We start from the raw sequence: 114,935 nt of genomic DNA, 5'->3' as shown, positions 1-114,935 counted from the left end.
CGGTCCAGCCTCATATGCTGACAGGAGGCTGCCTATTCTCACTTGCTTCGTGACCGAATCAACCTCTAGTTAACAGTGAACACTACGGGGATCCCTGTGTGGTGCAGCAGTTTGGCGCCTGCCTTTGTTTTTTTTTTTTTTTTTTAATTTGTTTTATTATTTATTTATGTAGTCATACAGAGAGAGAGAGAGAGAGAGAGGCAGAGACATAGGCAGAGGGAGAAGCAGGCTCCATGCACTGGGAGCCTGACGTGGGATTCGATCCCGGTCTCCAGGATTGCGCCCTGGGCCAAAGGCAGGCGCCAAACCGCTGCGCCACCCAGGGATCCCTGGCGCCTGCCTTTGGCCCAGGGCGCGATCCTGGAGACCCGGGATCGAATCCCACATTGGGCTCCCGGTGCATGGAGCCTGCTTCTCCCTCTGCCTATGTCTCTGCCTCTCTCTCTCTGTGACTATCATAAATAAATAAAAATAAATAAAAATTAAAAAAAAAAAAAAACAGTGAACACTACGCAAGTCCCGTATACCCGTGGAGTCAACCAGTCCAGTTGGAGCTATTAGCTCCATTTTACAGATGAGGAAACAGGCTCAGAGCAGTGAAGCAGTTTTCCTATAAAGTCACATCGCTGAAAGGAGTGACTGAAGCAGATAGGTAAGGCTAGGAAACACCAGAGGTGGGCGCCCAGCTGGCTCGGTCCATGAAGCATCCTACTCTCCTGACCTCGGGGTCAGGAGTTCAAGCTTCAGGTTGGGTATAAAGATTACTTAAGAAAGTAAAAAAGACAGGAGCGCCTGGGTGACTCAGTGGTTGAGAGTCCGCCTTTGGCTCAGGTCATGATCCTGGGGTCCTAGGATCGAGTCTCGCATCAGGCTCCCCACAGAGAGCCTGCTTCCTGCTTCTCCCTCTGCCTATGTCTGTGCTTCTCTCTGGGTCTCTCATGAATAAATAAAATCTTTAAAAAAAAAAAGGAAGAAAGAAAGAAAGGAGAGGAAAAAGAAAGAAAAAAGACCCCAAAGATCATGTGCCCACAAAAGACTGGTTCTGGTTCCTGCCTACATTTGGGTTCTCAGGAACCTGGGGCACCTCAGATGTGCATCTTGCTCTATTTTCTGTAAGATGTCTCTTACAGAAAATTCCCTCTTATCTTAAGCTAGCAGGAGTGGGTGCCTTGCATCCAAAAGAATTCTACGACTGATGTGCCAGAGCCACTCAGATTGGCTCATGGAGTGACTGCTAAAAATTCAGGAATTCCTTCAGCTTGTTCGTTGTTCAATCATCTAGAGCTTGCAATCGGACATGATGGGAGCATTTACACTGCAGGAATTGGCAGATGTTACTTACCAGGGCTTTTATTTTATCCCAGAGAGCCACTGTGTTTTATTTTATACCAGCACACCATGGGTCCTGAAATAACGCATAGGCAGAGAAAATCAAAGAGCAAGAGTGGCAGGATGGAGAGGACCAGGGGAAAACAAGAGGCCCTGGGGCCCTGCCCGGGGCTTCTCAGAGTTCCCTTTATCTGTTGCACAAACACTGTGTTGTACTGGAGCCAGCCCACCCGGCTGCTGAGATTCAGAACTCAAATGTCCTCAAACAGACCAGAAGTTGCTACTCCCCCACTTCCTCCCCTCAGAAGCACAGCCAAGGTTGGTCAGAGTTTATTGGAGGGCATGAGAGTCATAAAAAAAGAAAGTTCCAGGCTTCTGGTGTCTGTCAGGGTCCATCTCTCCCGTGTCCAAGATGGAGCAGGTGGCACTCGGGCATCAGTCCCCCATGGGCAGCCACAGGGCCTTGGTCCGTGCTGCCCGCAGCCCCAACTCTGGGCTTGCTCCCTTGGCCTCCTGATCCCAGGCCCGAGGGCAGCCTCTGTTCACCCACACCGGCTTCAGGTTTCCTGCTGAGGCCCACTCCACAAACTGGGAGCCCTGGTATGAGAAGGGGGGGGGGGGGCAATCGGCACTTCCATAAGCTTCTTGCCAAGCAACTTTTTCCTTGACAATAAGGACTATCACTGAGGGGCCTGACCCCTTGACCTAGGTTCTGTTGCTTACAATGCTCAACTGTCCCCGGCAGACCTTCCAGATGCTGAGGGAAACAAGGTTGACCTTTGTGGCTAGGGGATTTCCTCCCCATTAACAGCCCACATTCAAAGGAATGGGGCCTGCCTGATGTTCTTGGTGACAAGGAGTTCCCCTGTTACCATCAGAGGGTGGACTGTGGGTCTCTGGTTCTGCTATTGGGGTGTGGTCCTCAGCAATGGGTTGAGATGAGGTCTTTAGGCTAGACAGGATCCCAGGCCCTTGTTGCTATGCTAAGGAGATCCCCTTCCTTAGCAATGGGGCTCTAAAGGGGTGGGATCTCAGAACCTGGTTGCCAAGGAGTCTCTCCTCCTTAGCAATGGGAGCTTGGAGGGGGCATTGCTCTGCTTCCAGAAAAGGAAGAGACTGTAGGTGAGGTTTAAGATGCTGAAGAGACAGCACAACAAAGCGTACCTGTGCAGATCCGAAGTACCACAGGGCCTGGATGTCCTGGTGCAAGGCCAGGCAGCGGGTCAGGTGGTCCCGGTCTCCGGTCACCACGTTTACCAGGCCTGCTGGCAATAAGGTGGCCATATCCTAGGGGATGGGAGAGAGAGTTGTGGGGGGAAGGGTGTCAGAGACCCTGGAGGCAACAGTCTGGGTGAGGAATGAGCATCCAGGGAGGGCCCTTGAGGCTCCTGGAAGGAATGGGATCAGGATCATGACTGGCGAACGCTTGAGGCCTGGACAGAACAGTCACAGGGTCTATGAACAATGCGGGCTTGGACCACAGGGGTTGGGGTTACCGCGGTTACCAAGGGGGTGGGGCGAGTGCAGGCCTTAGGGCACCTTCCACCCATCTGCTGCTGCCCCATGGACTGCTTGGAGCAGCACCAGGAAGGCAGCAATTGTACCTGGCAGACCTCCAGGGCGGGGATGGGACAGGCCCCGCTGGGTACCAAGACTACAGAGTTGCCGTGGGCCAGGGCGGCGGCCAGGAGAGACACGAAGGCAAGCAGGGGCCACTCGTCAGGGCACACGATGGCCAGCACGCCCAGCGGCTCCCGCAGCCGGAGCACGGGGCCCTTCAGCTCTGCCACCTGCAGGGACAAGCAGACGAGGTCACAGGCTGGGCACAGGAGCCTCATCATCTGCCCCTTTCTTCCTCTCCCCATCTTTGCTTCTCTGTAACAACTCTAATGATGATTCACCAGGTAACAAGGCAGAGCAGACTGGAGACAGATGGTTGGCTCTGCCATTCACCAGCTGTGTGACCTTGGGTGAGTTACTTAACCTCTCTGGGCCTCAGTTTTCCATCTTCCAAATGAGGCTAATGGTGTTTAACTCAGAGATTTATTGTTAAAATGAAATAAGTTAATGTGTGTAGAGGGCTCAGTACATGACCCGGTTGGTTTCTGTGTGTGTGTGTGATTTTTTTTCTTTAAATTTTATTGAGAGGCATCTGGGTGGCTCAGTGGTTGAGCACCTGCCTTTGGCTCAGGGCGTGATCCCAGAGTCCCCAGATCGAGTCCCACATCAGTCTCCTTGCATAGAACCTACTCCTCCCTCAGCCTATGTCTCTGCCTCTCTCTCTCTGTGCTTCTCATCAATAAATAAAATCTTTATTAAAAAAAACTTTATTGAATATAATTTTTAATTTTTTATTTATTTTGAATATAATTTTTTAAAAGATTTTTATTTATTTATTCATGAGAAGCACACACACACAGGTAGAGACACAGGCAGATGGAGAAGCAGGCTCCCTGCAGGGAGCCTGAAGTGGGGATCTGGATCCCCAGACTGAGGATCATGCCCTAGGCCAAAGGCAGAAAGACACTCAACTGCTGAGCCACCCACGCACCCCTTTATTGAATATAATTGACATTCACTAAACCACACACATTTTAAAGAGTACAATTTGATAGTTTTTTTAAAGCAACTCTACACCTTGACCTCATGACCCTGAGATCAAGAATTATATGCTCTACCGACTAAGCCAGTCAGATGCCCTCAATTTAATAAGTTTGGACATCTATCTGTATCTGTGAAACCATCACCACAATCAAGGTAATGAACTTTACCCCCCAAGATCTTCATCTGCACCTTTGTGATGCTTCCCTCCTGACTATTTGAACCCTCTCAGTCCTCAACCACTGATCTGCTTCCACTCACTATAGGTTAATTTCTATTTTCTAGAATTTTTTAGATACAAAATCATATATTCTGCACCATTTTTTTTAAATTTGGCTTTTTTTTTTTTTTTAAGTTTTTATTTATTCATTCATGAGAGACACACACAGAGAGAGAGAGAGACGGAGACACAGGCAGAGGGAGAAGCAGGCTCCATTCAGGGAGCCTGATGTGGGACTCGATCCTGGGTCCCCAGGATCAGGCCCTGGGCTAAAGGCAGCGCTAAACCGCTGAGCCACCCAGGCTGCCCATTATTTGGCTTCTTTCACTCAGCACAGTGACTTGGAGATTCATCCACAGTGTAGGACTACTGAGTAAGAGGCTACTGTTATGAATGTAGCACACTCTATTTATTTAATTTTTTTTAAGATTTATTTATTTACTCATGAGAGTCAGAGAGAGAGAGAGGCAGAGACACAGGCAGAGGGAGAAGCAGGCTCCCTGCAGGAAGCCCAGTGCAGGACTCGATCCCACAAGCTTGGGATCATGACCTGACCCAAAGGCAGACACTCAACCACTGAGCCACCCAGGCGCCCCACATTGTTTATCTATTAATCTATCAAACGACGTTTGGATTACTTCAGCTTTTTATTTTACTTATTGTATTTATTTGTTTTAAAAATAAACTCTATGTCCAGCATGGGCCTCAGACTCACTACCCCCAAGATCAAGTCACATGGTCTACTGACTCAGCCAGCCAGAAGCTGCTAGATTGCTTACAGTTTTTAGCTACTGTGAATAATGCTGCTATAAAATTTGAGTGTAAATCCTTATATGGATTATATGCTTTCATTGTTCTTGGATTAAAACCTAGGAATTAGGGACGCCCAGGTGGCTCAGAGGTTAAGCACCTGCCTTCATAAAAAAAAAATAATAATAAATAAAAAAATAAATAAATAAATAAAATAAAATAAAAAGGGGGATCCCTGGGTGGCGCAGCGGTTCGGCACCTGCCTTTGGCCCAGGACGCAATCCTGGAGACCCGGGATCGAATCCCACATCGGGCTCCCGGAGCATGGAGCCTGCTTCTCCCTCTGCCTATGTCTCTGCCTCTCTCTCTCTCTCTCTCTCTCTCTGTGACTATCATAAAAAAAAAAAAAAAAAAGCACCTGCCTTCAGCTCAGGGCATGATACTGGTGTCTTGGGATCAAGTCCCACATTGGGCTCCCTAAATGAAGCCTGCTTCTCCCTCTGCCTGTGTCTCTGCCTCTCTCTCTCTCACTCTGTCTCTCATGAATAAATAATTAAATCTTTAAAAAAAAAATCCTTGTATGGATTATATGCTTTCATTGTTCTTGGATTAAAACCTAGGAATAAGGGGTGCCTGGGTGGCTGAGGTGGTTGAGCATCCAACTCTCGGTTTCAGCTCAGGTCATGATCTCAGGGTTGTGAGATTGAGCCCCATGTCAGGCTCTGCACTCAGTACAGACTCTGCTTGAGATTCTCTCTCCCTCTGCCCTCCCGCTCGTATTCTCTCTCATTCTCTCCACCTAAGTCAGCCTCACTCCAAAGTCCTTGCTCTAACCCCTACCCTAGACTGCCACCCTGTCTGCTCATTCACAGAACACTCTCACCTGCAACACATGGCCTTGGGCCTGGGCGCGGGCCCCCCAGGCCCGAAGCTGCCTCACACTCAGCTCCACCTCCACCTTGGCGGCCTTGAACTCCACTCCATGCCTCTCCAGCCTCGAGGCTAGGGCAGACTCCCGGCGCTCCAGTGCAGTTGCCAAGGCCCACAACAGGGACGCCCGGGCCCCTGGGGACTGACTCACCCAGCTCGGGGTGGAGGGGAGACAGTGCAAGTTAGGGGTTAGCTTATTGGTCCTGGCTCTTTCCAGTTACCCTCCTCTGTCTGCTACCTCTGCCATGGGGCTCTGGCCCCATGGCCCAACTGCCTGGGGAAGGGAGCAAGGGTGTCAGCCTTGGCAGCTTGTATTTCATAGCCCACCAGTCCTCAGGACCCAGACCCCATATACCATCAGCCCTTGGGGGCCTCAGACCACCCTCTCTAATGCCCCATGACCTCTGGGTTTTCCCATGTGATTCCTTACCCAGGGGTAGCCTGGTGAGCGGCCTCTACAGCTCCTCGGATATCCTTGGCTCCACCCTCAGCCACATAGCTGTGGAGTTTGCCTTGTGAATCCTGGATGGGTCTGGAGCTTCGGGCCCCAGGAGCTTGGAATCGGCCCCCGATGAAGAGCCCATAAGGGGCTGTTGGGCTGGAGTGGGGTGAGGTGTGGAGGTGGGTCCTGGGGCCTGGTCCACTCATACCCCATGCTCTACCCCAGTGACCCTCTGGGAGAGCACGGTCCATCATTTAGCAGAACTGAGGCTCTCATAGGCACAGGTGGTGGAGCCAAGAGATCCAGAATGCAATTCTGGGCAGCAGCCAGGGAGCCCTCAAGACAGTGTTACCAAACCCCCCTCCAGGCCACAGGGAGCCTGCCATAACTTCCCTTCTCCCCTTCCACATCTCCAGGGATTCTGGGAGTTGCAGCCCCCTGGAACAGCTCACCTGGGTCCTATTTCAGGCCCAGCTGGCAGGGTTGAGGGGACAGCGAGACCAAAGGTGTCATAGTTCATACTCTCGGAAAAGTAAGCCAGCCGGCCAGGGGTTCCTGAGGGCCGCAGATACTCATATAGACCCTGTGAGAGGGGTAGTGTCAAAAGCACACAAGGTGGGCACAAGGTAGATAAAGGGGATGATGATGGGGCGGAGGAGGGGTTCACTCACGTCGAGGCCCCCGTGCCAGGAAGACCCGCTCTCCTTGCAGCCACCTGTGGGCACTTCAGAGTTTCTAAGGCCATGGGCGTTGATCCAGACTGTGCCCACCTGGAGCCTGGGCAAGGGGGAGGGGGTATGGATACCACATGAGCAGGAACAAAGGTATAGGGGCCTGGGAGTCAGAGCGGGGGTGGGCAGAGACTCAGAGAGAATGTGATGGAGACCTCAAGGGTGGAGAGAAGGAGCAGAAGCTTGGGCCCCCCCACAGGCTGCCTCTCATGCCTCAGTGGGTGCTGACTGACCCATAGCCCAGCTCCAGGGCCTGCCCCAGTCTCTCACTCCACACACTGGCACTGCCTCCTCGGGGCGTCCTATTGGCCATGGCCAGGGCCTCCTTCGCTGTGCGGAATCGGGAGGCTGCCACCACAGGCCAGGGCACCTGGAAGAGGTGATGATGGAGCTCAGGTGGCCTGGCCAGCTCCTCCTTCCAACACCCTACCCATTAGGGAACCGGCTAACAATCATCAGCAGCCCCCAGAACCAGCCCCCACTGGGGCCTCTGCAGGTGTGGTGTTGCTGCCCAGGTCTGGCTGCAAATGGGTGGATAGAACAGGATCTCTAGGGCCCTAGAGGGCTTACCTCTGCCTGGCTACATGGGGAAGCCGGGAGCAGGTCAGAGACCAAAGTTGGGGGGAAGAATGGGCTGTCTGAAGGCACGTCACCAGCCTGAAACACCTAAAGAGAAAGAAACAGATCTACAACTTCACTTCCAATCTCTCCTCCCTCAGACCCAGGAATCAAGATCCCTAGCCTCTCCTCCCTCAAACCCAGAAGTCCGGCCCCCAGCCTCCTCTGTCAGACCCAGGAGTCCAGGTCACCAATCTCTTTACCCTCAGACCCAGGAGTCAGATTTCCCTCTTCCCTGGCACCTTGGAGTCTGTGACCTTTGCCCACCTGTGCGCCCTCACTCCGGGCCTCACGCACATAGCGCTGGGCCAGGTCATGTGCGGCAGTCCCTCGAGCCCCCATGTCCACAGCCCCATCCAGTCCTCGACCAGCCCGAAGCCGTGCCATCCGCTCCCGGAGCCGCCTCATTGTCTCATCCCACACAGACTCCTGGATCAGGAGCCTGAGACCCCCCTGTCAGGAGAAGGGATGTCAAGGCAGGTAAGGTCAGGGCCAACACTGAGGGGACATGCCCCCCACAGAGGGTTGAGACTTGGGGATGTCCACTGATCAGAGGAGGGTCAAGGAGGGATGGCTGGGGACCCCAGAGACTCACCAAAGCCCCACATCCAGGCAGGAGGCAGAGTTAGTGATTCAGAATGCAGACAGGTTGGAAAACTAGGGACATGCACACTCAGAAAAATGGAGGGAATCTTTAGGAACAAGAGACATGGGCCTCCTGCAGAAACAGGAGAGCCAGGACATGGAGATTCAGAAATCCAAAGTGATGAGGAGTTCCACACATGTATTGGTGCAGAGAGAGAATATGAGACACAGAACCAAAAACTATAATCAATGGAGAGACATGATGCTTTGAGGGCTGGAGATGGACACGCATGGGTCCCAGGACTTGGGGGCCCACGATTGCACGGGCCTCACCGCGCTGCGGTCGGACCAGGCTGCATCCACAACACCCTCCACTGCAGAGTCCACATCCGCTGCCTCTGTCAGCACCAGCAGTGACTCGGTCCCCAGGGCCAGGCCCAGCTCGGCACCCTTACCTGCCAGGGTCCGCCGGAGGGCACGTCCTTCCTGTAGGACCCCCACCAGATTCAGTAGAAGGAGGGGCCTCCGGGCCTCCCAGCCACATCCTGTACCCCTCCTAACCCCGAAAATACCTCGACAGCTCCACAGAAGGCCACCTTCTGGACTCTAGGCTGGGAGGCTAGGACAGGGCCCAGGGATGCAGGGCCACTGATCACATTGAGGATTCCTGGGAACGAACCTAGCTCCCCTGCCAGCTGGGCCAGCAGAAGGGGTGTCGGGGAGGCTGGGGGCACGAGGACCACCACAGTACAGCCTGGAAAAAGTGGGCAGCTCAAAGACCCTGGAGTTTGGGCCCCTAGGCCCCTCCTCCCTCAGACACAGAAGTCCTCACCCCAAGCCCCCTCATCCCTCAGACCCAGGAGTCCAGTCCCCCAGCTCCTTCCTCCCTCAGACCCAGCCCATCAATTACCCACAGCCAGGGCAGGGCAAATCCTCCACATCATCTCAAGAAAGGAGAATGTGGATGACAAGATGAGACCGACCACTCCTGTAAGAAAAAATAAGAGGACTGGGACAGGTACTGCTAGGTCGTGAGGGAGGAAGGGGCTGGGAGCCAGGACTCCTGCTTCTCACCCATGGGCTCCCAGCCTGCCAGCTCCTCCTCCTGGGTGCATGCTTGGACTGCATGGTACTGGAGCAGCTGCTGGGCCAGTGGGACATCCTTGTCTCGAATCTCTCGAACGGCTCGCCCAGTAACCAGGGATTCCAGGGTCCAGAGCAGCCGCTGGTGCTTCTGGATCATCTTGGCCAGCCTGCAGAGAAAGCCAGGGGGATAGTCATTTCCCACTGCCCTTCCATCACACAGTCCCGGAACACTTCCTCTGTCCTTGGACTACAATCCTTATGATCTCCCGGGGCATCCCTGTCATTTACCAGGGGGGGAGAGCAACAAAGATTCATGGGAAATGTAGTCCAAAAAACACAAAGCCTGAGGGTGCCCTGTGATGATATGGGCCACCCGCCACCCCCAATGGTGCTGGGAAATTGAAGTTTAACCTCTAATCTCAGTCGTATTCTAGAAAATGGAATGTTTGTCTCTAGGTGGCCCAAGAGGGTGCTAGAAGATGGAGCCTCGATAAACCCCAGGGATATTCTGGGAACTAGAACTTCTTCATTACTAGTCCTGGTGTATGGATGTTTTCACTCCTAAAGGCACCAAGGCATGCTGGGCATAGAAGCCTGAGCTACCCAGTAACTCAGTGAGATATCGGGAAATAGAGCGTCCTCACAGTTTCAAGTGGGTGCTGGAGGATGAAGTCCTTTCCCACCTCCCATGGTCCACACCTCAATTCCATCACCTGATCAGATGCTGGGCCCGGGAAGCTCCAGGGAGTCCGCTCCAGTTCTCAAAAGCCTTCCCTGCCGCTTCGACTGCAGCCACCACATCCTCAGACTGTGCCTGGAGGCAACTGGCCAAGCTCTCTCCTGGGGGGATGAATGGAGGCACCCCAGATGAGAGGAGTGGGGGGATCCCATGTCAGAACTGGAGGGGGCTCAGATTTCCAGAGCCCAGGTGTGCCCCAAGGCAGAAAAGCTTGTCCCCCATAATCAAGGAAAGGATCTTAGTAGAGAGTGATCTCAAAAAGCATTGACAGGCATGTAGAACGTAATTAGGATGACTGCTAACAGGAAGAGCCTTTTTTTCCCCACTGGCTCCACCCTGCCTTCAGAGCAAAGGGAATGGGGGGTTGCTGGGAGGTAAGGCTGGCCGGGGATACAGATGCCTCTCTCCCCCTGGGGGTCACCTCATACCTGTGATGGGATCCTGGCAAGGCACTGAATTCCTGTGTTCTGGCTTTAACCACTTTCCACTCACATAGTGACCCAAGCGTCGGTCCTGGGTATCCAGCCAGGCCTGGGGGAGGTGAAGACGGTTTGGAAAGGGCTCTAGGAGGCATATGGGGGAGCTCAATCCCCACCTAGAATCCTCTGGGAGGGGGATACCTGCACCCCTTTGCCCCCCTAATTCTTTTCCTGTGTAGAAGAAAAAGTATAAGATACATTATAATTTAAAATTCATCACATTAATCATTTTAAGTTTTTAAAAAGTTTAAAAAAACGTTTTAAAAAGGTTTTATTTATTTGAGACAGAGAGAGAGAGAGAGTGAGAGAGAGTGCAAGCATGAGTAGGTGGAAGGGGCAGAGAGGAAGAAGCAGATTCTTCACTGTGTGGGGAGTCAGATGTGAGGCTTGATCCCAGGACCCCAAGATCACAACCAAAGCCAAAGGCAGATGCCCAATCGACTGAGCCATCCAGGCACCCCTCATTTTAAAGCGTATAATTTATTAGCATTTAGTATGTTAACAACATTGTGCCACCATCACCATGATCTAGTTCCAGAACATTTTCATCCCCTCCAAAGGAAACTCGGTCTCCCTTCCCCCTGACACTAGTCCCTGGCAACCACTAATCTGCTTCCTGTTTCTCCAGATTTGCCTACTCTGGATTATTTCTCAGAAATGAAACCTTACAATCTGTGACTTTTTGACTGGTTTCTTTCATCCAACACAGTGTTTCTGAGGTTCATCCATGATTTGCTTGCATCAAAACTCCATTCCTGGGGTGCCTGCCTAAGTGGCTTAGTCAACTAAGCACCTGACTCTCAATTTCAGGTCAGATCATGATCTCAGAGTCTGAGATCAAGCTCGGCTGGAAGCCTGCTTGATTCTCTCTCCCTCTCCCTCTGCCCCTCCCAGCTCTCTCTCTTAAAAAAAAAAAAAAAAAGGCTTCATTCCTTTTTTATGACTATATGATATTCCATTGTCTAGATAGGTCACATTTTGTTTATCCATTTATCACCAGTTAATGCATATTCAGTTTGTTTCTGCCTCTGGTTACTGTGAATAGTACTGCTTGGAACACGCATGTACAGGTTTTTGTTTGAACACCTTTCTTCACTTTTCTTTTAAAGATTTATTTATTTATTTATTTATTTATTTATTTATTTATTTATTTATTTATTTATTCATGTGAGACAGACACAGAAAGAGAGAGTCAGAGACACAGGCAGAGGGAGAAGCAGGTTCCCCGCAGAAAGTCGGATGCAGGACTCAATCCAGGGATCTGGAATCACGCCCTGAGCCCAAGGCAGACACTCAACAGTAAGCCACCCAAGCGTCCCAATTTCTTTTGGGCTTATGTACCCAGGAAGGGACTTGCTGGGTCATGTATAACTTACGGAGGGACCACCAAACTGGGTTCCATGGTGGCTGCACAGTTTTACCCTCTCACCAGCAACATGTAATGGCTGTCCTACTGACTTTGAAATGTGGCTTAATAAAACCCTTTCTCCTCCATGGAGAAATGACCTCAGGTCAGGTTTCTATTTCTCAGGAAACCTGAGACAATTCAGCTGCATTACCAGTCATCAGTGACCCCTGTTGGTCCACCACACCTGACTAGGACAATTGAGAACACGCCATAGATATCAGTGGGAAGCCAAGGCATTGGGGCTTTCTGGAGTGCTCTGCATTCCTGGGATTGGGCACATACCTTGTCACAACCCTGGAAGCATTGCCCGTAACACTGTATCAGGCAGTTATCAGGTCCTTTTTTTGGGAGGTGGGGTTTTTAAGCCAGGTGGCTTATGCATCCAACGGTGTGATGCCATTCCCTCCCCCCTTAGCAGTTATCACTTTGAGGAGTGATATGGACAGAAGAAACAGGCCTGCCAGGCACAGCTTATTTGGCTGTTATGTGTCTACCTGAGGCCAAGGCATAGCACACAGGCATGGTAAGCCGGCTATGAAGTCCCTAGAGCTACAAATTTGAATCCTGGCTCTGGTACTATTGTGCAACCCTAGCCAGGGTGTTATAATACCCTGGCCTTGGCTAAGCCATCTGGAAGATGGGGATAATCACAGCCCCTCCCTACTTCACAGGGCTCTGGCAAGGATTAAGTGCATCAGTGCACACAGTAAACTCAGAGCAGCACCATGTAGGACTTCCTCTTAATCTTACTGCACCTAGCCTTCCATGTCTGCTCCATGTTTCTCCCCTTGATCCTGTCTTCCCTAAATCCTGGAAAAATCCAAGGCACACTTTCCACTTTTTCCTTCTACAATTGCTCTCTTCTTAGCATCCCAAAGCCACATTCTCCCAATTTTCCTCTTACCCTGCCAATTGGTTCTCTCATTTTTCTTTGAAGGAAAATGGTGAGTCAGAAGTTTCAAATCCAAATACCCCCAGAGAGGGTGCCTGGGTGGCTCAGTCAGTTAAGTGTGCCTTCAGCTCAGGTCATGATCTCAGGGTTCTGGGATGGAGCCTGGAGTCAGGCTCCCCGCTCAGCAGGCGGGGCGTCTGCTTCTGCCTCTTCCACTGCCCCTCCCTGTGGCTTGTGTTCTCTCACTCTCTCTCAAATAAATAAAGTCTAAAAAAAAAAAAAAATCTCCAGAGAAAGACACATTTTTGAAACAGTTGGGGATGTGTGAATCTGAGTTGGGCATTGGAGGATATTAAAGAATGGCCACTAATGTGAACAGTGAGAAATAGCTAGGAATGGGGGCTCTGGGTGGCTTAGTCAGTTAAGCATCCAAATCTTGATTTCAGCTTAAAGCTGCGAGATTGAGCCCCTCATTAGGCTCTGTGCTGGGGGTGGAGCCTGCTTAAGACTCTGTTACTCCCCCTGCTTGCATGCTTGCTCTCTGGTGCGTGTTCTCTCTCTCTCAAAAGAAAAAAAAAAAAGGCTAGATAGTTATGTCATGAAATGAGTCCTCATGTGTTACAAATGGGGATTCAAATATTTCTGGGAAACTAACATGACATCTGGGATTTAAATCATTCCAGAAAAAACAAAAGACAACACTGGATCAAATGTTGGTGATTCCTGAAGCTGAGTGACAGGTAAGAAGTAGTTCATAGTATTAAGTACCCTGCGGAAGTTTGTAAACTTTACCTGCCCCCTGCCAAAGAAAAACAAAACCCTAAAACAATGTCTACAGAGTCCTGGCACGACATGTTAGTGTGAGAAGAGGGGCTGGTGGAAACTGGGAACACACGATTTGTCTAAAAAGATAGTCACTATTGAATCCAGATGATTTTTGTCAGGGAATGTGAGCCAAACATTGCCAAATTTTGGGATTTTATTTTCAAAAGAAGCTGGAATCTGGATGTTTGCAGGGGCTTGACCACTAATTCACATTTAAAAAAATAAAGTGCAGGCCAAAGAAAACAGTTTGTTGGTTGGCTCTGGCCCACACACTCTAAGTCTGAGACCTTTTCTTGGGAGGTGGTGTGGGAACTGTGGGCTGTGGAATCCCAGGGTTCAGGTTCCAATCTCAGCTTCATCCCTTTTAAACTGTGTTGAGTGTGGGCACATTACTTATCCTTCTAGGCCTCTGTGTGCTATCACTAAAATAATAACAATAATCCCCTCTCACAGCTGTTCTGGGTATTAAATGAGATCACACTGTGCACAGAAGCTGGCACAGAGAGGGCACCCAGGAAATATAAACTACGATCACATTATCCCTATTTCAGTATATTCCATCTCTAGCCAACCTCCAAGTGTGAGAATTGTCTGTTCTCTATCCCAGATCCTTACTCTCACTGTTCAGCTATCTTTCTACACTGGGGACTCCCAGGTCCCTGTCTCCAGAGGTGAAGACACAAGCCCAAGTAGCATGTGACTCCTGCCTGAGGCTGTCCCCGGGTCCCTCACACTCTCACCTTGCGCTAATAAAGCTCAAGGCCCTTCCTTGGAACCGTTGCCCTCCTGGGTTCATTACTGGTGGTAATGGCGGTGGGGAAGGGGGGACAGAGACAGCCAGACCCCAAACATTGCTTTGCCCTCTCCACCCCCCACACGGCTTCTCCTCTATCTCTGCCTGAGGTGCTCCTATCCATCACAGTCCGCTCCCGGCTCTGGCCTCATCTTCCACTTGGACCCTTGTTCCAGCCTCCTCTTCTCTCCTTGAAGAAAATCCTAAGGGGGGCACCTAGGTTGCTCAGTGGTTGAGCGTCTGCCTTCGGCTCAGATCGTGATCCCAGAGTGCTGGAATCAAGTCCAGGCTCCTGATGGGTGGGTGGGGGCCCTATTTCTCCCTCTGCCTGTGTCTCTCATGAATAAATAAATAAAAATCTTAAAAAAAAAAGAGAGAGAGAGAGAGAAGCCTAAGCTGCTCATTCCGGAGTGCTTAGGAGACCCCGGGGGGGGGGGGCGGTTCAGGAGAGCCCCTTGGGGGTTGGGGTGGATTCTGAAGGGCCTCGGTAATTACAGAAAGCGAAGCACCCATACTCATCCACAGGAACTACAGAGGTTCTGGGGGACCCCAGGCATCACAGGAGCCTCACGAGGACTTGAAGAGGCCCTGGAGGATCATGGGAGCCCCTGAACCCCACGGGGATATTCGGAGGGGCTGCGGGTGATAACGGTAAGTTGTGAGGTATCCTGGGGCTCCTAAGATCCTAAGAGCCCCGCAAGTATTGATGAGGGCCCCGATGAATCACGGGGGCCCCCACGGGAGTTCGGCGGGGTGGGGCGCAGGATCCACAGGAAGTTCCGAGGGATCACAGGAAGACTATGGCGATTCCCAAGGTCCCTGGAAAGAGCGGGGGTGCCCCACAGGAATTCCGAGTCCTGGAGGATCACGGGAGGTTCTTGCGGGGGCCCTGAAGAATCACAGGAGCCCCTCCCGGGGCTCCGAGAAATGGGGGAAACACCGCCCTGAGGTCGGTGCAGGGGGTTCGAGGGTTACCCCGAAACAAGGGTGAAGAGGAGGGCAGCCGCAAGGGATCAAGGGAACGCCCTTCAAGGGTGGGTCCTAAGCGGTGGCCGGAGTCACAGGAGCCGAGAGGGGCGGAGCTGCTGGGCTGCCGCGGTGGGTCACGGGAGTCCGCGCGCAAAACAAGACCCAGAGGCCTGCGGAGGGGGGGTGGGCAGCGCCGAACGTCAGGCCCTCACCAGTGCGCATGCGTGGCTCTCAGGCACGGGTCCGTACTCCAGCGTGGCGAAGATCTCTCGGGCGCTGGGCCGTGCACGCGTCGCAGCCATCACCCGGGCGGGCCGCTTTCCACCAAGGAGTGCGGGGCGCTCTGCCCAGAGGAACTTTGAGGTCGAAGGGCGGCACCGCCCCCTCCAGCCCAGAGGGCGGGGCTACAGGAGATAGAGTGTAATCCCGCCTTGGGCCCGGTGACCCCGCCCATGCGCCCGAGCTGGGAAATGTGGTTTGGAGCATGCGCAGTCCTCAAACCGAGGCGGGGCGGGCAGCGGGGACGGGACGGAAATGTGGGTCCCTTGCAAGTAGGAAGGCGCCAGATTTAGAAGGGCGGCCGTACTGGTGTGTCTTCTTTCCACTCTGTTCATATTGAGGGCAGGAATTTAAGCTTTTCGTCCGAAGTACCTTTGCTAGAGAATCTAGTCGAGCTCTGGGACGAAGCGATAGTTCAGAAATCAGAAGGGAGTCTTTAGGATGGACACTGATATTGAGGTTTTAAAAGTGTGCCAACCTGAACTGCTCAGTAGCTTGGCAAGATGTGTGGAAAAGAGAAGTATGGCTTTAATCGACACAGGAAGTGTGGCATTCAGATTTCGTTTTGATTGGTTGAAGTGAGGGGCGTGCCTTCAGCCTTAGACTATGATTGGTCGGGACGTAATGAAGTTGTAGGATTGACGTCTGAGCCTTCGCCGTAGACGGGAGCGTGGTTTGCCCAAGTCCTTGGTTACAGACTGCAAGTTTGGCTGTCACTTACAAGTTTAGCACATAGGACTTAGAGAGCATCTGAAACTATTGACTCCCAACAGATTGACAACCGTATCTGGGCTGAGTGGAATCATAGTCTCAGGCCGGATTCTTAGATTTTCATACAGAATAGTGGGTGTCACGGGAGTCGGTTGTGCGTCTGGCCGCAGGCCACAGTTTGATCCCGGCGAGGCTTTCCGCGCCACGTCGGGGTTGCTGAGGACGCCTAGGTCTCTTCCTGTAGGGCCATGGCGGACTCGAAGCTGCTGGTGCCGGAGCTGAGCGAGGCAGAGAAGATGGGTGTTGAGACCGCGCGTTTCGAGGAGCTGCTCCTGCAGGTGCGGAGTGATAGGCTCCTGGGTCTCTGAGTGTTCAGGGGAGGTGTGTGTGTGTGTGTGTGTGTGTGTGTGTATGCACATATGCACATGCATGCCCGCGGGTGCTCAGAGATGGAACTTCATGCCCAGAACGCACTTACTTGGGATTGTGGGTTTGCTCAATTTGGGATTGTGGATGCTCAACTTACTTGGGATTGTGGGTTTGCTAGGCTCTGGAAGAAATGCAAGTGGGCCTAGGGTTGTTCTCAGGGGTCCCCAAAGGAGGAGAGGGACATGGTATGTTTTATTCTTCACACATCTTATATGCATAAACTTTTCTGTTAAAACTTTGAAGAACAAATGAGGGTCTGATAGCACAGACGCCATGCCTGAAGGTTGTTGTTTACCTTTACACAGGCCTCCAAGGAGCTCCAGCAAGCCCAGACAAGCAGACCAGAATCTACACAGATCCAACCTCAACCTGGTGAGAAAGGCAGAAACCCAGAGAGAGAGAGGGATGGAGTCTCAGAGAGAGGTGGACAAAGACTGGGGGCAGGGGACACAGAGGAGGCAAGAGAGAGGCACAGTAATGGGGTACAGAGGCCTAGGCAAGGGCTTGGGACAGAAATCCAGAGAGAGCAGGGAAGGGACCAAGATCTGAAAGAGAGGAAGAGGAGCAGGACAGGCATGACTAGGAGGACAGAAACACAAAGAGAGAGAGAGATCCCAGGGGTGGGGTAGGGAGCCGACCCAGAAAGCAGAGAACAGATCAAGAGAAGAATGGAGACTGAGGAGGGAAAGGCTGGAAATCGAGATGCATACAGACACTCAGGACAAACCCATTTCTACCAGGTTTCTGCATAAAGACCAACTCTTCCGAAGGGAAGGTTTTCATCAACATCTGTCACTCTCCTTCCATCCCTCCTCCGGCTGACATGACTGAGGATGAGCTGCTTCAAATGCTGGAAGAAGACCAAGCTGGGTTTCGCATCCCCATGAGTCTGGGAGAGCCTCATGCCGAACTGGATGCAAGTCAGTGCCCTTGGAGGACCTAGGGATCTAGTTCCCTAGATCCTTTCTTCCCGAGGATCCAAGATCCAGGACTCTCCTTCCTCAGGACTCAGAAATCTGGCCCTCCTGTCCTTATCCTTTTCCCTTGACATATACTTAGCCTCCTGGGCTTCCAGTACCTTCTGTGTGGGGCAGTCCTAATTCTGCCCACCTGCCCAAGCTGGCACTTCTCCCCTGCCCTACCCCATGGTAAGGGAGAGCTGGGCAGGTGTCAGACCAGCTCTCAATCTTGCTCCTTCACCTTTCTTCCCATCTCTATTTCTATGCCTTGACTCACCTGTCTCGCTTGAGTTTGTCTCAATATGCTCGTTTTTTCAACTCACATATGTCCTCCGAAGCCTCATGGGACCAAGCTTTGGGTAGTGCCCTTGAGACACTCCTAGTCTTAGTTGAGGGTGGAGGAAACAGATGTGATTGCAAGATGGTGTGATTTGTGCTGGTCTGGAGGGGGTGCTTCACCGCATACCTTGGGGGGTCAGGGAAGGCTTCCTGGAGGAGGAGGCATCAGATAGAAGATTTGAAGGCACAGGAGGAGTTCATCAGGCCAAGACAAAGAAGAGGTTTCTAGGCAGAGGGGATAGAGAAGTCCAGGGGTTGGAGAGTGATTGAATTAGGTTGGTCAATAATGGAGAGATAGTAGAAGAAATTTAAAGGGACCAGGTACCTAAGAGAGGAGTGAGCATCTCTCCAGGTGGGGAGAGCAGACCACATGGGCCCTCCAACATTGCACCACGCAGAAGGACACTGACCTTTATCTGTAGCACTGGAGAGCCATGGGAGGGCTGTGAGCAGGGAAGGGGCGAGGTCAGCGCTGGGACGTGGTGGGAAAGGACCCGAGAGGAAGAGACAAGAGTGGTATGAGTCAGACTTGACAAGTGCGAGTCTTGAGGCCTTACTTTGTAATTGTCCCCGGGTCTCCCTGGTTCTTGCGGCTGCTGGCCTTTACTAGTTTAGCCTTGTCTGTATCCGGCGGTGGGGTTCCCTCGGAGGGCTGGGGGTCTCACCCCCTTTCTCTCCCTACAGAAGGCCAGGGTTGTACCGCCTACGACGTAGCCGTCAACAGCGACTTCTACCGGAGGATGCAGGTTGGGGGCGGGGCTGCGGGTGAGGCCTGGGCCGGGGCCTCTCCCTCCACCCGGAGCCCTCCCGCAGCCTCCATGTCTCACTCCTAGAACAGTGATTTCTTGCGCGAGCTCGTGGTCACCATCGCCAGGGAGGGCCTTGAGGACAAATACAGTCTGCAGCTGAATCCAGGTGAGGGGCGGGGCCTGGGCCGGCGGGAGCAGCTGGGGGGCGGGGCTTGGGAAAGGTGGGGCTAGGGTAGGCGGGGATTTTCTTGGTCCCTAGGCTCTGGACGACTGGGAGAAGCGGAAACTTTCCAAGGTTGGGGATGGGGCCGAGGGTGGGGCTGGCCCAAGAACCAGATAAGGGGCGGGGTCTGGGTAGCCAGGGGGCGGAGCCAGGAGCATCTCCAGGGGACAGATTTTTGAGAATACCCTGGGGGTGTGGCCAGGTCCCTGGCTGCCTCGGAGGGGCGGAGCCTTTCCCTGGAAGCTCTTGCTATGCCAGACCCCCTATGGAAGCGAACGAAGGGAACCCTTAACCAGTGCCACCTTTGACTTTGAGCTTCCTACCCGCAGAGTGGCGCATGTTGAAGAACCGGTCTTTCTTGGGCTCCATCTCCCAGCAAAATATCCGGTCCCAGCAGCGTCCTCGGATCCAGGAGCTGGGAAACCTGTATACTCCTGACTCCCTGAGACCTGAGGAAGGGTGGGCCTTCCGTGGGTTCTCTCTCTCCTGTCTCTCTCTCCCCGTAGGAAGCAGTATCCTGGGGCTCTGGGGACCGGGAGAAGCAGGACTCCCACTGAGAAAGTCCGGCAAGGCAGCGGGGCTCATAGGAGGGAGAAATTTTGGGAAGGATTAGCCCCGTCAAGGACCTGGTGGGCTCTCCTCAACTTTGGGTCTTGTTCCTCCTCAGCCCCGAAAAGCCTCACCTGAACCTTTGGCTGGAAGCCCCTGACCTCCTCTTGGCTGAAATTGACCTCCCCAAACTGGTGAGTGTGTGCTTGGCCAGTGCTGGGGAATGAGATCTAGAAGGGTCTGTGGTCTCTGAGGGGGAATGAGCGGGGCCCCCTGTCACACCTGTGCGAGACTGGTTAGCCCTGCCCCCTGAGCACAGCTGTCTGCCCCGTGAGTCTTTCAGGCTGACTTCTGGAGCTGCCCTGAGGGTACCTGGGACACTCTAAGTCCTCAGTCATGGGGACTTGTAATTCCTATCTCTCACCACCCTTCTCCTGGGAGATTGGATCCTTTATTTTTATTTTTTTATTTTTTAAAGATTTTTAAAATTTATTTATTCATGAGAGACAGAGAGAGAGAGAGGCAGAGGGAGAAACAGGCTCCATGCAGGGAGCCCGATGTGGGACTCGATCCCAGGTCTCCAGGATCATGCCTTGGGCCGAAGGCAGGCGCTAAACCGTTGAGCCACCCAGGGATCCCAGATTGGATCCTTTAAATATGGCATCCCAACACAGGAGTCTTTGGTCCCTGGTCTGTATTATTTTTGTCCTGTTGCTGGGCAGGGAAGGGTGGGCTTATTTCACTATATTCCCAGGATGGAGCTCTGGGGCTGTCTCTGGAGATTGGGGAGAACCGCCTGGTGATGGGGGGCCCCCAGCAGCTTTACCATCTCGATGCCTATATTCCCCTGCGGATCAACTCTGAGGAGAGCAAGGCAGCCTTCCACAGGAAGAGGAAGGTACCTGGGGAGATAGGGGGAGGTGTGCAGGGAAGTGGGGGCACTGGGGAGGCCCAGACTCCTGAATCCTCCTTCTCTGTTTCTCCTGCCTCTCCTCAGCAATTGATGGTGGCCATGCCTCTTCTGTCGGTGCCTTCTTGACTGTGTTTCTTTCCGTGCTTCCACGTGGAGAAGAGGCTGGCAGTGGCTTCTCTAAAGTTGAAATAAAAGATTTTTGCCTTTGTTCTGTGTCTGGCTAGGAATATGTGGGGAGTGGGAGGGAAGAGGGACATGGGACTGTGTCCTGGAGTCATAGAGAAATCACTGCCCCGGCTATGGCCTCAGCCTCTCCCCTCTAGATCCTTTCTCTGGCCTCCTGGCCTCCAGTCTCTCCCCTTGTGTCCCACACAGTCCCAGAGCTAACATCCCCTCTCCTCTTCAGGTCACCTCAGCCTAGCACCCAGGGCATGTTTGGCCCTCTTTATGCCCTTTTTTTTTTAAGATTTTTTTTTTTTTTTTTAAATTTGAGAAACAGAGCACAAGCAAGAGGAGGGGCAGAGGGAGAAGGAGAAGCCGACTCCCGGCTGAGCAGCGAATCCAATGCAGAGCTCTATCCCAGGACTCTGAAATCATGACCTGAGCTGAAGTCAGACACCCCTATGCCTTATTTATTCCCACTCTTCCTCTCACTCACTCCCATCACACTGAAGGGTATCCCATTTGTGTTTTGCATCTTCTCTTAGTTTCTGCTGTTCCCTCTACTCGGTGTTGTCTCTTCCAGTAAAACCCAGGAAACGTCGAATTGTCTTGCTCTTTCCTGAGTCCGTTTGGTGATCTGATACATGGCATCATCATCTCTACCCTCTCCTACCTCTCGTTCTGACAAGCTTCCCATTCCTGGGATGGTGCTTTCACATCACCATCACACAAACTGTGTCCCACTTCCTGACTCTGCAAGTACTGTGGACGCCCCCTCCCCTGCCTCCCAAGTCATCCCTTTCAGTGAGCTTTCTCTGATCTCCCCGGGCTGAGTTAGCATCCTACTCCATCAGTGTCTGGTATCCACTGTTACTTCATTGTATGTATGCCCCTGTGGTGTGATGACGCTTTAGAGTTAGTAGGAACTCAGTGAATGTTGCATTAATCAATGATTGACAACTCTCTCCTTCCATAATGAGTACTGGGAGGATAGGTAAATGGAGGAGCCTCTGTGGTAAATATTGCAAGAACAGCGAGATCAGTGTGGTTAGAACGGACTGAACTGGGTAGGGAGGTAGGGGTAGATGGTGAGGAGGTGAAAAGGTAGGGCTCAGATGGGCCTGTGAAGGAGCGAAGTGGCGCCGTGTCCACCAGAGGGCGCCTTGCAGCTTCAGCCTGGTGTCTCAGAGAACTACAATTCCTAGCAGCCCTCGTGAGCGCGGCTCTTCCGAAGCAAACGGTGAGGTCCAGTGGCCGCTGGGACTTGTAGTTCACACAGGGACCCTCCGTGGGAGGCCGAGGAACTCATTCTCAGGTCCCCAAAAAAGTATGAAGCTGGGTCCTTTCCGCCTTCTTCAGTCTCCATGGTGATGATTCCGACGAAGGCCCGGGATTTGGCAGCGGCCGGGGCTCCCCTCCTACTCCCTCCTCTTCACCATCTGCTCCACCTTCACACCTGGCCCGGAGCCGCGGCCGCCGCCTCCGCACCCGCGCCGGGAACTCTGCCGCCACAGGGTGGCGCTCGTGGACGGCTCCGCGGGCTACTCCTCCCTCAGACCCAAGAGTCCGGGTCTCCAGCCCCTCCTGCCTCAGACCCTGGGGTCGCAGCCCCCAGCCACACCCTCCCTGAGAATCCGGGGATTTCGCAAACAGGCAAAATTGCGAGACCCAGAGACCCAAGCGGGGACAAGGCGTGAAACGGGAGGCCGTGGTGGGCAGTGCCTGCCGAGGCACTGGGTCCGTGGCGCCCGCCTGCCGCGCCGGCTGCTCCCTCCCAACCCCCTTGAGGGCTTATGCCACATCATGAAAATTTAATCCCAAATGCATTTGCGGACCGACTCAGGGAGGTGGTGAGGAAAGCAGCGCACCCTCCTGGGGCTTGGATCTGGAGGGGAACTCAGCGCTGGGGAGCATGGCTGGCTGGGGTGGCGAAAGGAGCAGAGGCAGGACCTGCCTGTCCGCCAGAACCCGAGAAATAGTCTGGGGTCAATCCCCAAGGGGCAGGGCTGGCAGAGACGGAGTAAGAGGGCGGGGCCAGCCCCCAGCAGGAGGGGATACAACTGGGGGGGGGCAGAGAAAGAACCTGGGGTGTGGTGGAGACTGAACTCGGACAGATTCCAGGGGAAGGGGGCAAAAATTAGGGCAGGGACAGATCCCAAGGGAGGGGTGAGACCTCAAGGGGCAGGAAGAGTACTCGGGAGAGAGGGACAAACCCCAAAGGGCCATACAGATTCCAGGGTGGTTGTTGGGAATTATGGGGCTCGCTACTGGGGTCGGGTGTGGAACTATCAGGGCTGGAACTTACAGGGGAAAGAAATCCAGGACGAAGGAACCGGGGAGGGGGGGCATGCACCCCGAGGAGAAATAGAACTGGAAGGGGATAGAATTTTAAAAAGATGGAAACAGGTGAATGAAGTCAAGAGGGAAGAAACCGGATGAGGGAAGAACTAGAGGGGACGATGGGTGGATCGAAATGCGGGTCGGATTTCGGGGGGAGAGGGAAAGAATCCCCTGAATGAGAAAAGCACCCTCTGGATGAGGAAGTTGGAACTGAGGATGGTGCGGGATGGATGGGGATGGAAATCGGGGGGGCGGGATGTGGAACTGGAGGGCACAGAAACTCGCAGGGGTAGGGCTGGGAGGATGAAAACGCAGGAGATGGAACCGTAGGGGACGAGAACGCAAGAACGAAATTAGGGCGAACTAAAAAGGAGAGGGAAACCTCAGGTGGACAAGAGAGCTCGGGAGGAGAGAAAAGGGATAGAAGGAGCTGGGGGTGGGGATGGAGGACGGGGGTAGTAACTCCGGGAAGGGAGAGAATTGGGGCGATGCAACTCACGGGAGCGAGTTCAGAGCCCAGAGGCGTGGCCTTGGAATGGAAGGGCGGGGACAGAGCGGAGCTGGAGGGCTGCGAGGGGCGGGGCCAGAACCATATGGGCGTGGTCTGTCGCGGGTGGGCGGGGCCTCGCAGCCGCCCGCCCCGCCCCCGACGCTGAGTCCCGCTACAGCCCCTAGGCAGCCAGCACACGCAGCCTCCTTCCCCCCCGAGCGGAGCTGCGGGGCCGGCCGGGCCGGGGCGGACCCCGGGAACCCGGACGCGGCCGCCCGGGCCCGCGGGCGGGGGGATTGGCAGGGGGACCGGCGGCAGGGGCAGCCACCATGGAGTTCCGTCAGGAGGAGTTTCGGAAGCTAGCGGGTCGTGCCCTCGGGAGGCTGCACCGGTGAGCGTGGTGAGGGTCCTGGGCGGGGAAGAGCCCGAGTGTCCGAGGAGGGCACACATTCCCACCTGAGCCTAGACAGACAGATGGACAGGCTATACTCATGGATGGGGGTTCCACCCATCTGTCCGGTTTTCTCCCTTCTTTTCCTCCCGTACCCTCTCCCTGGTCCGGTCTCATCCATCATCTCGTTCATTTTTCTGCCCCACCCCATCCCAGACTCTTCCCTTTTTTCCCTTGGACTGCTCGTCTCCTTCTCTTTGGGTCTCTAACCCCCTTCCCCACTTTTGGGTCTCTTCTCTTCACTTCTCTTCACTCTGCCTCTTTTTGTCGGACCTCTGCCCCCTCCGTGGGTCTCTGACCCTCCCCCCCCTTTCGGATGTCTGTCGCCCTCGCTCTGGGTTTTTATCCCCCACCCTGGGTGTCTCCATCTTCCTGTGTCTTCTCAGTTTCCACCTCTCAGAGAGTTTAATCTGAAGCTAAAGCGGATTGGGGCCCATTGGTCCTTGTCCTTGAGGAGAGCTAAGCTGGGAGGGGAAGCAGGGTATCCTGGGTCTCTGGAGGAGAAAGAAGTTGCAGGCCAGAAATTAGGCTCCTGGGGTATGGCAGACTTTCCAGAGGATATAGGTTAGAGGGAAGAAGAACTTCCTTTCATCCAGGGAGATGACCCCAGTGACCTGGGTGTCCCCAGGGCAGTCTGAACACCTCCCCACCCCAGCCTCTCACCCCCAACCCCATCCCTGGCTCCAAGTCAGAGAAATTACTCAGCTGCGGAGAAGCCTAAAAATATCTGGCCACAGTGCGGGGAGGAGATGGCCCCATCAGCACCATGCCCCTGCTGCCATTCCCTCGGACCCTGTCCCCTTGGCCCTGACCTCATCTTTAGTTGACCCTTTGTCCATCTCCCTGGACCATGCAAGTCCTCTGAGACAAACACTAGTCCTGCTCACTGCAGGTCACCTGCTCCATAGGTCCCCCACCCTCTAGGAACTGGAGGGATGGGAATAAGCTGGACAGAAGGGAGGGGGCAGGAGGATGATGCAGTGGGGAGGGGGGAGTGGAGATAACCTCACCCCTTCTCTTCCTAATCTTCCAGCCCCTCCCCACCCTTTTTCTCGCCTCCTTTCACGAGTTTCTCAAAATACATCAGTGCGAAGTCAGGAGAGGGAGAGAGACATGCTGATGGAGGGGGCTGGAAGGAGGGTGGTGGCAGGAGGGATGTGTGCCTCAGGCCCCCTCCCTCAGTCCCTGCTTCTCAGTTTCTCATCTGTGTCTGGGTTTCTCTCCTATGTGCCTTCACCTCTCGAGCTGCCTCCTGAGCCCCTGGAGACCCCAGAGCTCAGAGCTCCCACCAGGCCACGCACCAAAGAGCTGGAGTTTGAGAAGAACACTGCGTCTGAACCTTGCGGTTCACTCTGATAGTTGGACAGAGACAGGAATGCCCCGTGTTGGACATAGCGCCCTGATTCCATTGAATCCTTTAGACAAAGCTGGGGAAACTGAGGCTCAGTTTGAGAAGAGGGAGAAATCCATGGATAAATACAAGTGCCATCATCTTTCGAGGCTGATTTCCTCAAGATGCAGGATCCCAGAGTGGGTGGTGAACTCTCTCAGCCCAGGAAGCAGATGTTAACCCGGAGTGACCTGGGATCAGGAAGGGAGGAAGGGGGATGCAGGAGAGACAGGAGCCAATGTGCCTCCTTTCAGAGAGCCAGGCCTTGGATGGGGCAATACTGGGGGCCAGGAAACCATCAGGATCCACTACGACTCTGGAGTGTGACCTTGGACATGCTACTCCTGCTTTCTGAACCTCAGTTTTTCCTTAGGTGTATAATGGGAAGAATACCCAGGGACATAAAGGCAGGCCTGGGGGGAAGAGGGAGCGGACAGAGAACCCCAGAGGAGCAAACACAGAGGCCCAGAGAGATTGCAACACCTCCATTTTGGTGCACTGCTTCCTAAGCGCGGCTTCTCCTCCTCCAGTCCTCAGACCTGAGTTCCAGGCACCCAGGAAGGGCAGGAGGACCTCCCTCCAGGCTCTCCTGTCTCTGTTCCTGTCTTCTGGGAAGCCCTTGGGCCACATCCTCCCTGGTTCTCTTATCCCAAGATGATCAGTATCACCTGGAAGTTCCCTCCTTGATTGTAACCTCACATTCTACCCCTGCCCCCATTTTATAGATGGGGGATCCCGGAGCCCCTGCCACATCCCGTTTACAAAGCCTTGGTCAGAGATCTGACACACTGGAGTATGAACCACGGAGTATCAAATTTCAGGGGCTGCCATCACCTCCTGAGTTTCAGGGTCAAATAGCACCTGATAGCGGCCTGGGTCAAAGTCTAATCGCACTGACCAAGTCTAATCACACTGGCGGCCCATTCTGATGCGGGGTGGGGGGCAGTCCCTACCACCTTGCACTTTCATTCTGGGTCATCTATTCCCACCTCCCCCTGGCTTTCATTCCTCCTCCCTCCTAGGTTCTGTCCACTCCCCCAGTCTCTTTCTCCAACCCCTGTTTCTTAGCCGCCCCCCCGCCCCCCCCCCAACCTCCTTAAGTTCTAGGATGGGAAGGGTGGCTGTATTCTCTCATCTCTTCCACCCGCCTCCCCCCCAGACCGTCTGGCTGTTCTTTCCTCCCCCGTCCCAGTCTCCCTCGCCTCCATCTGTTCTAGCCCCTTCCTGGGATCCAGCCCGATACCCTGGCTGCGTACCCGCCTTAGAGAGGGGCCGCATCTCACAAATCACGTCCCCAGCTTGTCTCTCCTCTGTCCTCCGGTCTCTCCATCTTTCAGTGTTCTGGGTCTCTGCATCTATGTCTTCTCTTTCAGGTTACTGTCTCCACCCATGTTAAAGCCTCTGCTCCCCTCTCATCTCTCATCTCTGTCGCCCTCTTCCTTTTGGGTCTTTCCACACCTGTTTCAGGGCACCTCTTTTTCCCAGCAGCCTCTCTCTGGGTATGAGGTGGCTCTCCAAATACCCTCCGTCATCACAGACTCAATCCTGGTTCCAGAACGGGCGGGGGCGAGAGCCTCGCTGGGGACTGAGCCAATCCCCCTACCAGGGCCATCTGTCCCTTGCCAGGACACCACTTGCCACTCCCCCTCCCTACCCTCTAGCTGACAGCCTGAACTCAAGGTTCCCCAGGGCTGTCTGGCTGGGCTGCTGGACTCCAGGGAGCCTGACTTCTCTCCACCCTCAGGGAGTGGGCTTCCTGTGTTCAAAGGGAGTCGACTGCATGTCTGCCCCACACCGGGGTCCTGGAAGCAGGGAAGGGAATGCCACAGGGGGCAGGGGAGGAGGGCGGTCTGTGTATATATAGCAGACGTGGCTGAGAAGCATCTGTTCTTTTGACACCTTTGCTGAAGCATTTCCTTAGCGCCTTTTGCTTCCTCAAATAGACTCATATATGGGAGAAGGAGCCCGAGAGAGTCTCTGGGCCTCGGGGTGGGGGCTGGGGGCAGAGGCCCTTGAATCACAAAGTGTCTAAAACTCCTGAGTTGAGAGATAACGCGGCTGGGGGAAAAGGGGATTGAGGGCTTCCACACCTGAGTCTGCAGCAGCGTGATTTCCTGGCCTGAAGGGGATGGAGAGAGGGGGTCCAGGTTCCTGGATCCTGGGGGGAGATGGGAACTAGGGGCTGGACTCCTGGGGAAGGAGGGAGTGCGGGATTAGGAGTCTCGAAAAGCCCTGGACTCCTGTGTCGTGGGGAGGAGGGGGCCAGGGGCCTGGACTTAGGGAGTCTTTGACTCTTGCGGCCCTGCAGCCTTCTGGAGAAGCGGCAGGAAGGTGCAGAGACGCTCGAGCTGAGTGCTGACGGGCGCCCCGTGACGACGCAGACCCGGGACCCGCCGGTAGTGGACTGCACCTGCTTCGGTCTCCCTCGCCGCTACATTATCGCCATCATGAGCGGTCTGGGCTTCTGCATTAGCTTCGGGATCCGCTGCAACCTAGGCGTGGCCATCGTCTCCATGGTCAACAACAGCACGACCCACCGCGGGGGCCACGTGGTGGTGCAGGTAGTTGGGGGCGTGGCCCGGCGCGCGGGGCCCACCTGCCCACTCCCGCTGATGACGTCACGTTCCGCCGGGCGAGGCCCCCTGCCGAGCCCCTTCCAACTCCAGCTTGAGCATCCCCGCGCAACTGTGCGCCCACTCTGGCTCTCCTCCGCCTCAGGGCTCTCCCCTTCCTAAGCCCAGCCCTGATCTAAATGAAGCTCCGCCCCTGTTTATTTCAGGTCCCTGATTTCCAAATGCAGACTCTGCCCTGGCATTAGAGTTCCTACGTGCTGCCCCTGTTCCATTGTAGGCCTCCTAGCAACTTTGCTCCATCTGCCACCCACGCCTGTCCGGGTGTTACATCCTAATCCCAGTCCCCTCGCAGGCTCCACCCTGAATTTTGATCCGGGCTTTTCTGAAGTTTAGTCGCTGCTAAATCCTGCTTCATCTGCTCTGGCCTTTACCTAAAGCCCACCTTATCTCAGCCTTTCTCCCTATTTTTAATTATTATTTTTTAAAGATATAAAAATTTTAAGTAACCTTTACACCCAAGGTGGGGCTCGAACTTACAACCCCAAGATCAAGAGTTGCATGCTCTACCGACTGTGCCACCTTGGCTTCCCACTTTCTCCTTATTTTAATTCCGTGTAGGCAGTGCCCTTGCCTCAGGAAAAATGTCTGATTTAGGCACTGGCCTACCTTGCCCCTTTGGCTACTTCCTGTCCTTGACTAGACCCCATCCAGTCACTCCACAAACAGGTGATAAGTTGGTTCAGAGAAGTAAGTGGAGACAGAGTCCCCACCCTATTGATGGGCCCCTCCACATTCAAAGAAGGGGCACCGATGCAAGGAAGCAGGCAGAGCTAGGCTTTTAGGCAGCGCAGGCCCCGTTGCTAGGGTAGGGCAGCCCTGGCAGCCTGGGTGAGCAGAGTAGGGAGGACGACTTGGCAGGGGTTTGGGCGCAAGAGGGGTCCTTGTTGTTGATTGGCTGAGGGCTGAAATATCTTTGCGCTGATTGGTGGAGGGGTAGAGCCTGGGGTCCGGCCGATGGATTGATGTGCCTTTTGGCCCGCAGAAAGCTCAATTTAACTGGGATCCAGAGACTGTTGGCCTCATACACGGCTCCTTTTTCTGGGGCTACATTGTCACCCAGATTCCTGGAGGATTTATCTGCCAAAAATTCGCAGCCAACAGGTACAGGGCTGGGGTCCCGAGGTGGGCGGGAGCTACAAGTGTGTGGGTAGACTACAGGTGTGGCCTGGCATTTCGGGGCCGACTGGGAGGGAGAAGTGGGAGGAGCCTGAGTTCGGGGGCGGGGTCTTAGAGAAAGGCGGGACTTGTGGTTGTGGAAGGTGAGAGATACCAAGGAGGTGGGGGCAGGGGTCCTGGGGAAACACAAGGCCTGGTCCAGTGTGGGCAGAAAGAACAGAATCCTAGCTCTGGCGGGATAGCTGCACCCTGTTATCGTACTATGGACTCTTCCCACCAGGGTTTTCGGCTTTGCTATTGTGGCCACATCCACTCTAAACATGCTGATCCCCTCGGCTGCCCGAGTCCATTATGGCTGTGTCATCTTCGTGAGGATCCTGCAGGGGTTGGTAGAGGTAAAGCCCTGCTCCATATGATCCTGTGCCTATTCTGACTCAGCCTCTTCTCCTTGACTTTGGTTTTCTCCTTCCTAGGGGGTCACGTACCCTGCCTGCCACGGCATCTGGAGCAAATGGGCCCCGCCCTTAGAGCGGAGTCGCTTGGCAACAACAGCCTTTTGCGGTGAGAGGAAGGGGCTGGGATCCAGACTTGCGGGTCTAAGGGAGGAGGGACCCTGACCTGTACTTCTATGTCCCAGAATGGCAGGGGCTGGGAGGCCGCGTTCCCGGATCTGAGAATAGATGAGCCTGTTCTGCATCTTGCGTCCTCCCTCGCAGGTTCCTATGCTGGGGCGGTGGTCGCAATGCCCCTCGCCGGGGTCCTGGTGCAGTACTCAGGATGGAGCTCTGTGTTCTACGTCTACGGTGAGGGGCCCTGACGCCTGGGTCCGGGTGACGCTGGGGCGGAGCGAGGCCGGTCGTCACCTCGCTTTCATCCCCCTCCTGACCCCCCCAGGCAGCTTCGGGATCTTTTGGTACCTGTTTTGGCTGCTCGTCTCCTATGAGTCCCCGGCTCTGCACCCCAGCATCTCCGAAGAGGAGCGCAAGTATATCGAGGACGCCATCGGCGAGAGCGCCAAACTCATGAACCCAGTCACGGTCAGGGCCCAAGCCCGCCGGGGGTGGGTGGTGGGGTAAGGAAAGATATCCAGGCAGGGAGGCAGGAGAAAAGGGGGCTCCTAACCTCCACAGTGTGTAGATGGTGGTGGGTTCCTGTGGACTCTCAGAGGAGACAGGATGGGGAAGCGCAGTGGGCGGGGCTAGAATCCAGGAGGCGGAGCTAAAGCCCGGGGAGGGGTGGGGGGGACGGATTAGCAGGTGCTGAGGGCAGGGATAGGTCGCGAAGTGCCCAGAACCACTATGGGGCGTGATTAAACCAGCAGAATCGGGATTAGAATGTGGGGAGTTAGTTTAGACCTTTGGGTGAGTGAGGCTGGAATTAGGGGGCATAACAGAACGGAAAGAGATTTCTGGGCTCACATTGATGGGTCTCTGAGGGTCATCGCGGGGTCCGGACCCTTGCAGCCCTATAGTGTCACCGTGAGGTTGGAAATCCTGGATATCTGTGGGACTATAATTGAGTCCCTAAAGGGACGAGGAGAGCGCCCCCCCACCCCCGTCTGTATGTTAGCGGCCTCTCCTCTCCATTCCCCGCCCTGCAGAAGTTTAACACACCCTGGCGGCGCTTCTTCACGTCCATGCCAGTCTACGCCATCATCGTGGCTAACTTCTGCCGCAGTTGGACGTTCTACCTACTCCTTATCTCCCAGCCCGCCTACTTCGAAGAGGTGTTCGGCTTCGAGATCAGCAAGGTGGGGCCCGGGAAGGGAAGGCAGGGGGCGCTGCAGGGGGAGATGGAGCAGCCGGGCCTGGATCCCAAGAGGTTGGAACGGGGGACAGGGAGGAGCCAGAGGTGCACGAACAGTGTGGAGAGGCCCGGCCGGCAGCCTCCGAGCCTCGCTCTATACGCTCCTGGTGCAGGTGGGCCTGGTGTCAGCGTTGCCCCACTTGGTCATGACCATCATCGTGCCCATCGGCGGCCAGATCGCGGACTTCCTGAGGAGCCGCCGAATCATGTCCACCACTAACGTGCGCAAGTTGATGAACTGCGGAGGTGAGTGGGGCGGGGCCGCGAGCCGGTTACGGGACAGCCGGGCTGTGCGCTGTGCTGCAGGACCCTGGGAGGACTGAGATGAGGTCAGGGGCATGTCCAAAAAGGCGGAGCCGGGTTGAGGCCGTAGTGGATGGAATGGTCTCCCGCTGCCCTCTCGAGGCCCACCTGGTGGAAGGGCAAGGTGGGTGTGACGATCCGAGTGGGGCACCAGCGAGACCAACTTGGGCCTGGCAGGGCGGGGCCTACACGCGACTGGGAGCAGCGGGACCGGAACTAGGTAATCTAGAGGGGCTGTGCGAGGGGGGCACCCGGAGAGAAGAGGTCTGGGTGGCGCGGTGACTAATCAATGAGAACCGAGGGACGGTGCGTAAGGTGCAAGGGTGGGGCTCGGACCCTGCGTCTTCAGGGCGCGGCTTCATCAGGGAGTGGGGCCAAGGAGAGCCCAGCCGGGGCGGTGGGGACTCTTGTGTGCACGTGAGGGGACGTCAAAGACGTTAGGGAGGATTAGGGAGGTGAGGGTCGGGGTTAGGGCGGGCGCGGGCAGAATGAGGGATTAGGCAGGCTGAACCCGCACCAAGCCAGGGACAGGTGTGGTGGGGTGCGGCCTGGGGCGGATGGAGGCGGGCTGGAGAGGCGGTGTGGGGCGGCCGACGCTCGGATGACACGGTCTCCGGCCCTCGGCAGGCTTCGGCATGGAAGCCACGCTGCTGCTGGTGGTCGGCTACTCGCACTCCAAGGGCGTGGCCATCTCCTTCCTGGTCCTCGCGGTGGGCTTCAGCGGCTTCGCCATCTCTGGTGAGAACCGCCTCCGCGCTTGGCGGACTCTGGACAGCTCTGTGGGGAACTTCCTGGCTCAGGAAGGTGGCCTGGAAAGAGCGGGAGGGACGGGGGTGGGGGTGGGGTTTGCGATGGGGGGAGGAGGAGCGGCTCTGCAGGAGTCACTCGAGCGAGGTTCAGTCGGGAGTGCCGCCTTCTGACTTGCCTCTCCAGGGTTCAACGTGAACCACCTGGACATCGCGCCGCGCTACGCCAGCATCCTCATGGGCATCTCCAACGGCGTGGGCACGTTGTCCGGCATGGTGTGCCCCATCATCGTGGGTGCCATGACCAAACACAAGGTCCGTGCGCTGGCCCCGACCTGCTCGCCCTCCCAGTTTAGGCTTCACCCTCGCTGGCCTCCATCCCTGCCCTCTCCTGGTCTCTTTCTGCTTCTCTCTGGACCTGTCTCCCTTGCTCTGCGCTCAGTTTCTCGCTCCACCTTCTGTTTCTCTGTCCTCTGACCTCACTTCCCCCCTGTCCCCCTCGCAGACTCGGGAGGAGTGGCAGTACGTCTTCCTAATCGCTTCTCTGGTGCACTATGGGGGTGTCATCTTCTATGGGGTCTTCGCTTCTGGAGAGAAGCAGCCGTGGGCCGAGCCTGAGGAGATGAGTGAGGAGAAGTGTGGCTTCGTTGGCCACGACCAGCTGGCTGGCAGCGATGAAAGCGATATGGAGGATGAGGCTGAGCCTCCTGGGGCTCCCCCTGCTCCCCCTCCTTCCTATGGGGCCACACACAGCACAGTCCAGCCCCCAAGACCCCCACCCCCTGTCCGGGACTACTGACCATGTGCCTCCCACTGAATGGCAGTTTCCAGGACCTCCATTCCACACATCACTGGCCTGAGTGGCTGTCAAGGAATCCCAGTTCTCTCTGTCCTGCTGCAGGCCTAAGAAGCACTCGCCCTCTTCCCCAGTGCTGTCAAATCCTCTTTCCTTCCCGATCACCTCTCAGGGGTAGTGAAGCTGCAGACTGGCAGTTTCGAGAATACCCAAATTCTCCTAAAGGTTTTCCTTCTCCACTTGTTCTGCCTCAGTGGTTTCAAACCCTCCTTTCAGGGCTTTATTTGAATGGACAGTTCAATCTTTTACTCTCTTGTGGTTTTGAGGCACCCTTCCGTCACCCTCTCCTTGAACCCCTGGAACTCTCGGGCTAACCCCTGAGACCACTCAGCCTTCCTCGCCTTTCAGAAGAAACATTCAAGGTCTTCCTCTAGAAATGACAAACCTCTCCTGATTCCATTTTGCATTTCCCAGGTTGGTTTAACCAACTGTCCATCCCCGCCATTCTAGGGATCGATTTTCACCAGCGTTTCTGAGGGAGAATGGCAGTTTCAAGACAACCCCCCCACCGCCCCACCTCCCCCACCCCTTCCCTCCACCAGCAGATGCTGCTGAAGCACCAAATTTCCCAAGACCTTCTCCCTAGCTTAGCACAATGTCTAGGGAAACCAGACGGTGGTTTTAACATTATGCCTCTTTCCACCCCCATGCACTTTTTCTGACACGTTTTCAGGTCTGAATAGTGGCTGCTCAAGTCCATTAACTCAATGGTGTGAAGCCACCATTATTGAACTTCCCCGTGGTGGTTTCAAGATGCCCCTCTTCCCCCTAATTCCTTGCACTTTATTCTCCTGGGTGGTTCTGAACTACTCTTGTTTTCTCAGTGGCCATTTGTTGTGTCCCTCAGGGGCTAAATGACTCAAAATCTGGGATCCCCCTCTCAGACTCCCTTGTTTAGACTAAGAATTTGGGGAGCATATGCAGGAGGAGTCACAGAATCCCAGGAAAGGGAATGGGGCTGGGGGAGAGGGATGTTTTTCCCTGGAGCAGGGTTGTGTCTCTGTGTCTCTGTGACTGTAAATCCTGCCCTGCCCCACTCCCAATAAAATGCTTTGGTGTACACACTCAGTCGTCATTGGCGGTGGCCGTCACAGGAGCCTGGGCCCCCAGCTCCCTCCTCCCTAGGCCCCAAAGTCCTAAGACCCCCGACCCCTCCTCTCCCAGGACGCAAGCCAGAGTAGGGGCCCAGCCGTGGGAACACTTGATTTATTCGGCCTCAAACGGTGTTCTCCGGTCACAGCGAAAGCGTCTTGGTGTGTTGGACCTTCTATCCAAGAGGACTAACTATGTAGCAAAGCATGCCAGGAGGACAGGACCTCTGGGTCCTTCCTCCGTCTGGGGATGGCGCAGGTCTGGCAGGACGCGAGTGGGGCTTACACGAAGTTGTTGGGTAGCGTGGCGGGGGAGAGGGGCTCCAGGGTCTGGGGGCGGTTTCCGCGGGGCGGCGGGGGCAGCTTGGGTGGCAGCGGGGGAGTGGGTGGCGGCTGTTTGGTGGCGATGTGTGAAGGGACCCAAGCATCCGGGGCATAAAAATAGAGGTCGTAGGGGTCCTTCGGGGCTTCCAAGTGCATAACTGTGGGAGCAAAGGGGCGAGGTCATCCCCAGGCCGACCGGGGCCTGTTCCCTGTGCTGCGTCGCTGGCCAATGAGGAGGCGGGAAGGAGGGTTCCGACCGCTCATTGGAAAGGGGTTTTCAAATCAAAGGGCGAGGCACCCAGAACCGAGGGGGCGTGGCTTCCGGGCCACAGGGGCGTGGCCTGCCACGGAGGGGCGTGGCGTACGGACTCCACGAGGAGGGGGAAGGGGCGGGGCTTTGGGGGACCCTCCGCTCTCCAGCCGTTGCAATTCCCAGCAGGGCTGGAGGCGGCGCTGGACCGCTTCGAGGGATTTCGGAGAACTGGGGGAAGGATCTTGGAGGGATCCCGGTTACTATTGACCTTGGATGGAGGACCTGTACTTTTTGGCAGGGCGCCCTAAGGTGCCAGGCGAAACAGCGTTAAGGAAACACGCAGTCATTCAAGGGGAGGGACGTTGTGAGGGTCGCTCACCCGGTTCATCTCCGTCGTTTGGAAGGCGGTGGTGTGCGAAGGGCCGGTGTCGAGCCGTCCGGCGGTAGAGACACCACAGCAGCAGGAAGATGCCGATCAGCAGTCCAGTCCCGGCGAGGAATAGGCAGAGGGCCCCGCCCGCCGCGCCCCGGGGGCGCCCCACCAGGGTCACGCCTGAAGGACGAGGGCCCAGGAATTGAGCAACCTAAAGTCTCAGCCCCGTCTTCCCGAGACCCAAGAACTCGGCCCCCACTCCTTCCACTCTCAGACCCCACATGACAGCCCTCAGCACCCTCCTGCCTCGGACTAAGGAGCGGGGTTTGCAGTCCGCCCTCCCGGAGACCCAGGAGTCCCGACCCCCAGCCCCCTCCACTCTCAGACCCAGGAGTCCAGGACCCCCAGCCTCCTCCCTCAGACCCAGGAGTCCAGGTCCTGGCCCCTCACCTGTCTCCTCCACTCGTTCCACCACGATGATAGTGCTGACTCTGTCACCTCGGCTGCGCCGCTGGGGGGCCCGTGGAGTGGCAGGGGCCGGCCAACTGGGGGACCCCAGTGGAGCAGGGGGGCCCACAATCCGGGCTGAGGGAAAAAAGGCGTCAGGCCCTTTAGAGCTAGAATTTGGGGAGGCCTTTGGCTCAACTGCCTCAGGAGAATCTGAGGTGGGCAATTTAAGGGAGTCAGGCTGGGTGACTGCAGAGGTTTCTGATTTGGGACTCAAGGATAGCTCATCTAGGGCAGATGTTTTGTCCTTGAAAGATGTAGTCATTTCTGGTTGAGGACTGGCAGAGATCTCAGGGTCAGAGGTCATGGGGTTGTCTGTTGCATCTTGGTAGTGGGTTGTGGGGGATTCTGTTTGGGGAATTTTAGTGGGGCTGGGGTTATGGGTTACATGGGATTCTGGGTGGGGGATTTCAGTAGAGTCCAGGTGGAGAGTCTGGAGAAATTCAGAGTTTGGGATTTCAGTGATGTTAGGATTATGGGTTTCTGGAGATTTAGGGTGAAGAATCTTGGTGGGGTCAAGATGTGGGGTCTCAGGGACTTCTGCATGTGGGATTTTGGTGGAATTAAGTTTGGGAATCTCTGAGGATTCTTGGTGTGAAGTTTGGGTAGGGTCAGGGCTTGGGGTCTCAGGAAATTCTGGGCGTGAGGTTTTGGAGGGATTAGGTTTGAGGGTCTCAGGGGATTCTGAGTGTGGAATATCAGTCGGGTCAAGTTTGGGGATCTCAGAAGGTTCTAGAAGGGTCATTTTGGAGGGGCTAATTTTGGGGGTCTCCAGAGAGTCTGCTATTGAGGTGTTGAGTGAGTTAGATTTAGGGCTCTCAGAAGACTCTGGGTGTGGGATTTCTCCGAGGTCATGGTTGGTAGTCTCGGTGAAGTCCAGGCGGGAAGGCTCAGGGGAAACGGCATGAGGTGATTTGAAGGGCTCAGGATAAGCAGTCGCAAGAGAATCAGGGTTAGGCCGGTCTTGAGTGGAATTCTCAGAAGCAGGAGCGGAGGTCTGAGAAGGGTGGCCCATCTCTGGGAAGTCGGGGACTGTAAGCGGCGAGGCCGAAGGGTCAGCCTTGGAACCCAGCCAGGCGAGGAGGAAGACGAGGAGGAGGAAGATCAGGCCGAGGGATTTCATAGCTCTGGGAGACGTTTATAGCTGCGAGGGGAGCGGGAAGGAAGGGGTTAAGATTGGAAGCCTCCCGGGAATCCTCCCCGAGCCCGGAGGCCACGCCCACGCCCGGAGGCCACGCCCACTGGTCCCCAGGTGGGCCACAATCCTACTCAGAATGGCGCCCGGGAAAGGAGGGGAACCCAGCTGCAATACCCTGAAGGCTGTGAGGCGGTAGCCGCCGTAGCTAAAGGGGACTGAGGCGCGGGGCTTCTTGGGAGCCGTAGTTAATTTCTTTATCTGTTTCCCCGAGTGGGGGGTCCCAGAAAAATTGGGAAAGACCGACCTCTTCAAGCTCTCAGACCTCCCCCACTTCTATTGCAGAGGGTGTAGACCTCCAAGAGGACACAGGATCCCTTCCTCTCTGAGGGCTCCGGGGACCCCTTCCCTACACAGTTGTTTACACCAGAAGAGGTTCAGAAGGAATGACTGGGGGCTGGGGCCCTGAAATGCCTGAATCTGAGGGAGAAGGGAGACTCCTGGGACCTGGGCGAGAAGGCTGCTGGGGGTTCACCCCAGTTTCCAGAGGGTGGAGGGTACTGTGGGTCTAAATTCCTGGTTCCTGGCATCCCCGGTGGCGCAGCGGTTTAGCGCCGCCTGCAGCCCGGGGTGTGATCCTGGAGACCCAGGATCGATTCCCACATCGGGCTTTCTGCGTGGAGCCTGCTTCTCCCTCTGCCTGTGTCTCTGCCTCTCTCTTCGCTCTCTCTGAATGAATAACTAAATCTTTAAAAAAATAAATAAATAAATTCCTGGTTCCTTTGAGAGGAGAGGTCTGATGGCTCAGATGCCTCGAATTTCGAGGGAGCAAGCTTAGGGGGGCTGGATTACAGGGGAGGAAGGAGACCGGAGGCTTGAACTCTAGAGAACTGGGCATTCTGACTCTTGGGTCCTCAGCAGATAGCAGAGTGGGGTTCTGGATTCCTCTGCCTGGAGAGCAACTGTGGGGCAGGACTCTGGTCCCTCTGTTTATTAAGGATGGAGCTGAGATCCTAGGCTCTTATGACTGGTCTGGGGCAGAGACACCTCCATCTGTGCTGAGGTGGAGGTGAGGGTGGCAGATATCTGGATAGGACAAGGTCACTTGGGGCCTGGGGTCTCTTACCTGCTCAGTGAGGTCCAAGATAACAGCAGGTGAACAGAGCTGGACGCAGAGATCGATGAACGCTGCAGAATGGTTCCAGGCGGGGCGGCAGGAGGTAGGGTCCCAGGGGTGCAGGTGACCAGGTGACGCACCTGACCCTCTCCCTGGGGATCCTGGGAGCCTGGCTACAGGCTTGTGCTCTTAAAGGGACAGAGATAAAGAACATCATCTCTGGAATGGGGGAGGGAGTTAGGGATTGGATCATATCTATTTGGTGGAGGGATGTGGCCCAACCAAGCTCTCTTTTCTTTGAAACCAGGGGTCTAGGGGTACCTGGGTGGCTCAGACGGTTAAGCGACTGTGTTAGGCTCATGTCATGATCCTGGGGTCCTAGGATTGAGCCCTGAGTCTGGTTCCCTGCTCAGCGGGAGCCTGCTTCTCCCTCTCCCTCTGCTGCTCCTCTTGCTTGAACTCTCTGTCAAATAAATAAATAAAATCTTAAAAAAAGAAAAGAAGAGAAAAGAAAAGAAACCAGGAGTCCAAAGCTATCTGCCATCTCGTCCATGCAAACCCAAGGGTCTAGATCCCTGATGCCCTCTTACTTCCAGATCCAGAAATCTGGGCCTCCAGGTCTCTTCCTCGGATCCAGGAACCCAGGTTCCCAGACCCCTCCTCTCTGGGGAACTAGGAGTCCAGGGGCCATGTCTTGCCAGTCACACTCAGATTGCTACTGGCCCTTGGTACTTCCTAACCTTGGCCTACCTCCCTCTCAGTGTGGAGAACACCCTCCTCAGAGCCAGTGTCAGGTGGACGGGCCTTCACAACACCACCAAACTCCTCCCCTGGAAGCCTTAGACCCTCCACAAGGTAGCTTGGGGGCCCGGGTCTGTCTCTCCCCTCTTTGCAGTCTTGTTCGCCACTTTATTTGCCTTCAGCCCCCACCTCTGTGCCCCATATCCTTTGCCTTCTCCTGCTTCCCCCCCTTCCATCTCTCACTGTTATCTTTCTGGTTCCCTGCTGCCTGGATTAATCTCTGGGCATCGCTGTGCTGGCTGTCTGTTCTTCTATCTCAGGTCTTTCTCAGAGTCTCCTCCCTCCATCTCTAGCTGGTTCTTTCTCTTCTTCCCCACTCCTCTCTTCCTTCCTCTTCTTTCCTTCTTCCTCTCTTGCTCCCATTCTTCCGCTGGGCCCTTTCCTCTGTCACTCTGTCTTTGTCCTTCCCTCTCGTGGTTACTTCATCTGTGTGTCTCTGCTTCTCCCCGACAGTCCCTCTTCTGTTGCTTTCTCTCTTTCTCTGTGTCTCTGGCTTCTGCTCTGCCGGTCCCTCTGCCGGTCTCTATTTTTATCCCTCTGACACACCTCCTGTCCACTTTGTCTGTCTGTCTCTCCCCCTCTGCTTCCCCTCGGGTCCCTGCTCCTGGTCCCAATTAGTTGGTGGCTGCGAAGGCAGAGGCAGGGCCCCCACTCCTGGCTCCTCATTACCGCTGGCGGCTCCTAATGAGCCTGGTTGGGGGGGGCTGACCCGGCGCCCCCAGCCCCCTGGTCTGCGTCACTGCCCGCTGCGGGGGCTGTGGAGACGATATAAGGGGGCTGCAGCCTGGCGGGCCGAGCCCACTGCGCGATAGCCGGCCCTGCAAGCGGGCGCAGGAGGTGGGTGGGGGTGGGGTCCCGGGTCCGGGGCCAGGTCCTGGGCCTCACTGAGCTCTTCTCTGTCTTTCCACAGATGATGGAGACCCGCCAGGTGCCCAGGAGCCCCCGGATGCGGCTACTGCTGCTGCTGCTGCTACTGCTGGTGCCCTGGGGCCACCGCTCAGCCTCAGGAGTCGCCCTGCCCCCCGCTGGGGTCCTTAGGTACGTGCGGCGCCCCGGGACACCCAGGGAGGGGCGGGGATCCAGAAAGAGACCCAAAGAGAGACGGGGCCCAGAGACGAGAGAGAGAGAGAGAGAGAGAGAGAGAGAGAGAGAGAGAGATGAGAGAGAGAGAACCAGGGGTAGAGAGCGGTGGAGTGTGGGCAGGGGATCCGCACGGGAAAAAGGTGCAAAAAGATCCCGAGAAAGGCGTTGAGAGATTTGAAAGGAGCCGAAGCAGCCGTGGACTCGTTCCTTGGGCAAAGTTTATTGGGTCCTTCGTGGGTGTCGGACCGCGCGCTTAGCGTTGGGGGGGACGCCTGCCTTGGGGAGCTTCGAGCCGGGTGAACAGAGACTCGTGCAGAGGGAGACGGGGTGGGGTGGTGATGGTGGGGACAGTCACCGAGCCACTCTGCAGCCGGCGCAGGGACAGGGCTTCGAGTTAGACCGTGGGGGGTGGGGTACAGGTGGCGGCGGGCGGGCGGGACCCGCGGTGACCGCATCTCTCCGTCTCCTCGCAGCCTCCGCGCCCCCGGCCGGGCCTGGGCGGGACCCGCCACCCCGCTGTCGCGGCGGAGCCTGGCGCTGGCGGACGACGCGGCCTTCCGGGAGCGCGCGCGGCTGCTGGCCGCCCTCGAGCGCCGCCACTGGCTGAACTCGTACATGCACAAGCTGCTGGTGCTGGACGCGCGCTGAGCGCCGCGCTCGCCTCCCCTCAATAAAGATCCTACCCCAGCGCTCCGGTCTCCGCCTCCTTCCTGCGCCCCGGGGCGGGGTGTGTGTGCGTGCGTGTGTATGCGGGATCCAGGGGCGGGGCTTCCGTCGCCACTACCGCGTCTCTCGTTCCCTCAGTTCCCTCTCTGGAGATATTCTCTCCTCATCCCATTTTTTCCCAATTATCTTTCCCTCCCTACACTCGTATTCTGCGTTTCTGCTCTGCGCCCCCTCCATGCCCCAGCACTGTCCCCTCCGCTCACTCCGTGCCTCTGTCCCTCCCCACCCGCACCTCTGCTCCAACCCCACCTGCGGTCTCTGTCCTCCTCTCTGGGTTTCTCTGCAACCAACTCTCAGTTTCCCCGAGTCTCTGTCCCCTTCTCTGTGTCTCTGTCCCTCTCTGGGTGTCTGTTTGCCTTCTCTCTGAGTCTCTGAAACTTCTCTTTCCACCCTCCTGGGTTCCTAACCCTCTGCCTCCTCTCTCTAGTCTTCTTTCTGCCTCTGAAACTCTTCCTTCCATTCTTTTTTTTTTTTAAAGATTTTATTTATTTATTCATGAGAGAGAGAGAGAGAGAGAGAGAGAGGCAGAGACACAGGCAGAGGGAGAAGTAGGCTCCATGCACCGGGAGCCCGACGTGGGATTCGATCCCGGGTCTCCAGGATCGCGCCCTGAGCCAAAGGCAGGCGCCAAACCGCTGAGCCACCCAGGGATCCCCCTTCCTTCCATTCTTAATCACTTTTTTTTTCTCTGATTCCCTCATGTCTTTTCTTTTGTTGTTTCCCTCTCCCTCTTCCAGCTCTCATTTTCTCCGAATTTCGCCGTTTGCACTGTCCTCACTTCCCAACTTCTGCGTGGAAAGATGAGTGTGTGTGTGTGTGTGTGTGTGTGTGCGCGCGCGCGTGACTGTAGGGTGAGATGTACCTGCCATTCAAGACCGTGTTACCCCGAACATAGCTGTGTGGTATTGGGAAGGGCTGCTTAACCTCTGAGCCTTTTTTACCCCCGCACCTGAGGATTTTACCCCCAGATGCACCAAGAGAAAACTTCATCACAGCGCTCACGAAGCAAAAGGCTTTTGTTAGAAAAGGGTTCCTGCCTCTCAGCAGCAGCAGCAGCAGCAGCAGCAACTTCCAGAAGTTTGTTCAGGGTTTTTTGAATGCGCCCTTCCCGGGAGACCATCGGCGCGCCACGTTGGGGCGGGAGGAGACGACAAGAAGACGAGGCGTCAAGCTCCCGGGGGCACAGGGCTGGGGCGCAGGTGAAGCGAAGCAGCAGCCAACGGAATCTGTCTGTTTCTATCTCCGTCTCTTTCTCACTGGCGGCTCCGCCAGCCCTTGGGTCCCAACGCTCAGTGGTGACCATGGCAACGTACCTGGAGGGGCACGCAGAGGGCTCTGCGGGGCGCGGCCTGTGCGGATCGAGCGCTGATTGGTCTAGCGAGGAGGGCGGGGATGGGGGCGTGGTTCGAGGGGAAGGGGCGGGGCCGTCGCTGGGCTACCGGCAGGCTCTCCCATCAGTGGTATTTCTGGGAGGCGGACGGCGTCCTAGTTGGCCTTAGGCTGTAGGGGTGGACCTCCTTCTCTGAAGGAATTATATTCCTCAACTCCATCTGGAGTTAGCCAAATTTCGCAAGTAAGACTCTGAAAGTCCAGAGCAATTTCCCCAAGTTGTCAGCTCCAGTAAAGGACAAAAGTGTAACTGGAACCAGATCTGTGACTTCTAGTCTAGATCTTGCCATTACACTCGTGGAGAAATGATATAAAAGAGTTATGAACAGTTATTATATGCCAGGCACTCCTCTAAATATTGCACTCCTATGGGCTCTTTGAACCTCACAACATCCCCGTGAAGAGCCTTGTTGGCTTTTGGCTGGAGGGCCTGGTAGTCTTGGCCTGAGCTCCTTCCATACTTCCTCCCTAGATGTCTCCCCTAGCGTTTGAAGCTTTTCATAAAATGGTGTCTGGAAGCCCTTCCGTCCCCACTCTCCTCTCCTCTTCCTAGGAAATGTCGGCAATTCCCAAAACGTCAATGACCATCCACAGGTAATAACATTCAGGACCCCATCTCTGGAATTCGGGCTCAAGGCTCAGGGCTCCAACCACTCTTTGGAACCCTGACACTTAACTTATCCCACATGAGCTCAGTGTTTCCCCAAACCCACTTCTTCTCATGGGTTTCCGTTTTGGAAATGCTCTGTCTACGAGTCACTGGGTCAGACCCACGTGCTCTCCTTGTCCCATCCTTCTTCATCCTCCTTCACGGCAGGCAGTCTCTGGCTCCATCCTTCTTGCTCTGCCTCTTTCTGCCCTTCCCCTTCTTTCCATCCACATGATCAGCTCAGCTCAGGCCTCATCCTCTCCCATGTGGACCATGACCCCAGCCTTCTCCCCACCTCCTGCGTCACTTCACATTCATCCTGCATGGAGGATCAGAGGCTCTCTTCCCCATCTAGAGTTGATTTCCTTTTTTTTTTTCTTTTAAAGATTATTTATTTATTCATGAGAGACAGAGAGAGACAGACAGACACAGGCAGAGGGAGAAGCAGGCTCCATACAGGGAGCCCAGGATCCCGAGCTGATTTTCTTTTTAAGATTTTACTTATTCACGAGAGACAGAGGCAGAGACATAGGCGGAGGGAGAAGCAGGCTCCCTGCGGGGAGCCTGATGCAGGACTTGATCTCAGGACACCAGGATCACGACCTGACCTGAAGGCGTCTAGATGCTCAACCACTGAGCACCCAGGTGCCCCCGTAGAGCTGATACTGTCCTTTCCCTGCTCACAGCCCTTTCTTGGGCACTTGGGATTAAAGTTCAGGCCGGTGTTTAAAAACCTTTGTGGGCTCTTGCCTGCCTCTCTTCTCACCAGTCTGTGGCCTCAAATCTTTCCTTGGCCCCCAAACACTCCCCCCCTTTTAAATCTCAGTAACATGGTGCTTTCTATGGCTCTCTGCACACACAGGCTCTTTCCCACCACCTGGTCTTCACACACACTATTCCCTTTGCCCATGACACCCTCCTCAGTCCCTGCTCACTGTAACAAACTTCACTCATCTTTCAAGACTGCACGCAGATGTCACCTAACTGGGACAAAATTCCTATCCTCCTAGGACGGGTTTAATGCATTTTCTGGGCTCCCCTGGAGCCTGAAGCTACCTCTATCACTATCTGCTTTTAAATAGGGGGACTCTGACCCTCCCCTGCTCAAAACTCTCTGAATGAAGTCTCTGTGGTGCTGCAACTATTCTATATCTTGACCTGAGTTTTGGTTTTGTGGGTATTTGCATTATGCAAAAACTAACGCACCTGATACTAAGATGTGTCCACTTAACTGTATGGTTCTAATCTTAGTACATGTGCTGATGATGTGTTACATCTCAATTAAAACTCAACCAAAAAAAAAAAAAACAAAACAAAACAAAACAAAAAACAAGCAATAAAATCTCCCAAAGCTCCCATCATCCTGAGGAGAAAACCAGTGCTCCTCAGGCTGGCATTGGAGGGGCCTATTTTTCTACAGTTTTATTTTCCTTAAAATAAATAATTTAATGAATTTTTAAAATATTTTATTTGAAAGAGCACACAAACATGAGTGGGGGGAGGGGCAGAGGGACAGACTTCCTGCTGATTGGGGAGACTGAGGTGAGGTTCCATCCGAGGACCTCAAGATCATGACCTGAGCAGAGGTCAGATGCAGCCACCCAGATGCCCATACAGCTTTATCTTCTAAGGTCTAATTGTGGCACATGGATGAGCAGTTAGTGATGAGTGAACAAATGGCACACTGGTCCATCTCCTGCCAGCTGTTTGCACTGCAGTGGACATCTGTGATGTGTGCAGGACCCACATGTCTCTCTCTCTCTTTCTGCCAGGAGAGGGAAGAGGTGCTCTGTCTCCCAGCCTCTCTTGCAGCTAAGAGTGGTCACAATAAACACTTCCAGCAAATGAGACAGAAACACGGCTCTGCGGTTGGCTCTGGGAAGGCTACTGGTTTTCTTTATAAACAAAGGGAAAAAAAACAAAAAAAACCACAAAGGGACATGTCCCCTTATTCCTGCAGATGTGACACATGAAGCTATGTCTGCCACCTCCTGAGCAAGAGGAAGGGCCAGGAGGATGATAAAGAATCCCAGCTCCCTTGACCCCTAGGCTGTGGAGACCCAGAGCTGTGGACCCACAGTTCTTCTCCTCCAGGCTGGTTTCAGGAGGAAAATAAGCCCCTAGCATTTAATCCATTATTGGGTGTGTTTTGGTATTGTTAAGAATTGTGGTCACTGATGTTAAAAAAAAAAAAAAAAAGACTTCACATAAAAACCCAATACAGGGGTGTGTGTCCTGGAGCACTGTATCTGGGGTTCCGGGACCCAGGTCCTCCCAGGTCACGGTGGCACAACAATGGTAATAACAGTAGGAAGAGCCCCGAGGAATTCTCTGCCTAGGCCTTGCTCTGAGCACCTCACACTGGAGGGGGCTGGAGGTAGCAGAGCTGGAGGTGGGGCCAGGTGGGGGGCGGAGACTGGCCCAGCAGCAGGATGGAGAGCAGGAGCAGCAGCAGCAGGCCCAGGACGGGTACCGGAATCAGCGGGTGCCGAGGGACCCTGGTGGGAGGCAGTCCAGTGCTTAGCAAGGTGCAGGGGGTGCTGGTGTTGTAGAGCCCCACCGTGTGACTGCCACTCTCCTTCTGGAGACGTTCTGGGGCGCACCTGAGCGGCTGGTGGTACATGGTGGGCAGGCAGAGTTGGCCGTGGACCTGGCCCCAGACAGGCCTCCTGACTGGGACCAGCTCTTTTACCACAGGCACCAGGGCTTGCTGCAGCTCTGGTTCAGCAGGGCTGCTGGACAGAAAGGAGAGCAGAGCAGTCATGCTGGACCCTTCCTGTGCCTCCAAGTCCCTTCTAGTCCCCACGGGTCCCATTACCTCTCAGGAGGGCTTCCTGGGATGTCTCCAGGATGAGGGTCCCCCAGAGGGATGGGCAGACTGTCCTGGAGGGACAAAGGAGACAAACTTGGAACTCCCAGGTCTTGGATTGGGAGAGGCCCTTGGTTCAGGCCACTGAACCAGGACAGAAGTGACCACATGGAAGGGGGTGGAACACAGTGAGACAGCCTGCTGGGTTGGGTTCTCAGTTCTGCCAGCTTCTAGCTGTATGCCCCGTAGGTCACCCCACATCTCCATGGCCCACTTGCCTTACCTGCTGGACAGGGTCCATGACAGTACCCTCCTCACAGGGCTGAAGCAGAGTCTGCAGAAGGGAATGCAGGTAAAAAGCCAAAAAGCCAAAGGGCTCTCAGAGCAGAGCCCTGTGCCTGGCACACAGTGGGCACTCCATAATTATGTGAGCTGTTCAATACTACTATTTCCATTTGCATCTGATTCTGGAAGTATCCAAGCTCCATGGGGGCAGAGACCCCATCTTCTCCAGGAGTCTAACCCTGTGCTGGGCCTAGTCCAGTGTGGGCACGCTCTCTGCCTGCATCAGAACCTGCAGGTGCTTTAAGATGAAAGCCCCAAATATTCCCTCCAGGGGCCACCTCATACCCCAGGTCTCTCTGAAAGGGCACCCCCTCTGTTGGTCTCAGGCTTTCCCACCCACATCTTCGTCCCATGGATGCTGATGATGGCAGTAAAAGCGATAATAAGGAATCACAGGACCACCGGACTCAGCCCCTACCTTCACCACTGCCACCTACCTACTGTGTGTCTGCTCTGGGGGGCGGGGCACGGGGGCTTTCACATGGTCCTTAGCCCTCCCTGCCCCCACTCTGACATCAGGGAGAAATCATGGTCAAGTCAGCTTGGAGGAAACTGAGGTGGGGCCCAGTATCCGTAGAGGGGAGTGGGAGGTGGGCTTTGCAGTCAGGCTGCTCAGAGAGACCATCTTGGATGCTTTGGACTCCAAGCGGTCTGGATGCCCAGCAAATACCTGGGCTCCCACATTCCCACCCTGAGGAGTATGGGCTCCCTGCCTCTCCTCTCTGAGCTTCACTCCCTTTCCCAGCCTGAGAATGAGGACTGGTACCTGCACCTCACCCTGCTGCTTGGAGGCGCAAAGCTGCTGGTGTGTGTGTGCCAGGAGGGAGAGCCATGACAGGTGCTGTGCCCCAGGGAGTTCTGGGGTTGGCTGGGGAGGGCCCAGCCCCTTCCTTTGTGTGGGTGCATGTGCGTGTGCATTTTCGCATTCCGGGGGTGTAGCCACGTCTGTGAGGCCTGTGGCTTAGCGGCTGCTGCCCCATGTATACGCTTGGGGGGTCCCCTGGGAACATTCTGGCCGCCCACTGGCCTGCAGGCCTTCCCCCACGACGCTGTCCGCTCTCATTAGCTATAGCAAGGGCCTTGTTATCTCTTGGCCAAATGATTTTTCTGTCTGCTCAAGAGAAGTGGGAGTGTGGGTGAGGGCTGGGAGGAGCTGTCACTGCATCACCCTCCTCAAGGGCCTGGAGTGGGTGGGGACTGCTTACCGTGGTCTGGGGCTCTACTTCCTCCTCATTCTCGCTTCTGGGCAACCTGAGGGGACAACAGAGTCATAGTGCTTGGCTTGGCTCCCCTTTGCCCACCGTGGAGCTGGATGAAGCTTTAAAGCAGGGGGTCTTAAATGGATGGGTCTGGGGGTGTCCTCCCATAAGGAAACTGCTGTGTGTAGGTCAGTGTGCATATTTCACAGGGGAATTTTCAGCAAAAGAGTGTGTGACCCCCCCCAAAGGGTAAGAGCGTCTCTTGATCAAACCGGCTTTCTCTTCCGCTGTTTTCCAGCTGACGCCCTAGTTAGGAGCTGAGGCTTCTGCTCAATTACTCTCCCAAACAAGACTCAGAGTTCTCCAGGACTCTAGGGCAGGTGTGGACTCCACCCCCCACTTTATGCCTGCGGGGTGGGGGTAAGGTTTGTGTCTTTTTCAGTGAGTCTCAGGTATATTGGGTCTTCTTTTAGGACCAAGATTCCAGAAGCCAACTGTGAACATCTCTCCTCACAAATCATTTCTCTTCGGTGTGCAAGCCGCCAACTTCTGCCCCTCTGAGGGTTGCAGCTGCCTGAGCCCCTGGAATACCTCTCTGGGGACTCAGACCTCAAGCGGCCCAGCTCGAGTGCCCCTGAGAGACCCAGAGGTCCATACCATTGGCTACCACCTTTGTAGGGGATCCAGCAAGGGATTCAGGGATCCAGCCCTCCAGCTGCCAGTACCTTGACACCCTCAGAACACAGCTGTGTCTTCACTAACACCCAGAAAGGTGTCCAGGTTGGTAAGCCCCCAGCCTCTGCTGCCCAGTCAGACACACAGCTGTCTCATCCCTTGGGACTTCAACTTGCGCTTCAGGGGGCTCCTCTCTCGGCCCCTCTCCAAATCACAGCTCTCACCCCTAGCTGCCACCTTTAGGGGGCACAGGATTCGCCTCCCTGGCTTCCAGCTTCCCGATGTCACACTGCCCTGATCCTGGGAAACTCAGGATCCAGCCCCCACCCTCACTGCTACTCAGCCCCCCTCCCTTCCCTTCCCTGGTGATGTAGGGGGAGGTCATAGCTCTAGAGCCCCCTTCCTGCCCAATCTCAGCTTTCTCAGACAAGTCCAATTAGAGGCCAGTGGCAGGCAGCCTCATTAGTTGTCACAGCCGAGAGCCTGAAGGGGGGACAGCAGCAGGCGGGAGGCACCACAGGAAACCACAGGCCCCAAGGCCAGGCCCCAGGGGAGGGTGGGCCCAGACATCCAGTGCTTTAAGTCCCCTTAGAGGCCTGCACGTGCTTCATCACAATCCCAGGGCTGGGGCTACAGGGCACTAATGCTCACACCACCCCCATCATGAAGTAAGCAAGCTGGGGCTTGCTTTGAACCCAGGCTGTCCAAGTCCAGAATCCTCGACTGTCTCCTGACTCCCTGGGTTCTCCATGGGTCAGTCTGGGTTTCAGTCATCCATCCCAGGGGTCCCTGGCCTTGGGAGAGGTGTGTTCAGTGACAGTGACAAAGTGATTGAGCTGGCCCATTAGCTAGCTAACTGTCTTCTTGTCTAGGAGTTTCCTATCTGAGTACTGCTCCTACGGGACCCCATTCAAGCATCATCTCCCCGGGAAGCCCCCCTGCTCTGCAGGTGGCCTGAAATGCCAGATGTCTTCCCAGAACCAGCTGGGTCAGGGTCTGTCTCCCTCTCGGCTAGGAGACACTGAGGGCAGGGCTGGGGGTGGTTCATCCAGGTTCACAGGATGAGGGTCACTTCAGTGTGAGGGAATGAATGAATGAAGGAGTGAATGACCTGCCATTCCCCTGGGGCTCTTCCAACCCTTGTAGGCTATTTGAATTTGTCAAAGAATGTAGTGTCACCCTAAGGCAGGGGGATGGCTTTGGAAGGGACAAACTTCTTACCACATTGATTGCTCCTGTGTTCCTCCATGAGGGTGTGCTGGCTCTCCTTGGAAGTTTCTCTGTGGGAAAAGGAAAGGTTAGGTCTCCAGGGCTGTGACACCTGCAAGAATTCACCACCTACTTCTAGAACCTGTTGGACTCCCTCCCTGGGGCTGGTTCTCCCTCGCCCCAGGAGCAGAACCGAGAACGAGGCTTGTGCAGCTACTGGATGTCCCTCAGGGTCCCATCTTATTGGGCTTCAAGATAAGATCAGTGTCTCTGGGGGCACCCTGCGCCTCCAGCCCGCTTGTCCAGAGCCCCATCTCCCCTGTCCACTTCCCTCTGCATATTCCTCTCACTCCATCTCAAGGCCCTGGCCTGGCTCAGGTTTCATCTTCTGGACTCTTGCTCCAGCCTCTCCCTGGCCTCCTTGCCTCTAGCCGGTCCCCCTGGGGTTACCCAGGGATCTTTCTACATTCAAAGCTGACCATACCCCCAGCCGCCTGCCCTCAGGGGTCTTGCAGTTCTCAAAGGAGAAAAGTACAATCTCTTTGCTTGATAAGGAATTGCTGTCACAATCCGGCCTCATCGCTCCCTAGCCATTCACCACTCCATTTCCCAAGCATGTTCTGTGCTTTCATACCCCACATCCTTGTGCCTGTGCTTTCTGCTGCCAGCAAGGCCTCTCTTTCCTCACACCACTTAACTTCTCCCTCTTCTCCAAAATAAACTCACAGTTTTCCTGTAACCCCCTCTCCAGTCTCCCACACAACACAGGTCCCCTTTTTGCTGGGCTCCCTCCGGGCCTGCCCCCACCTCTGCACACCCATGGCCCTGCATGGGGATGGCCCCTTTGCATGATGTCCCCACTGGGCCCTGAGTGGCTCCACAAGGTAGCTCCAGGACTCAGAGCAGGTGACCCCCAGAGGCCTAGGTCAGCAGTCCCCTAGATGGCACGTCTGAGAGCTCACAGCAGAATTGACTCTGATTTATACCTCCTCTGAGGAATGTGACTGCCACCCACAGGCTGTGTGGCTGGGGACAGGTAACCTCTCTGAGCCTCAGCTTCCCATAGGTAACAGGATGAGGGATGAGGATGCCTACCTCGCAGAGATATCAGGGGAGGTAAATGACAAATCAGGGGCACCTGGGTGGCTCAATCAGCGAAGCGTCCCACTCTTAGTTTTGGCTCAGGTCATGATCTCAGAGTCCTGGGATAAAGCCCCCTGTTGGTTCCGTTCTCAGTGTGGAGTCTGCTTGAGACTCTCTCTCTCTCTCTCTCCCTCTTGCTCTGCCCCTCCGCACACTCACACTCCCTCCCTTTCTCTCTCTCAAATAAATAAATAACTTAAAAAAAATCAGACAGCACTAGTGTTGAAGGGAAGCACAGAAGCTTCTCTCAACCCAGGGAGAAAGTAGCAAAGGAATGAGTTTCTCCTTCAAGAACAGTAAATAGTATAATTCTGAAGCATTGTTATTTTCAAGACAATGCAGTTACAGAGCTGTTAGCAATATTTTCTTTAAAAAAAAAAAGGGAGACAGAGACTTTTGGTGCTGATAGATTAAAATCTCACTTTTCTCTTGTGGACAATGAAGATGAATTGTCTCAGTTGTTTCAAAGGATGTTGAAATATTGCTCAGGTAATTACAGAAGTCCTAAAACAACCACTATGGTTGAGTTCCAGATTTCACAGTGGGCTGGCTAAGCGGTTCTTAAAAGTGCCTCGGATCGGGCAGCCCAGGTGGCTCAGCAGTTTAGCCGTCTTCGGCCCAGGGTGTGATCCTGGAGTCCAGGGATCGAGTCCCACATCAGGCTCCCTGCATGGAACCTGTTTCTCTCTCTCTCTCTCTCTCTCTCTCTCTCATGAATAAATAAATAAAAAAAATCTTTGAAAAAAAAAAGTGCCTTGGATCCAAAAAGTAAAAGCTTACTGTATTTTTACGGCATTTGTCAGAAGGATGCACTTTTTACCTTCCCGCTGCAGAACCATTGTAAACGCAGTGCTTCCTGATACCATTTTCTCAACTACAAAATTACCACCATGCAGTCTGGGTTTGCTTTGTTTGCTCCTGTCTCCTACCCTCATGGGCCAGTCCCTAGAGGGCAAGGATGGTGTCCTGGCTGGCCTGGGCTCTGTGTCCAGCAGATGTGCCCATGGGATGGGCAATGAGCTCCTAGCACATGGAGTCCCAGGCCCCCTTCCCAGCTCCTGGGCTCCAGTGGTCTCTGAGCCCTTCCCATGCTCACCTGTGCTCCAGTTGGGGCTTTAGAGGGAAACTCAGCTTCCTCATCCATCTCAATGGCAACCTCCTCCCACTGCCACACTCCACACAGAGGGCTTGAGAGAGCAGCGGCTGCTACTTCTTGTTTCTGGGAGAGGAGAAGTCCTTTCTAAGGCCAGGAAGGGCCAGGTGAAGACAAAAGTCGGGTGAGAGATGGGGATGGAGATGGGCTGAGGCATGAAGGAGACAAGGGGCTGGTGTGAGGCAGGGCTGGGAAGTGGGTAGAGGCAGGGCCTGGGAAGGGTTTGGCAGCAGGACCAAGGATGGGGGTGGGGATGATGTAGGTGAAGGATTGAGATGGTCCTGGTTGGGGGGGGATGGGGTGTGGTGAGAATCAGGGCTGGGTTAGAGCCGAGGCTAGCAATGGGTTGGGATGCTCCCCAGGAGCCAGGCCCACCTGCTGAATGGCCTCAATCTCTACACCCAGCGATGGGGGCAGCAGCCTGGTCCAGCCCACTCTTCTCACTTGGGCCCCTTCTGATAGCCTGGCCACATGGTCAAGAGGGGAAGGCTCTCTTTGTGCCTGCCCACTACCCATCAGTACACCCCCTCTGGGGTGGCTACTTTGCCCACCTTGTGGCTGGAGGTCAGGGTTCCCGGCCTTGGGGCTCCCCTCCTGCCTCCTCCACCCCTTATGTTCCACTCACTCGTCTTGCCCCTCCTGGGTCTGACTCAGCTTCTCCTCCAGGTGTGAGATTTCCAGCCTCAGTTCCTGCAAAGGAGGGAGTGGGGGACCCCTGCCCCTCTGTTCTTTTCCATCTCCCAGCCTTGGCTCCTCTGACAGTCAATTCCACTCCCCTGATTTCCCTGGGCTCCTCCAGAAGCGTCTTGCCCAGGGACAAGGGGAAGAGAGCAGTGACAGAAACTCAGGAAGCCAAAGAGAGCTAGAGAGCAGCAGGAACCCAGAGGGTAGCCCACCAGCCAGGAAGATTAAAAACAGGATACATGGCCACAGATTCACAGAGAGGTAAAAGACTCATGAGGAGTAAGAGACTCAGAACCCTGATCAGGGACCCACAGAGGGGAAAGTTATCCCTGGAGACAGATTAGATCAAAGAAAGGCAGGCACACAGAAAGATAAGCAGGGGAGATGCACTGGTGACAAGACCCTCCCAGAGAATGAAACTGGACCCGAGGGATCCCTGGGTGGCGCAGTGGTTTGGCGCCTGCCTTTGGCCCAGGGCGGGATCCTGGAGACCCGGGATCGAATCCCACATCGGGCTCCCGGTGCATGGAGCCTGCTTCTTCCTCCGCCTGTGTCTCTGCCTCTCTCTCTCTCTCTGTGACTATCATAAATAAATAAAAATTAAAAAAAAAAAAAAAAAAGAAACTGGACCCGAGATGGAGTTACACAGGGTGGGAGAGAGAGGAAGGAAACAAAGGGCAAGTGAAAAGGTAGAGAGAGAGACACACACACACAACTCCAGAAAAAGAGAGACAGGGGTAGGAGGAGGCAGCAAATCACAGAGATGGCAGAAGAGTGGGGCCAGGCAGGGGGCCACGGGTGGGCAGGAGGGCAGTCGGGTACCTGGGTGGTGGTTCTGTACTCCTCCAATGTCTTGGCCAGACCCTCGGCGTGGTGAGTGCGCTGGAGAAGCCCAAAGCCCCCTGAGACTGGGCCCAGCCCCGCAAAGATGCTGAGGCAGGGCTAGGGGTAGGGGAGACTGGCAGGGTGAGTCTGAGGGAAGAGCTTGGGCCTGGGGGAAGAGCGCCAGGTTTCTAAATCCTGCAGGGACATACTTGCCACCCTGGGTGCAGGGAACCCTCTGACCCCTCCAGGCTGCTTATCCAGGGGATGAGACCCAGGCAGGACTTCCCTTTCCAGACCTTGGGGCAGGGGCAGGGGACAGCTGGGAGCACATGGGAGGTAAATGTCCTTCACCACCCCCTGGGGCCTCTCACCTCGGAGAGGACAGCATCTCGTTGGCAAATGAGGCGTTCACACTCACAGAGCTGCCACTGCCAAGGAAGGAGCCCGTCCATCTGTCCAGCCTCCTGGGACTGGCCTCAGCTAGTGCTGCCCTTCCCAGCCCACCCAACTCTCCCGACCCCCTCTCAACCTCCCACGATGTCTCTGGACATGAGCTACCCCAAGAGGGATTGCAGCTGAGTTGCCCAGAGCCCTGGGAGCCTGATGGCTAGATGAAGGCCCTGGCTTTCACGAGGCCAGAGGGGCTGAAACTGATAAAAATGGTACCAGGGAGGGGTGGCACCTTCAAAGCCTCCTTCTCTGTGGCCAGCTCCTCGCTCCTCCTTTTGACTCCATCCCGTTCAGCCAGCAGCTTCCCGTTCTGGAAGAAGGGAAAGACCGGTCAAGTCCACTTCAGCCAATGGCAATGTTAGTACCCACAGCTGGCATTTTCTCAACCACTGACATGCCATGACAGGCCTCAGGCACTTTATAGGTTTGGGTTCATTTAACCCCTCCACCCATCCTATGAGATCCCAGTTTGATTTCTCTGTGCATCATTGGGTACACAAATGTACTTCACAGGGCTGGTAACAGTATCTGCTAGCCTGTCCTGAACACCTTGCAAGTGTTACCTCATTTCTTCTGCAGTATTGTGAAGGTAAAGACAGGTTGAGCAACCTCCACCCCTAGCCCACCGCCTGCTTCCCCACCCCCCAAGTCATACAGGTGGTAATTTATGCAAACACACGCTACTAAGCACAAAGCATTCAGAATAGCACCCTGCACATATGGAAGGATGTTCAGGAAATGTAAAATACATGTTTTTAAGATATTTTCAAAGCTTCATGTTTTTCACACACACATGAGTAAAACTACCAGTATAATGGACTCCCACTACTCATCAGCCAACTTCAGTAATTATTTACATTTCCCTGGTTTCTTCCCTATCCTCCAAGGTTTTTTTTTTTTTTTTTTTTAATATTTATTTATTCATGAGAGACACAGAGAAAGAGAGAGAGAGAGAGGCAGAGACATAGGCAGAAGGAGAAGCAGGCTCCGTGCAGGGAGCCCGACGTGGGACTCGATCCTGGGTCTCCAGGATCACACCCTGGGCCAAAGGCAGCGCTAAACTGCTGAGCCACCTGGGCTGCCCTCCTCCAAGGTTTTTTTGTCTTGTTTCGTTTCACAGACGATTCTAAAGCAAATGCCAGGTATTCTATTATTTCTATCTGGAACAACTCTCAGCATTTTAATTTCCTGCTTAAGGAATTTTTTACTTTACCAAACTCACAATACCAACTATCACTCTTAACAAAAGTAATAATTCCTTACTATCGCATATGGAATTTGTGGTTTTTTTTTTTTTTTTTTTTTCATTTTGGTTGTCTCACAAAGATCTTTTCACATTGAGTTTTTACATGAGGATCCAAACAAGGTCTGCTGTGGTTTTTGGCTGAAATGTCTCAGTTCTTTTCCTCTGACAGTGGTTGCTCACCTCCCCGACATTTTGGGGGCCCTTCTTTTGTTTAGGAAATCAGATTATTTGTCCTGTGGAGTTGGTGCATTAGGATTTGGCTTCCTGAGTTCTCATTCTCTGTGCTGGATGCTCACCACATTCCTCCCACCTCTTTACTTCCTCTGCAGAAGTGGGTAGCTCCAGGGCCCTGACCAGGCTCCCGTTCAATTTTTTGGCAGGAAGATTTCACGGGTGCTGTACACGTCATATTGCACCATTCGGGAAGAATGTAATGTCTGGTTGTCCCAACTGTTAATGTTTTTATTGGCATCACCCCCTCCCCCCACCTCTTAATTTTACAAAGGAAATTGAGGATTGGAGAGGCTGAGAAACTTGGCCAAAGTCACATGGTGAATGGACTCAAACCCAGATCTGACTCTAAAGGTTGCATTTCTAACAACCAGACTCTGAGCCAGATGCACCCTGGGTGAGAGTAGGGAACCAGTTTCATCTCTGGCCTCAGGGAGCTCATTGCTAGAGGTGGAGACAGGTACAGAAGCAGATATAACAATGCCGGAGGTACACTCTGATGAGGCCTAGGGCCTGGGCCCTGTGGAAGCCTGGATGAGGGACTTCCTCAAGAGGCAGGTCGGGGGCACCTTGAGTCCTCCAAGGTGAGGATTATCCCAGAAAAGAAGGGGGCCAGAAAATGGGATCTAACAATAAAATGGCCCCAAATCCAGTCTATTAGAGTTTCTAGGGACCAGAAACTTAGCAACTTGCCCTGATTTGGATGTGAAGTAGCCACGGGCAAAAGCATTTCAGGGCAGAGAGGCTCTGGACTTTCCTCCCACCACACCCCTCCTCCCAGTCCCCCTGGGGACACCAAGGCCAGTTCCTCCCTTTTCTCAGCTGGCTGGGCTCCAAGTCCTCCATCAGCCGTCCCTCCCTCTTGGTCTCAGCGGGCCTGTGCTGCCAGGTGAAGGGCAGAGGAAGGACAGGCCAGGAATGCTGTGTCAACATCTGTCCACCTGGCAGGGATTTGGAGGCTGGATCCTGGGCCACCCTGCAGGGAACCTGGTTACTCAGCCTCTCCTGCCTTCTTCTGCAGTAATCCGAGCCCTACTCTGTAGATTCTCCGTAGGAAAGCCGAGTGTCTGAGTGTCCCTTATTCCAGCATTATTCGACTGTAACTTGAGAACTCAATCTATAGATGCTCTGTAGGCTGCTGTGGGGAGGAGGCAACCAAGAATAGCTCTGGTTTATCGAGCGCCTAGGATGTCCCAGGCGCTGCTCAAGGCATTTGACCTGGCAGCTGGCCTTCTGGGCTGGGAAGCGGCAGAGACTGCTGGCTGCCATACACCCTGCTTATTCCTTCTTCTGCTTTTGTTGGGGGTCTACCCTCCATGTGGGCAGGCAGGTCCTAGCCCCACCCTGGGGGTGAATAAGAGGGAACTCGCAGCAGATTCAGGAGAACTGGCTGGGTAGCTAACCCAGTGGCCATTCATGTCCCTTCTTCCTTGCTCATCTCCCACTCCAGAGGCTGAGGAAGGTCAGGTATTCTCCCAGCCTCCCTTGCAGCTTGGGGTGTCCTGTCATCCAGTTCCTGCCAGTGCGATGGAAGAGAGGTATGCTGGGGTGATGGGTATAGTGGGGGTGTTCCTGGAAAACCTTTTCCTTCTGACAAAAAAAAGAGGTGTTGGGAGGAGCATTAGCTGGACCCCCTTTCCCCTCTTTGTCCTGCTTTGAATGAGACCACGAAGGTGGAGGTGCTGCAGCCATCTGCGATCACGAGGCCACAGGCCGAGGAACAAGCCTGAGTCACCAAATCAACCCAGAGACCTTTAAAGCCTCTTGTTAAGGAAATGAGTGTCCTTCGGATTGAAGCCACCAATTCTTTGGTCCTCTCCTTGGAGCTGAAAGGATTCTGGCCCATTGGAGGTTCGATTACTACCCATGCCAGAGAGCGGTTTGGCTATAATCATATGATGTCACTTTGGCAATAACATATAAAGGGGGAGGTTCTGCCTTGGGGCTTTAGGGAAAAATTTCTCTTTGTTCTTAAAAAGAGATGTTCTTGAAGAATATAGTCACATCCTGTCTGCACTCCATGCCTCACACTATAACAGCCATCCCATGGTGAGATTCCTATCGTCCAGAGGTCAGAATTTTCACATAAGAGTCAGAGAACAACAGTGGAAAAGTTTGGGATTTAAATGTAAAAGCTATAATACAGATGTAGGACAAAGAGATTTGGGGACATCAGACAGAATCAGTATCACTGCCTGGACTGGGCAGAGATCCTTAGTGCAGTGGAGGCTGTGGGAGAGTCAAAGAAGAGAGCAGTTGAGGGAAAGCAGGCCCTGAATCAGTCCCAAGCCCCAGGTTAGCTGCTAGGGGTAGAGAGGAAGGGTGTAGTTGAACCACGCAACCCCTGGGATGTCTGGGAATCCAAGGGGGGGCAATTCTCAGCTCAGCCCTCAGAACCAGCAAGGCCCGGGAGTAACAGACTGGAGGTGGCTGTGTGAAGAGTGGAGGCAGAGGCCACTTGTGGCCACAAAGAGTCTCAGGAAAGCAGCCAAGCCTCCTCTGTGGCCCTGGAAGGGTGTGGAAGTGGCTGAGGGAGAGCCCGAGGGGCCCTCCTGTGTTGGGGAGTCAAGGGCTACCACCAACAGATGCAGTGAGGACTGTATGTCCAGAGACCAGAGGCAATGTCAGCCTCCCAGTGGATGCCAACGTGTGGTGGTGACTAAGGCTGAAGACCAGATGGGATGATCAACATCAATCTTGTGACCAGCAGAGAGAACAGACATTGAGCGAGGACCGCCATCCCTGGAACACTTAGATGCCACCTTGCAGGGGGCCAGTGATGAGTTTCATCAATTGAGGAGTTTCAGTTCCACTTAAAAGGCCTAGGTGGACCCAGATTTACTGAGATGATATTTCTTTCTCAGATGGGGTGGGGCTTGAATCAGACATGCGGCTGAACTGAGCCATTTCAGACAACACGTGCTAGGCCCTGGGGCTGAACGCAGGCATTTATTTCTATAACAACCCCACCAAACAGCCTCCTAGCATTCTTAGAGGATAAAACAAAGGCTCCAGAGGGAGGGAGGACCCATGCCTGATATTAAGCTGTCTTATAAGTGGCAGAGATGGGACGTGAACTCAGGGTTGATTTCAAGGCCTGTGTAAATTTCCACCATTAAAAAAATGCTAATATATGAACAACACTGGTTAACTTTCAGTGAGCACTTTCCATTCATCCTGCCTCATGCTTCCTCTTGTTTAAATCTCAGGCAGCCCAGTGGGGGAGGTTCTGTTATTTTGCCCACTGCTATAGGTGAGGACACTGAGGTACAGGGAGTGGATGGACTGGCCCATGCTTATGTAGGCGGCCCCAGCGTGAACTCAGGCAGTCTGCCCCATGGTCCTCACTCTTTTGAACCAGGGCCATACTTACACGCAGTGATAAGACCCTCAGAGACATTTGTATGTTATTGGGATTCTGGGATCTCCCTTTACAGACCATCAGGGTGTTTGGGTGCAGGCTCCCTGGGGTGTTTGAGGGTAGCAGGGGTAGAGTGGGAAGGTCCGGAGGCTTGGGGAATGGGTGGGGATGGGCACTAGGCCTCAGCTCACCTCCTCCTGCAGAGTCTCCATCTCGGCCACCAGATGCTGCTGCTCTTTTTCCTGAACAACAACCCCAGAGAGAGGACAAAGGCTTCTTTTGGGGCCTCCTTGCCTCCATATTGGCCTTCTCCCACACCTGGGAATACATCTTGGATCTGGGTTATTGAGGAGCAAGGCTGGGAGGATGAGTCTGGGAGCCCTGATGGCTCCTGCTGTCCCCCCTGTCATGAGAGGAGTGGCAAATAGATCTGGACCCTAAGTCTTGGGCAAACAGGATCTGGAGTCAGAGAGGAAGCCAGGGTAACTTCTATTCCATGGTCAGGCTCTGTTGCTCAGACTCCAAGAAAGGGGGAAGGAAGAGAGCAGCTTTGTGCCCCTTGCCCAGAACCCACCGTCTGCCGGGCCTGGGCCAGGAGCCTGCGATTCTGTTCCTCCAGGTTCTTGGCCAGAGTCTTCAGGTCCTCCAGCTCCTCATTCACAGCCTTGGCACACTGCAGAGCCTGCTGGGTACTGAGTGGGGGTGGGGCAGGTAGGCCACATGAGAGGGAAACCGTAGAGATAGCTCCACTCAAGAAAGCAGGAAGTAGCAGAGAAAATCCTAGACAGAGACCTAGGGGTTGGGTACTGAGATCCAGAGGGAAAGGAGGGGAGGAATTTGGTGCAGGGGACAGAGACCCAGTTTCTACCTAAAAGACTAAGGGGGTGGGACAGAAAGAGGAAGTGCAGAAAGGGACAGTGTGGGGTCACAGACAGGGCAGGAAGTGCAGGGAGAACACATGGAAAGCAAGCTGAGTAGGGCTGCGGTAAGAGGGACATAGGCCCCTGGCCCACCTGCGAAGTTGCTTGCGCAGGGCTGTGATCTCCTCACCCAGGCGTGTGGCCCCCTCTTCAGCTGTCTCCACGCTGCGTTGGAGCTTGGCATTCTCCCCGGCCAGCCTGCGGTTGCTGAGCTCCAGGTCCTCCAGGCTGCTCAGCAGGTCAGCTGTGGCGGGCCTGAGGTCAGGGAAGGGCTGGTCACAGGCCACAACCCTCCACCTTCCCAGGCGGGGTAGGGGGTGGCTGCAGTGGGGAGATGAGGCTCTTCTAGAGAAAGAGAAACAATAGAGAGACTGCCCCGCTCTCTGGGAGCTAGCAGCATGGCCCATCCCATCCCTCACCCACTCAGCAAGGACCCCAAGCTCTAAGGGTGGAGGCTGGAGGGCATGGGCAGTGGGGAAGGGAGGTGGGGGGGCATTGGTACATCTCAGGTCTGGGGTCTTCGCCTCCGAAGCTCTCCAAGTTGGCTGGTTCCTCGGCTTCTGGGCATCCTGGAGGGAGACAGACAGAGGGTGGTAGGCTCCTTGTGACCTTAGGCGGTGGGGCCCCCCCAGTTGCGGCCTTGGCCTCCACTAGCCTCACCCTTACATTTGCCCTGGGTCATCTCATCTGCTCCTGGGGCTATGGTTACATCCACTATCTGAAAGGCCTCTTGTTCATTAGTACCCTGAGCTCAAGCTGGATCTCTCTCATAGCCCTGGATTCACCACGCCTGACATGGGCGGTGGCAGCCCCTCAACTGCCCCGAAACCTGTTCCTCTTCCTGGTTTCCCTCCCACCCAGCCACCCAGCCACTGGGCTGTCCTCCCTCCCTCGCTCCTCCTCATCCCCACAGTCCATTGGAGTCCAGGCCCTGACCCCTCCTCCCTGACTCTGCTCCACTCTCTTGGCTCAGGTTTCTCCTTCTCCTCCTGGACCCACAACCTCCTCCCCAGCCTTCCCATCCTGACCTTCCCCCTACTTGGGAGGGGTGTTATCTCAACCGGAGTTTACCTGCCCCTCCCATGGCCCCCCCAAGCCTAATAGGAAGAGGTTCAAGGGAATGTCAAGGAAACTGTACATGTAGATTTGCTTTTGTTTTGTTTTTGTAAGGTATAAGGGGAGAGCTTTTTCTATGGAGCACCTGCTACATGTGAGGCCCTAGGGATAAAATGGGGAACAACTCAACTAACCAAATAGCAGGGCAAGTGACTCAATCAGATGGTCAGATTTCTCCAGGAAAGACAGGCAGGCCTGTGAGTGAGCCTGGACAGCCAGGGACCTTAGCCTGGGGCATCCCAGGGTTTCCCTAGGTGGGGCTTCCCCAGCTGTGGGAAGTTTTAGGGAGAATCGCCCAAGCGGAAGACCCTGGAGGGCAGGTAGGCCTGAGGGATCAAAGACTAGAGAGTAGACAGGAGCCCATTATGCTGACAAGGACAGGTGGGCTGGGGCTCCCTGGCCTCTATGACAGGGGTGCAGTTAGGAGGAGGACTTGGAACCAGCCCTGAAGAAAAAAAAGCCCAAAGCTCAGGGACAGTGGGGGAGGCAGCCATAGAGATGCCTGGAAGGCCAAACTCACAGCTCCAGACTAGAGCAAATGTTCCAGGGGTCCCACCCCATGCCCCTGGCTCTGTCCCCTGGTGGGAAGTCCCCCCACTGTCTGACCCTGGGCCTGCCTGCTTTATTCTATATATGGTAGTCTCACCAGATGGCGGTTGCTGGGAGGTCAGGGCCCCCTCAAAGGCTGTCTCCTCTTCCAGCTCTAATCCCCTGTATCAAAGGGATGAGGCTTAGAGCCCCCTGCAGCCACCCCCAATCCTGCTTGGCCTCGGCCTCGCAGGGAGGGTTGCTGGTGGCAGGAGGGGCCGAGTCAGGTGAGAGCAAGAGCATTGAGAGCCCCACCATGGGGAGGAAGGTAAGGCCAGATGGCAGGAACCCCGGGCCAGATGGAAGAACAGGAGAGGGCAAGGACTGGGTTTGGAGAAGGGGTGGGGAGGGGCCTCTGCCAGCCCCCCAGCACCCTCATTCCTCCCACTTCCACTCCCTTTTATTTCTGCCTCCCCCCATCGCAGGAACTTTGTCTTCAGACCCTCCACCCCATCCTCCCAACCCCATCTCTTCACTTTTCTCTCCTCAGTCTCCTTCAAACTACAGTAGGCCCCTTTGCCCAAAGGGTGCTGGCTGCAGTAAGCAGGTATGAGGTTAGATCTTAGGAAGGACTTCCGGGGGTGGGGAGGGCTAGAGGTGCAGAGACCTACCCATCCAACTGACAGGCAGCAATCCAGTCTCGCATGACGGCAAGGAAGGTGTCCAAGTCCACAGTGGCCTGAGGACCCTCCCCATTGGGGTCCAGGTTACAGGCCAGTGTTCGGAGGCGTGTATCCTGGGGGCCACGGCCTGTCACAGCCTCCAGGTAGGCTAGCACGTGGGTCACAGCCACAATGCCTGGGGACAGACCATGATGTGAGGGAGTCTGGGGCAGGTGGGGGGTAGGGACAGGCGATAGCTTGAAAGTAGGACACCAGTGGCTGGGCTGGAGCCCCCCCCACCTCGCCCATCCCCCCAGCACCATGGCTTAACAGAGACATTTTGGGCAAGTCTTTCCTCTCCTCTGAGTCAACCTTTTCACCTGGAAATGGAGCCCAGCCATCCTCACTCACAAGGTAGACCAGAGAGGACCTGCTGTGCCCTATCAGGCTTATGGGGCCGCCCTCTCTTCCTCTCCCCAGGCCCTACCCTCTTCCATTAATGTCCTTGCCCTGAATGGCCTCCATCCCTTTACCCTACTTCCTTCCCAAAGCTTCGCACAATCACCCAGCTCATCCTGCAGGCCCCCCAAGAAAGGGTCCTAGCCCATCCCTCTCTCTAAGGCTCCCCAGTTTCCAGCTGCCCCCAAACCCTTATTATTCTGTGTGTCTACAGGCCCAGGGCTGCCTGGCACCCCCTTGCACCCTCCCAACCTGTCCTTTGGGTGTCACAAGCTTCGAACATAGAGTTGAGTATTTGCTCCTCCAAGCTCAGCAGCGTCCCCAGGCTCCCCTCCTCCAGCTGGTCCCAGAGGTACACTGGGGAGACAAGAGGAATTGCCCACCCATGAGAAGGCAGGAGAGAAGTGGGTCTAGGTCCTGTGCTCCTGCAGCAGGGAAGGAACTCCAACTACCTGGAGTTGGGGCTAGGGGGGACAGCAATGTAAGGGTCTTTGAGTGGCCTCCTAGCTCCCCACCCTGAGGATGCGGGTCCCATCTTTCAGGCCAGGAGGTGCCCCCTGCTGTCTAATCCTTTGTGTCCAAGCCACTTGGGAACCGAGATGACAAAAGCTCTGGGATTGCCCTTTCCTCCTCTCTTCTCCTGCTGCCAGGCTCTGCTCAGAGGGGGCTAGGGGCGGAGGAGGGCAAAGAGAGGATTCTGGGAGGAACTGAGGGTGAAGGGGAGCCCAGGAGCCAGGAACAATCCAATAAGGCGCGGGCAGCCTGGATCAATTCTGCCGGCTGCTGCATCTCCTGTCTAGGGGGCCGGGTCTCTCTCCTACCTGAATCCCCAGGCGAGGCTGGCATCATTGGCGCCCACAGCCCAGGCCTGAGATGAGAGGGGTGAATGATCTAGGCAGGGTAGGCAGTAAGGGAGTGGTTAGGAGCTCAGAGCCCAGCTATGCAACTGTGTGCAAGTCAATTCTCCCTTTGGAGCCTCAGTTTCCCCACCAGTAAAATGAGTGGGTATTGATCCCCCACCCTCCCTTACCAGGGCTGGGAGCAGTAGGTTTGTGTATGGGAACAGCCCTCCCAACAGAGATACACAATGTGCATGTCCCCAGGTCTGTTTGTTCATCCCTGTATCTATAGTACCGGCATATAGTAAGCACTCAATAAATGCTCCAAGATACAGGAGGAGATCCTCCACCCCAGGAGTTACTGGACTCTGCGTCTTTGGAACTAGAGGTGACTTTCAAGGTTCCCTGTCCTGTCCTTGAACAACTGGGTATGGCAGCAGGTCTCGCATGGGCAGCAGTCTGACAGACCCAAGAGGCAACCCTAGTAAGGAGCATAGACTCTCTGAGCCTCAGTTTCTTCCTCTGGAAAATGGGGGTGTTTCCTCCCTCCCAGAGGGGAAGTGAGGTAAAATCTAGAAAGGCTGGGGAGCCTGGGTGGCTCCATCAGTGAAGTGTCTGCCTTCAGCTCAGGTCATGATTCCCTGGATCCTGGAATCCAGACCTCATCAAGCTCTCTGCTTAGAGGGGAATCTGCTTCTCCCTCTCCCTCTGCCTGCCACTCTCCATTTGTGCTCGCTCCCTGTCAAATAAATAAACAAAATTCTTAAAAAAAAAAAATCTAGAAAGGCCCTGGGCTGAAGGCCTGGCATGTGGTAGAGGCTCAATAACAGAACTGAACATTTATTTAGCAGTTAGTAGATGCCTTTCCTCTTCTGGGGGTTTTGTATGGACCCTGGTGACTGCTATCATTAGCCCCATTTTACAGAGGAGGAGAGTCGCACAGAGAAGTTAGGAATTTGCCCCAGGTCACCTGTTCAACATACAAATGCTTCTTTTTTTTTTTAAAGTATGCTCCCCCCCATGTGGAACTTGAACTCACAGCCCTGAGATCAAGAGTCGCATGCTCTACCGGCTGAGCCAACCAGGCGTCCATGATTGCTCTAATTCTTTTTACTCTCGGGGGATTCTTTGTAGAGAGCTAAAATTCAGCCCCTTCAGGTTTGAACCCATGCTCTTAGGAAAAGGGGGAAGGAACCCACAGTTGGGGGACACCAGGGCCCCTGCTGGAGCTTTATCTGAACTCTCCTGTTTGTTCCTCTCATTGTGCTCCCCAGGTAACCAAGGAGCACCCTGAGGCCCAGCGAGAATCATAGCCTGAGAGGTCACTCCCTGGGACTGCCCAGCCAGGGAGAGCGGAGCCAGAGTCAACTGGGGACTGTCTGGGTCTTCAGTCCCTCCCTGGGGTCCCCCAGGAACATGTCACTGCTTCTCCTGTTCTCTTTTCTTTGTTTCCGTCCTCAGTGTCTCTATCTCTCTCTGTGTCTCTGCCTTTCTCTAGTTTTCTCTCTGGCTCCTTCTCTCCATCTTCCTCCCCATCTCTTTCTTTCCGGAGCCCTGCCTCTCTGTTTTCTCTGTCTCTGGGCTTCTTTTCCCATTATCTCGGTGACTCTCTGTTCCCCGAGCCTTCTCTCTCCTTGCCTGACAGTCTCAGCATCTCTGCCCCCTCCCTCCCTGGGTCTGTCTCCATTTCTCCCGGGTGTGTCCTTCCCTTTCCTTCAGAAGCCTCCCCAGCTGGCTTGGCCCTGGCCCACGGGATCCTTGGTGGCTGCACGCCCTCTGCTGGTGTCCATGAAACTGCTGTGGCAAGTCTCTAGGTCCACCTGCCCTTGGTCCCTGCACTCAGGTGTCTGCCTCCTACCTTCCCCTCTGGAAAGCCTACTGAGGCCAGAGTCCAGGCCCGTAGCCTGGAGAAAAGATGCAAGCCCTGCTGCTGGACCCTGGAAGCCTCAAAGAAAGCAGTCCTGCCTCTCCCTTAGGGTGGGAGCCTCTTCCCCCATCACAATAAGCTCTCCCACTTAGCAGGTGAATTTTAGAGAGGACCACCCAGTGTCTCCCTTCCCCTTACTTCTGAAGCTGGCTTTCACACCATTTGGGTGTACATCCATCCAAACAATCAAGGACCATAACTGAGCTCCTTGGAGTCAGACATGGTTCTAGGGCAGCACTAACCAAACAGGGTAGGCACGTGCCACACACTGTTCTTGAGTGCTTGAACTGTGGTGAGACTTAAGTCACCCTGTTAGTATAAACTACACACCATATCTTGAAGCCCTAGTATGAAAAAACAAAGGAATATCTCCAATACATTTTTATATTAATTACATGCTGAAAGGATACCACTTTGGATATATTAGGTTGAATAAAATTATTCTTGTTCATTTTGCCTGTTTCTTTTTCTTTTAAATGTGGCTACAAGGGGCTTCTGGGTGGCTCAGTCAGTTAGGCGTCTGCCTTTGGCTCAGGTCATGATCTCAGGGTCCTGGGATTGAGCCCCACATCTGGCTCCCCACTCAACAGAGAGCCTGCTTCTCCCTCTCCCTTTCCCTTTGCCTGCTGCTCTGCCTACTGCGTACTCTCTCTCTCTCTGTCAAATAAATATTTTTTTAAAAATGTGGCTACTAGGGGCTCCTGGGTGGCTCAGTCAGTGGGGCGACCAGTTCTTGGATTTCAGCTCGGGTCATGATCTCAGAGTCATGGAATAGAGACCCACATTGGGCTCCATGCTCAGCAGGGAATCCGCTTGAGATTCTTCCTCTCCCTCTGCCCCTCCCCTCCACTTTCTCTTTCAAATAAGGCTATAAATCTTTTTTAAAAATTTAGAAATGTGGCTACTAACAAAATTTAAAATTACAATTATGGCTCACAAGTTGGACAGCACTGCTCTACAGACCAGGAACCAGAGTGAATACAACAGACTCTCACCTCACGGAAAGTATGTTCTAGTGGGAGAGAGAGAAAAAAACAGACGAACAGATGTCTGTCCGTGCTCTGAGGAGAAGCAGGAGAGGGGAGTGAATGTGAAAGAAAACTTTTCAAAGGAAGGAGAGATCAGAATGAAGTGAGGGGAAAGCCTTAGGGAAGGGTGCCCTGCGCAGAGGGTACATATAGTGAGTGCAAAGGTTTCTGCTCCAGCTTCCGCAGAGCAGACAAGATGTGGTGTCCACAGAGGTGGGCACACAGCGGGCCCTTCAATGACAGCTCACTCTCCCACTCCCACCCTGCACCAAGGTGGAGGCTCAGACACCCCAAGCCCCCTCTCTCAAGTCCCTGAGGCACAACCTGGCACCCACTCCCCCACTGCTTCCCTCCTCATCCTCCCATGGGGGCAAAAAGGGGATAGCCACCTACTTTTTGCAGCAGGGCCACCTGCCTGGCCCTCTGGAACGTCCATGGGCCACCCCGGTCGCTCTGCAGGTGGTGGAGAAACTAAAAGCCTGCCTCCATCCCTGGGAGGGGCTGACAAAGGCCTGAAGGCTCTGAGAGCTCCTGGAAGGACAAATGGGCATAGCCTCCTCAGACCAGCCACCCTGCCCCACCTGTGCCCCAGGCCGCTCTGGGTTCTCAGAACCTGTTTGCCCACCCCTGCTTCCACCAGAGCAGCTCCCGCTCAGACCTGTTTTATGGATTGGAGGTGTGGGCTGGGGAAAGGGCGGGGGGGGGGGGGGGGTGGCGAGGAGTGGGCAGCAGAGATCAAAGAGCGGCTGGGGGTGGGGGTCACTCCCTCCTTGCTTCCCTTCCACTCTTCCTGTCAAGTCCCTAACCTGGTTTCTCCTTGCCCTACGACTTTACCCTGTCCACTCCTCTCCTTCCCTACATCTCTGGGCCAGGCCCCATCCTTTCTTCCTGGACCCCCATCCCATACTCCCCAGCCTCCCGGTCTCCAGACTTTCCTCTCCTATGCATCCCCACAGGGCCCCAGAGCTGACCTGCCCCTCTCCTGCTCAGTGTTCTCCCATGGCTCCCCAGTACCCCAGGGACAGAACCTAGACCCCGGACCCAGCATCGAAGGCCCTTGCCCGACCTGGCCCTGCCCACCTCCGCAAACCCAAATCACACTTGCAGTTCCAGCAGCTCTGAACTGCATGCTCTCCCCCACACCGGCCTGGCTGTTTCCACCCCCCCACCCCTGCCCCTGTTTTCTGCCTGGGACAATCTCCTTTCCAGCCCTTCCTGTCTTGGCTCACATCCCCCTACTCTGGGAAAATGTTTCTGAATGAGCTGCTGGGTCTGGATTCTCACACTGCCCTGGGTGACTGACATTCTGCTATATCAGCCTGTTTTAGGAACTGTTTGGCTCCCATGTGAATGTGACTCCATCTTTTTCCTACTCCGATCCCTGCCATGGATCCCTAGTGCCCTCAGGACTAAGTCCTAGCCCTTCTGGCTCCTGTGGAACAGAGTGCTCTCTGCAATTCCTTTTCTCTTTTTGTCATTTTTCTCTCCACTGGCCAACCTCCAGAGCCCTCACCCTCATCACGACTATGGCACTTGTGGCCCCTGCTCTGGCTCACAGCCTCCCTGGGGAGCCTTCCCTGACTCCCCGGACCAGTTAGGGACTCCCTCCTCTGTGCCCTGACAATGACTTGTCCTGCCTCCATTATAACCAGCTTGACTATATGACTTACTGTCCCAATGCCAGGACACTTTCAAGAGCAAGAAGGGTGCTATTAATAATTACACTGGACAACACTGCCCATCCGGGCTGAACTGGGCACACTAGGGCAGATGGTCAACATCAGGTCACCTACGGCCTGTCTGTCCTCACCCCACCTGCTCCTCACCCCTTTCCTCACCAAGTGCTCCCTAAACCCTGCTCTCCCTGGCCTCAGCTGGCTCCACAGCCATGGAGTGCACACTTCCTGGAAACTTTTAGAATGTCCTAGAAAAAGCGGTCTTTGAAGGGAGACCTCCGGGTTTGGACAACGCTGGAGGGGTGTCGGGGTGGGGGTGGGGGTGATGGCTATGGGGCCTGAGTAGTGAAAGGTCTGGCACTGGTAGCCCCGATAGGGACTTGAGGGGAGGAGGGAGAGTGAGGGAGGGTCTTTGACAGGCAGGCTAGAGCAGGAGGCGGACACAGGCAGGATTTAAGGGGGTCGGGTCTTAAAGGGGTCTTTGAGCAAGTTTCTGGGGCGTCTCTGGATTTCTGGGGGTGTCTGACTGGATTCAGATCTGGGAGGGGACTCTGACAAGAATTTTGGCGGGTTTGACGAGACTTCTGGGGATCTGACAGGACTTCGGGTGTGTGGGGGTGTCCCTGATAGTATTTGGGAAAGGAATAGTAGTATGGGGGGGGGGGTAGCCCGGCAGGCTCTGAGGGAGAAGTCTGACCGAATTTCGAGAAGATTCTGAGGAGATTTCAGGCGTCGTCTATCGGATTTCCTGGAGAGTACTTTTCAGTATTTCTGAGGGTATTTGGTCAGGATTTCAGGAAAACCTTTTGGAAGGCCTTGATATCGGGGATGCTCCCCCACGATTCGGGAGCTCCAACAGGGCTTCTCTCGGGAACCTCGCTACCGCCGGGGCGCACTGGGCCCACGTACGGCCGGACACAGCAGGAGACCACAACTGACCAACGGCAATTGGGTAGCACGGAGGTGCGCGTGCGCCGTGCCACCAGGAAAAGACAGGGGGCGGGGCGAGACCGAGAGCGCGCGTGGCGTCTAAACCCCGCCCCACCTGGGCTCCTCCTCGCGACGCAGGCGCGCACCGCACTCGCTCCTGTTACCTGCAACCGCGAGGCCGCGCATGCGTAGGGCTACCGGGGCGCGCACCCGGCCTGGTGGAGCGGGCGCATGCGTATTGGCCGAGCGGGTCAAGGCTGCGGGGATTACCGCGGGTAGGGCACCCGAGGTGTCCCTGCGTCCTCTGCGCCGGGGTTTTCTCGTCTCAAGCTTGAGTGTAATGGGCCCAAGTAAGGGAGAGTTGGATTGAGGCACCCCTTGTCCATCCCCTACTTTTTATCAGCTACTAAGTCATGCCCCTTTGCCGTCTGTTCTGTGCCAGGCTGCCCATCACCATCACAATGATGCCCTGCCCGGTCTTGCTCTAGCACTCCTGCGCCCTCTGGGGCTCCAGTCACCATATATTAATAAATCCCTGAAGGAGTCTTTCTCAAACCGTTTCATTCATCCCTTATAGGAGAGAGTGGGGAGGAAAATACCCTGTTTTCCCCATCAGACAAGAGAGAATTACACCCAAAATTGACTCCCAAGAAGGGGGATTTGGGACATAAGATGTGCCAGCCATCCGTCCGCCTTTCTGCTAGCAGAGACACAGAAAAGGTTGCATCCCACCATCATTCATTCAGCTGTCACGTCCTCAGATCTTCCCCGGTCACACTGCTGCATTGGGCCCCCTTCTCACTAAACACTTACTATTTCTTAGTGGTTCTCATGGCATGTCTCACAACGTGACATGTATATCTGTGTACTGTCACCCCACTGGAATGTGAGCTATATGCAGTAGGAGGCTGTTTTGGGGCTACAACATGCCTGGCCCAGTGTGAGGGCTCAAAAAAAAAAAAAAAAAAGTGTTGAATGAATGAGTGAAGGAATGGATGGAATCCAAACCTCTTAACTACTGGGCAGTATAGAATTTATGACAAGGCTGTGAGCCCAGAGGCAGACATTCTTGGGTTTGAATTTTGGCTCTATTACTTTGTTGGCACAATGGCTTACCCTCTCTGAGACTCAGGTTTCCTCTCAGAAATGGAGATAGTAATTGCTTCTTAGGTTTCCTTGAGCACTTAAGGTGATAATCGCTGTTAATTGTTATTATCACCGCTATTAGATGGTGACTTGTCATAAGGTCTGGGAAAGAACCTGTTTGACAGGTGATGTGATGAGTGGTTAAAAGGGTGAGATAGGGAATCAGAAAACCAATGCCACTGCTATGTGACTTTGGCAAGTGACCTCACCTCTCTGAACTTCAATTTTTTCTTTAAAATGGGAACAAATAGTATCCACCTCATGGGGTCTTGAGAGTTCGATAAGAATTTTTGCCAAGTATTTTCTTTTTTTTTTAAAGATTTTATTTATTTATTCATGAGAGACAGAGAGGCAGAGACATAGGCAGAGGGAGAAGCAGGTTCCATGCAGGGAACCCGATGTGGGACTTGATCCTGGGACCCCAAGACCACGCCCTGTGCCGAAGGCAGTGCCAAACCACAGAGGCACCCAGGTGTCCCTGCCAAGCATTTTATTAACACAGGCTGTCAAGTGGTGGACTCCTTAGCTTTATTAGTGTTAAGTTCATTCTTTCTGTTATTTCTTCAGTATTCTTGTTCCTCTCTCCCGACCTCCCTTTCTCTCTTCCTTTGTTGAGTTGTGGGTAATTTTATAAGACTTAAAATTAAAAAAAAAAATATATATATAGGGGATCCCTGGGTGGCTCAGCGGTTTGGCGCCTGCCTCTGGCCCAGGGCGTGATCCTGGAGTCCCGGGATCGAGTCCTGCATCGGGGCTCCCTGCATGGAGCCTGCTTCTCCCTCTGCTGTGTCTCTGCTTCTCTCTCTCTCTGTGTCTCTCATGAATAAATAAATAACATCTTAAAAAAATTATATAGTAGTTGGGATGCCTGGGTGGCTCAGTGGTTGAATGCGTCTGCCATTGACTCATGGAGCCTGCTTCTCCCTCTGCTTATGTCTCTGCCTCTCTGTGTCTGTCATGTATAAATAAATAAAAATCTTTAAAAAATTATATATAGTTGTAACATACATAAAGTGTTAAATCTTAAGCTATAGCTCAATCAAATTTGTATAGAGTAGGAGTGCCTGGGTGGCTCAGTCGGTAAAGCATCTGATTTGGCTCAGTTCATGATCTCAAGGTCCTGGGATTGAGCCCCAAATTAGGCTCCTTGTTCAGCAGGGAGTCTGTTATCCCCTTTTCTTTGCCCCCCGCCCACCACATGCACTTTCTCTCTCTCTTAAGTATGTAAATAAATCTTAAAAAAATTTTGTATAGAGGGTTGTCTGGGTGGCTCAGCGGTTGAGCATCTGCCTTCCACTCAGGGCGTGATCCCGGATCTGGGGATCGAGTCCCACATCAGGCTCCCTGTGAGGAACCTGCTTTTCCCTCTGCCTGTGTCTCTGCCTCTCTCTATCTCTCATGAATAAATAAATAAAATCTTTTAAAAATTTTGTATAGAGTAATACATTAATGAAACCACCTATATATAGAAAGAGAGTATTGTCCACAACTCAGAAGCCTTATTCACACCTCCTAATCATTACCTTCCAAAGTAACTACTTTTGATTATGGCTTATTTTGCTGAATATTATGTTTATGAGATTCATCGCATAGCAATGGGTCATTCTTTTTGCTGCTGTATAATTTTCCACTGATGGATATACCACAATTTAAAACATTTCACACTTTTTTTTTTTTAAAGATTTTATTTATTTATTCATGAGAGACACAGAGACACAGGCAGAGGGAGAAGCAGGCTCCATGCAGGGAGCCCGATGTGGGTGGGACTTCATCCTGGGTCTCCAGACTCACACCCTGGGCTGAAGGTGGTGCTAAACCGCTGAGCCACCCAGGCTGCCCTAAACATTTCACTCTTGATGGGCATTGGGTTGTTCCTGCTTTTTGGCAATTATGAATACTGTTGCCATTAATTATTTATTTCAATTTTCTTTAATCAGTTTCAATAATGTTTTACAGTTTTTGTTTCGAGACCTAGCAAATCTTTTGTTAAGTTTATTTTTAGGTATTTTATTTTTATGCTAATGCGAATCATATTTTTTAAAATTTCATTTGAATTTTTTTGTTTTAAATGTGTAGGAGTATAATTTTTTATTTTTATACATAGTGAAGGGTAGCAGAATGTGCCACCCAAAAACATGCCACTATGGTGTAAGAATCAATGTGAGCCGCAGCCCCGGAGGCGCAGCGGTTTGACGCCGCCTGCAGCCTGGGGTGTGATCCTGGAGACCCAGATTGAGTCCCACATCGGGAAGCCAAGCATGAAGCCAAGCTTCTCCCTCTGCCTGTGTCTCTGCCTCTCTCTGTGTCTATGAATAAATAAATAAAATCTTAAAAAAAAAAGAATCAATGTGAGCTGAAGACAATTGAGAAGAAGCAGATACAAGAAAAGCTCTCTGTTTTCCTCCTATTTGCCTGAAAGCTGGACATAAATCTGTAAAGATGTTCCCCCTCCCTTTTCTACTAGGAAGGACAAAAGTTAATAACTGAAGACAACTCTAGATTCTTACCAACCTAGGACAGCACTGAAAGAATCTAATACAATAAACTTTACTATCTCCACTGGTTCATCCATATACTTTCTTTCTTACAATTTGCAGTTCTAGAAACTTAAACCTATTTGCCTTTGTCTTGTCATTTCTCTGAAAATGTACTGTACTTTTAAAAAGCTGCTGTATAAACCCCCAATTCCTTTTTTTAAAAAAAGTATTTTATTTACTTATTCAGGAGAGACACACAGAGAGAGGCAGAGACTTAGGCAGGGGGAGAAGCCTGATTCCCCCAGGGAGCTTGATGCAGTACTTGATTCCAGGAGATTCCAGGATCCTGGGATCATGACCCAAACCAAAGGCAGATGCTCAATCACTGGGCCACCCAGGTGCCCCTTTAAACCCCAATTCTGGATCCCTGGGTGGCGCAGCGGTTTGGCGCCTGCCTTTGGCCCAGGGCGCGATCCTGGAGACCCGGGATCGAATCCCACATCGGGCTCCCGGTGCATGGAGCCTGCTTCTCCCTCCGCCTGTGTCTCTGCCTCTCTCTCTCTCTGTGACTATCATAAATAAATAAAAATTAAAAAATTTATAAAAAAAAAATAAACCCCAATTCTAATCACTCCTTTCAGTTTCTTCTCTCTGTGTATAAATCGGAATATATCTTCCCGGTGAATTGACTCCCCTATCACTATAAAATTTCCCTGTTTACTTTTAGCAATGTTTTTTGCCTTAATGATGACTTTGATGTACAAAGTAGCTACTCCAGCATTATTTTTATTGCATACAGGGTATATATTTTTCCACCCCGGAACTTTCCATCTTTCTGTGTCCTTATAGTTGAGGTGTGGCTCTTGTAACAACACAAGTTTCTTGTGTGTGTGTGTGTGTGTGTGTGTGTGTGTGTGTGTGTGAACTGCTAATATTTGACCTTATAATTTTTGTTATTTTTAAAAAATATTTTATTTATTCATAAGAGACACAGAGAGAGACAGAGAAATAGACAGAGGGAGAAGCAGGCTCCCCACAAGGAGCCCGATGCAGGACTTGATCCCGCATTCCGGGATCAGGACTTGAGCCAAAGGCAGAGGCTCAACTGCTGAGCCACCCAGGCATCCCCACTTTTGTTATTTTTTAAAAATATTCTATTTCAGAGAGAGAGAAATAGAGAGAGAAAGAGAGAGAGAGAGAGAGAGAGAGCACAAATGAGTGGAGGGATACAGGGAGAGGGAGAAGAGGGAGCAGGGAGCCTGATCTGGTACTCGATTCCAGGATTCTGAGATCATGACCTGAGCTGAAACCAAGAACTGGGTGCTCAACCCACTGAGCCACCCAGGCACCCTTTTTGCTCAATATTTTGTAAGTTTCAGTCACACTGTTACATGAAGTTGTAGATCAGAAAGTTTTTGCCCTTTATTTGGAGTATTTAGATCTGGTTACTTAAAATAAATCTTGATATTTTGAAAAATCTCAAACATATACAAACTGAGCATAATGAAGTTCCATCTATCCAACACCTTGCTTTAACACTGGTTAATATCCAGCCATTTTCATGACATTTATACCTCCACTCTCACCCCCACTTTATATTGTTATGATTTTTTAATATTTCCAAATTTCAGGTAAATTTACATGTATAGAAAGGCATAGGTCTTGGGGCAATTCTAACAAAGTTTCATTTAGTTTTATTTTTTTTTTAAATTTATTTTTTATTTATTTATTTATTTATTTTTCATTTAGTTTTAATGTAGTACTAATATATTTGTTTTATTTTTTTTATTTTTATTTTTTATTTATTTTATGATAGTCACAGAGAGAGAGAGAGAGGCAGAGACACAGGCAGAGGGAGAAGCAGGCTCCACGCACCGGGAGCCTGACGTGGGACTCGATCCCGGGTCTCCAGGATCGCGCCCTGGGCCAAAGGCAGACGCCAAACCGCTGGGCCACCCAGGGATCCCTATTTGTTTTAATATATCATTTTACCATTTGTTTTCCATTTCCCCCCACCTATTCTGTGTATTCTCTTCTGGATTTCTTTTATACTAATGAAGTATTTATTATTATTACTGTTATTATTTTATTGTCTTCTGTTATATTTTAGTTATAGTCTTTTGTTATTCTTTTGGTGGATTTCCTAGATACTACAATATGCAGCCTTGGCTTATCAGGGTTCTATCTTAAATTAGTACTTTTTACCATTTTTTGGACAATGTGAGAAACTTACAACACCTTAATTCTATTTAGCTCTTCTTACCTTGTGTTACTGTTGTCTTGCATTTTAATTCTACAGATATTTTAAATGCCAGTAGCATTATGGTTACTGTTTTAAGCAGTCAATGTTCATTTAAGTTGGCACATACTTACCTTTCCCAATGTTCTTTATTCCTCCCTGCCTCACCCAATTTTCATTTGGAATAATTTCCTGCTATCTGATAGACTTACTTAGCATGGCCTTTTGTGTTGGGCTGCTGAAACTGAATGCTTTGTTTCAGTTTGTCTGAAAAATCTATTTTATTTTGTCACTACTTTTGAAGGATGCTTTCACTGGGTAGAATATTCTAGACTGACAATTGCTTTCTTTCAGTAACTTAAATATGTCATTGCATTTTTTGTTTTGTTTTTATTTATTTATTCACAAGAGACATAGACAGAGAGGCAGAGACATAGACAGAGGGAGAAGCAGGCTCCCTGTGGGAAGACTGATGTGGGACTTGATCCCAGGAGCTTGGGATCAGGACGTGGGCCAAAAACAGGTGCTTAACCGACTGAGCCACCCAAACACCCCACTCTCCATCTTTTCATGCATTTTTGAGAACATATCAATTAGAGGTAGTTGAAGGTAGGTGTCTGAGAATGCTGGTATCAATAGACACATACATCTATTGTCTTTTTTTTTCTCTTGGTTTCCAGTCATTTGTCCCGTCTCCCAGCAAAACTAGTAATTCTTACATTAAAATGTGAATATTGGGACACCTGGGTGGCTCAGTTGTCGAAGTGTCTGCCTTGGGCTCAGGTCATGATCTCAGGGTCCTAGGATGGAGCCCTGGGTTGGGCTCCCTGCTTGGCGGGGAGTCTGCTTCTCCCTCTTCTTCTGCCCCTCTCACTCAAATAAATAAATAAAAAATTAAAACATTTGAATATTGTATATAAAAACTGTACTCTTTGGGTCATATTGTCTTCCTTTAGAAAGGATTTAATTTTCTTCTGTCATGCAGATAGAGTACGTATGGATAGATCACCATGATCCACATGAGGCTGGTATGTTTTGGTTTGCCATTCCTGATGGTGTGAAGACTTTCCTGACTGTCTTAGGAAAGCTGGAAGTGTTTACTAGGTCTCTCCTCCTTGGCAGGCCCTCAATTCCCATTGTTATGTACCTAATACTACAAGATTGCAAATTTCTCTTCTATCTTTATTTTTTCAGAAGCAACTTTCTTCTTGATTTCTTGGTTTCTGCTTAGTTTCTATTTCTTCATCTTCATCATCTTCCTCTTTTAGTTAGTTTATTTTTAATAATCTCTACACCCAATGTGGGGCTTGAACTCATGACCCTGAGATCAAGAGTTACATGCTCCATTGACTGAACCAGCCAAGTGCCCCTTGCTATCTTCTTTTTAATCTGCAGGACTAGTTTCAGTAGTCTAGTTTCTCAAACTCAGTCAAGTTCAGATATTAACAATCTTTGCCCAGTCTGTTGTTTCTCATTACGTTGGCCCATGGTAATGAACAGAATCCTTCATTTTTATGGAATGAAATCAATTTCTTTATTTTTTAAAATTTTTATTTATTTATTCTTGAGAGACAGACAGAGAGAGAGAGAGAGAGAGAGAGAGGCAGAGACACAGGCAGAGGGAGGAGCAGGCTCCATGCAGGGACCCCAACGCGGGACTCAATCCCGGGACTCCAGGACCACACCCTGGGCTGAAGGCAGACGCCAAACCACTGAGCCACCTGGGCTGCCCTATTTTTTATTTTTATTTTTTTAAAAAAGATTTTATTTATTTATTCATGAGAGACACACAGAGAGAGGTAGAGACATAGGCAGAGGGAGAAACAGGCTCCTCACAAGGAGCCCAATGTAAGACTTGATCCCATGATCTAAGCCAAAGGCAGATGCTCAACCACTGAGCCATCCAGAGGTCCTAAAATCAATTTCTTTAATTTATGATTCGTCCTTTTGAGATTTTTGAAAAGATATTCCTAATACTCTCCTAAATTTTATTAACTTGATGTCTTTAACTTCTGCATTTGAGGGGTGCCTGGGTGGCTCAGTGGTTGAAAGTCTGCCTTCAGCTCAGGGCATGATCGTGGGGTCTGGGATTGAGTCTCACAGGGAGCCTACTTCTCCCTTTGTCTGTGTCTCTGCTTCTCCCTCTGTGTCTCTCATATGAATAAATAAAATCTTAAAAAAATAAAGACTTCTGCATTTGAGACTTTATTAGCAGGTGGTACCCACCTTGCACAATGTTGTAGGTGGGGTTAGGGTGCTCATAACTATACTCTTTAAAGACTTACCTGGGGGCAGCCTGGGTGGCTCAGCGGTTTAGCGCCACCTTCAGCTTAAGGCGTGATCCTGGAGACCCCGGATCCAGTCCCATGTCAGGCTCCCTGCATGGAGCCCCCCCCCCCCCCCCCCCAATCTCTCTCTGTGCCTCTCATGAATAAATAAATAAAACCTTAAAAAAAAAAAAAACTTACCTGGGCCTTAGGCCAGTTAGACAGGAATAAAGTAGTAAAGGATGAGAGACAGTCTGCACTTTCTTGGACCTCACATTCTCCAAAATCATCCCAGACGGCCCCCTCCCCTCATTATCACATCCCTGACTGACCCCAGCATCTATCTCCCAGCAGTTTCACAAAACTGGGTGAGAGCTCCAATATCTACTTGGTTACCCAGGCCTCTTGTCCCTGATGTTATCCTGACTTGGGGATTGTTGGGGGGCAGGTATTCATTCATAACAGAGAATTTATTAGCTCAATAAATATTTACTGAATTCCAAGCACTGGGGATTAAGCCATGAGCAAGACAAAACCCATCCTCATGGGTCTTAGTGGAAAGAAAGTGTTGAAAGGCCAATCAAGTTCTGTTATTCCTTATGAGGAATCCATATTGATGCTTTTTTTTTTTTTTTAAGATTTTACTTATTTATTCATGAGAGGCACATAGAGAGAAGCAAGACATAGGCAGAGGGAGAAACAGGCTCCTTGCAGGGAGCCCGATGTGGGACTTGATCCCCAGACCCCGGGATCATGCCCTGAGCTGAAGGCAGACGCTCAACTACTGAGCCACCCAGGCATTCCCATATTGATGCCTTTTGGTAGTAATCAAAAAGCTAAATTTTCAGGGGTGTTCAGCTGGCTCAGATGGTAGAGTATGCAACTCTTGATCTCAGGGTTATGAGCTCAAGTCCCATGTTTGTTGTAGAGATTAAAATCTTAAGAAAAAAACCCAAAAACCTAAATTTTCTATAGAAAATTCACTTTTATTTATGCCCATGCATTTCTAGGTTCTTGAGTGTGCTGGGGTGATCCAACTGTTAGCCTGGGCTTCAAGGGAGAAAGCTTATGTCATGTCTGTATCCCCCGCAGGACTCAGCACCAAGATGACCCTGATGTGCCTTCTTGATGAGGGAAAGGTCTTTTTTTTTTTAGATTTTATTTTATTTATTATTTATTTATTTATTTATTTATTTATTTATTTATTTATTTATGATAGACAGAGAGAGAGAGAGAGAGAGAGACACAGGAGGAGGGAGAAGCAGCTCCATGTCGGGAGCCTGACGTGGGACTTGATCCCGGGACTCCAGGATCGCGCCCTGGGCCAAAGGCAGGTGCTAAAACGCTGAGCCACCCAGGGATCCCCTAGGCAGAGGTCTTGAGGGCAGGTTCTCAAGGACATAGGAGACATACTGGGTGTGGGGGCATAATGGATAGGGCACCCAAGACAGGGTCTGTGAATGCCCTGATTTGGCAGAGGCATCAGGCCTGGTGGGCCTAGAGGGACAAAGGGAGAGACAAACAGATTAAGTCAAAGGTGGAATCAACAGGTTAAGAGTCAGAGAATGAGAAGAAAAACGAGAGCGCACAAATGGGCGGGTGTGAATGTAAGAGAAACAGGGCTGGAGTGTCAGGATCTGGATCTGTGGCAGGCAGAAAACTAGCCCCCCAAAGATGGCCATCCTTTCCAGTTTCTGGAACCTGGGATGCTGTCTGGGTGGGCCCAATCTGATCCTGTGAGCCTTTAAAGCCCAGAACTGTCTCACACTGGAAGAGGAGGAGGCCTGGGGGGATGGTGCAGAAGGGAAAGTCCATGATAGTCTGGCATCTGAGGTGTAGTAAGGTCCACACTTGAGGACCGGAGCAAGGCCTCTAGAAGCTAAGGGTGGGTGGTCACAGCCAGGGCCCTGAGTCCAATTGCAAGGGACTTGATTGTGCCAACACCCTGAATGATCTTTTTAAAATTTTATTTATTTATTTATTTATTTATTTATTTATTTATTTATATTTATTTATTTATGATAGTCACAGAGAGAGAGAGACAGAGACACAGGCAGAGGGAGAAGCAGGCTCCATGCACCGGGAGACCGACGTGGGATTCGATCCCGGGTCTCCAGGATAACACCCTGGGCCAAAGGCAGGCGCTAAACCGCTGCGCCACCCAGGGATCCCCAGTTACCCAATTTTTAAAAAAAATTTTTTTAGATTTTTGTTCATGAGAGACACAGAGAGGCAGAGACATAGGCAGAGGGAGAAGCAGGCTCCATGCAGGGAGACCGACGTGGGACTGAATTCCAGGACTCCAGGATCATGCCCTGTGCTGAAGGTAGGCGCTAAACCGCTGAGCCACCTAGGGATCCCCCCAATCATTTATTTTTATTTTTATTTTTTCAATCATTTTTAAAAAAGATTTATTTATTATTTGTTCATGACACACACACATGGAGAGGCAGAGACATAGGCAGAGGGAGAAGCAGGCTCCCCGCAGGGAGTCCGATGCAGGACTCAATCCCGGATCCTGGGATCACACCCTGAGCCGAAGGCAGATGCTCAACAGCTGAGTCACCCAGGGGTCCCTTTTTTGAGATTTTAAAAAATTTGTGAGAGAGCATGAGACAGAGAGAGCACCAGCGGGGGGGGAGGAGTAGAGGGAGAGGGAGAAGCAGACTCTCTGCTGAGCAGGGAGTCCCATGCGGGGCTCCATCCCAGGACCCCATGATCATGACCTGAGTGGAAGGCAGACGCTTAACCCACTGAGCCACCCAGGTGCCCCTAACCTGAATGATTTTATTTTATTTTATTTTATTTTATTTTATTTTATTTTATTTTATTTATTTATGATAGTCACAGAGAGAGAGAGAGGCAGAGACACAGGCAGAGGGAGAAGGCAGGCTCCATGCACCGGGAACCCGACGTGGGATTCGATCCAGGGTCTCCAGGATCGCGCCCTGGGCCAAAGGCCAGCGCCAAACCGCTGCGCCACCCAGGGATCCCTAACCTGAATGATTTTATAAGCAGATTCCTCCTACAGCCTCCAGATAAGAGTTCAGCAGGCCAACACCTTGATTTTGATCTTGTGAGACCCTGTGCAGAGGACCAGCTGAGGCATCCTGGTTTTCTGATCTATAGATCTGTGGGAGAATACATATGCATTCTTAGTTTGTGGTCACTTGTTGGGGCAGTAATAAGAAACAGGAGGACAGCTAGGGCTGGAGGTGATGAGAATTGCTCAGTGGGCAAACAGACAACATCTGAGGGAGGAAAGTGAGCCTGAAGATCTTGGCAAGAGCCGGTGGTGGCATGGCCAGATGTCACTCTCAGGGCTAGGGGGTTGAGGGGACTTGCCATGATCCTGTTGGCTGAGGCCTGGGGACAGATCCTGAAAGGAGAAAGTGCTGCTAGATGTAAGAACTTTATTTCCATATGGTGCTTGGGGTGGGGTCTGGCTGGGGGTACATGCAGGTGTTCCCTAGCCCCCACCCTATAGCTGCTGAGAGGGCCTGAGGATGTACAGGAAGTGGGTCTTGCGGGCTGGCAGCCTGGAGTGGGAGGACCCCTGGGTCCCCTCTTCAAGGCTGTCCTCGTGACTCCCCTCCCGGAGCCCATCCCGGATGGCCTGCAGGCGGTGTCGCTTTTCGCTGAGCCAGCGGCCACCCTCTTGAATGTCCTGGTGGGACCTCCGCCGTGGCAGCTTCATTATCCAGAAGGCCACTCGGGGATGGGGTTCTGGGTGGAAGCTGTCGATGGCTTTCGGGACAGGCACCAGGGCTTCCTTCTCCTCTATCTTGGGTACCTGGGGGAAGAAGGACAAGGAAACCTCTCAAATTCCAAATGACAATCCCAGGATGCCAAGTCTTCCCTGGCATGTGTAGTCAACCCATTTTGCCACCTACGGGGCTTTGGGAGTTTAAAGCTCATTTTGTCATTTACAAAGCACTGGGTTTACAAGTACTTTAGAATTAAAAACAAAACAAAACAAAACAAAACTGAGATTTATAGAATGCTCTGGGACCGAAAGCACATTTTGGAGATTTCAAAAGCATTTTAGGATTAAACATACTCTAAGGTTTAGAAAGCAGTTGGAAATGTACAAATCACCTTGGGATTAAAAGCTCTTGGCTTTAGTAAAGCAGGACCATGACTGCATGTGTGATCCTCGATTGAATCCTGGATCAAAGACCAAATCAGCTCTTTAGGGACAGCTTTTGGTCCCTCTTCAGGATATTTGAGTATGCCCTGAATGTCTATTTGGTCCTTGCTACTCAAAGCATGGGCTATGGACCAGCAGCATCAGCAACATTTGGGAGTTTGTTAGACATACAAATTAGCAAATCAGACACCCAGACCTACTGAATCAGTCTGTATTTTTCTGAGAAGTCCTGTAGGAGATTGTTATGGGCTGGATTGTGTCTCTGCTCCCCCACCCTCCCTCCTATGTTGAAGTCCTAATTCCTAGCACCTCATAATGTGATCTTATTTGGAAACAGGGTCACTACAGATTTTATTAGTTAAGACGAGGTCATTAGGGTGGGCCCTAATCTAATACAACTGGCATCCTTATGCAAAGGGGAAATCTGGACACAGAAGTGTACACAGAGGCCATGAAAGATGAAGGCAGAGATGGGGGTGGGGAGGATGCTTCTACATTTCAAGGAATGCTAAAGATTTTTCAGCAGACCACCAGAAGCTAGGGGAGAGGCATGGAATGGATTCTTCCTCACAGCCCCAGAAAGAACCAGCTTGATGACACCTTGGTCTTGGAACACCTAGCCTCCAGAACTGGGAAACAATACATTTCTGTTTCAGCCACCCAATTTATGGTAGCCCTAGCAAACTAACACAGAGGTAAAAGTGTGCGTATCGATGTGAAATTTCTGGGGTGTAAAAATGATACTGTGGTCGTGCAGGCAAATGCATTATTCTTTTTGGAGATACCCACTGGAGGATTTAAGGGTGGAGTGTCATGATATCAATCATTTACTGTCACATAGTTCAAAAGTAAAAACAAATGTGGGACAATGTTAACAAGTGGTGCATCTAGGCCAGTGGTTCTCAACGGAAGTCGAGAGACATTTTGGGTTGTCACAATTGGTGGGGGAGGGGAGATGCTACTTCCAACTAGTGGGTGGAGGTAGTGGCTGCTGATAAATGTCCTAAGTGCACAGGATGCCCCCCCCCCCCCCCCCCCCCCCGCAGCAAAAGGTTACCCAGCCCCAAATGCTAATGGTGCTAATGTTGAGAAACTCTGCTCTGTGGAAAAAGGAATACAGGCTTATTGTATTATATATTTTTCAACTCTTCTGTGGATCTGAAAATTTAAAAATAAAAACCTGGGTGTGTGTGGAAGACCCACATGGGGGTTCTTAAAATGTTTTAGGATAAAAAAAAATGTTTTAGGATAAAAAAAGTTTTAGGATAAAAAATGTTTTAGGATTAAAAAAAAGCATTTTGTGGTTAGCGTTACCCTTAGAGGTTTACAAAGATGAGATATACAAACCATTTGGGATTCAAAAAGTATTTTGGAACCAAAAAAAATCACATTTTGAAGTCTGGGGAGAGAGAGAGAGAGAGAGAGAGAGAGGGAGATCTGCTTAGCCCTTTGGGATAGATTAAAAAATACTTGGGAGGTTTGCAGAGTACTTTGAGATCAAAACACATTTTTGGGTTTACAAGGGTGAAGATTACCCAGGACTTGGAATTAAAAGCACTTCTTGGTTTACAAAACTGTCTGGGGTTTACTAAACGAGTGGGAATATATACAAATGAGGTTGTAAATCTCATTTCTGAGAGCTGGTTGGTCCCTTTGACAGATGACAAAACTGAGGCCCTGTGAGAAGCAGCACCGAACAGTTGAGAGTATCAACCCATCTTCCCATGTTTGTCAGGGGCATGTCCTAACCTTCCAGTCACCCTCCAAACTCCCCTCTCCTGGCTCAATGGATGCCACCACCTGCTTGGAGATCAGCACCTCTCCTGTTTTGTTGTCTGTCACCTGCGAGGACAGGAGGAGAGAGTGAGAGCAAAACCGCTTTCTTCCTCTGCCCTCCTCCCCACAGATACTGCAGCACAAGGGATCATGGGAAGACTCCAGGAAGGACTTCCCGGCATGGGCACCTTGTCGATCTGTAGGTGGCTAGAGAGAGTGTTGTTCCCCAGCCGGTGCTCCTGGTTCTCTTCTTGGTGGTAGTTTCTGGGGAGGCCTCGGAAGTCCATGGGGGCTGAGAAGAAGCTGTCCATGCCCCGCAGCAAGTCATCCTGGGGCCAAAGGAGGGACCATTGATCTGTTGGACCTCAAGACTTCCCAGTAAATCGTAAATCTGAAGCCCTACCACGGTATCCTGGAGGCCTTGCCCCATGTACCTCCCAGCTCCTTCTCTGTCCTCTGAGCCTTAGGGCCTAACCAGGTGACTTTCTGCCCCATATCCCATGTGTCCTGGCTCTATTCTGTCCCATTATTTTCCTATTCTTGTTCCCGCTCCCTGCCCACGTCCTGTTGTCTCTATGGCCCCATCATTCCCTTCTCCTTCGGAGTCTCTCTTTCCATTCAGTCTTTTGTCGCTGTCCCCTCTCTGCTTGATTTCCTTCCACTCTTCCTATCTCACGGTCTGCCTGTGCCTCTCTATTCATCTCTCTCTCGGTCCCCTTGACTCCCCCTCTTCCCGTCTGTCCTGTCTGGCCGCAACCCATCTTCCATTCTGTCTCTCTGAATCCCTGCCATCCCTCACTCCCCATTTGCCGCCGTCCCTCTTTTTACCTCTTCTTACCACCCCCCCCCCCCCCACTCCGACGCTTGCCATTGCTCACTTTCAGGAAAAGCCGGGTGAAGCCTTGGATTAGGCTCTGTAGGCCTAGAAAACCCGAGGAGCTCTCCTGGGCGTCAGCATCGCGGATGGGGGCTGCAGTGGAGGGGGGCACCAGGGCAGAGGGGAGCAGCAGCAGCAGGACCAGAGGTTGCCACATTGCGGGGCGGGCCGGGAGGCTGTGGCAGCGGTAGGGGTCAGAGTCCCCACACCCTAAATAATCACGCCCCCACCCGAGACCTGCACCCCTTTTCTATCCCTGGCCGGGGCAATTCCTCACACCCCGCCCACTACCCCCGCCCCGTCCTTCTGCCCCCACCCCCCCTCCATCGCTTCAGGCCCCGCCTCTTCTCCCAGGCCCCCAGCTCCCTCGGGCGCTGCCTCTCCTGCAAATCTCATTCCTCTGCTTCGCCCACATTCATACCCAGATCTCATTCTTCACCTTCTCCCACGCCCCGCCCCTTCTCCTGGGCCGTGCCTTTACGCTAGACCACAGCCCGGGCACCGGACTCTCAGACTCTGGCGGTCCGTCCACGGACTGTTAAATCTAAACAGTTCTGGTCTCGAGCCCAGACGGGATACCTGGAGCGTTGGATCAGCAACGCGAGCCTTAGCCTCGCCCCTATTGTCTGACCACGCCCCCATCTGCTGACCTCACCCGCGAGCGGGGCCCGCTATTGGGTGGTCACGCCCTTAAGGGCAAAGCCCCGCCTCTACTCGTTAACCACGCCTCCGTCGTCAGGCCACGCCCCCGCCGGTTGCCCTCAGCCCCGAAGACCGAGTGTGGCCTGTATTCTCGGATCTTCGCACTCGCGTCCGGCCTCCAATCGCAGATGGCCACGCCCCCTGCTTTAGCGCCGTGCCCCAACACCTGGGCCACTCCTCTTCGCCCCAGATCTCGCCGCCAGGCCCCTCGGTTCCATTCTGAGGCTCCCAGTGCTCAAGAAGAGCCCGGGTCCGAACATTCTGGTTCATCCACTCCTGAGTTTGGGATTTATCTCTGAGAGTTTCTCCGTGTCCTTTCTCGTCTTCTTCGGGTTTTGAAACTATTACTGCATTCAACAGAATGCAATGGAGGGACGCTGAGCTGGAACCCTCTTCGGTTCCTCTAAGAAGCTCCACTCTCTCTGGAAACCTAAATCCAGTCCTATGTTCTATCTTCCTAGGAATCCAAAATCTAGGCTCCCTTCTGAAGCCCCAGAGTCCGGAGCACAGGTCCCTCTGATTCCCTGAATTTGAATATCCAACTCCAAATCTTTAAGGATCCAGGAGTCCGCTGAGATACCGAGGCTGTCTCCCCACAGGAAACCCTGTTGTCTTAGAAGCCAATCAAAAATCCATCCTCACCTCAATCTTCAAAAATATATTTGAGGCCGAACAGAAGAGATCTTTTTGTGTTCTTATCACTTCCACATCCGCAACATACAAAGACACTAGAGGGTAGTCAAAAGTCCAGACTCCCAGCCCCTTCCCCTTTCAGACCCAGTTTTCTTGGCCCCCATCAAACTTCTCCCTGGGACCTAGGAGTCAGGATTCCCCATCCCTTTCCTCTCCCAGGGATGCAAGCATCTGAGTCCTGAAGTTCCTACCAGGCCCAAGCTAGACTTTACCTTTCCTTTTGCCAAAGCAAAAATCCTCCTCCAAACTGTCACCGTCGGATCCCCCTTCCTTGTGTCCGGCTCGCGGGCCCGCCCCCCCTCCGGTCCCTCCCACTTTTCCCAAACAAAGCTCCCGGGCAACTTTCTCCCTCGCAGCGCCCCGCCCGCCCGCGGCTCCCCAGCCCCAGGCCGGGAGGTAGGAAGGCGCCGGCGGGAGTCGGGGATCCAGCTTTGGGGTGTGTGAGTTGGGGTGGGAAGCTACGCGTTCTGAGTTGCGGTGTTGGTGGGACCGTCTCTGAATTGCTTGCCGCCCTCTTTTTGCCCGGGGGCCCGAGTTTGCGCTTGCGACCGAGTCTTAGCGAGGTGTTTGGAACTTTCGCCGGAGTTGGGTGTCTGGTGATGGGTCTGAGTTTGGGATTGTGCACTCGCGAGTGGGTGAGGGCTGGGGACTTTGGCGGGTGTGTCTGGGGTGTGTGAGTGTGTGCGGCGGTGTGGGTTTGAGGTGAGAAAGGACCCTGTGCGTGTTTCTGACCGAGTTGGTTTCTCTGTGTCATTTGTGGACGCCTGGTTCTCCTAATGGAGAAAGGAGGCCACCGGGGTGGCCTAGGGCTCGCTACAGTGCTTTCTGGATCTTCAATCTTGCTTCTTCGGAAGTTTGGGGCCTGGGGCGGGAAATTTGTGGGGACCTTTCTTACCCGGCTCCTCCGTCCCTTTGTCTGGCCACATGGGGGAGAGCTGGGCTGGGATTTTGGCCTACGAGGGTCCTGAACGCCTCGGCGCCACTGGGCTCGGCCTGGGGTCTTTGTCTGGACCTGGGCTCCAGGGTCTGAGGGAGGAGGGGGATGGGAGCCTGGACTCTGGGGTCCTGGGAAAGCTGTGGGAGACGTGGAGCCGCCTGGGAGGCGGGATCTGACTGTATTGGAAAAAGTTTTCCCCTGTTCCTGGCCTCCGGAAAGTCACTGGGAACTTGAGTTGGATCCGAGCCCACGGCGCAGGGGGAGGGGAGGGAAGGGGCGGGGCCGACGGCCAGAGGGGGAGGCGCCCTCGCCAGCCAGCCCCTCCCCTGATGGGGGTTGTGGGAAACTGGGGGAGGGGACGCCTGGGCCCTTTGTTCTGGCTCTCCTGATGTCAGGGCGCCCCTGCCCCTCAGTTTGTGGTTCTGTGGGTCTTTCCTGGTCTGGGCTTGAGTTTCTGCTCTGAGTCTCTGTCCCTCCTTTTTCTGGATCTGTGTCCCTTTCTCTCTGGGTCTCTGTCCCCCTCTCTCTGGACACCCCCCCCCCCCCACCGCAGTCCTCCTAGGGTCTGGGCCCCTCCTCCTTCTTTTCTAGCAGCTGCTGTTCACATCCTAGCACCTGTTCTTGGGGTGGGACTGAGAAGATCTCATCCACACCCCCCCTTCCCTGCAACTAGGCCCTGACTCCTGTCTTCTTTAAACCAGTAATTCATACCCAAAGAAAGGTTTGGGCCTCATGGGCCCTAGGCATGATTCTGGGGTCTTCAAGATTTCACCACAACCCAGGCTCACCTGGAAACACAGAGGACACTCTCACCCTAAGCCGCCCCCAGAAATCCAGCCCCTTCCTGCAGGACCTAGGAGCCTTGGCCCCCAGCATCCTGCTTTCCTCTGATCCAGAAATCCAGCATCCCCACTCCTCCCTCAGACCCAGCAATCTGAACTCCCAGCCCCCACGCCCTGAAGTCTCTCCGGGGGCAGAGGTGGAGGGGTTGGGGAATCTTGCTGAGCTCTGTGTTCCTCCAGGCCCAAATGGGGGAACCCCGGGCTGGGGCCCCCCTGGAAGATGGCAGTGGCTGGACGGGAAGTGAGGAAGGAAGTGAGGAGGGCACCGGCGGCAGCGAGGGGGCTGGGGGAGATGGGGGTCCAGACGCAGAAGGTGTGTGGAGCCCAGACATCGAACAGAGCTTCCAGGAGGCCCTGGCCATCTACCCGCCATGTGGCCGGCGGAAAATCATCCTGTCTGATGAAGGCAAGATGTATGGTGAGTCTGCCCCTCTCTTTGGCCCTGTCGCCCACTGATTAGGACTCAGTAGGAGCCGGCATCGCTATTGGCATAGATGAGGAAACTGAGGCATGGAAGGGTTAAGAGGTTTGCCTAAGGTCACAGAACTGGTGGAGCTGGGATTTGAACCCAGGCGGTCGAGCTCCTCTCCCTTAGAGCTGAGAAGATCTGCAGCCCAGTGGCTTGCAGACCTCTGGCAAGTGTTGCTTCTCTCTTCCTCCCTGGTGTCCTGTGTGTTGGGGAGTCCCGCAAACCTCTGATTCTGTCCCATCTTTGATTCTTCAGGTCGGAATGAACTGATTGCCCGCTACATCAAGCTGAGAACAGGGAAGACCCGGACTCGCAAACAGGTCTCAGGACTGACTTGTGGGGCTCTCTGTGGGGCAGGCTTGTCTTCTCGGGGCCATCCTGTGGGCGTGCTCAGGTTCAAGGAGGATCTGGTTCTGTCTTGTTGGCACCTCTGAGAGTATGCTCTCCTGTGCCTGTTTTGGTCTGGATCTCTGACCAGTTGTATTAGAATCAGAGAGTAAGATAGAGAGACTGAAAGACCCAAAGAGAGAAGGCGATGAAGGGTAAGGAGACCCGGATTTGCTGGGTCTGGGGAAGATCGGTAGTGTTATTGAGAAGAGACTAGCCTCTGTGGACACATGTGTGTTGGCATGTGCCTGGGATAGCTAGCATGTTCTGTGTGTTTGTCATCTTTCACGTTCCGGGAGTTCTGGGGGCCACCTGGAGGGTGGGATGGGAGAGGAGATTCAAGGGGTGAGTAGGTGTGGCCTGAATCTACTTCTCTGTCACTTCCCCCCAGGTCTCTAGTCACATCCAGGTTCTGGCTCGAAGGAAATCAAGGGAGATCCAGTCCAAGCTCAAGGTAGGGACCAGGGCAGACACCCAGAGAGAGGGGGACTGAGATCCAGAGTGGGGGGAGGGGGGGACAGAGACCCAGAGAGAGGAGGACTGAGATCCAGAGAGAGGGGGACAGAGATCCAGAGAGGGGGACAGAGATCCAGAGGAGAGGTCAACAGAAATCCAGAGTAAGGGGGACAGGAAGACCCAGAGTGGGTAACAGAGAACCAGAGATGGGGCCAGAGTCCCACGGAGAGGTAGGCAGAATGAGGAAGTAGAGATCCGAGGTGAGGGGTTACTGGCCTGACAAGCGGGTGAGGAAGAGATTCTTAGAGAGAGGGGGCCAGAGATGCAGCTCAGGACAGGCAAGAAGGTTTGGGTGTCGGGCCTCTCCTCTGGCTACTGCTGTCTTCCCTCCCTCCCTCTCCTCCTCCTCCTCTTCCTCCTCCTGGTGTCCTTCCTTCCCCCTCTTGTGCCAGGAGGCTCTCCTCTTCATCTCTTTCTGGTTCATTTCCCCATCTTTCAGCCTCCGCCTGCCCTGCCTGTCGTTTCCATGTCCAGAAATCCTCATTTTGTTTGGAAATGTTCACATCCTTTTTTCTTCATCCATTGGATTTCTGGTTCCCTCTTGGCCTGAGACCCTCATTTTCTTCTCATCTGGGTGTGGGGTCTTTTCTGCCTCTTCCTTTGGATTTTGGATTTGGGAACTATGACTTCCTGTTCCTTTTATTTTTTCTTTCTTTTTTGGTACCCAGAAGCCTCCCCCTGCTTTATCTCCAGGTCTAACAAACCTTCACTTCTGGTCTTTTCTGGACCTTATGGTCCTGTCTCTGTCCTGTCTGGGCTAGGACATGTTCACTGCCTGCCTATTCATCCCCTCTGGGCCTGAACTTCCCACTTCTTGTTACCTACATATCCGGAAATCTTCCCTTCCAGCTCTTTTTTGACCTAGAAACCCTGATATTGTATACTGTCTTTTATTCTGGGTATAGGAATCCCTTTTGCCCTCTTGGTCTGGGCCCCTGCACTAACTGTTCCTTATACATCCTTGCTCTCCTTACCTCCCCTTTTTTCAGCTCAGGGTGGTGGAATTGTAGGGGTTGGGAGGGCAGGAAGGTGAGAATCCAGGCCTCACTTCCTAAGTCATGTTTTTTTTCCTCCCTTGGCACCCTCCCCCACCCCCACGGGCAGGCCTTGAATGTGGTAAGTCCCCCTGCCCATCCTCCCACCCGCTTCTTTACCCCAGAAATTCCTGAGGGGGCCAGGAGGGGCAGGGGGGCTGTAGAAAGAAGGATGTGTGTCCTCCCCCAAACCTTTGCTTGACTCCCTAGCTCTGCATCTCCCCATGCTTGCCCTCCCTGGCGTCGATGTACCCCTCCTGTGTCGACTGGGATTCCCCGTTAACACAGACCCCTGACTTCTTTTCCAGGACCAGGTCTCCAAGGACAAGGCTTTCCAGACCATGGCCACCATGTCGTCAGCCCAGCTCATCTCAGCACCTTCCCTGCAGGCCAAACTGGGTCCTGCTGGTCCCCAGGTGGCTGAGTGATTATGGGGCTTACACCTGGAGGGGTGGGGCTGTGTTTTGACAGGGCACTGACTGATGTCCACCCCCCCTTCTTTGTCTCTTTTCCAGGCTTCTGAGCTTTTCCAGTTTTGGTCAGGGGGCTCTGGCCCCCCCTGGAATGTTCCAGAGTGAGTACTTCCTGTTCTGGCTCAGCACCCCCACATCCCCCGTTCCCTCTGCACAGACCTTTCTTACCCCACTTTCTAGCTCCCAGCTTCCTCATGGACATGGATTCTGTAGCTCTCTGGATTTGAATCCCAGAGAGGAGGCTGGGGTGAGGGTCTGGAGAGAAAGATGAGGCCTGAGCTGGGATACTGGGGGGGCGGGTGTGGGAAGCAGGGATGAGAGAGTCAAGAGACGGTGCCTCCTTCTTTTTGAAGGAGTGAGGAGGTAAGGGCAGGGCCCAGGGTCTGTGGTGACTGGGGTTGGTGGAAGTCCAGAGACGGGTGACCTTGGGGAGGAGCAGGTTTAGGGGAAGAAAGGAGTTCAGTGTTGGACTGGATGAATGTGCGGGAGCTAGGAGGATGTCCATGGGGATGATGGCATCCCCGTGAGATTGGCTGGGCTGCAGAAGCTCACGGAAAGGCTTGTTCTCATCCCGTAGAGGTGTTCTTGGGCCTGCGAGGAGGGCAGGTATCTTCTTTCAGGGTCAAAAGGAAGAAAATGGGTCCCTGAGGTGCATGGGAATGTCCATTTCAGCTCTGAGAGAATCCTGAGGGTCATAGAATGTGTTTGCTGCCTAGAAAAATAGAAACAGGCTCCAGAGACTCATAGGAAGGGCAGTTTTCAGTCCAGAGAGGAGCTAGTGGATCCAGGCAGGGTGTTGGTAGGGCAGTGTGGCCACAGAACAGTGAGGAGTGGTGTTGAGGGTGTTGCCAGAGAGAGTGAAGTGATATGCTGTATCCAGGCTCCAGGGAGAGACGACATGTCCCCAGTGAGGTGCTGGGAGCCAGGAAAGGGTCAGAACAAATCCTCCCTGCAGGTTTGCAGGGAGAGGGTTGAGCTGGAAGGAGAGTAGTTCCACACTGAGGTCCCACCTTTAGGGGAGCTGATAGTCAAATAGGGGAGACGGATGTTAAATCATCACCTGTCTAAAATTGACAGATTTTAAATCATCACCTGACAAAATTGAAGAGTATGTGATGTGGTGTGAAGAACTGCAACAGGTTCTGGGTTGAAGGAGAGAGTTCTGGGGGTTTCTGTGAGGAGGTAATGTTGAAAGCAGAATAGAACTTAGCCAGGTAAAGAATGGGGGTTGGGAATATTTTAGGCAGTGAAAACAGCATGTGCCAAGGCCCTGAGGTAGGAAAATTTGGTGAGTTCCAGGAAATGAGAGAAGGTATTCTGGCACCGGCCAGTCAGTTGAATGTTTAGTGAGCACTTATTAAGTGCCTGGTACTCTGCTTAGTCGGGACACGGCATTAAACAAGTAAGCCTGGATCCCTGCCTTCATGGAGCTTCCATATTTGGAGCAGGGAGGAGACCGACAATAAACATGTAAACAAGCATTCACAAGAAAGGAATAAATGTGAAAAATAAAACAAAATGTATGTGCCCTATTTAGACAGGGGTTAAGGGGGATCCCTGGATGGCTCAGTGGTTGAGCACCTGCCTTTGGCCCAGGGCGTGATCCTGGAGTCCCGGGGATTGAGTCCTGCATCAGGCTCCCCGCAGGGAGCCTGCTTCTCCCTCTGCCTGTGTCTCTGCCTCTCTCTCTCTCTCTGTGTCTCTCATGAATAAATAAATAAAATCTTAAAAAAAAAATAGAGGTTAAGAAAGGCCTGTCTGAGGAGGTGGTGTTTGGCCAGCAGCCCTGATAACAAGAAATCAACTCAGGATAGGGTCCTGGAGTTTAGATTTCAGAATTGGGATGCTGAGTATTAGGGCAAGGCCCCCGGGAGTGGAGGTCTGAAGGTTCCTAGAGTTTGTGTCTCTCTAATTCTGGTTTTTTGACTCCTTTTTTTTATTTTATTTTAAATTTTAATTTTTTAAAAGACTTTATTTATTTTTAAAGATTTGATTGTATTTTACCTTATTTTTATTTATGTATTTATTTGAGAGCGAGAGAGAGAGGAAGAATATCTTAGGCAGACTCGTCACTGAGCACTGTGTCTGATGTGGGGCTTTATCCCATGACCCATGAAATCACAACCTGAGCCGAAATCAAGAGTTGGACGTTTAGCTGACTGAGCCACCTAGGTACCCCTTAAGATTTTATTTTTAGGGTGCTTGGGTGGCTCAGTCGGTTAAGTGTCTGTTTTCAGCTCAGGTCATGATCCCAGGGTCCTGGGATGGAGTCCCACATTCGGGTCCCTGCTCAATAGGGAGTCTGCTTCTCCTAACATCCCTCCCCTGTGCTCGTGCTTGCTCTCTTTCTCTCTTTCTCTCAAATAAATAAATTAAATTAAACTTAAAAAGTCTTTTAAAAAAAGATTTTATTTTTAAGTAATCTTTATCTACATCATTCATGGGGCTCGAGCCCAGAAACCTGAGATCAAGACTCTCATGCTCTAGGGACTGAGCCAGCCAGGTACCCCTGGTCTTTTGACTCTTGACCTATTCCTGACCTCTGACCCCAAGTGTTATCTCCATGGCCTCTGACCTTTCAGTCTCAATCATCTCCTTAGCTACCCATAGGTGATTGGCCTCTTGAGCTGTGCTGTCCGATAGCGTGGTCACGGGCCACATGCCATTACTGAATTTTAAGTCAGTTAAAACTAAAATAAAAATTCGGTCCCTTTGGCACTCTAGCCACATTCGTGCTCAGTGTCACGTGTCATGTGCTGAGTAGCAACTTGTGGCCAGTGTCTACTGTACTGGCCAGGACAGATAATAAGACATGTCCATCATTGCAGGAAGCTGCATTGGACAGAATCTAAATTGGACATTTAGATTCTGCTGTGCTGCTTCCCCACCCTGAACTTGGGACTGATGTCCCATCTCTCCTGACCCTTGGTGACCATTCATCCTCCTCTTTCTCCACATTGCCTATTTGTGTTTCCCCCCCCACCTCTGAGATCCTGTTGCTTTTCTCTTTCCACCGTGTTGGTGAGAGGCACCAAAATACCATCAACATGACCACAGGCTTTGGAGTTGGGGAGTGGCTTGGATTTGAGCCCAGGCTCTGCTGTGCCCCAGCTCTGTGGCTGTGTGAGGCTCAGTTTCCTCCTCCACAAAATGGGAAGAGTGGTAATTGCACTGAACCTCTGAGGCTGTGAGGATTTGATGAACTCTTGCACATTACGTGCTTGCATAGGGTTTGACTTGTGGTGGCCCTTAGTAAACATTAGCTGGTACTGTTATCTTTCTACCTCGCTGACCCCCAGCTTCCTTTCTCCTCCCTTAGTGTGAAGCCATTCTCACAGACACCGTTCTTGTCACTGACCCCCCCATCTACTGACCTCCCAGGTAAGAGTCTGCTCTGCACCTTCCTCATCTCCCCTCTCTCCTCAACCCCAACTGCCTTTCCTTCACCTTCCATGAATCAGGGCATGCATTTCTACAGAGGCCCAGATCTGAGGCAAGGCTTGTAGAGATATGGGAAGATGAGTGATAGCATTTGGAGTGGTTAGGACCATAGCCTCTGAATTTAGACACACTGGGTTTGTGTTCTGCCATTTGCTATCCTAAAGGACACTGGGAAAGTATATCAATCAAGATTCTTTCAGCTGCAAGTGGCAGAATCTCAAAAGGAATTTATTGGTCTAGGTAACTGATGTTTCAAGAGTGGCTGGATGGCTTCAGGCATGGCTGGATCCAGGGGGCTCGATGGTAGTGTCAGATTTGCTTGGTTCTGCTTTCCCCTGTGGTGTGTGGTGGCTTCATTCTCAGCAGGCCATGCTGATGTGGTTCTAAGAACTCACATTGGTGAAAGAGTACCTTCAGGTTCCACAGATTCATCAATTTGCAGTGCTTTTGGCTGCAAGTAACAGAATGCCCAAATTAATAGTGCCTTAAATAATAAAGGCTTTAGTGATTTCACATGACAAAAGGTCTGGAGGTGGGGTGCTCCTATACTGGCTCAGCAGCTTGGCATTATCGGGACTGGCATTTCTATAGGTCCCTTGGCCTCTTTCTTATTGTCCCAAGATGGCTGTTGTGATTCCAGGCATCATGTCTCAAGCAGGACTTGGCCAGGGCCAAAAGCTTTGTCCTCCCAAAGTTCTGTCTTTTTCATTCAGGAAGAAACTCCTTCTCAGAAGCCCCTCAGCAGATTTTCCCTAACGTCTCATTGGCCAGGACTGTGTCACATGGCCATCTCTAGTTGCAAGGGAGGCTGGGAAAGTGAGTATTTAGCTTTTTTAGCTTCTAAGCGGAGGCAGGCAAGAGAGAAGAGTACTTGATGTATTTCACACATGTTAGCAATTTTTATTGTTCCTTTTTTTTCTCTCTCTAGGGTACGAGCCTCCCCAAGCCCTGTCACCCCCTGCCCTTCCCCCACCTGCCCCATCACCCCCAGCCTGGCAGGCTCGGGCCCTGGGCACTGCCCGGTTGCAGCTGGTGGAGTTCTCAGCCTTTGTGGAACCGCCCGATGCAGTTGATTCTGTGAGTGCAATTTTAGAAGAGTCCCTGTCGGGGCAGGGGCGATGCGGGGAGGGGGGTCTGAAATGTAAGGGTGATAGGAAGGGAAAGAATAAAGCAGTGGTTCTCAAACTTAAGCTTGTGTCAGAATAACATGGAGCGCTTGTTGAAACCTTCAAATTCTGATTCAGTAGATCTGGTGTGGGGCTTGAGAATTTGCATTTCTAACATTCTCCCAGGCGGTGTTGATGCTGCTGGTCTGGGGACCACGCTTTGAGAACTGCTAGCGTGGAGGAACTGGATGGTCCTGGGGTCACGGTTGGGAAGGTCAGAGAAACTCCCCAGGTCATTACTTGTTAATTCAGCAGCCATTTTTGAGGGCCTACTGTGCCAGGCTTTGTGGTGGATACTGGGAACCTGGAAAAGCAGATCTTTTCTTTTTTTTTTTTTAAAGATTTTATTTATTCATGAGAGATAGAGAGAGAGAGAGGCAGAGACAGAGACATAGGCAGAGGGAGAAGCAGGACCCCTGTGGGGAGCCTGATGTGGGACTCCTTCCCAGAACCTCAGGATCACGACCTGAGCCAAAGACAGATGCTCAACCACTGAGCCACCAGTGGCCCCTGGAAAAGCAGATCTTATTTCTAGGCTTGAGCTTTTCCTGGTCTAGGATGAAGACAGATGTCATATTAGTCCCGGTGGGCTGATGACTGTTAGAAGAAATAATCCTAACCCTCAGGGAATGAACAAATGTTACTCATGTAACATTTCAGTGTAGGGGTTTAGTAGGACCCTTCCACACAGTGATTCCAGGAATTCAGGCTCCTTCCATTTTGTGGTTCTGACGTTTTTCTAGGGCTTCAGAATCTGCTGCTGGGTTCCCTGCATCTGGCCAGCAGATGGTGGAATGGAGAGACTCAAGAAGTGTGCAGGAGTTTTTATGGGTTTGGCTTGGAAGTGGCAACTATCAGGTTTTGCTCACATCCCATTGGCCAGAATTTAGTCATGTGGCCATACCTAACTGCAAAGGACTCTGGGAAGTGTAGTTTAGCTGTGTGAAAAGGAATTGGGGAGTTTGTGAACGCCTAGCAGTCTCTGCCACAGCTACATAAACACCAATTGCTATGTATGGTGGTCTTATAAAACCCAACTTGAAACCCTCCCATCTCACTTGGAGCAAAGGTAAAGTCCTCTCAGTTACCCACAAGGCTCTGCATTATCTGACCCGCATTCCTGCTCTATCCTCACCTCCTGCCCTTATACTCTTGCCCACTCTGCTCTGGTCACACTGGACTCCATGCACTTTCTCAAGCGCACCAGGCCAACTCCTGCCTCAGGGCTTTTGTATCTGCTATTCTTGCCACCTGAAATATGTTTCCTCAGATACCACCACTGTCTCTTTCCATTCATTCAGGCTTTTGCTTATCTTTTCAGATTGTCTTTCCCAGACCAATTTATAGAAAATACTGGCTGCCGTCACTCTCAACCCCTTTACTATTGTTCTTTGGGATTTTTTTTTATAGCATTCATCACTCTGAAATTTATATTGCCCATGGATTGATTTTTAAAATTTTCTGTCTTTGCCAGTAGACTCTATGAGAACTCCATGAGGCCAGGGACTTTGCCTTGTAGCCTTAGGACCCAGAATAGTGCCCGCACACAGTAGGTCTCTCAATAGATGTCTATTGGACAATGAGTATGTGCTGGGATAGGGGAAGTTCAAGTTTTTGTGGGTGTACAGAAGAGTCATTTTGCCTGGAAAATTAGTGAAGGCTTCCCTGAGATGACAACGTTTGGGTTGGGCTTTGAGGGTCATATAGGAGTTTGCCATGCACAGAACTTTATGTTCCAGGTATAGAGATGAAAACAGCGTGAAGTTTTCAGGGAAACAAATAATTGAATAAGGTGGGAGCTGATGAGGCTACAGATAGGTGGGCAGGTGCTGGTTCTGGAGGAGCTGGCATTGCCAACCTGAGGGATCCAGATTTTCTCCTGAGGCTGATGGGGAACTCTAGAAAAGAGAGGTGATTGTGAATCATCTGATTGTGATCAAGTGAGGCTTCCAGGAAGAGTCAGATTTGCATAGACTTGGGCCTTGGAAGATGGAGGGAGGATATGTAATGAAAGAAAAGATGGGGAAGGTATGAGGATTTCAGAATATGGACAAGAAGTGATAAGAATGGGGACAGATAGGGAGTCTTGATGTGGGCTCTGTGGATTCCTTCCATCCATCCATCCATTGACTGAACATTTGGGAGCACCTATTCAGTATAGGACCAGGCTGAGGGGGTGTGGGCTATGTCCTGGGTGCTCTGGGGAGCCACAGGAAGATTGTGAGCAGGAGAGGTCCACAGTTAGTGCTGAGGGTCTGTGAAGGATGACCTGGAGAGTAGAGATTGGAGGCTGGGAGGCCAGGGAGGAGGCTGGGGAGAGATGGAGAGGACAGGGCTGTGGGGATAGAGAGCAGGGGACAGGACTTGGGGACTGTGGTGCTATGGGGCAGAAGGGAGTGGTGACAAGTGCTTGGGAGTCAGGCCCCATGTCTGGGTGGACAGTGTGAAACAGCTAGTGGGAATTGGGTGCAATGAGTACCAGGGGTCCAGCCCATCTCCCACTCCTCACCCATGGCCCACCCTTCTCAGTACCAGAGGCACCTGTTTGTACACATCAGCCAGCACTGCCCCAGCCCTGGCGCGCCCCCCCTCGAGAGTGTGGACGTCCGGCAGATCTATGACAAGTTCCCAGAGAAAAAGGGTGGCCTTCGGGAGCTGTACGATCGCGGGCCCCCTCATGCCTTCTTCCTGGTCAAGTTCTGGGTGAGTTCGGCCACAAAAACAAAGTGCTCACAGATCACGTGACCTCCCATCCAAGGCCTGTGGCTCTAAGGGAGACCAGCTCCTCAGGGTCAGAGTGTCAGCTCCTCCATGCAATAAGGAACACCAAGGAGTTTTACCCCAAGGCAGGATGGATAGGAGCAGTACACATGTAGGGATAGGACTTGGACCTCCCCAGATCCCACTAGACTTTGCCACAACTAGTCATATATGGTGCAGATTGCCTTGCAACATTTCAGACTTCCCTGCGTCCCACCCAGCCACATGAAGCCTTATTGCTAAGGAATAGCTCTCATCTCTTATCAAATAGAGGCATGGAATTTGGTCTCTGAAGAGAACATAGTGCCACCAGATCTTGATAGAGAAATGTCTGGCCTTGAGAAAGTGACTGAAGGACCTGGGAGGGGCTCTGTGAAAGCATTTATTTAACAATCATTTATTGAGCACCTACTGTATTACAGGCTCTATGCCAAGTGCCATGTGTATAATTGTGAATAAGAGGATCCATCTTGGGTTTTTCTTAGGCCCATTTGATTGGGTGTCAACTACAGTGGCTGATGCTGTAGGAGTCCAATAAATGTTATGAATGTTTAGGGGGTGTTAACTCTTGTTAACCAGAGCTGTGGCATGATCTAGAGTCTGAGAAGGAAGGCTGCCGAGGGCTTGAAATTTATTGGCTTTGCTGGGCCCGTCAACCATGGTTATAAAGTGTTCGTTTTTTCTTTTCTTTTTTTTTTTTTTTTAAGATTTTATTTATTAATGAGAGACACAGAGATAGGCAGAGAAATAGGCAGAGGGAGAAGCAGGCTCCCTACGGGGGACTTGATGCAGGACTTGATCCCAGGACCCCAGGATCACTACCTAAGCCAAAGGCAGACGCTTAACCCCTTCAGGCCCCTTTCCTTGGGACTAGCCACTTGCCTTAGCAACCAGGGTCGTGAAAAGAGAAGAAAGTTGAATTCTAGGGCCCCTTTGTTGGGGGAGGGTTGTTACTGGACTGAGAGGGTCAGTACCACTTTAGCGAGCCAGCCTTCTCCAGTACTTATGGAAGAATGAATGTTTTCCAGAAACAGGCCCATGGAGAGGTGGAGAGGAGAAAGACAGGTGGGCAATTGCAGGGCTATGGGGAACCAGGCCATGGATCAGAGTTCCCACTTTAGAGGAGTCCCCACTATTTATAAGGAATGCCCTCTCCAACCTACCTGTGCCTCCCCATTTCCCAGGCGGACCTCAACTGGGGCCCGAGTGGCGAGGAGGTAGGGACCAGTGGCAGCAGCGGTGGCTTCTATGGAGTGAGCAGCCAGTACGAGAGCCTGGAGCACATGACCCTCACCTGTTCCTCCAAGGTCTGCTCCTTTGGCAAGCAGGTGGTGGAGAAGGTGGAGGTGAGGCTGGAGGGGTGGAGCTCTGGGCAGGTGAGCGCCCAGCCAGCTGCCACTTTGGGGGTGCAGACTAAAGGATGAAAGCCACAAGGGCTCCTGCACTTAGGTGTCCGTGTGGTGGGGTGGGGAGTGTTCTATCCTTTTTAGTGGTTTAATTAATGCATGGGCTGAGAGCTGATATTGAATTCCAAAGTCACATGTTGGGGTTATTTTGAGGGTTCAAAGGTAATGTGTGGTACATAGATTTATAGTCACTAAAATGGGCAAGGAGGTTCAGGGGTCACACTTAGGGATTGCTCAGAGCTTGAGGGGTCTTGAACTCAGAGGTTGTATAGAGTTTGGAGATCTAGTGGAGGGGTCTTTCGAGGGTGTGAGGGTATCTGAGGGCCTGGAGGTCAGAGCAGTTCAGAGGTCTTTGAGGGTTCAGAGCACAGTTTTGAGAGGCTGGAGGGGTCCCTGGTTTGCAGGCTCAGGGATCCCAAGTTGCATATCCATGGGTGCAGGTCTCCTCTCTGCTCACCAGGGATGAGGCCACGGGGGATGATGGCAGTGGGGAGTGGGTGTGGCATCAGAGAGAGACAGAGTGCCTGGGGCAACCCTTGTGTCTCAGTCACTGTCCTCCCCACTCTGCGTGTCCCCTCCCGGTTCAGACGGAGCGTGCCCAGCTGGAGGACGGGAGGTTTGTGTACCGCCTGCTGCGCTCACCCATGTGTGAGTACCTGGTGAATTTCTTGCACAAACTGCGACAGCTGCCCGAGCGCTATATGATGAACAGCGTCCTGGAGAACTTCACCATCCTCCAGGTGAGGCACTGGGGGCCGAGCAGGGCAGCTGAAGTGGTGGGAAGTGCCCACGACATCCTTTCAGCCCTGGGACCCTTTCACCTGGGAAACTGACACAGGGGAAGCCCACAATTGAGCCTTTGCTAAGGGGACCCCTTTGCCCAGGGAACTGATATGGTGGGGACTCCACAGCACTCTCATTTAGGGGGATCCTCCCCTCAGTGGGGAAACTGATTTGGAGGACATCCCATGGTGGATCCTCAGTTTAAGGGACCCCCCTCATAGGGAACCTAACCTTAGCCCAGGGAACATGATATGGTGGGATCCCCTTTAAGTTTGGTTAACTTTGAAGATTTTATTTATTTATTTGAGAAAGAGAGAGAGAGCTGGAGGGAGAGGGAGAAACAATCTATAGTAGACTCTGCACTGAGCAGAGCCTGATGTGGGGCTCGATCTCACGACCCTGAGATCATGACCTGAACCGAAACCAAGAGTTGGGACGCTTAACCGACTAAGCCACCAGGTGCCCCTACTTTGGTTAACTTTGATCTGCCATCTGATGTGAGGCCCCTCACTGCCAACACTCAAATGGGGAAACAGATATGCTTGGTGTTGCGTCTACCTAGGGAATGTGATATGGTGGGGACCTCTTTCCCAGGTATTCCATGGGCACCCTGCTCCCCCTTTTTTTTGCATAAGCCCTTTCTCTTGGCCTCTTTGGCAGGTGGTGACAAACAGAGACACCCAGGAGCTGCTGCTCTGCACCGCCTACGTCTTTGAGGTCTCCACCAGTGAGCGAGGGGCCCAGCACCACATTTACCGTCTGGTCAGGGACTGAAAGGGGACCCCAAAAGTGGCACACTCCCCCCCCCCGGAATACCCACCTCCCAGGAAGGACCTCCAGCTTTCTTCATGCTTGTTTGGGGAGGGGGCTGCTCCGTGTTAGAGGGGACCTTAAAGCTGGGTGGTGAGTTGAAAAGATGGATCCTGATATTGGGACCTCACAGTGGTGTCTGAAAGGACAGATCACTCCAGAGCATCAGGGACTGGGGACAGGAGTGAGACAACCCTGAGGTACAGCACTGGTTTCTCAGTCTCTAACAGGTGCCCCCCCACCCCCCCAACTTGGTTCTGGATGTTTTGGAGGGCCTTAGATATGTCGGTTTGTCCCTCTGTTTTTCAGCAATCCCCTCCCCCTTTCCCAACCTGCCTCTCCTTACCATCCCCACCACCACCCTGTGATCAAATATTGAAGGTTAACCCTTTGTGCAGGAGCAGAGCCAGGTGGGCCCTGGAAATATTTTTTTTTAATATAACAAGAGATATTTATAAGTGGGTATTAGGGTCGTGACTTTCTCTCAGCAGGGCAAGCAGTGGGGTGAGGCTTTTAAATCTCACCCTCTCCTCAATAAGACGTGGGCTATAATACTGTGTTGCCTCCCCTCACCCGCAAAGTGTGTTGGTTTGTGTTTTGACAGAGGATAAAACTATTTTACCAAAACGCAGGGGATTTATTTGGGGTTTGGGCGAAAAATAATCCTGTGGGAGGTGGTAAGCCAACAGATGAGTCAAGGAAATGAGGTATCTTTGGGGGCAGGAAGCTGGTGGCCGGAAGCCCCAGGTCCCGCGGGAGAGGTGACAGCAGCTGGGCAGGCAGATATCTGGGTCCCCAGGGAAATGAGGAGGTAGAGGACTCAATGGCTGGGGCGAACTGGGGATTGAACAAATATTTACAGACCACAGGGAAGCCCCTAGGGCACTTGAAGGGGCGGGGCCTAGCGGTACCGAGCAAGCCGGTCGTAGACTTGGTCCATGTTTCTGCACAGGAATATCGAGAGCGTCATGAAGCTGAGCTATAGAGAAAGGAGACCTGGTCAGAGAGGTCCACCGGGTGCCGGCGAGGGGGATGGGGGTAGGGATGGTGGGGGTCCCGAGAGGAGAATAAAAGAGGTGGCGCTGGGGTAGGGGGAAGAAAATTCAGCGCGGAGACTTGGGCGGGGTGGGGTCGTAGGAGGGGCGGAGAAGGGTGGTGCTAGAGGGGGAGCTCCGCCAGGTTGTGAAAGATGGCATCAGGGATGGGAATTTGGGGCCTTGGTAGCATACCCTATGCTACCAAAGTTGCGGGGGAGTAGGGATGATGGAAAGATGGGAATAGTGTGGGGTAGGGGGTATCCAGCTGCGTCTAGCGCAGTCTTAGAGCCTGGGAAGGAGTGAGACCCAGAGCTAGCCCAGGGTACTTTATTCCGGAGGCTCTTCTGTCTCCCCCTCTGCCTCGGTCGCTAATTCCGCCTCGACCTCCACCTCCGCGCCCGCGCTCCCGGTCTCAGGTTGTTCCTCATCTTGATCCCAAAGCGGCCAGGGCCCCAGGGTCTTGGGCAGCTTGCCCTGCGGGGACTTGTCCCCCCAGTTGGGACAGGCATCAGCCATGCCCCAGCCACCCCACAGACCGCCGCTACGCCCGCTGCTGCTCAGCACACCACAGCGCCCGCCGCCGCCATCAGCACTCGGGCCAGGCCCGGGGCTCGAACCACAGGCGCCCAGCACCTGCAGCTGGCGTTCCCGGCGGAGCGCCCTGCGCAGTAGTAGCAGGCTCAGCCCTGCCACACTCACCTGCAGGGAAAGGGGACGGGTGTTGTGGCTAAAGGCGGGGGGACTACCCCAAGGAGGGCCAATGGGAGCTTCGCAAGGGCGGGCGGGAACGCCTACTTCCTGCGTGCAACCAATCAGGACACGCAGGGGTAGGTCGGCCTTGTGCCGGTGGTGAGGCAGGAGAGCCTGGATTGGCTGACGCTCTGTCACGCAGGCACCACCTTTCCCGGAGAATGGGAGGACGCGCAGTTTGGGGTGGGGCCATCTAGGGATTGTATGGCCAGTCGCGAGTGGGGGCGGGACCAAATTACCTCAAGTAGACCGACTCCCAGACAAATGCCCACTATGGAGATGAGGTTGTTGTGCAACCACTTCTGGAGGTTTTGCGCGCAGCCCTGGGGGTGTGGGGGGAGAGGTTAAAAGTACAGTTCTTTGTGGGTTTCGCCCTCAAACCTGTGCCCACTGTTCTCAGTCCAGCCCTCAACTACTCTTTCAGGCACCGCCCCGCATCCCTAGTGAGTAGGGTTTTCTAGTCTCTCCACCTCACTCGGTCCCAGCCTTTCACTCAGGCCTTTTTTAGGCCGGGTCTCTACGAACGACACCCTCCAGACGTACGCTTTCTCGTAGCCCCACCCCGTGGACCCAGCCCACGCCCTGTGGCTCCGCCTCTTGGAGGAAGCACGCCTCTACCCAGGCCCTGCCCCCTTGCAGGCCCCGCCCCTTTCCAGAGGTCTCCAAACCCTTCCCACCTCGCTGTAGATATTGCTGTCTGCGGGAACCCCGCAAAGGTCTGTGCTGTGGCGGGGCCGCGCCTGTGGTCCGAGCCGGCTGAACTGGGGGAAGGAGAGCTTCTCGAAGATTGCGGAGTCGTTGGTCGCCGATGAATTATAGCAGGAGCAGGGCACGCGATGCACGTCCGACGCGTTGCTGCTGAGGCTGGGGATGCCGAACCAGTCCCGGGGAGAGTTCCAGCCGCAGCAGCGCAGCTAGAAGAAGCACGGGAGTCAGAGGGGCGGGGGCTCGGTGATATGTATGAGGTCGTGTTGGGGAGCAGAGGGCCAAGTATTGGGCGCAGGGCGGGGGGGACGGCGGGGCTAGGCTTGGGGACCTTAGGGGAACTTGGGGTTGGGAGAGACGAATCGGGGGCAACCTGCGGCTGTGGGAGGAGCTGCAGAATCACGCTGCGGACCGAAGACTGGGTGGGCAGTGCATTTCAGCCTCAGGCAGGGGACATGCAGCTGGGAGGGCAGGGCCACGTGAATGACCGGGGAGTGGAGTCTCACGTGGGCCGGGGCCCGTGGGGACCAGAGTCACTAAGGATTAGAGGGTGGGGTCACGCTAGGGCCTTGGGGCTGAGGACGGAGTCTCGTCGGGACGGAAAGCGGAGCCTCTCCAGGATCTGGAGTCGTTATGTTATTTTCTGTTGGCGAGGCCACGTTGTGCTGGCCGGAGGTGGGGTGGGTGGGGCAGGGTTACCTCGGGGTCCGGGAGCTGAGAGCCCCCAGCTTCGTCGGGGCAGAGCCTGCCGGGCAGGGCGCGGAGCTACGCCAGAGTCCCAGAGCTGGTGGGAGGGATTCGCGCTCCCGCCAGTGGGTACCGCACGCACCTGAAACTGCACGTAGTCCCAGCTCTCCTCCGCGGCCGACTCCTCCGGTCGCGAGTGGTAGTTTTGGATCGTCTCCATCACGATGTCCTTCACCCTCCGCTCCAGCTAAGAGGCCAAGAGTGAGGCTGGATCCCCACCCGCTTCCCCACCCCCATTTGCCCCTACCCACTCAAGGCACTCCCGGGCTTTCTCAGTCCCAAGGGGTCCCTGAGCGGCCTTAAGTAGCTCTCGATTTCTCGCTGAATGGCTACCTATGTCTCTGTTCCTCAAAATCTCTGCCTGGTTTTATCACCTGTCTTTCAATTCCGCCCCCGCTCTCTCCCAGGCTCTCTCATTAGGTCTCTCTTTTGGAGTCTCCTTTTTCTCCGCCTATTTTTTCTGTCTTTTTTTTTCCCTGTTAGTTTCCCTTTGGATCTCTGTCTCTCGTGCTATGTCTGTCTTCTTCCGTACGTGTTGTGGTCTTCCTTTGACTCTCCTTGTCCCTATCTTCCTCTGTATCTGTGTTCCTATGTCTCTCCATCTTCCTGTCACTGTTATTTCTCTTTGTCCATGTCAGCTCGTGTCTGCGTTTGTTTCTTTCTTCTTCTTCTTTTTTTTTTTAGGTTTTCATTTTTTAAAAAGATTTTATTTATTCATGAGAGACACACACAGAGAGAGAGGCTGAGACACAAGAAGAGGGAGAAGCCGGCTCCTCACAGGGAGCCCAACGTGGGACTTGATCCAGAGATTCCGGGATCATGCCCTGAGTAGAAGGCCGATGCTCAACCACTGAGCCACCCAGGTGTCCCTTTTTTTAGATTTTTTAAAATTTATTTATTCATGAGAGACACAGAAACAGAGGCAGAGACATAGGCAGAGGAAGAAGCAGGCTCCCTGCAGGGAGCCTGATAGGGGACTCCATCCCAGGACCCCGGGATCAGGCCCTGAGCCAAAGGCATAAGCTCAACCACTGAGCCACCCAGGTACCCTGCCTTTGTTTCTTTCTCTGCACCTCCCCCCAGTAAATTTTGGGGAAGTGTGGGGAGGGGAAGCCAAGCTCACCCGCATCCGCTGAGTGGAGATGAGTATTCCAAGGGTGATCTGCGTGGCAAACAGGAGCAGCAGTACCCCAAAATACTGGGGGACAGAGTGGACAGGTCAAGTTGAGCCCCCTCCCAGGGTGCAGAGGCTGCCAGGGCTCTACTTGAGGGGAGATGTGGGCAGGACACTCACCAGCCCCAGGAGGCAGCGGAGCTCCTTCAGAGCCCCCACACAGCCCAGGAGGGCAAGGCCCATAGTGAGAATTCCTGAGATCGCCAGGGCCTTGGACCAGATCTGCAGGGGTATGAAGGACAAACCTGGGGAAGGTAAGAGGCAGTGACATTGGGCTCGGTGCACACAGCTCAGGGGAGCCCCCTTCTCCACCCACACTCAACTGGGGATCAGTATTGTGGGGGGGGGAGGCTCTTTCTCTGGGTGTCTGTCCCTGCCACATGTTCCTCTCTGTTCCTCTCTTTCTGAGATTCTCTCTCTTCCTCTCTGTCCCTCCGGGTCTCTAGCTCCCCCACCACCCTCTCTAGGTCTCTGTTTTCTCTCTGGATCTCTCTTGATTTCTCCCTGGTCACGGTTTCTCCCTCTTGTTCTTTCGGTCTCTCTTTTCTCCTTCAGCTCCTCCTCGCCCCCTATAGTTTCAGCTCCATTACTTGATCTGTGGCATTGGAGCAGTCACAAAAACCTCCCTGAGGGCAATGGGAGGATATCTGTTCCCTAGGGTTATTTTAAGAGACACATGGGAGGCATGTGTTTGACACAGTGCTCAACACAGGGCAAACACTCATTAAATACCATTATTCCATTATTACTTTCCTATTATTAGTCTTATATCTACTCTTCTACTTCCTTGCTGTGTGACATCCAGTAAGTGACATCCCCTCTCTGAACCTCAAGAGAGTGGAAAGTTTGTGGGAGGACCTGATAAGCATCAGCACAAGATCTATAGCATCAGCACAAGATCTACAGCGCACCGGAGGAAGTGCCTGAGAAATGGTTATTACCATTTTTATTATCATCCCTACACACAACTCAATTGCCAGAGGAAGACCCTGAGGCTAAGAGCAGTGGCAACCTGTGAAGCAGAGCCTGGGACCCTGGGAGCCCGGGGAGGTCACTCAGGGGCAGGCCGGGTCACACTTGGTCCAAGAGGCCCTCCCTGATGGCCCCGGCCCCCTCACCTACAAAGGACACGAAGCTGGTCTTGTCAATGAGTATCCAGATGCCAAAGCAGAAAATAAGGCTGCCTAGGACCTGGTGGGAGGAGATGGGAATATGGAGGTGGGCAAGGGGGTGGTGGGGGATATGTCTGGTTGGGTGGCTGCGGTTGGGTGGCTGCGGGTGGCTGCAGCACGGGCTGGGGGCTGGGCTGGGCAGCCATGTGGCAACTCACGAAGAAGAAGAGGTTGAAAACGAAGAGGAGGTACTTGATGAGGCTGAGGCAGCTGTCCTGGGCCGACATCTTCGCCTAGAGGGGTGAGCAGCCAGTGGGAGGGACAGAAGAGAAGAGGTGTTGGTCCCGGAGGAGACAAGCAGAAAGACAGAGACTGTGAGAGAGAGGGAGAAAGGAAGAACCCAGAGAAAGAGGAAGTTCTAGGGCTGGAGCCCCACCCCCTCCCTCTAGAGGCAAGGTGGCTTTCTTGTCTGTCTCTGCCACCCCCCTCCACCCCCATCTCCCCAGTCTCCCCCGTCTCCCCCACCTGCCCCACTGGGACAAACACCAGTACCTGTGGGGCCTTGGAATTTGTGGGCACCAAGGACATGCTGGGTAGTCCCTCCCAGATCTCCATGGCTCAGGCTGGGGGACCCACAAAGACTCCTGATCTCCTCGCACCCACCTACTGTGGACACCAGGACCCCAGGCCAGCCCTGGGCAGCAGCCGACCTCACAGACACTCTGACCTCACTGCCTGCTCAGCTCTGCCATCTCTGCATCCCTCTCTGTCCCCCTCTTCCCAGCCCTCAGTTTCCTTTCCTCCCTTCTCTGAGTCTCTGTCCCCTTCTCTCTGGTCTCTGTCCACCTCCCTTCCCTGACTCCCAAACCCCCTACATCTATCTCCTCCTCTGGCGTTCTGGCCCCTTCTCTCTGCATGCCATTCCTTTCTCTGTTTATGCCTCACCCCGCACCTTGTCATGGCCCCTCTCTCAGAGTCTGTATCCTGTTCCTGGCAACCAGTGTAGACCGCGGTGCTCCCATATGCCAGGGCAGGGGCTGGGCACCTGGGGGAAGTGAAAGTGCTGCAGTGCCCCAATGGGAAGGTCCCTGGGAGTAAGGGGGGTGGCGGGGCAGTGCCAAAATATGCATAGAGGAAGCTGAGCCTCAAGCAGTACTTCCTGCATCTGCTCTGGGGCCCCAAGAAGTAGAGCCTGGGGAGGAGTCAGGATTGACCCCGGGACCTTGGCAGTTAGATCTAGATCTGCAGTGTTTGGTTGTCTCCAGCCTGGAGCTGCACAGCCAGCAGCCTCTGAAGTCTCCCCTGTTGTCCAATGGTCTCCACTCTCATCAAATCAGAGTTCCACGTTTGGGGGTGTTCCTATCATCCTGACATCCACCCTGGCCCTGGAAAACCAAAGCCTCTTAGAGACCCAGAACCCCCTCTTTCTGAGAGCTCTCATCCATCGTTATTTTTTTTAAGTCTCCAAATGCAATTTGTTTTCTTATTAATGTCATCAAAAATCAGTTCATATTAATAGTATTCTGACTTTTGGCTCTGAACTTTCTTTTTCTCTTTCCAATGTTATTGAGGAATAATTGACAATTATAATTGTATATATTTCAAGTGTATGATATGATGATTTGATGTACATATACATTGTGGAAAGATTACCAAGCTCAAGATAAACATGTTCATCATGGGACATAGTTATTCTTTTATTTTTATTTTTATTTTTTTGTCGTGAGAATCCATAATAGATATGGTACACAATATCTTTCTGGTACACAATACTGAATTATTAATTATAGTTGCCATGCTGTACATTAGATCCTCAGAATGTATTCTTCTTTTAACTGAAAGTCTGTGGTCTGTGACCCACATCTCCTTGTTTCCCCTACTCCCCATCCCCTGATAGCAACCATTCTACTGTTTCTATGAAACTGGCTTTTTTTTTTTTAAGATTCCATATTTATTTATTTAAGATTTTATTTATCTATTTGAGAGAGACAGAGATAGAGAGAGCAGGAGCAGGGAGGAGAGGGAGAAACAGGCTCCCCACTGAGCAGAGAGCCTAACTTGGGGCTTGATCCCAGGACCTCAGGATCCTGACCTGAGCCAAGGGCAGATGCTTAATGGACTGAGTCACCCAGGCGCCCCTAAGATTCCATCTTTCTTTCTTTCTTTCTTTCTTTCTTTCTTTCTTTCTTTCTTTCTTTCTTTCTTTCTTTCTTGATTTATTTATTCATGATAGGCAGAGACATAGGAGGACAGAGAAGCAGGCTTCATGCCGGGAGCCCGACGCGGGACTCGATCCCGGGACTCCAGGATTGCGCCCTGGACCAAAGGCAGGCGCCAAACTGCTGAGCCACCCAGGGATCCCCTCTTTCTTTTTCTTTTTAATTAAATTAAATTAAATTAATTACTTTATTTTTAAGATTTTTATTTATTTATTCATGAGAACACAGAGAGAGGGGAGAGAGAGAGAGACACAGGCAGAGGGAGAAGCAGGCTCCATGCAGGGAGCCCGACGTGGGACTTGATCCGGGGTCCCCAGGATCACGACCCGGGCCGAAGGCGGCGCCAAACCGCTGAGCCACCCAGGGATCCCCTTTCTTTCTTTCTTTCTTTCTTTCTTTCTTTCTTTCTTTCTTTCTTTCTTTCTTTCTTTCTTTCTTTTCTTTCTTTCTTTCTTTCTTTCTTTCTTTCTTTCTTCTTTCTTTCTCTTTCTTTCTTTCTCTCTCTCTCTCTCTCTCTCTCTCTCTCTTTCTTTCTTTCTTCTTTCTTCTTTCTCTTTCATTTTTAGATTTTATTTACTTTTTCATAAGAGACACACAGTGAGAGGCAGAGACATAGGCAGATGGAGAAGCAGGCTTCCTGAGGGGAGCCTGATGCGGGACTCAATCTCAGGACCCTGGGGTCATACCCCGAGCCAAAAGCAGATGCTTAACCATTGAGCAACCCTGGTGCCCAAGATTCCACATTTAAATGATACTGTGCAGTATTTATCTTTCTGTGTCTGGTTAATTTCACTTAGCAGAATGCCTTCCAGTTTCCTCCGTGTTGCAAAGGCGAGGATTTCCTTCTTTATCACAGCTGAATAATATTCGTGTGTGTGTGTGTGTGTGTGTGTGTGTGTGTGTGTGTGTGTGTGTGTATCTCACTTTTTTTTAAATCCATTCATTTTTTAAAGGACAGTTGGGGGGGATTCCTGGGTGGCTCAGCGGTTTAGCGCCTGCCTTCAGCCCAGGGCTGATCCTGGAGTCCCGGGATCGAGTCTTGCGTTGAACTCCCAGCATGGAGCCTGCTTCTCCCTCTTGTGTCTCTGCCTTGTGTCTCTGCCTCTCTCCCTCTCTATCATGAATAAATAAATAAAACCTTTTTTTTTTTTTTTAAAAAGGACAGTTGGACCCTCAATATCTTGGTAGTGATGAATAATGCTGCAATGAACATGAATGTGCAGGTAGCTCTTTGCAGTATTAATTTCCTTTGGATATATACCCATGAGTGGGATTGCTAGATCATGTAGTAGTTCTATTTTTAGTTTTTTGAGGATGTTTTCCATAGTAGCTTTACCAGTGTATATTCCCACAATTGTGCACAATGAGTCTCTTTTTCTCCATATCCTCAGGAATATTTGATATCTCTTATCTTTTTTAATAATAGCCATCCTAACAGATGTGTGGTGATATTTCACTGAGGTTTCAGTTTGCATTTTCCTGATAATGAATGATGTTCAGCACCTTTTCTTTTTTCTCTTATTTTTTTTTAAAGATTTTATTTATTCATTCATGACAGACAGAGAGAGAAAGAGGCAGAGACACAGGCAGAGGGAGAAGCAGGGAGCCCAATGCGGGACTCAATCCCGGGACTCCAGGATCATGTCCTGGGCCTAAGGCAGGCGCAAAACCGCTGAGCCACCCAGGGATCTCCTGTTCAGCATCTTTTCATCTATCTATTGGCCATTTGTATGTCTTCTTCAAAAAAATGACTATTCAAGTCTTTTGCACATTTAAAAAATATTTATTTGAGGGATCCCTGGGTGGCGCTGCGGTTTGGCGCCTGCCTTTGGCCCAGGGCACGATCCTGGAGACCCGGGATCGAATCCCACGTCGGGCTCCCGGTGCATGGAGCCTGCTTCTCCCTCTGCCTGTGTCTCTGCTTCTCTCTCTCTCTCTCTGTGTGACTATCATAAATAAATTAAAAAAAATATTTATTTGAGAGAGACAGAGAGAGAGAGAGGAAGAACAGAGGTTGAAGGAAAAGCAGACTCTGTGCTGAGCATGAAGCCTGTTGCAGGGCTCAATCTTACAACCCTGAGATCATGACCTGAGCGGAAATCAAGAGCCAGACACTTAACCACCTGAGCCACCTAGGAGTCCCAAACCTGCCCCTTTTATTTTTTTAATTTTAAAAAGATTTTATTTATTTATTCACAAGAGACACACACAGAGAGAGGCCGAGACATAGACAGAGGGAGGAGAAGAGGCTCCATGGAGGGAGCCTGATGCAGGACTTGAGCCCAGGACTCCAGGGTCAAGCTCTGAGCCAAATGCATATGCTCAATCACTGAGCCACCTGGCATTCCACACTTGCCTCTTTTAAAGTTAAGTCTTCTGAGGATCCAAATAAACCCCAAATTTATTTATTTATCTCTCTCTCTTTCTTTCTAAAGATTTTATTTATTTATTTGAGGAGAGAGCATGTATGAACAGGGGTGGGGAGACAAAAGGAGGGGGAGAAGCAGACTCCCCGCTGAGCAGGGAGCCCCATGTGGGGTTCAATCCCAGGACCCTGGGATCATGACCTGAGCTGAAGGCAGATGCTTAACTGACTGAGCCGCCCAGGTGCCCTTAAACCCTAAATTCCTTATGTTTTCTGAACTAAGGCCAAATTGTTAGCCATAGTCAAACAGTTTCTTAAAATAACTTGTGACTGCATAATTCCAATCTTTGCCTCTTCTTTAACCTGACATTCTCTTCTCTGTCTCTTCTCCTGTGGGTCTTTTACGGTTTAGGACACTTATCATTAAATTTAGGGCTCACTCAGATAATGCAGGTTGATTTCATCTTCAGATCCTTAATTATATGTGAAATACCCTTTTTTCCAAATAAGGTCACATTCGCAGATTCCAGGACATGGACATATCTTTTTTTTTTTTTTTTAAATTCCAGTAGAGTTAACATACAATGTTATATTAGTTTCAGGTGTACAATATAGTGATTTGACAATTGTATACATTACTCAGTGCTCATCATAAGTGTACTCTTATTCCTTTTCACCTATTTCACTCGTCCTCCCACATATCTACCCTCTGATAACTATCAGTTTGTTCTCTATAGATAAAAGTCTGCTTTTAGGGTTGTCTCTTTTTCTCTTTGTTCATATGTTTCTTAAATTCTACATATGAGTGAAATCATATGGTATTTGTCTGTCTCTGATTTATTTCACTTGCTCTAGATCCACCCATGTTGTTGCAAATGGCAACATTTCATTTTTTTAAAGATTTTATTTATTTATTCATGAGACACAGAGAGAGAGAGAGAGAGAGAGAGAGAGAGAGAGGCAGAGACATAGGCAGAGGGAGAAGCAGGCTCCATGCAGGGAGCCCAACCTGGGACTTGATCCCGGGACTCCAGGATCACGCCCTGAGCCGAAGGCAGACGCTTAACCACCGAGCCACCCAGATGTCCCAACATTTCATTCTTTTTTATGGCTGGGTAATATTCCATTATATATCCCACCTTTATCCATTCATCTATTGATGGACACTTGCACTGATTCCATTATTTGGTTATTATAAGTAATGCTGCAATAAATATAGTGGTGCATGTATCTGTTTGAATTAGTGTTTCAGTATTCTTTGGTAATATACCTAGTAGTAGAATTACTGGATCATATATATATATATATATATATATATATATATATATATATTTTTTTTTTTTTTTTTTTTTTTGGAGGAACCTCCATACTGTTTTCCACAGTGGCTGCACCCGTTTGCATTCTCAGTAACAGTGCATGAGGGCTCCTTTTCTCCATCCACATCCTCATCAACACTTTTCTTATGTTTTTGATTTTAGCCATTCTGACAGGTGTGAAGTGATATCTCATTGTGGTTTTGATTTGCATTTCCCTGATGATTAGTGATGTTGAGCATCTTTTCATGTGTCTGTTGGCCATCTGTATGTCTTTTTTGGAGAAATATCTGTTCATGTCTTCTACCCATTTTTAAATTGGATTTTTTTTTTTTTTTTGGTGTTGAGTTGTATAAGTTCTTTATGTATTTTGGATACTAACACTTTATTGGATACTTCACTTGCAAATATCTCCTACCATTCACTAGATTGTCTTTTAGTTTTGTTAATTGTTTCCTTTGCTGTGCAGAAGCTTTTTATTTTGATATAGTACCAATAGTTTATTTTGATTTTGTTTCCCTTACCTCACGAGACATATCTAGAAAAATGTTGCTATGGCCAATGCCAGAGAAATTACTGCCTGTGCTCTCTTCTATGATTTTTATATTTTCAGAACTCACATTTAGTTTTTTTTTTTTAAGCAAAGCAATAGAGGTTAATTAAGCAGAGATACAGAGAAAACTCTTAAAAGTGAGAGGGGTCCCGAAAGGGTTGCCCACATTTAGGTCTTTAATCCATTTTCAGTTTATTTTGATGTATGATATGAGAAAGCAGTCTAGTTTCTTTTTCAACAGAACTTGTCTTTTTCCCATTGCATATTCTTGCTTCCTTTGTCAGAGATTAATTGACCATATAATCATGGGTTTATTTCTGGGCTATCCTTTTTTTAAAAAATATTTATTTATTTAAAGATTTACTTTATTTATTTATTTATTTATTTATTTATTTATTTGAGAGAGAGAGAGCGAGTGAGTGAGCACATGCACAAGTGGGGGGGGCAGAGGGGGAGGGAGAGAATCCTAAGCAGACTCCATGCTGAGCACAGAGCTCAAGGCAGGGCTTGATTTCACAACACTGACATGACCTGAGCCAAAACCAGAATTGGATGCTTAACCAACTGAGCTACCCAGGCGCCTCATGGGCTTTCTATTCTGTTCCATTGGTCTATGTATCTATTTTTGTGCCAGTAACATACAGTTTTGCTTACTACAGCTTTGTAGTATATCTTGAAATCTGAGATTGTGATACCTCTTCTTTTTCAAGATTTCTTTGGAATGGATATATCTTTTGGGTGGGGAGAGGCAGGGTATCACCATTCAACCCATTACAATCAGTAGAGAAGCAATTGTAATTATTTGTGTGGAAAATGATGAGAGCCTGGATTAGGATGGCGACCTTGGAGACAAGTGGGTGGATTTGAAATGTATATTAGTAGTAGAGCATAGAGGACTTGATGATGGCTTAGAAGAGAAGCTCAGGGATGAGGGATAGTGAATCAATGTTCTAACTGAGATTTGAATTTAGGGTTATATAAACTAGGTCTGGGTTTCAAAAGGCCCTTTCAGGCCATGTGGGGAATGGACTGGAGGGGAGAGACTAAAACTAGGGAGGAGTCTGAGGTTTGGGTCCAGGTAGGAGAGCACAAGTCCTGAGCCAGCCCAAGCCATGAGAACAGAGAGAAGTATAGAGAGTAGAGAATTAAGAGGCAGAAAGGATTGGATTAGGGAATGATGGGCTGTATAGGAAAAAGGGAGAGAGGGAATGAGGGCATCTATCCAGGAGTTAGCTTGACAAGGAAGAAAGAATCTGTGAACCTGAAGACAGATCTCTTGATATTATCCAGTCAGAGGAGAAAAAAAAAGAAATAAATCAAAAAGAGTGAATTCAGTTTGCTAGTATTTTGTTGAAGATTTTTGCATCTATGTTCTAACATCACACCTCAAGGAACTGTAAAAAAAAAAAAAAAGAACAAACTAAGCCTAAAGTTAGCATAAAGAAGGAAATAATAGTGATTAGAGCAGAAATAAATGAAACAGAGACTAGAAAGACCAAAAGATCAATTAGGGGCAGTCCTAGTGGCTCAGTAGTTTAGCGCCGCCTTCAGCCCAGGGTGTGATCCTGGGGACCTGGGATCACACCTTGGGCTCCCTGCATGGAGCCTGCTCCTTCCTCTGTGTCTCTGCCTCTCTCTCTGTGTGTGTGTCTCTCATGAATAAATAAATAAAATCTTTTTTTTTTTTTATTTATGATAGTCACAGACAGAGAGAGAGAGAGGCAGAGACACAGGCAGAGGGAGAAGCAGGCTCCATGCACCGGGAGCCCGACGTGGGATTCGATCCCGGGTCTCCAGGATCGTGCCCTGGGCCAAAGGCAGGCGCCAAACCGCTGCGCCACCCAGGGATCCCTCATGAATAAATAAATAAAATCTTAAAAAAAAAAAGATCATTTAAACTATGAGCTGGTTTTTTGAAAAAATAAACAAAATTGAAAAATATTTAGCTAGACTTAGGAAAAAAGATAAATGACTCAAATTAATAAAATTATAAATAAAAGAGGAGACATAACTGATACCCCAGAAATACAAATGGAAATACAAAATATAAAAGACTAGTATGCAAGGTGCCTTGATAGCACAGTTGGTTAAGCATCTTACTCTTGATTTCAGCTTATGTTATGATCTCAGGCTCATGAGATTGAGCTCCATGTCAGCTCTATGCTCAGGATGGAGTCTGCTGGGAACCTCTTTCTCTGCCCCTCACCCCTAAAATAAATCTTAAAAAAGAAACTAGTATGAACAATTATATGCCAATAAATTAGATAACTTAGAAGAATGGATCCTTTCCTAGAAATACACATCTTACCAAGACTGAATCATGAGGTAAATCTGAACAGACTAATAATGAGCAGAGATTGATGCAGTAATCCAAAAACTCCCAACAAATAAAAGTCTAGGACCAGATGGCTTTATGGATGAATTCTACCAAACATTTTTAAAAAAATATTTTATTTATTTATTCATGAGACACACACAGAGAGAGAGAGAGAGAGAGAGACAGAGACAGAGACATAGGCAGAGGGAGAAGCAGACTCCATGCAGGTAGCCTGATGTGGGACTTGGTCCTGGGACTCCAGGATCATGCCCTGGGCAGAAGGCAGGTGCTCAAATGCTGAGCCACCCAGGCGTCCCTCCACCAAATATTAAAAGAAAAGTTTCCAACAATCATTCTCAAATTCTTCTTAAGAACTGAAGAGGGAGGAATATTTCAAAACTCATTTTATGAGGCCAGCTTTACCCTAAACCAAAGCCAGACAACAACACCGCAAGAAAAGAAAAGGCCAATATCCCTGATGAACATAGATGCAAAAATCCTCAACAAAATACTAGCCAAGTGGGAGCACCTGCATGCCTCAGTTGGTTAAGCATCCACCTCTTGTTTTTGGCTAGGGTCATGATCTCAGGGTTCTGAGATTGAGCCCTGAGTCAGGCATCGTGCTAGATACGGAACCTGCTTAAGAGTCTCTCTCTCTCGGGATCCCTGGGTGGCGCAGCGGTTTGGCGCCTGCCTTTGGCCCAGGGCGCGGTCCTGGAGACCCGGGATCGAATCCCACGTCGGGCTCTCAGTGCATGGAGCCTGCTTCTCCCTCTGCCTGTGTCTCTGGCTCTGTCTCTCCTTCTATCTCTCAAGAATAAATAAATAAAATCTTAAAAAAAAAAAAAAAAAAAGAGTCTCTCTCTCTAGGGCAGTCCCGGTGGCACAGCGTTATGGCGCTGCCTGCAGCCCGGGGTTTGATCCTGGAGACCCGGGAGTCCCACGTCAGGCTCCCTGCACAGAGCCTGCTTCTCCCTCTGCCTGTGTCTCTGCCTCTCTCTCTCTCTCTCTCTCTCTCTCACTGTGTCTGTGTCTCTATGAATAAATAAATAAAATGTTAAAAAAAAGATCCTCTCTCTTCCTTTTCCTCCTGCCCCTCCCCTTCCCTTCCTAAAAATTTTTTAAAAAGATTTATTTATTTATTTGTATTTATTTATTTATTTATTTATTTATTTATTTATTTATGAGAGACAGACACACACATAGAGAGAGGCAGAGACACAGGCAGGGGGAGAAGCAGGCTTCCCGCAGGAAGCCTGATGTGGGACTCAATCTCAGGATCCCAGGATCACGCCCTGAGGAAAGGCAGACACTCAACCACTGAGCCACCCAGGTGTCCCCCAAAAATGTTTATACATATATAAAATACTAGCAAACTTAATACAACAACACATTAAAAGACTCATACACCTATGATCAAGTGGGATTTATCACTAGAATGTAACATATGTATGGTTCAACATAGGTAAATCAACACATATGATGTACCTCATTAACAGAATGAAAAAGAATCACATGATAATTTCAAGAGATGCAGAAAAAGCACTTGACAAAACTCGACATCTCTTTATGATAAAAATCCTCAACA

The 114,935-nt window shown here is 52.2% G+C and overlaps 9 protein-coding genes across 35 annotated transcripts; 4 read left to right on the top strand and 5 right to left on the bottom strand.

Annotated features, from left to right (window-relative positions):
• Positions 1–1,643: 1,643 nt before the first annotated feature.
• Positions 1,644–15,751, bottom strand: ALDH16A1 (aldehyde dehydrogenase 16 family member A1). The gene is made up of 17 exons (XM_026013837.2): positions 15,610–15,751; positions 10,460–10,562; positions 10,006–10,132; positions 9,281–9,459; positions 9,117–9,194; positions 8,779–8,960; positions 8,540–8,692; positions 7,889–8,074; positions 7,574–7,669; positions 7,237–7,373; positions 6,944–7,049; positions 6,725–6,855; positions 6,261–6,428; positions 5,784–5,985; positions 2,934–3,119; positions 2,494–2,616; positions 1,644–1,926 (listed from the first exon to the last, which is right to left on the bottom strand). The coding sequence occupies exons 1-17, from the start codon at positions 15,697–15,699 to the stop codon at positions 1,765–1,767; spliced, it is 2,409 nt and encodes an 802-aa protein (XP_025869622.2). The 5' UTR covers positions 15,700–15,751; the 3' UTR covers positions 1,644–1,764.
• On the top strand, positions 15,044–20,755 carry PIH1D1 (PIH1 domain containing 1). Of its 5 annotated transcripts, none has more exons than XM_072757133.1 (10): positions 15,044–15,079; positions 16,632–16,725; positions 17,122–17,188; positions 17,557–17,736; positions 18,799–18,860; positions 18,948–19,029; positions 19,416–19,545; positions 19,754–19,829; positions 20,390–20,533; positions 20,633–20,755. In XM_072757133.1, the coding sequence occupies exons 2-10, from the start codon at positions 16,636–16,638 to the stop codon at positions 20,672–20,674; spliced, it is 873 nt and encodes a 290-aa protein (XP_072613234.1). In that variant the 5' UTR covers positions 15,044–15,079; positions 16,632–16,635; the 3' UTR covers positions 20,675–20,755. The 5 variants fall into 5 exon arrangements, with proteins under 5 accessions (XP_072613234.1, XP_025869626.1, XP_025869627.1 ...); XM_026013841.2 differs by lacking the exon at positions 15,044–15,079 and adding an exon at positions 15,225–15,377; XM_026013842.2 differs by lacking the exon at positions 15,044–15,079 and adding an exon at positions 15,320–15,462.
• Positions 20,756–23,719: 2,964 nt separating this feature from the next.
• Positions 23,720–33,905, top strand: SLC17A7 (solute carrier family 17 member 7). Its single transcript, XM_026013913.2, has 12 exons — positions 23,720–23,931; positions 27,690–27,942; positions 28,997–29,115; positions 29,411–29,525; positions 29,604–29,691; positions 29,847–29,933; positions 30,025–30,167; positions 30,731–30,880; positions 31,050–31,182; positions 31,867–31,977; positions 32,173–32,300; positions 32,491–33,905. The coding sequence occupies exons 1-12, from the start codon at positions 23,870–23,872 to the stop codon at positions 32,782–32,784; spliced, it is 1,683 nt and encodes a 560-aa protein (XP_025869698.1). The 5' UTR covers positions 23,720–23,869; the 3' UTR covers positions 32,785–33,905.
• A 128-nt stretch (positions 33,906–34,033) lies between these two features.
• Positions 34,034–37,760, bottom strand: GFY (golgi associated olfactory signaling regulator). Its single transcript, XM_026014067.2, has 4 exons — positions 37,651–37,760; positions 35,333–36,533; positions 34,889–35,062; positions 34,034–34,414 (listed from the first exon to the last, which is right to left on the bottom strand). Exons 2-4 carry the CDS (start codon positions 36,510–36,512, stop codon positions 34,215–34,217), a joined length of 1,554 nt encoding a protein of 517 aa, XP_025869852.2. The 5' UTR covers positions 36,513–36,533; positions 37,651–37,760; the 3' UTR covers positions 34,034–34,214.
• Positions 37,761–39,355: 1,595 nt separating this feature from the next.
• Positions 39,356–40,208, top strand: PTH2 (parathyroid hormone 2). Its single transcript, XM_026013690.2, has 2 exons — positions 39,356–39,480; positions 39,999–40,208. Exons 1-2 carry the CDS (start codon positions 39,356–39,358, stop codon positions 40,171–40,173), a joined length of 300 nt encoding a protein of 99 aa, XP_025869475.1. The 3' UTR covers positions 40,174–40,208.
• A 3,530-nt stretch (positions 40,209–43,738) lies between these two features.
• KASH5 (KASH domain containing 5) lies at positions 43,739–67,902 on the bottom strand. Of its 11 annotated transcripts, XM_072757063.1 has the most exons (22): positions 67,472–67,731; positions 65,492–65,629; positions 62,126–62,195; positions 61,557–61,661; positions 60,855–61,041; positions 60,302–60,366; positions 59,042–59,108; positions 58,633–58,794; positions 58,194–58,311; positions 57,811–57,861; positions 53,014–53,091; positions 52,703–52,759; positions 52,329–52,388; positions 51,448–51,512; positions 51,198–51,285; positions 50,766–50,888; positions 48,539–48,597; positions 46,649–46,694; positions 45,382–45,432; positions 45,108–45,172; positions 44,893–45,021; positions 43,739–44,787 (listed from the first exon to the last, which is right to left on the bottom strand). In XM_072757063.1, exons 3-22 carry the CDS (start codon positions 62,151–62,153, stop codon positions 44,646–44,648), a joined length of 1,746 nt encoding a protein of 581 aa, XP_072613164.1. In that variant the 5' UTR covers positions 62,154–62,195; positions 65,492–65,629; positions 67,472–67,731; the 3' UTR covers positions 43,739–44,645. The 11 variants fall into 11 exon arrangements, with proteins under 11 accessions (XP_072613164.1, XP_072613114.1, XP_072613140.1 ...); XM_072757013.1 differs by lacking the exons at positions 62,126–62,195; positions 67,472–67,731 and adding an exon at positions 67,869–67,902; XM_072757039.1 differs by lacking the exon at positions 62,126–62,195 and having other exon boundaries at positions 44,893–45,024; positions 67,472–67,739.
• An 11,330-nt stretch (positions 67,903–79,232) lies between these two features.
• Positions 79,233–84,313, bottom strand: DKKL1 (dickkopf like acrosomal protein 1). Of its 5 annotated transcripts, none has more exons than XM_072756992.1 (5): positions 84,244–84,313; positions 82,638–82,812; positions 81,948–82,088; positions 81,733–81,825; positions 79,233–79,626 (listed from the first exon to the last, which is right to left on the bottom strand). In XM_072756992.1, the coding sequence occupies exons 2-5, from the start codon at positions 82,791–82,793 to the stop codon at positions 79,315–79,317; spliced, it is 702 nt and encodes a 233-aa protein (XP_072613093.1). In that variant the 5' UTR covers positions 82,794–82,812; positions 84,244–84,313; the 3' UTR covers positions 79,233–79,314. The 5 variants fall into 5 exon arrangements, with proteins under 5 accessions (XP_072613093.1, XP_025869864.1, XP_025869863.1 ...); XM_026014079.2 differs by lacking the exon at positions 84,244–84,313 and adding an exon at positions 83,216–83,263; XM_026014078.2 differs by lacking the exon at positions 84,244–84,313 and adding an exon at positions 83,058–83,252.
• A 35-nt stretch (positions 84,314–84,348) lies between these two features.
• Positions 84,349–99,682, top strand: TEAD2 (TEA domain transcription factor 2). 7 transcript variants are annotated; one of them, XM_072756939.1, is made up of 13 exons: positions 84,349–84,427; positions 85,991–86,228; positions 86,535–86,599; positions 87,058–87,120; positions 88,287–88,298; positions 88,525–88,632; positions 88,732–88,790; positions 92,009–92,070; positions 93,059–93,207; positions 95,826–95,999; positions 97,241–97,363; positions 98,050–98,202; positions 98,906–99,682. In XM_072756939.1, the coding sequence occupies exons 2-13, from the start codon at positions 85,997–85,999 to the stop codon at positions 99,017–99,019; spliced, it is 1,314 nt and encodes a 437-aa protein (XP_072613040.1). In that variant the 5' UTR covers positions 84,349–84,427; positions 85,991–85,996; the 3' UTR covers positions 99,020–99,682. The 7 variants fall into 7 exon arrangements, with proteins under 7 accessions (XP_072613040.1, XP_072613047.1, XP_072613035.1 ...); XM_072756961.1 differs by having other exon boundaries at positions 84,398–84,427; positions 97,241–97,402; XM_072756931.1 differs by having other exon boundaries at positions 84,402–84,467; positions 97,241–97,402.
• CD37 (CD37 molecule) lies at positions 99,672–105,669 on the bottom strand. 3 transcript variants are annotated; one of them, XM_026013872.2, is made up of 9 exons: positions 105,533–105,669; positions 104,799–104,873; positions 104,587–104,659; positions 103,589–103,713; positions 103,418–103,492; positions 102,377–102,481; positions 101,520–101,756; positions 101,082–101,165; positions 99,672–100,034 (listed from the first exon to the last, which is right to left on the bottom strand). In XM_026013872.2, the coding sequence occupies exons 2-9, from the start codon at positions 104,865–104,867 to the stop codon at positions 99,957–99,959; spliced, it is 846 nt and encodes a 281-aa protein (XP_025869657.1). In that variant the 5' UTR covers positions 104,868–104,873; positions 105,533–105,669; the 3' UTR covers positions 99,672–99,956. The 3 variants fall into 3 exon arrangements, with proteins under 3 accessions (XP_025869657.1, XP_025869656.1, XP_072613070.1); XM_026013871.2 differs by having other exon boundaries at positions 105,526–105,630; XM_072756969.1 differs by having other exon boundaries at positions 105,133–105,575.
• Between the last annotated feature and the right edge of the window lie 9,266 nt (positions 105,670–114,935).

The sequence above is a fragment of the Vulpes vulpes genome, chromosome 1 (assembly GCF_048418805.1).
Source record: "Vulpes vulpes isolate BD-2025 chromosome 1, VulVul3, whole genome shotgun sequence".
Taxonomy (NCBI): domain Eukaryota; kingdom Metazoa; phylum Chordata; class Mammalia; order Carnivora; family Canidae; genus Vulpes; species Vulpes vulpes.
This window is presented reverse-complemented; position numbering and strand designations above follow the sequence as displayed.

Excerpts from the sequence above, each read along its gene's own strand:
- ALDH16A1 (XM_026013837.2), bottom strand. The coding sequence starts at position 15,699 with ATGGCTGCGACGCGTGCACGGCCCAGCGCCCGAGAGATCTTCGCCACG. Across the intron at positions 9,195-9,280 it reads GGCAGGCTGGGAGCCCATGG|GAGTGGTCGGTCTCATCTTG; the intron begins GTGAGAAGCAGG and ends TTTTTCTTACAG. Across the intron at positions 6,856-6,943 it reads CCTGGCACGGGGGCCTCGAC|GGTCTATATGAGTATCTGCG; the intron begins GTGAGTGAACCC and ends CCCCTCTCACAG.
- PIH1D1 (XM_026013840.2), top strand. The coding sequence starts at position 15,882 with ATGCGCAGTCCTCAAACCGAGGCGGGGCGGGCAGCGGGGACGGGACGG. Across the intron at positions 16,726-17,121 it reads TCGAGGAGCTGCTCCTGCAG|GCCTCCAAGGAGCTCCAGCA; the intron begins GTGCGGAGTGAT and ends ACCTTTACACAG. Across the intron at positions 19,830-20,389 it reads AAATTGACCTCCCCAAACTG|GATGGAGCTCTGGGGCTGTC; the intron begins GTGAGTGTGTGC and ends CTATATTCCCAG.
- SLC17A7 (XM_026013913.2), top strand. The coding sequence starts at position 23,870 with ATGGAGTTCCGTCAGGAGGAGTTTCGGAAGCTAGCGGGTCGTGCCCTC. Across the intron at positions 23,932-27,689 it reads GCCCTCGGGAGGCTGCACCG|CCTTCTGGAGAAGCGGCAGG; the intron begins GTGAGCGTGGTG and ends GCGGCCCTGCAG. Across the intron at positions 32,301-32,490 it reads GTGCCATGACCAAACACAAG|ACTCGGGAGGAGTGGCAGTA; the intron begins GTCCGTGCGCTG and ends TCCCCCTCGCAG.
- GFY (XM_026014067.2), bottom strand. The coding sequence starts at position 36,512 with ATGAAATCCCTCGGCCTGATCTTCCTCCTCCTCGTCTTCCTCCTCGCC. Across the intron at positions 35,063-35,332 it reads GGAACGAGTGGAGGAGACAG|GCGTGACCCTGGTGGGGCGC; the intron begins GTGAGGGGCCAG and ends CTCGTCCTTCAG. Across the intron at positions 34,415-34,888 it reads AAACGACGGAGATGAACCGG|TTATGCACTTGGAAGCCCCG; the intron begins GTGAGCGACCCT and ends TTGCTCCCACAG.
- PTH2 (XM_026013690.2), top strand. The coding sequence starts at position 39,356 with ATGGAGACCCGCCAGGTGCCCAGGAGCCCCCGGATGCGGCTACTGCTG. Across the intron at positions 39,481-39,998 it reads CCCCCCGCTGGGGTCCTTAG|CCTCCGCGCCCCCGGCCGGG; the intron begins GTACGTGCGGCG and ends GTCTCCTCGCAG.
- KASH5 (XM_072757013.1), bottom strand. The coding sequence starts at position 67,890 with ATGCGCGGCCTCGCGGTTGCAG. Across the intron at positions 60,367-60,854 it reads GCTGCCTGTCAGTTGGATGG|GGGATTAGAGCTGGAAGAGG; the intron begins GTAGGTCTCTGC and ends CCTTTGATACAG. Across the intron at positions 45,433-46,648 it reads AAGTAGAGCCCCAGACCACG|ACTCTGCTTCAGCCCTGTGA; the intron begins GTAAGCAGTCCC and ends TCCCTTCTGCAG.
- DKKL1 (XM_026014078.2), bottom strand. Across the intron at positions 81,826-81,947 it reads GCCACCTACAGATCGACAAG|GTGACAGACAACAAAACAGG; the intron begins GTGCCCATGCCG and ends CTGTCCTCGCAG. Across the intron at positions 79,627-81,732 it reads GTTTGGAGGGTGACTGGAAG|GTACCCAAGATAGAGGAGAA; the intron begins GTTAGGACATGC and ends TTCTTCCCCCAG.
- TEAD2 (XM_072756961.1), top strand. The coding sequence starts at position 85,997 with ATGGGGGAACCCCGGGCTGGGGCCCCCCTGGAAGATGGCAGTGGCTGG. Across the intron at positions 86,600-87,057 it reads AGACCCGGACTCGCAAACAG|GTCTCTAGTCACATCCAGGT; the intron begins GTCTCAGGACTG and ends ACTTCCCCCCAG. Across the intron at positions 96,000-97,240 it reads TCTTCCTGGTCAAGTTCTGG|GCGGACCTCAACTGGGGCCC; the intron begins GTGAGTTCGGCC and ends CCCATTTCCCAG.
- CD37 (XM_072756969.1), bottom strand. The coding sequence starts at position 105,195 with ATGGAGATCTGGGAGGGACTACCCAGCATGTCCTTGGTGCCCACAAAT. Across the intron at positions 102,482-103,417 it reads TCTCCACTCAGCGGATGCGG|CTGGAGCGGAGGGTGAAGGA; the intron begins GTGAGCTTGGCT and ends TTGGCCTCTTAG. Across the intron at positions 101,166-101,519 it reads ACAGCAATATCTACAGCGAG|GGCTGCGCGCAAAACCTCCA; the intron begins GTGGGAAGGGTT and ends CCACACCCCCAG.